At 40.6% G+C, this 117018-nt stretch overlaps 6 protein-coding genes across 7 annotated transcripts; 4 read left to right on the plus strand and 2 right to left on the minus strand.

Moving 5' to 3' along the window:
* Window positions 1-17441: 17441 nt before the first annotated feature.
* agtr1b (angiotensin II receptor, type 1b) lies at window positions 17442-22815 on the plus strand. The gene is made up of 2 exons (XM_085362311.1): window positions 17442-17588; window positions 21633-22815. The coding sequence occupies exon 2, from the start codon at window positions 21724-21726 to the stop codon at window positions 22813-22815; it is 1092 nt and encodes a 363-aa protein (XP_085218437.1). The 5' UTR covers window positions 17442-17588; window positions 21633-21723.
* A 1189-nt stretch (window positions 22816-24004) lies between these two features.
* On the plus strand, window positions 24005-31326 carry cpb1 (carboxypeptidase B1 (tissue)). The gene is made up of 11 exons (XM_085362312.1): window positions 24005-24106; window positions 24352-24427; window positions 24506-24630; window positions 24743-24842; window positions 24938-25039; window positions 28651-28755; window positions 28846-28956; window positions 29073-29163; window positions 29530-29732; window positions 30572-30656; window positions 30962-31326. The coding sequence occupies exons 1-11, from the start codon at window positions 24042-24044 to the stop codon at window positions 31147-31149; spliced, it is 1251 nt and encodes a 416-aa protein (XP_085218438.1). The 5' UTR covers window positions 24005-24041; the 3' UTR covers window positions 31150-31326.
* A 1882-nt stretch (window positions 31327-33208) lies between these two features.
* On the plus strand, window positions 33209-46449 carry LOC146625591 (glycogenin-1-like). Its single transcript, XM_085362899.1, has 8 exons — window positions 33209-33268; window positions 35382-35517; window positions 35637-35811; window positions 35908-36070; window positions 43103-43229; window positions 44314-44530; window positions 45177-45215; window positions 45476-46449. Exons 1-8 carry the CDS (start codon window positions 33262-33264, stop codon window positions 45632-45634), a joined length of 1023 nt encoding a protein of 340 aa, XP_085219025.1. The 5' UTR covers window positions 33209-33261; the 3' UTR covers window positions 45635-46449.
* Window positions 46450-47743: 1294 nt separating this feature from the next.
* bdh1 (3-hydroxybutyrate dehydrogenase, type 1) lies at window positions 47744-51637 on the plus strand. The gene is made up of 5 exons (XM_085362313.1): window positions 47744-47967; window positions 48281-48391; window positions 49391-49532; window positions 49621-49773; window positions 50395-51637. Exons 1-5 carry the CDS (start codon window positions 47755-47757, stop codon window positions 50859-50861), a joined length of 1086 nt encoding a protein of 361 aa, XP_085218439.1. The 5' UTR covers window positions 47744-47754; the 3' UTR covers window positions 50862-51637.
* Window positions 51638-55203: 3566 nt separating this feature from the next.
* Window positions 55204-77869, minus strand: LOC146625593 (SH2/SH3 adapter protein NCK1-like). Of its 2 annotated transcripts, XM_085362314.1 has the most exons (5): window positions 77662-77869; window positions 66604-66654; window positions 66038-66278; window positions 56118-56869; window positions 55204-56025 (listed from the first exon to the last, which is right to left on the minus strand). In XM_085362314.1, the coding sequence occupies exons 3-5, from the start codon at window positions 66261-66263 to the stop codon at window positions 55825-55827; spliced, it is 1179 nt and encodes a 392-aa protein (XP_085218440.1). In that variant the 5' UTR covers window positions 66264-66278; window positions 66604-66654; window positions 77662-77869; the 3' UTR covers window positions 55204-55824. The 2 variants fall into 2 exon arrangements, with proteins under 2 accessions (XP_085218440.1, XP_085218441.1); XM_085362315.1 differs by lacking the exons at window positions 66038-66278; window positions 66604-66654; window positions 77662-77869 and adding an exon at window positions 63680-63760.
* Window positions 77870-80258: 2389 nt separating this feature from the next.
* slc35g2b (solute carrier family 35 member G2b) lies at window positions 80259-81509 on the minus strand. The gene has a single exon (XM_085362316.1). It carries the CDS (start codon window positions 81507-81509, stop codon window positions 80259-80261), a length of 1251 nt encoding a protein of 416 aa, XP_085218442.1.
* Window positions 81510-117018: the final 35509 nt, after the last annotated feature.

Below are 117018 nucleotides of genomic sequence, written 5' to 3' on the forward strand. Positions count from 1 at the left end.
TTGTGATAGCTTGGATAGGTTCCAGTAGCCCCGTAATCATGATAAGGGTAAGCGGAAGATGATAGATGGATGGATAAAAAAATACACCATAAAAATGTCTACAAAGTGTGAAATAGCAGGAAGGGTTATCTGATGATCTAATGGTGCACATCGGTTTGCGTGGAGTCAACAATACTGCTATGTAGCATGGACAAAGACCTCTAACTGATCAGTAAAATATGTAAATGCAGTAAAAATTATACGATATTTCTATTAAAACCAGTACGATGCTAAACTGCAGCTTCTGAACTAGCCAGAGGTGAGAACGTGACCTAAAGTTAAAATAGTAAATCCTAGAGAAAGTGAGCGTGTGACTGACTTTTTGCAGGTCAGAGTTTAAGAGCTCTGGTTGAATTCTGGACATTTCCTTTGTTTGAGCTGTATTGCACAATCACCATGAGAAACAAGCCTGGGAAACTTCTTCCAACTAAGCCAACTTTACCATGGGGGAAACGGTTCCTCCTGAATGGATAACATATGTTCTTTACTTAATGCAGACATCATTACAAGAAAATGTATATGATGGTTGTTAGCGGGAATATGTGAAGATGTCCCTCAAAAGTCACTTGAAGTGAGCGTTTCCTTAAAGTAAATTGCCCTAGGGAGCGTAGCTGGTGCTATATGCAACATGAAACAGACACACACTAAAGGAAATGACAAATTAGAAGAAGAATAACACGTTATTTTAAGTGTCTACATCTGGAGATTGTTTTTCCTGCTCTGGAATAAGTGAATATGGTCATAAGGGCCGATACAATCCTGTTTGCAAATCCTTTTCACCCAAATTGACTTGACGACCCATGTTTCAATCCAACAGATATCCTCACAGCAAAAACAGGTCATGAATAAAAACTTGGCATTAGACGGGTGTGACACGTAAAAATAACAGAGGGATGAATCATTTCAACAAAACTCGACTCCTTGTGTGAACATGTTGCTCTAAATCCATCCCTCTGAGAAATTAAAAACTAAGAAATCACAATGCATGTCAAACAAAAAAGAAAATGGCTTTCTACCTTAAGGAAACCACCTGCATGAGTGAATCATCTCATAGTTCATTTAAATTCTGTTCCAGGCTTGTCACACACGTACAATAAGTAGAATCAGTCAGTGGTTAATTCACATACCTAATTCGGTCACACTCCAGACAGAAAACAATGCCAGAAAAAAAAATCATTTACAGAGTAATCACCAGCCTTACTTTCCATGTTCTGCCTTGTTATGGCTTTAAACGGGTCTGAGTCATTGCAAGCAATCATGGTTTGCGCTGTTGTCCTTTTTCTAATGTAATTAAACGGGCGATAAGACAAAAGGCTAATGAGCAGCGGCTGTTGTGAGGGAGGTCAGCTGCAAATTAAACCCTGATATTTGGAAAAAGTTCTTTTTTTTAAAGTATGCATGTCTGAAAGAGAGATGTCGGGTAGAGGTGTGTGCATGATCTGAGCAGCAGGGCAGACACACTTAGGATTGATGTACCAGGGTGTCTCATGTTCATGTCTATATGGCCCTTTTAATCTAATGAAAAATGAGAAGTGTGCTGTAACTTTGTTAAGAAGTGGGTAACACAGCCAGGGGAAATGGAAATAGGGCCAGGTTTGCAGGCCTCCTGCACATTCAGTGTAAGAGCTAACCTGATTTTCAGTGCCGTCGCTCAGAGACCAATATCTGCCTGTATCAACCAAAGCCCATCAGGAGGGATTGAATAAACATGATGGACAGTTTTCTGAGGACCTATTAACTGTCCTGTCTGTTTAACAATAGGATGCACGTCCATCCTATTGACTTTTCCATCAAATTGAGGGATTCAGTCTCCAAAGGTGTGACCCTCACTCACTCCTTTCCACTTACCCTTACGATATGAAATAGATGCTGTTCAATTTATTACAGAAAATATTAGGAAGATGGGAAGTTTGAAAATGAGATGAATGTTTTCCTCCACGTGTGACAAAGATCCACATGATATCCATCTGCGGTTGGGCCCAAACCAAGTAAAAGGCAAGAGGCTCGTGTGGAAACTCAACTTTAATCAATCAGTATTACTGCCATTGGTAAGTAATGCTTTTCAAATAACCAGCACGACTGAAGGAGTTTAGCCTCTGGAATAAAGACAGATTCAACTGTTTTCTCAGCATGAGTGGTACATTTCACCTGTCAGTGAAGGATTAGATGTGCGAGGGTGTATATTTATTTGCTGTGCAGAAGATGAGTCCAAGTATATATCCTGAGCAAACTCAGCACATCATTTCAAAAAATGAATGCAATAATTAATCTTTTTTTTGCAGAAAAAAAATGAATTGAAGTATTGCATTTCACTTCCAATACTTCAGTCCTGCCATATCCCCTTATTAATCTTTATTAAAGAAAACAGACTCTCTTAGAACACAGAGTACAGTTTCCTGTGTGTGATGCAGTGATGCAGTTAAATGCTAAATGACTGAGAAAGGAAATGTTTACATTAAACATTATTATGCATACAATTAAATCATCTGATTGCATGTGAAACAAATCAGGTTTACCGTAAGCCTTCATACACCATGAAAGAAGCTCATATATATGGTAATAATTCCACTTAAGGATCAGGACTGCAGAAGTCTGGTAGCAGATATTGACATTCCAGGTATTAAATTCATTAACTAAACTGAAAACAATTGAACCATCTATTTTAATATATCAAAATCCACTTATGCAACTAAGATAGCTGATATATATGTGTGGGCATCTGTGTTAATATTAACAGTTTCTAAGTTGACTTTCCCAGACATTTATAGACATTTAACACGTGTTGCTGAGATCATAAAGTTTAGTATCTCAAAAACCAACAGGGTCTATCCTCATCCCAAGTAATACACAGGTGTAAAAGGAGTACATTTAAGATCAAGCGATATTGTCTTTATGTGTTTGCAATAAATCCTCTGAAAATATCATATATAAACTGATCCACACATTATGTTCAGTTTTTTCCTGATGCTCTGAAAAAACATTGAGTTACAACTGAAAAATATTTTCTCTAATCCAGTAATTTACCAGCTATTGATTAATAATCATCAACAACTGCATGAAATTATGGGAAAGGGATGTTGAAGCTAGGTTCAACAAAAGAGTTGATGATCAGTGAGTAGCGGGGTGACTTCTTGTCGAGAAAGAGCACTGATGTTTACTTTGAGAGTATAGAGAAGGTCAGAAGGAATATTGCACTGTGGCTTTCTCAAGGTAGAGAAAGCATGTGATAGGGTGCCAAGAGAGAAACTGGAGTACAGAATGGAAAAATCAAGAGTGGCAGAGAAGTATGTGAGGTTGGTGCAGGGCATGAATGAGGACAGCGAAACAGTGGTGAGGTGTGCGGTACGAATACTTCTTGTTTGCAATTCCAACTGACAGGCAGCAGTCTCCGTGGACTGTTTCGAAGGCAAAGTTAGAGGGTGAAATGGTTGGAAAAAGGAAAACCACAGGGAAAATTCATGAGTCTAGTGAAGGAAGACGTGCAGAGGGTTGGTGTGACCAAAGAGGCTAAGACAGGGTGAGATGGAGGAAGATGGTCCATTGTTGACTCATAAAAAAAACCTAATCGAGGATTTAAATACTCACTTGTCTCACCAAAAGATCAAAACGCTGCAATTTACTACGAGCTGATACAGAGAAAATGTTAAATCTTTGCGTCTAAGTATCTTAACTAATTTCATATGAGTCTATTTTCACTTGCCTGTGCACATTCACTCACATGTGTATCTGAGGAGAGGACAGGATAGGCTGCATACATGGTGTTGATGTGGACAGCTTCCAACAACAGCCGTGTGTCCACTTATCCAATTCCTCCCATCCACTCCTCAGTGATTAATTAGGAAAGTGAGGGGAATTAGTCTATCAGCAGGCTGAGGGAGAGGATGAAAATATTTACAGAGCTCCCAGGAAGGGGATTTCATTAGGACGTGCCTCGTGGTGAGTCGCCTCCTCTCTGTTCATGCCGACACAGAGAGGGAGTACATTGAAACTTGACCCTGTGTGTCCAAGTGCTCGGTAACTGTGTTAAATGCCACAATGACAAATACAATTACTCAGTTACTTACAAGTTTATGTCGACAGACATAACAATATCAAACAGAGTGCACACAGTAAAAATGCTAACTGAACTCCTTCAGAACATAAATGACTAAACCACTCTACAAAAAGCTTAAAATATTAAAAACACTAAAGCATGAAACCACTGAGACAGAACGACTAAAGCTTCAGGAGGCACATTAACCAGTCCCTCCTCTCAAGGGAAAAAAAAACCCATCCACCCACACAGTCTGGGGAAATTGGTAAGCCTCATCCATTTGGCTGATGTTTCTTACTTTACTGTATGTTGATTGGAGTCAGATATCCCACTGATGTCTTATTTCCTCAAGCTCTTCTGCTTATATCCACTCCACTGACCTCAGAAACACACAGCACAATCACCACTGTGGCAGCTAAATGCCTCCGATTATCATGGAGGAGGAAAACGTGCATTTAGAAGTCTTAGACTTTGGTCCAAGAAAACAATGGCCTAAAATACTACTGCAAACATATTTTTTAAAATGCTTTAGCATCTATGGTTATTAGTTACCCTTGGTTTAAAATATTTATTTAGATAACATTCTAGTTTGATTGTCTGGTATTCAATAAAGCCAGTCAGTGAGGCATTGGGGCTTAATGAGATATTCAATGTGAAACACTAAAACTGCAGGAAAGTTACAATTTATCTATTAAACACTTGCACTGTACCGTAAAATAAAAAGTTATTACAACAGTTGTCTTCATTTTCCTGCATTTATATTCGTTTGGTAAAGTCGGTTGCCTTGAATTACTTCTTATTTTAGGTGGGGTGCTTTTTGCCTATTATTAAAAAATAATAATAATAAAATAAAATAAATAAAATACTGGATCATTTTTGGCTCCAGTTGGGGGATTCCCTGGCTTACCCTTTAAGGCCTACCATAGAACCAATCCTGCCAGAGCTTATGTTATATTTTTACATGCTGTGGAGCCATTTTTGGGAGCATTTCAAGTTGATATACATCAATACAACCATTATAGCCCAAACTTTAATAATATGTCTGCATTAAGTGCATAGTAATTACATAAATTGCAAAAAAGTGCAATAAACTACAAAAAAATTGAAAATAGTTTTTGTTTTTTTAACATATATTTCTAGTTAGAGAAATTTAAGAGGCTTATCCCTCAAAACTGTAAATACAAAAAAGTTGCACAAACTAGTTTCCCACCACAGGAAATTTATTTTAAGTGTCTTCATAGTTTTATTTTTGAAATACACCAATTTCTATATACTGCAGGAAAAACGAAAATAAATATTGTAATGCAAATTTGCAAAAACAAATCAGCATATGCATCAAAATAAACTATTTCCAGCAGTGCAATCTTAGTTCTAAGCATCCCAGAAACGACACAGAAAGTCATAAAGTCAAACATAATTTTTAAAAACACCAGTATAGGCTCATAAGGCCCTGATGGTAAAAAACTGCATTTCTGCAAAATGACGTCACTTCCGGTTTCGGGCAGGTCATGGCGGACATGTGATGGCTCACGCTGACGTCTATTCCAACGTAGGAAGTGTTACAAACAGCTGATCGGCTCGGCAAAGCGTGTTTCTGGAATATTATGTTTTTGTTGCTGCAAGCGCTTTTTATGCAGTTTTTGCAAAGCTATATGTGGAAGGAAACTGTGACCTAGGACAAGCTGATGGCATAAGATGTAAGTAAAACTCCTCCGGTTTCATATGCAAAAAAAATTATTGCGCTAGCTTACGTGGTTGCAGTGCTACCAGGATTTAAAAATAGTTACGCAAAACGGAGCGTGCCCGCGCCCACCGGCTTTAAAGGGTTAAATCCCAAAATTCTGAGCTAGTTATTCACAGAGGGAAGGTAATTTACTCTGTTATGCTCAGCAGTATGTTCTTTAAACTTAAACAACAGATGATTTCACACATGCACTGCAGCCCTGAATCTTTGGAGACTTTACTCCAGCTCCCCCAGGGCTCATGCATGAATTGTGCAGGTAAGTCACAAGCAAGTGAATGGGCATGGCGTAGTCTGCCTCAGTATGCTCCACAAAGGGAGCGACTCCCACGACTAAACCAAACAGAATAATTCCAGTGCGACATGTGAGAAAAATGCAAATTCACAAAACATCCTTGTCTCACTAGTAAGTAATCTGGAACAGTGTTTGGGGGTGAGACATATAAAAACACAGCAAGATTGTTATCTGGCATGCCACTAGATTAATTATTCAATAGCAATTAGAAAATGCCTCTTTTTTTCATGAAGATATTTCATTAAACACTAAAGTTTATGCAGTTAAGTGCTTCTAATCAATGTATATCTTGTGGATTGCAGTAGCAATTTGGTTTGTTAGTCATGCATCATAGTAGAGTTTTTGTTGGCCAAAAAGTAGAGCTGTCAACAGAAATGCCAAAAATATGATGGAGGTCACTTAGAAACAGAGTCTCCAGGGAATAGTGCATGCACACAAAGAGAGCAAGCACTCACAAGTTTATGTCGGGCACAAATGTTGATCACATTTAATTAACCAAATGTTAGTATTGCTCTTTAGAAAATAGCTGTGCACCATCATCAGCTTTATAAAGCATTAGCAACACTGGCCTTTAAAAACTTGTGTCCTCTGTGTCCAACTTCTGGTAAACTCAACATAATTCTCCAGGACATTATACTCACATTCCACGTTCTTCTATACTAGGAAATGAGTCACAATATGGCAGCTAACAATGTTCCCATTTCCAGATATTTATGTCTCTACATCCGGACGCCATAGAACCAACAGGAAAGAAGACTAAATTAAAAAACCTGTATGAGCTCCTCCTTTCCTTGGACTATGTGTTGATTGCAAGACCTCGGTGCCATCCGATGACTGGCACTCCTTTACAACACAACTCCCTAAGTGATTCCACCTCAGCAGAAAAAAGCAGCCAGACAAGCCGTTTAAAACTTGCAAAACAAAAAGGTCAGCAGACACACCAGGGACTAGCTAGACTTTAGACATTTTCTCACAAAATATATACATATGATATTTTCTAGTGTGCCTGTTATCTGCGCACTGGAGGGATGGAGAGATGAATGGAACAAAATTCTTGACCTGTTGTTTACTTTAGGTCAAATGAACCCAGCGTCCCAGAGTGCGCAGCAGACTTGCAGGAATAGGATGACGAACAGAGATGACGAAAAATGCGAGTGAAGGCTATTTAGAGTCGGGTTTTCAGATTTTAAGCTGTTGTCGGTATAAAGTGTTACTGGTACAGCTGAGCTAAGAGCAATATTACAGCTAAACAGTATGTTCTCATAAAAGGTTATTGCTTCCATTAACTGAGTCATGGCTCTTATGGCGCACGAGGGATAACGATGTGAAGAGAAAATATACCAGTAACAATTGTATAGAGTTTGTCAAAGTACGAAAAGCAAAGAATAAAGTGGGCTCGTAATGTCATGTTATTGCTTTCTGGATGTATGTTTGTGATTTTTTAATACTTCCCATCACCTCTCTTCCCACCTTCTAGCTACTGATTTTCCAGTTTTCAACTGTCCAACTCTGATTGGCCTGTGCACCCTCAGGTTCTGGTTCTTGGCTGACCTCGAGAGGAATACAGTCAATTTAATTAAATCAACATTTAGACCTTATCTCATAGCAATATGTTTGTTTGTTTTTTTAAGCAGCTGAGGTCTGTGCAATCTCCTTAGTAATCTTATCATCTTATAGTCCTGCAGTGGCATCAACAATAATAGATATCAGCACTGCTGGGTTGACGAGTGGCGTTAACATCTACTCCTTAAAATAGTGATTTTCGCCCTTTGTAATGCATACTGTGTTGCTCAAACACACAAAGAAAAAAAGCAATAAATATATATTATATATGTAAAGATTATGTGATGACTCTGTATTTCATGTTTGTAAATCCAGCTATCACAACCACCTAAATGATTTCAGACTGGTTGCCTGTGTTGAAACTGCTTGAAAACTGGTGAAGTCAGAAATGTTGAGAAAAACCAAGCATGGTTTCGACCTCCTGCAGTTTACTAACAGGCCACATAGGAGCAGAAAATGCCAAAGAAACCTTGTTTAACCTAATTGTTAAACAGTTGGAAGGAAACGGTTCTTATGCTTGATTCCTGTATTCCATCACTTACACAATGCTGGAATTCAACACAAGTCAGCCTTGTATTTTTGTCAGCAGACGTTTAGAACAATTGGACCTGAATACAAATCTTGTGCCCTGGATTGTTAATTGTAAGAGGACTCAAAGAGTCGAGATAAACTGAGTTCTGTCGGCTCAAGTCGCTTCTCAACTGGCTCCCCCACAAGGATGTATGCTCTCGCCCTTGTTATTTATCCTGTACACCAATACATGTCAGAGCAGGTATGAAAACAGAGCCATTTTAAAGTAAGCAGATGACTCTATTATTGTTAGGTGGCTTCAGGACAATGAGACCATCCTCGCACTGTGAAGCTGTGTGGCATTAAAGGGCACCAGCATCATTCATGCTAGAGGCAACCTTCTGAGTTCATTGATTTTTTTTATTTTAATCACACTTTAATGAAGTCCCTTTTTTCACTGTTTTCACTTTCGTTTATGTCATTACTTGGTTATGGTTTGGTCACAAACTCACATCTACCTGCAGGTGCACATAAAGCAACCTGAACCTGAACCACAGTGAGTTACCGCTTATGGTCACTCACTCACTAAAAATACTGGTTTCTTGCTGTGCGATGATGGAACGAACATACACACGAACACACACACCTGTGGCACAAATGTCAGTTATATGCAGAAATAATGAGATTAAACGGTCCTAAGTGTCACATTTGCACTGTCCTACTGATGGGGCTTTTTTATATCATGTGGTAAGCATTGTGAAAGCGTAAATGTTTTACCCAAACCATTTCATTTTCATAAATATGTCCAAGTAGTTTTAATGCACAACTCTGACAGTGAGTGAAAATGAAACTGAAGTTTACAAAATAAAATATAAAACAATCTAAAATATGGTTCCACGTAGAAATCAAACATCACGTCTCACGTTTGGGTGCATTTCTGTTTGTTTGTTTTTCCTTTTTTTGTTGTTGTTGTTAGTGGTCACTTGACATTTCAAAGCAGTAGCGTCTCGAACGTATTTAATAAATTACCAATGGGGGAGAAAAAAAGCAGCTCTCAGCAGCGGGATACTCTTTAGCCTCGCAACTGAGGACTCTTGCAAGTGTGACACGGTGATTGCAACACAAAATACTTTGTTTGAAATATAACCGTTTGGAAGGAGAATATTCAAATGTCATTATATAATCGAATACTTTAGAAAATTGGATGTTTGATTATGGAAAAACAGAATCAGCACTATCAGCGGTTGCTTGTCTCCCATGTGGTTGGGAATGGAAAGCTGAGCTCCACCAGAACAGTTGTTTGACAGCACTGCTGGGGAGATATAAGAGTATCCACCTAAAATCCCACACTGTGTGCTGAAAACTAAGAACAGCTGTTTGGCGTAGCGCTCTGTTGCAGTTTGAACTCCTTCATATTTCAGATACACTTTACAGAATCTGCTTTATGTACACGTGTAGTTTGTTCCCTTGCCATGTGATGTTTGGGTCGACTCATCCACAAAAATCCAAAATTCACAGTTCTTTGCTTTTAAATACCTTAAACACTGCTCAAAATGTCTGCTCACATATTTATTCGACACAGTCGTTGAAGCCTGAGCTCTTTCGTCAAAACATCACATACGAGTCTGTTTGTTACTACAGCGATGAGGACTTGACAAAAACATTACAAGCATGGTTTGAGTCACCCTCTTCCTGGAGGACGGGGGTGTTTATACGGTCGGAAGAGCCCCAAGGCTGTTGACTCAGTTGAGCCCAAAACTCCCAACAGCTACAGAGAGTACAGTATGGCCCAGCGGGTGGGGGGGTCAGGGGAAAAGTGGACACAAGATAAGATACTTCACCTTCCTATTCACACACGATAGGCTCTTACAAAAGCTGGATGACTAATATATATTTTTTAATTATCATATTTTTATACATTTTATACATATTCTGTTTTTATATTATTATATTGTTTTGCGTGTAATTTGGATTTTACTCTCTTTTGGTTAATGACTCTTTTACAAGAATGAGAAAGACAATTCAAAGCTGTTAACATGCTGTTTACATAAGGAAAGCCTGCTAGGGATAAGAACAGGTTCCAGACCCCTAGTGCGCCAATGCGCTTGTGAAACTTCTCTGACCCGTGCACACACAATCACATGCATAAACACAAAAGACGCACAGAAACCCTGTGTTTTCAACACACACACACACGCTCAATGAACTTAACACGAGCAGCCTAAAAGTAAGCAACATAGCCTCAGAGGGACACACGCCGCAGAACTTTATTCAGTTTAGATTTAGGTGACATAAGAATACCCAAAGTGAGTTTATGCACAGACACACTGACAGCACACGCAGCCAAGTAAAAAGCATAAAGGAACATGGAGACAAATGTATATGTTTACGCTCTTACAATTTGTGTCTGAGATGCCTAAATGGAATAAAAAATCACTTTAATAAACACAAACAAACCTTTAGAGTAAGATACTCACTTCCTCGCTCGAAGGCAACGGTGCATTATCCTCGATTGAGCTATAAAGCTCCTTTGGCTGAACAGATACTACTTTAAGAAAGTAGAACATGTCTGCATTACAGCTCACTGTTTTATTGAATTCAAATGTCATCCAACTGATAAATCTCAACAGACCAGAGGGAAGTATTAATGCATTTTTAACCTCCATAGATCTAATAAAGAGCCCAAAATATTCATGGGAGAGGTTACACTCAAGGAGTACCAGCAAGCCTCCCTCGGTGCGCACCCCTTCAGTATTTTCCCATCCATCCCTGCATAGATGCAAAACGGCAACCTTGGGGAGACCCGACCTAAACAATGTGACTCTCAGAGGCCTTTTTAAAAGCCTTCCCACCACTTTCCCTCCAATCTCTCAGATGCTTCCTGTTTGTGTAAAAGATTTGTTGCTTTTTACATATCTGTTCTTTTGCTCCAATTTAGAGGAGTGTGCGGGCCATACAATTTTACAGATCCAAGGTCAACCACTGAGTCACTGATTTCCATGATGTTTTAAAGGAATTAAAACTTAGGGTTAGTGGTAAAACCGTGGCAGATACAGGTTGTATATGTATTCCTGACTCTTCATACCACCTTAAAAGTATATTGTAATGTGACAAAACACACTTTGTGCACTGTTACTCGTAATCCCTGTACACGCCCCTCCCTTCATCCTCCTACACAGCTTCTAAGTCAGACTCATGCGGGCAACAGCACTAACAAGGCAGGTCCATCGAGTGTGAGAGATGCAGTAAATATTTTCTGAGCCTTGACTGCCCCAGAGGGATGGTGCTGGCGCTGTCCTTGACACTTACGCAGCACACTGACAAAATAAAAAGCTTGTTAAAGTCACACTGGACAGGCCCCTCTTGGCCCATCAGGGGTGATGTATGTAGTGCTGGATGTTTAGGACTGTCAGGAGCTCAGACGTTAGTTATGAACAGATGGATGTTTCTTATATCTATACAAAGCATAAGAGTGCCAAGCCTCCATTAGATAAAATATATGCCATGCATGTGTTTTGATGGAGTCCACCACCATTCCTGTGATATCGTACTAAGTTAAGCTCACTAAGCTCCCACTCATGAACATTATTCTTTTTAATACTATAACCAAGGCAATATTCTAAATGTAACCACCTACATTAACTAGATGCGTAATTAAACTGCCCTCTATATCTTCTTTAATAAATACCACCAAAAGTTAAATGGAAAGGTACTCCAAAAAAATATTGCTGTCCAAGAATGTATCCACTCAGAGAGATAAATATCCCAACGATTACATAATGTTCTGCATACCACAGTTTGGGGACATTAAGATGGTACAAGTGGGAGGGTTCTGTAGCCAACTGATACAAAAGAGATTTATGATGTGAATTCAGAGTTCATATTTGGCATCTAAGCTCTGACCTCGGCTCTGCCAGCATCCACCAAGTTCAGCAAAACATGGATCGGAAAGAACAAAAAATAAACTTTCTTCACCTCTGAAGGGAAAATTGGTCTGCATGTTAATGAGAGTGTGGGGAGTGAGTTGGAGGGCGGCGCGGGGTGGGCTGCTTTTAACCATGTAAAGCACTTTGTGCTACATTTCTGTATGAAAAGTGCTTTATAAATAAAGATTGATTGAGTGATTGATGTCGAACAGTAAAAGCAGTTTAAAAGTAGATTTTGCAAAGTAAAAGCAGATACAACTATCAGAGCAGACAGTACATAGATACAAGATGAAGTCAGCGGCTGAATAATAAAACCAGAAATTAATGCAGACATCCTGACCGAAGTGTAGCTGAAATGTGTGTAACTGGTGGGCTTGTTTTGTGGCCAATTCATCCAACCAAACATTAGACTTTTAACTGTTCAGTGCACACTTACTTAGGCTTACAGAGAAGCATGCACTGCAGCATGAAATCATCCAGGAATAACATCAAAAAAAGGAAAATATGGTGCAATACCACTTCAGCCGCACTCACATTCCAATATAAGCATCCACAATGCAACATGTATCCTCATGCCAAACAATAATAACCAGGCAAAAAAGAAGAATTGAAGCCAAGGACACTCGATATATAGTGAATGAAAGACAGCAGTAACAAAAGCCAAGATATAAGCCACAAGCATACCTGTCAAAGACCAACTCAACACCAAGCAGATATCAAGCAGCAAGCTCTTACTTTGACAGAGGAAGCAGTGATCTTAGCAGGCTTTTTGAAGAGTCACAGCAGCTTCCACGCCAAGATTTGAAGATCATGTGGAATATGGCTTAGCTTAGAAATGCCTTAATAGCTAAAAAGAAAAGTAGCAGCATGCATTTTGGTGGATTTGGGGGCAGAATGAGCATCACTGCTTGACACTATTGGTGGTTGAAATGGTCTTATTATTTGAAGACAATGCTTTCAATGTAAGTCATAGAAGTGGTTTTTAGTGCAGCGGTTCTCTACATTATTTTGTAGCCTGATATCAACTTATAATTATTGCCCAGCTAGAATTTGTTGCTGTTTTACATGTCTTTACATTTGAGTCAGAGAACAGCTGTTTTTCTATTACATGATAATAATAATTCCCAGTGGATAAACCAAAGTTGCCTTAAAAAGTAAAGTACAACTTCTCACGTGTCAGAGGGGTGTCTAACATTATTTGCTGTTTAGCATTGAAGCGTTTGCTGGGGGAGGGGGGAAAGCTGCCATTAGTGATATTAGTTCCACCTGTGATTCTCATACTGTGAGGGGTCTAAATGTCCAGAGAAACGCTGAGAAACATGTCTCTGGGCATTTTTTGATTACGAGTCTTAAGGGAATGGTGGGGAAGTGAGTTTCACAACAATATCTAAAGCAATGGTACAGTATGGAACTGTTTAAAACAAAGGGGAAAAATGTGGTTGGACAACATGTCCATCAAATCCCAAACATAAAGAGAACTGCTTCACTCTGCACATATTGTTTTAATAGAGAATATTTTTTTTGTGTTATTTAAAAAAAGATATTTTGGGGTAAAGTTTGGATACAAACTTATGAGGAACATGTGTGAAAAGAAACATGTAGTTCTTGTTCTGCATATATTTCTTTTGATCACATTAACCTGGCTCCGTGTCGGCAGAGAGTCTGCAGATGGAAACTAGCCCAAGGCTATAATCTGGCATATTTACATTTGTTAAAATGTTCATTAATATGTATTGCCCCTCTTTCTAAAAATAAATAAATAAATAAATAAATAAGTTAAACATGCAATAGGTTCTCTCAGAGATTGGCTTTGATAGAAACACGCAGCACGAACCTGTCAAAAGCTGATACTTTGTTTTGGAAATTTTAGATATTTATACACATCTAGAAGCTACAAATAGGCAAATTAAAAGGAAATCTTGAACTCTTGAGTCAGGTTATAGCGGTGGCGGTTTAGTTCCATTAGTGAGGGACCAGTGCAAATTAATCCAAACTTAAGATGCTTCCTGGACTTCCATAATGGCAACCCATCTACACTACAAGCCTTTGGAATTGACCACATTCATATTTTAACACAAACAGGTGACAGAGGAACCTTTTACAAAGGAAAGTTTTCTGGATAATCTACAGGCCACTAAATACTCTGTTCTAACTGGCAACTTTTCTTTTTTATAGACCTTCATGTTGTCTGTAATTGATGCTGCTGTGTGTGTCTTGCCTGATTTGGACTAAATTTGGTGAATCCTTTTGGGCTTGGTGTTTATATCCTTTTTTTTTAGGTTTTATTGGTGGAATATTCGAACCCTCACCCTTGTGGGAAGCTTTCTATTGGTGAAACACAGCAAGAACAGATCTGGTTTGCTCATGGCACCTCAAGTAGAAGTGATTTTGAATCCAGGAACTGCTGCAACTCAGCAGTTGAAGTCAATAAAAACTTTGTTCTGAGTAATAATTTTTATCCTGTGCTCACACATTTTCTATCCTTGTGGGAGAAGCCTTTTCCAGGTTCCCCAGAGTAACTTGGAATTACTGAATGGTTTAATAATCATGTGGCTTTCAGGTTTTCAGCCCATGTTAACACTTACTTGGCCCAATGTGTTGGACGTGGATCTCCATTAACATCTTTAAAACACCAAATGAGGGAACAGATTTTAAAATAATGTTTTTCCATCCCTCCAGTACATTTCCAGAGAACATTTAGAATCAATCCCAAGATGCATTTAAGCTGTTCTGCCGGTATGTGGTGGTTCATTTTCTTGCTAAGACACTTTATGCTGTTAATTTTTTTTCTCTCCAGTTTGTCACCCGTGTTCATTTTACAGCTCGAGCTCAACTTCAGAACTCACACAGTATTGTCTTTCTTCAGCAGGTGGCTGTGTGCTGGTTTGGCATTTTACCGCCTGTGTTGCTGTGGTGTAAAAAGTCTATTTCCCCGCAGTGGTCTGCTACCAGTAATTACCTCAGACATCAATTTATTCTACTACAGCTTAAGTGCTAACACGGCTAATCTTGTTAGAGTGATGTGATTAGCAGGAACATCGCCCAAGATCACACCTCCAGGGTATGAGCAGTTGAGATGAAGCCTTGGCCTCTTTCTGGCCTCATCCAGCCACAACTGATGAATTATTCTGTAAAAAAAAAAAAGAAAAAATGGATTTACTTGGATTTTATGATAGTTGCATGGGTTCATAAAAGTTGCACAACTATAACTTGGATTAAACATTGATGCATTTATTGAGTGCATTAAAGAGGACACTGTCAGAATATGTAATTTTACCTTTTTAATGCACCAACTTCAATTAAATAAACTCTATTCTTTCTATAAAAAGAAAACAAAAAAAGCTTTAGGAACATTAACTATGTCATTTCCCTTCTAATCTTTTGCATATCTCTGTTTTAAGATCACCAACATCTGGTTCTGCTTGTACCCAAGGAGTGTAAATCATTGTTGTAGTATGGGGTGTTGCAACAACATCCTGTCCCCACTGAGAATTATTTGCTTTGTGGAAAATACATGTAGTGATTCTGCACTCTCTGCTCACTTCCTGAGAGGGCTCAAGGGTCAGATATAGACAAGATAATTCTTGTGGCAGCGAGGACCGTAAGGACGAAGGGATACCATACAGATGCTCAGTGCTGTGACAGGATACGTAATAAGATAACATTCGCCTAATGGATGGTTCTTATCATTTGCAGTAATTGAAGACATAATGGAGCTTGATCATAATCCCCTGGAGGTGTAAATGGCTCTGTTGCTGAGCAAAGTGAGTTACTCTCCTCCACAACCTGCCCTTCCTGAAAAATGACAGGTATAAAAAGCGAAGAGCTATTTGCTGCACGTCACGTATTTTCAAAACGTTTTCCAGACCTTTGTACCTGCTGCCTTTTGACCCCCGGTGACCTTTGAAGAACCGCCTGCCATAAAAACCTCAGCAAATGTGATCATTCTCAAATGACCAGGTCACACCTGAGTGAGCAAAAGTCACCAAACAGGACTTCCACTTAGCCCAAAGTGTTTGCTTTTCCTTTCTTTCCTTGTTTGTCTTTAGCCCAGGCGACGGCTTTCTTCAACAGCCGCCACTGAAACTGAGGGGATTTGCAGGATGGCTGCCACGCCACCTCATCTATGACTTATCCATGTCAGCGACATTTGCAATAGGTTGCAGCAGAGAGGCGAGGATGTGACCTGCTTCTCAACACCTGTCAGACCTTGAGAAAGAATAGGGGGAGACGAATAACAACCAAGCTGTGTCTGACGGTTCTGTGCAATCAATAAAAATAGAAATTCCTTCTTAATGCAGCTGGATTACACAAGCGCGCAGACGAGTTCTTTCCTTTTCGTGCCTGAGTTGGGTTTTTCCTTCTTTTCTTTTTGATCACACATGAACTGTTTTAGTGGTTTAATAAGTCACTTTCATCAAACTTACAGCTTCAATAGAGACAGTTTGGCCAAGGGGGAGTTGTAAGCTCTGAGGTATGCATGCACATAGATTTACACAATGCCGAGAAAAGGTCCATATGTTTTAAAAAAAAGCGTGGCAAATGAGTGACAGATGAATCGCATACTGAAATGCAGGAAACGCTTTGAGGAACCCTAGCAAGAAGTGGGGAAAAAATAACAGTGTCCCAACTCTCAGGCTCCACCCAACTGATCTCCCCCGACATACACACACTTTTTTGAGCCCGTGTTGCATAGTGATTCAAGGGGATTCTTGTGGCAGCTATTAATAAAGTGTGTTGACAGGCTCAGTCATAATCAGACCCTGGCCGTTCCTTTCATGCTGCAGAGGACGAGGGACGGTGGGACTGTCATTGGATGAGAGCTGACATAAGTGGAAGGAGAGAGGTGGCCAAAATATTGAAGTAAGACTTAAACAAAGTGCTGTCTGTGATTATGAGCATGATTTTGCATAGTCAATTAAAATGCAGAGCCAAATTGAACACCCTTAAAGGATTATGCAACAGGGCTAGATTTGGAATGTTAATCATCTCAAGCTGTCAGAAGTAGTCAATTTCATAAGACAGAAAAAAGTTGATGATTAAAAGCAGACGTTAAGGGAGAGGAGGGGAGATAGTGCTTGAGGTGCAAGGGGGAAAGTAGAGAGGAGGAGGAGAGAGAGGAGGAGAGGAGAGGTGCTATTGTGTAAGAGCTCATGTGTGGTTGTTTGTGTATCTGCAGAGTCTGTTGGCCAGAGTGAAAGATGGGTCAAGACAATATGTAGCTGACTGGCTCCAGTGTAACTCATTCATCACTGTAGAGTGTGTGTTTGTGTGTTTGTGTGTGTGTGTGTCAGAGAGAGAGAGAGAGAGAGAGTAGTGGTGGGGTGAGGAGGGGGTTGTGTGTCAGACGGTGTTCCTCCTCGTCCTGCTCCAGCGGTTAAGTTAAATCAGAAGCAGTCAGTGACACGCTGCGGTGGTCTCTCTATCTCTCAGCCCGTCCTGCTCTGAAAGCATCAACAGCCTCCTGGTTCAGCACTGCAGGTAAGCACTGACACTGCCTCGCTTTCAGGAAGGATTCTCACCAACTTTCATCTTTGCTTTCATTGATGAACGTTAGCATTTTAGGGATAAGTTAGAGAAACTGTTTTCTGCTGATTCTTGGTGCAGTTTGAAAAACTTTTTTTCATTTACTAAAATGACTAATATTACTTTCAGAACCTGCAAATGAAAATAAAACAACACAACAACATACTGGCTTTATTCACGAAGTAAATCAGCGCAGTTTTATTCCTTCTGTTTGTTTACTCTGTCTATGAAATTCTTCTGTGTTTAAAACCCTTAAACCAACTACAGTAAATCTGCGGTAGGAATGAGAAGAATTCAGAACCTAGTCATGCCATCTATACAAACCCAGGTCTTATATCTCCATAGAAAATTGGATCCACTTCCTGATAAACAGTATCTCCGTGCTCTTTGAAAATCCTCGCTTATGAAGAATTTAATCACAAAAAAAACACGTGAAAAGGTGAAGGAAAAGCAAACCAGGGGTAAAAAGAACTGATGGAATTTAATTTATAGTTGTGTGAGTGAAGGCGACAAAATTCATACTATTGAAGTAATAATGAGGAAAGAAGAAGTTAAGGGACAAAATAAAGTGCTGCAGACTTCTCAGAGTAAAAGTTGCTGTCAAAGTTTTTAGGAGTTTCATTCCCCCCTCTCGTGTTTCCATATTCAAGAGACTTGTTCTCAGGTTATACGAGGTTTTCTTTTTTTTAACAGAATTACCAAAACAATTGGAAAAAAATAAAAGATAGCAGGATTTACAGTCTCCTAGGTTATTGTCGTAGTACAAGAAATGATTGGAAGCCTCTCAGGCACAGGTTTGTGTTGTTTGATTGTGTACGTCACATGAAAGCGCAGTTCTATAAACAGAAAGATGCAGACATAACTTCTGGAGCCAATATTTCCATTAGCTGCCCAGCTGCAAGCCATAAGTCAAGTCTTTGATTAGTTCATGGACACTGTCACAATGTCATACACACATGTATTATTAATTTAAACCCTTTGATGTTTTTCTATTTCTGGATTCATGTTAAAATGAGAGCTTTACTGTATCACTTTTTTAATGCAGTGGCAGATTCTTCAGCAGTTTAGGGAGGTTGCCTCACTTCAAGAAGCTCATGATTTAAAGCAACACCATGCAAGCTGAGACGGAGGAGGAAGTGAGTTGTAGGAGGCTACGGCTGAGATGCACTATGCAATTAGACACCATTGTTGTTCACCTTCAGGGAAAGGAGGAAATTTAAGGTTCAGGTCTTGTTGTTGGTTAATTAACTCATGCTGAATTTGTATTTCTTTAACACCTTTAGAGATGCAGGATGCACAAAAGTCAGAGGCACCCATTGTTGCAGAGCATCCTGTTGACCAAACAGGGCTGAAACAGGAAGGTGGGGTGAAGTGGCCTGTTTCCAGTAAGATGAACCTCACTTTGTAATAGGCTGATATAAATCATTAACTCGATCAGCCACTGATTTTAGTGGTTTTCTCTTTGAACAGCCAGATGGTGGTGCTCATGTCCGAGCAGCTGGGTTCTCAAGCTAAGGGTAGCCTCAGATAGCTCAGTTGATGGGAACTTTCTCGCTGTCCCAACTTAGACAATCCTATTATTCTAAACTAAAAGTGATTTAATTTGTCCTTGTTTTAGTTTTTGTAAATAAATCCCATGTTCCCAGAACGATTCCACTTTTAAATGCCCCAAAATAGGACTCAAATGTTGCTACTATAATGTCACTCAGGATTCAGCCACAGAGATCTGGAGGGCAGAAATGTCCCCAAACTTCCTCCTAACCCTGATTTTATCATTCAGTGTAAGCAGCTTTGTTTGCAAACAACTCTGGGCCTTTGCAGCCTTTTTGTCTTGTCTCAGAGGATGCAGCTTGCGCACGGACTTTGTGAAGGTGCTGTTTGCCTTCCTGTCTGTGGTCACCCAGGGTTTATAGCTGCCATTCAGTAATGTGCCATCTCACTCAAGCTATAGCTCACTGGACAAAGCCACCCTAAATAGCCTTCTTCTAAGTCACCTTCTTTCTGTGCCACCTTATCTTTATTATAGATATTCAGCACATGGAGCCTTGTTTGTATTAACTCAACACACGTTCCCTTACTATCTTCATCTCCCTCATGGAAAAACACTGGCGTTGCACTGCACTAATAATAGTAAAAGAGTGTCCATTTTCTCTCCTATTTCCATTTCTGGCAATCAAAAATCTTCTGAGCATCAAGAGATTTCCTTTAATCGTTTAAAAATCCCCAAACTGTGAAACCGATATTCATTTTAATGCTCTTGTTTGCATGGTTTGATATTACAGTCACCCACCGTTATAAACATTAAGAAGCAAAACACCCGCACTTTGAATCCGAGCTTCGACATCTGTGTCGGTGCTTTATCCTACCTGTTACACTGGGGCCTGTGCAGGAAACTCGCAGAGATATTCCATTATTCTGCTGCCCTTGGCATCCACACATCTTCCACACTCGATAAATCCCACATCTGCAGCAGATAGGGTCGTTGCTTTAGTGCACGCAGGGTTTTTTTTTCTTATTTCGTTTTTTTCAAAGAATTCACCTACTGAAATCTGCTGAAAAATTAGGATCTTTTTATTATTCTCAGATAAAACAGTTGTGCTGCTGGAGCTCAGACTCTGAGCTCAGTAGATGTGAAGGTAAAGTGTCTGCAATAGGTTGATTCGAGTAGCTTAAACTCCAATGAGATTGTGACAGGAGCACATGGCTACTTTTAAAAAAAAAAAAATCTAAATGTATAGAAACACCCTGGCTGAAATATCAGTAGTGTTTCTGTCAAAATGCGCTGTGTCCCTGCTGAGTCAGCAGTGAGACGTAAAGAGTAAAATCCTAATGCTAGCATGCCATCTTGTGGCAAAATCCTGCTCCGTTTACTCAGACTGGTAATCCAGGGAATTCCATTTCTGTCGTGACAGCTGTATAATAATAAAAGGTTAACTTCTCATTCCCAAAAGAAATCATAAATCAGTTAAACAGTTGTTCATTATCTTCAAATTGTATTTGCCTACTTATGATCTCTAAAGACAGAGTTATGTTTTCTTTGGCATCAGATTGGATTTACTGTAACCACAAATATTTCTTGTTTTTTGTGCAAGTTTGGGTAATCTCTTCAGCTATATTGTCATATAAATGAGGCTTATGCTAATATTATTACATCAGCTCCACTAATGACACCCACAAAGCTATTCTATTAAACATAAAGATGCTCAGCAAAGGAGAGAATTTGTTTTTTATATTCCCATTTCACTCTAAGCTTGTGCAAATCAAGCATGAAAAAAAAGAGAAAAAGAAAAAAGAAAAAAATAGCCCCGAGGCCAATTTTCCGCAGCACGCAGGTTTGATTTTCTCACAGAGCAAAGTTTCCACAGAGCTGAATCCCTGCTGTCCTGTTTGTTTAGGTGTGTGCTGATTAGAAGTTCTCATGCTGTGTACAATGTATCTCGGCGCGCCGAGGGTTTAAAACGTGACATGTCTTTTACGGTGACTGGAGCCTCGAACCTCTCCTCTCCTCCCCTGCTCCCTCAGCGCTTTAGTGTTTAATGGCGTTGTTATCCAAGCTCGCGCTTTGCCATGCGGCCTTCATTAACTCAGGTCATAACACGAGGCATAAATGTTCTCCTTCCGGGTGCTGACAGTCCAACCCAGATGGACCGAGCATTTGATAAACACTGTACAGTTTTACTGTTGCCCTTCATTAGCCGAGGGACGATTATAAGGCGAAGGCAGAATGCAGGCTGTCTGAATAATGACGTTTTTAAAGGGCATTTTTGGAATATTGAATAACATGCAACATCTGTTTTTCATGGCTTCTTACTTTACAGAAATAACATAAAGCGTCAGGATGGCTTTAATGTGCAGGTCTTTAATGAGCTGGTGTAGAGTGAGCATTTTCATGGGTGCTCGTGTGGATTAGCGTTTATGGGCCGTGCCAGCAGTAATGATGGCTCCTCTCCTGGGCTGCCTGTGACATTTTCTTTTTTTGTGTGTGTGTTTCTTTTATAGGACTCGCTGAGGCCCTCTCCCAAGGCCTGTATCAGTCACCACAGACCAACCCTGCCTACAGGGACCCTCCATTTGGGATTTGGTGCTCAAAATGCAAAATCTAACGACAGAAACAACAGACGGTTTAGAACTGGCATGTGGTATGTCTGGACACCATGAAATAATTTTCACCCTGGTACCCATCGTCTATGGCTGTATTTTTGTCATCGGCATTGTCGGAAACAGCATGGTGGTGGCTGTCATCTACTGCTATATGAAGCTTAAGACGGTGGCTAACATTTTCGTCCTGAATCTTGCCGTGTCTGACCTCACGTTTCTCATCACTCTACCAATGTGGGCCACCTACACCGCCACAGGCTATAGTTGGCCCTTTGGAGGATTCCTGTGCAAGGCCAGTGCAGGGCTGGTGATTTTTAACATCTACACCAGCATCTTCTTCCTCACAGCGCTCAGCCTAGACCGTTACCTGGCTATTGTGCATCCAATGCGATCGAGGCGCTTCCGCACCGTGGTGTATGCGCGTCTCACCTGTGTGGTGATCTGGCTTTTTGCCTTCGTGCTCAGTGTGCCCACAGCGGTGATCAGGGATCTCCACGACATCTCACACTCTAACACTACAGTGTGCGGCATTCTGCACCCGACTGAAGAAAATGAAATGTGGTTGAAAGAGCTCCGCCTCGCCATCAGCCTCATGAAGATCCTGCTGGGCTTCCTGGTGCCCTTTGTCATCATCCTCACTTGTTATTGCCTTATTGGGCAGGCGCTGCTGGGGGCCACGCACATACAGAAGAGCTCTCGTTCGCGGGACGACGAGGTACTGCGCATGCTCGCAGCAGCTGTCTTGGCCTTTTTCTTGTGCTGGGCGCCACACCAGGTATTCCACTTCATGGAGGTGCTCACCCAACTGAAACTTGTGAACAACTGCTCCATCGTGGAACTCATTGACACCGCCATACCCTTCACCATATGCATTGCCTACTTCAATAGCTGCGTGAACCCTATCGTGTACAGCTTCGTGGGGCACAACTTTCGCAAAAACTTACTCCATCTGCTGCGTTGCTCCCGAGGTGCAGTTCCCGGGCCTCACCCGAGCATTAGCTCCAAGATGAGTGCACTCTCTTTTCGCGCCACAGAGGCACTGAGCTTTGCAGTCAAAAGTAATGCCTCCTCTGACGTGAAGTAAAGGGGGGGGGAAAGGGGGGGGGGGGGGAGAGAGAAACAGGGTACAGTTGACCTCTCCTCACTCTTTCAGTTTGAGGTCAAAGACCTGGGGATGGAGACATTCCATTCTTTTTTTTTCTCCATGCCCAACTGTATTACCCAGCACTGAAACATCCACAATGATTGTAATGTTGTGCACATGTTCCTCTGTAGTTGCAGAATATTTATTCATATACCATTCCATGTCACGTAGCATGCTGGCAAATTTTCCCATCTAACCCTGTGAAATGAATGAGAGTGTCACAAAAAAGCCATATTAATATAGTATGGCTCTGCAAGAAAATATTATACAGAATTACTGAACACTTATCCCATTATTTATAAAAAGATATGCATGTTCTGCAAAATTATGTCAGCATTGTGCCTCGATGATACAGTGCAGTACTATAGTGTCTAGTGAAAACTATCCTTTGCTCTCAGCAGGTCGTTCACTAGTTGGAACAATGCTAAAAAAAAGTGCTAAGCCACTCATGAATGCTCTGCCAGTGGCAACATACATGAAATAATTGGAAATGTATTGCAAAATGTCATGTAAATGTATATTTGCAGCATATCTAACAAGGTAACTATTTTCTGTATGTTATATAGTATAGTCAGACTATGTCCTCTTTGTGAAAATGTATATTTGTTTGCATATCAACACTGAAATGCTACCAAGTCTGGGAGTGACATGCTATCAAAAATGGAGTGCCATGTAAATAATCCAGGCTGGGAGATCATTGTCAGTGTCTTTGGTGGTTGTCTTTGTGGTATTTAAACTTGACAGGTGTGTTTTTTTTATACCGTGTAGGTGTACATTTTGTGAATACGAAAATATAATTAAAAAGAAATAAAATACAGTCCAAGGTGGATCTTATTTTTTAATAGCTGAGTGTAAAAAGAGACAAATCATCCTGATTAGTCGTGAAAGCAAGTCACACATTACAAAAAACACTTCTGATAACTGTGACCTACCAGCCATGTAACAAATGACCTTGGTTTAAAAATGCCTCAAACACGTCTTGAATCTATTAATCATTGACAGTACATCATGTAGGCTCTCGTTTTTCCACGTAACACCTAAAAAAAACCAGCAACACAGCAAAGGACGTATGACACATCTTTGCGTAAAAGACTCAGATTGGTGGATGTACGGCAAGCTGCGAGGTATAAGTGTCGTACACAAGGAAAGCCAGCTTCATTGCCAACATGAAGGTCCTCCTGTTTTTTGGATTGGTGGCTTTTGCCCTCGCTGACGTCACTCGCTTTGAGGGGTAAATTTACACTTTTGTTTTAAAAAAAGGACTGCATTCCTGTAAACTACAGCATGTGATGACACTAAAAATATAATGACGCAGTTCTAATAATAGAAGTACTATATAAGCCTGCGTTCCCTAAGTTTGTGGCTTATGCAAAGGGTATTACTGTGTTCCAAAGAAACTGCTGAGGAGTGAAGGCAAAGTGTTTGTGGATGCTATTTTATAATGTTGATTTCTCTCACCCCCCCTTTTTTAAACAGTGATAAAGTTCTGCGTCTGAAGCCTGTCCTTAATGAACATGTGAAAGTCATTAGGGAACTGGCTAACAGTGTTCAGGTACCCATCTGCTTTCACACATACAGGCACACACATATGTTTCATTGCTCAAGTGTTTGACTTTGCTGCCATCTGCAGCTCGACTTTTGGACCCCAGAAAATGCTGAGCAGGTGACTGTGGGCATGAGCGTGGACATCCGTGTGCCTGCCCAGTACCTGGACATGGTGTTCACCGTCCTGCAGCAGAGCGGCATGCAGCTAGAGTAGGTCGCTAGACAAACAATTAAACTAAAGGATATTTATCTGGATATTTTGTGCCCCAGATTTACATTCTTCACGCAATGCTGTGACACTTTTTAATTAAATCCTATTCAGGGTCTTTATTGATGATGTTCAGGAGGCTGTTGATCGCCAGATTGAAAACAAGGGTTCTCCCAGAGCCCACAGCTACACCAAGTACAACACCTGGAGCGATGTAAGAGTCGAAACCCTTAAGAGCGCCGATCTCAATTCTGATTTTCTTTTCTGGTTTTCATTAATTTCTTACCATATTTGTCCTGTTTATTTTAGATTGAGTCATGGATGAACTCAATGGCTACTGCCAATTCTGATATGATCAGCAAGGAGGTGATTGGAAACACCTATGAGGGACGTCCCATGGTAGTTCTCAAGGTAGGCTTACCCAAATAAATATTAAAGAATTTAGTCAAAGGAGCTTGCAAAGAAAAGCATCTGGACTTCTTTAAGTTGCTTGAAGACGTTTCACCTCTCATCCGAGAAGCTTCTTCAGTTCTAAGGTCAAATGGTGGAGAGTCCCAGATTTAAACCTAGTGGGAGTATCCCCCCAAAGAGGGACAAAAGGACCCCCTGATGATCCTCTACCTAATCGCATGAGCCAAGGTGTGAAAACAGGTGTGGGTCACAATCAGCCAGGGTTTCGGGTGAGCTCATTGTGAAACCTGGACCCATCCTATCATGTGATTTCCTGAGGTCAGATGGCCCAGGATGTGAGTGGGCGTTAAGGCGTCTGGGAAGGGATCTTAAAACTGGATTAGAAATGGCAGACAGTTGGCGTCGTAAACCACCGCCTCTTTTCAAAGATGGTCGCTCACAGTGGACGTAAATGGCTTCTTTCACTTCTCTTTCAAACCATCTGTCCTCACCAGTGTTGGGACTAACGCGTTATTAAGTAACGCGTTACAGTAACTACGTTATTATTGTGGTAACGAGCACGGTAACTAGTTATTATGCCAAAATCAGGAACGCGTTAGTCGTTACTGGGATTTAGATAGGGTCGTTACTCGTTACTTCGTGTGGTGGCTATCGCGGAGCTTCCACAGATTCAGTAACATTAGCAAGTGGTGGAGGCAGCAGGTGGATGAAGGAAAAGGGACGCAGAAGGAAAAGAGACCCGAGGCGGCCGCCGGTCCAAGTGTGAACTGAACTTCAGGTAAGAAGTTATGACCTGCAGTCTCTCTGGGTCAGATATGAACCAAGTTTAGGTGGAGTTTATTTTCGTTATTCTGACTTTTTCCGTACTGCGTGCTAGCTAGCATGACAGAGTTTCTATACAGCTGGGTGGGTGCTATGAAGTTAATGATGTTGAACTTTATTTTGTTCATAAGTTATTAGAGTTGCCAACCGTCCCGCCTGGTATTCAGAGAAAATATTACGCGTTTCTTATTGAGGTGAAAAGGAACAGTTTGTCCCGTAATTCAGCTACAATGAAAAAGACACAAAGCTGGAGTTATTCTGTGTCTTTACTGCACAGCTGCCTCTTCTTCTCTCATCCTCTCCCCCCTCCCTCTCCCGTTTCTGCTTCAATCATGAAAACTGATCAATGATCAGCTGATCGGCTCTCTTGTTTGTTTGAACAGGTGATGGAGAAACAGGTTTACCTTTTAGGTGACATGAATGAGTTGAAGGGAAGTTATGAACTGTTTCTGGGAGACAAATAACCCCAGGATCCTTTTTTAGGTAGCTGACAGCTGGTAACTGTGCAGGGGCGGATCTAGCAAAGTGTTGCCAGGGGGGCATGTAGGGCATTAACGGGGAATTGGGGGGCACAAAGAAATACTTTTCTTTCTTATTCTCATTTAAAATGTCTAGCTTTTAAAAAAATAATTATCTGAATCTTACAACAAACTAGAGCTGGGCGATAGAACGATAACGATATGTATCGCGATATAACTTTTACTCGATAGAGAAATTAAGCTATCGCGATAGACCTCGCCGCTCTTGTCCTCTTAAAAAAAAAAAAAAAAAAAAGGTCAGCCAATCCAAATTAAGTAGCGCAGAGCCGAACCAATCACAGCCGCAGCGTCACGTCGCGTGACTTGTTACGTACCGCACAAGTGCCAAGCCGCACGTGTGTTTGTTTGGGAAGCAGCCAGCGCGTAATGGAGGAAATGAGTGCGCCGACTAGAAAAATCAACCGAGCGTGACCGAAGAGAAAACAGATGATGGTTCCAATGCCGGAGAGATTGTCGAACGGAAGAGCCATAGAAGTTCCGTAGTGTGAAGGTATTTCGGCTATTTCAAGTCTGACAAAAAACAGAGTAGCGTGCACTGTAAATTGTGCCGAAAGCAAGTCTGGAAATACAATAAACTGGTGCATGCGTCACACTGTGCGCCACGTTATTGTTTCGGTGAAATGAATTTCTACAATACTGTTACTGTTAATTCTACTCTCTGCAGTGTTTAAATGCTTACATATACACACAGTTACTGTCCCTCCACACATGCGACTCGGTTCTGCTTCTATGCCCCAGCTTTGTTTACTTTTTCCCACCGAGGCTTCTAGACTTCTGATTGGCCAACATTTCTGCACGGTTAGGAATCTAGCGCCACCTGCTGCTTTGGCATGTTCATAGCAGCGTTTTCCTTCATTTCTGCCTTTATGTGTGGACGGGATTATTTTTTAAAACGAAAACGGAAAATCTCAGTTTTCAAAAATACCCGTGTACGTGTGGACGTAGCCTCAGTCTCTGACTGGAAGCGCTAATTCGTCATTCGGCTTTTGTCAGACTAAAGTAACTGTTAAAACTGTTTGAAAAGCTCAGCTATACAACAAGGAGAGATTGAGAATTTCCTTTTAGTTCTCAGTTTATTTGATATTGACAAAAGTTAGTCAGTTTTGTCTGTTCTTCTGTAAAACAAACTAAGATTTATTTTTAGAATTAATATTTTGTTTCTAAGTGGAATTGACAATTTAGTCTGTTTCATTTGTTCTATTTTGAAACTTAAACGCTTTAGCGGCTGCCTTTTGTGTAGTTTGCAATATTTGCCTTTATTTATCTGAAAAAGTCTCATGTTCCTTAAGTACATCTACCCTGTTGAACTTATTATGGGAAATAAATATTTAAATAAAAACAAGCTGCTGATTATTTCACATTTTACTTGTGAGCAACGGCACATTTAAATCTTACAAATATAGTTATTTGGCTTATATCGTGATAGATATCGTTATCGCCTGAAATGAAAAAAACATATCGTGATATGAAAAAATCTCATATCGCCCAGCTCTACAACAAACGATTGATAGATTGATGCATATATACCATCAAAACAGTGTACATCACTGTCACAACAGTGTTTATTTTCATTCAAAGGCTTTATGATTTTTCCTAGTCAAAATGCCCGGGCCAATTTTCTGTCCCAGTCCAGCCCTGTATGTAGCTCATCTGCAGTCTGGTGTTACCTACATCTTCCTATTCAGAAGGCAGAATTTCCGAGTTCTGAGTACAATCAAAGCACCACGACTGCAGTTTTTGTGTTGGATGTAAAAGGCGCACATGACGCTGTGACGTAGGCTAGAATCATGGCAGCAGTCAATGACGGTCCAGGCGTGGGATTTCTCTCGTGGAAATATGCACTTTATCTTTTCCTTTCTATTGGTAGGTGGCACAGTGCACTTGTGGCAAGTAAGCAAGCTAGAAGACTGGCAAAGTTATGGAAGAAACACATTAACAAGAGAATTCTGAGTAAAACCAGAGTTACTTTCCCTAGTAACTAGTTACTTTGAAAGTAACGAGTAACTTGAAGTAACTGAGTTACTTTTGAGAGAAGTAACTAGTAATGTAACTAAGTTACTATTTTAAAGTAACTTACCCAACACTGGTCCTCACTGCCAAAATGTGAACACTGGCATCCTCTTTCCAAGCTCCTTAGACTATGATGACCTGGATGACTGAGAACCTTCACAGACATTAAAGAATTTATTTTTTAATTTATATTATAACTACATGCAACAATTGTTTTGTGATTACATTTAACAACCACAGATTGGTAAGAAGTCTGGTTCCACCAAGCCTGCCATCTTCATGGACTGTGGATTCCACGCCAGAGAGTGGATCTCTCATGCTTTCTGTCAGTGGTTTGTCAATGAGGTAAGGAAGATGCCAGGATGACCGAGGCAAGCACCTACAAATAAGGAATATAACTGATTACAGCACAAATTTTTTTGCAATCTTCCTCAGGCTGTGACCGCCTATGGTAGTGATTCTCAGATGACTAGCCTGCTCGACCAGATGGATGTCTTTGTTCTGCCCGTCTTCAACGTCGATGGTTACGTGTTCACCCACACAAACGTACGTTACAATCCATTTAAACTTAAGTTGTTTGCCTTAGTTAAAAGAAGACATCCTTGTGCTATATCTCGAAGAATGCATTTAATGCACATCTGTATGCATTTTGGGAACTTTAGAACAGGATGTGGAGAAAAACTCGCTCCAGGAACGCTGGATCCAGCTGCCTTGGGACTGATCCAAACAGAAACTTCAATGCTGGCTGGTGCAGTAAGTATGACATATGAACAGTTAAATCTTAGACTGATAAAAGAAAAATTGGGGTAATTTGCAATTGCATTGGTTATTTTTAAATGTCAGTTAATAGGCATTCCATAAAAAGCTAAATTTATTTTTAAAAAAAATACAAAAAACTTCAGCAAAAATATCAGGTTTAAGGACAGGACATAGAACTGTACCGGTATTTTTTTTTTATATAGATTTTCCATGTATTTTAATCTGGCAAGTCAATAATATGTTTAGTTACAGTTTGGCTGCTTGGTAACATTTTTAGTTTGTAATTTATTATGTCATTTTATTTAACAATTTTAAAAAGAAAAAGAAAACTTTTATACATGGTTTTCTATGTGATTGCAGCCACTGGAGCTTCCACCAACCCCTGCAGCGAAACTTACTGTGGCACCGCTCCTGAATCTGAAATTGAATCCAAGAATCTTGCTGACTTCATCCGCAAAAATAAATCCATCATCAAGGCCTACATCACTATCCACTCCTATTCTCAGATGCTGCTCTTCCCCTACTCCTACACCTATGAGTTAGCTGCAGACCATGACGAGCTGGTAAGTCACTGTTATCTGCCTTAGCATTGCAGTGAGTGTACAAAACCTACCTCTGAGTCAGGCTATGTATAATTATGAATTCGGTTCATTCAAATAATGATCTGTATGTGTGATATACATGAATACGAGCAAATAAAAAGTTTTACAATAGATCATATAATATAAACATATATAACTCTACCCACCCCATTACCGTGTTACTCTTATCTAAGGGCCACACTTAGCTGCAGCAAATCATTTACTCCCTGCTTACATGGCTCATTCTCATGGCTCTTTTACCTCTCACTGGGGTGTCCGTGGTGCTGCACAGTTAACACTCACACCCCTGCTCCAGCTCTCACACTAACTGAGGCAGATCACACGTCTCTGCCTCTCTATTACTCACTTGTAATTTAGACTGTCTTCTGACACTTTACAGAACAAAAGAACTCCAGGGATCTGTCATAACTCATCAGTCTGGCCAGAAATATCATTTCCTGCTTGTGCGTTTCTCTGGGGGTTTCATTTCCTCTTGCAACTCGCTGATGCTTTTACTGCTTTCTATAATATCACTAAAAATGTTACTGGAAACCCGCAGGGTGAAAAGCATGTATTTATAACGTGTAACAGCTGTATTTTAAAGGTGGTGTCATTTGTGTGCGTGCTTTGTTTGGTTTAAAGTGACAAATTTTACATTAAAAAGTCCTCCAAATTCAAGCATTTCCAGGCAATGACACACCTTTGCTCAGTCTGATATACTCAGATACTGTGTTGATATATATATATATGTATATAGTTTAAACCTTATAATTAATTCACTCTATAACACATTTGACTTTTGTTTGTATTTTGTATTGTAGATGGCAGTTGCTAAGGGAGCTTCTTCTGCTCTGCGTAGCCTGTATGGCACAGTCTACACCAGCGGCCCCGGTGCTCCAACTATCTGTAAGTACAGCAAATAGTCACACTTTATTGTGGGAAGATTGCATATTCAGTGATAGCTTGATAACCTATTTCCACCTCTGTCATTATGCATTATGGTGTGTTCTCAGCGCACCCATCTCCATTGAGAAATGTGGCCTCTTGAAACCACAAAAGGCAATCATGAGCCACAGCTATTTCAAGCAAGGGATTCTTTTTTTTGCCCCCCCTCAAGTAAAATGTGTATGAAAACACATGTAGACTGTCCCAGGTTGTCAGAATGTCACCATCTCAGTGATTTCCCTCACTCTCTCCTCATCTGCCCTTAGACCCCGCTGCTGGAGGCTCTGATGACTGGGCCTACGACCTGGGAGTGAAATATTCCTACACCTTCGAGTTGCGTGACGAGGGTCAATATGGCTTCCTGCTGCCCGAGTCTCAGATCAAGCCCACATGCGAGGAGACCATGCTGGCCGTCAAGTACATTGCGGCCCACGTGCAGAAGAACCTCTATTAAAATGCGGAACTGCCAGGACCCCTGCCAACTCGGCTCCTCTGTACCAGCCCCCAGCCCCTCCAACCTCTCAGCCATCTCCTGCCCGTATCCATGGATACAGGGCACCACCCGCCATGTTTCCTCACTGTGCTTGACAGAATGTCAAGATGAGTGCAAACAATAAAATCAATGATCCATCCCCACACGCTGAATCAATTTTTTTATGTGTATACGATAATATTGTGTCTGGTACACAGAGGCTTTACTGCGTACGAACAACAGCAATAATAACACTTTCACTTTAGGGCTCATCATCTGCTGCAATGAATGCAAATTAAGAGGGAAACATTTTAGAAACATATACCACAACCTTTAAGAAAAAATATTGTGTAATGTAACCATAATGAAACCATAATGTAACTGTGCCAAACACCAAATGTTCTTATAGTTTCTATAAAGTGTCTATAAAGGAGACATTTAAGAAAACAAAAGAAAGAGCCACAAATTTATTGCACCCCTTTGGATCACAGTGATCCCTCTTGTTCAGATGGCACTGCTCCAGTAGCAGCGCTTAGGTGGGCGTGGGTATCTGTTGTTAGGGATTTTCTAAACAAGGGCACAGTATGTGACAAGCAAAGAGCACTTCTTGGCAGCATCTCCATTCTGCCAAGCATCTGCCTCGGTGGAGAAAATAAGGGAGCCAAAGACCAGCAGGAAATTTTACTTCACATTCACATTTCTGGGGTAAAATTGGAAAAGTAAATTTCACTGACTGGTTTTCACGCATCACAATGCAGGGGAAAAAATATGACTAGTTTTATATTCAAATAAAAGCAGTGTATTGACCCTCATCCCACTGATATATATAATAAGTGGGATGTACTATATTTTTTTTCATTGTTCCAATTTTTTATGACTTTGTCAGTCAGCTTGTTCGTAATATTGTCATTTCAGTGATTTCTATTTCTCCTTTGATTAGTGCTTTTTAAAAATGCAAATGTCCATGCAGTTTGGTATGGGCCTAAATTAAAAAGGCACTCTTTCAGTGATTTAAAAGAAGAAATTTCAACATCGTATGAAGGCTCAAGGCCAGACCAAGGACACACTGGGGAGATTATGCCTCTGTGCTGGATAGTTACACGTTTATTTCAATGATAACACAAATGATTTTTACTTTAAATTACTGAAAATTAACAGACAAAAGATGATAAACAGGCTTTTACATAATAATGTTTAGATTTCTGTTTTACAAATATGCAAATTAACTGTAACATTTTCAAAAATAATAATAGTCATCTTTTTTCTTTAGATTAATTAATAAAATAACACTTTAAGAAGATTATATTTGCTTTTTGCACTAAATTATTCTTGAGCTACTTAGGCAACAGTCCATTGCATGCATGTTAAACAGGTTGGTAAGATTGTGGTCAATATTGCCATTTGTATGCTTTTAATTCTGCCACTTGATGTTATTATTTTGATTTAAATGTAAGACAGTAAAATGACATATCATCCTCTTGCTTAATTATGACACTCCTCTTAAAGTACACTACTTGAGCTAAAAATAATTCACTGTTGTGTAATACAATAAGAGCACTGAATGACCTCCTAAACTACGGTTTGATAAATGCCTTGCTATACGCTCTTCAATCCACAAGGTGGCGACAAAGTGCCAAATGTTTACTACAGGACATCTTGTTCCTGGACGCATTACATCTTCGCCGTCTTTCATTTGTCACTGGCAGCTGTTTGAAAGGTCAGAGCTGTAGAATTATGTCCTGAGAGTGCAACGTTATCTCTGACTCAAAGAATTTTTCCCCCTTTACTTTTTCAGAGTTGTGAAATTTCCGTAACGTTAGGAGGAGGAAGCAATGCACAATATTTTCAATAATTGCAATTTTTCTTCATCTGTAGGCTGTAAACCTGTTCAAAGCGGTGTTGCTTGAGGTGCTGCTGTGTAGCGGTGGAGCATGTCAACAGCAGGTGGGTGTGTTGGGGGCTGTCACGTGACGCCGGTCTGGCTGCTGTCATCTTGGTATTTAAACCACCTCTGTATATTTAGTCGGTCCTTTTCGCCACGCAAGGCTTCTGCAAAGTCCAGGCTACAGAGTAGCTGCGACTTATTCGTCAGTCATGGCTGGTAGGTAACATTTTAACACTCTCAGCGTCGATAGTAAAAAATTCTTGTTAATTTTTTGTTTTTTTTTCTCTAAAGTTTTAAAAGTAGCAAATGGCGCGAACTTTGGTGACATTAAATGACATTATGTAGCTAATATAGTCTTTTGTCACTGTTCTCTTTGTTTTTGGGTAGTTGTGTTCCCTTGTTGAATAAGAAGTTTAGTATTCTTAAAGTGGTTACAGTCTTACTTTACATAATTAACTTGTATTTGTCGCAGTGACCAGCTACCGGTGTGACATAATTACAGTGTTACTACTTTTTATAACTGTGTTCCATTTTGTCATGTATATATTAGGAAACTGCCAAAAGTAGGTGCAGTGGACACAGTGCGATAAAATCATTTCACAGGGTACCTTTTTAGACTACTTTACTATCATTGGACCTTAGTTTGAGACCTACTACACTACTCTGTGTCCTAAGTCGCCATAATTAATTTTTAATTTGTGGTATAAGCTTACTGGGAACCGTCCCCCTGACTCAAAATGAAATGACCCTGCTGCCTGGACGGTGACTTCACTGTACCTTGGGTTGTTGCAGAGCTAATTCTCATCTTTTATGTGTTTTTTAGTGTTACATTCATATTGCAGAAGGGTTTTTACCAATTGAAAAGGGGGCGTAAGAGAAAGGAGGTGTGGCACTGTGAAAAGGCAGTGAGACAGAACAAATTTTCCTGGCAAGCTGTGGTATTTGGAACCATTGTTCTCCAACTGGCCCAAACTTATAGAAACTCTGGGCTGCTAGCATGTCAGACATACTCTATCTATTGTGATCTCCTTGCCCATTATTGGTATCTTACTGCCAGAGGGTTAGCGCATAGGCCAAATGGGATTGGTGTTGGCCTAACTGCTAGTCACAGAACTATCCCAGCTGCCATGCTGATTTCGTCATCTCAGTTTATATGTCCTCTCACAGGCAAGCCGTTGTTCTCAAGACTTGACTTGGCAGATTTTCCTCCCAGGAGCCTGAGGTGGTGGTACAGAGTAGATGCCACACTGCAAATAAAAATCACCTTAATGAGACATTTAAACCTTTATGGGGTACTTTGTGAGAAAACTTTTAGTGAGGTTAGATTGTGTTGCTCATTCAAAAACACTTGAAATAATCAACATATGAATTATTTGGATCATTCATGCTTTAGAGAATCCACACAGAAACGCATCACCTAAAAGGCAAGAGGCTACAACTGCAGTGTAATGTTGTTGGTGTGTGTTTCATATTCCTGCAGTAAACTTTAAAAATACATGCAATGCAGTTACACTGGAGGAAAATATCTACCTATCCATCTTTCCACTTCTTCAATTCATAGTCACAGGAAGCTGGAGCCCATCCCACCTGTCTTAGGTGGCGAGGTCACCAATCTGTCGAAGGGCTTGGGGGGAAAATAGACTAGCATCTTTCCATCATTTGGTCATTCACAGAAGAGTTATGGAAATTTTTTAAATGGGATGAATTCATTGACTAACACATCCATCCATCAATTTTCTTCCCTTATCTATGGAAGATGTCCAAGCAGAGAAGCCCAGACCTCCCTCTACCTATCGAAGGGAACACCACGGTGTTCCCATGACACACCCCAATCTCTTGGGCGTGCCATGGGTCTACCTCCTAGTAGGACATTCCTGGAACACCTTACCCAGGAGGCATCCTTGTCAAATGTGCGAATTACCTCAGCTGGCACCTTTGGATGTGCAGGAGTAGTGGCTCTACTCTGAGCCGCTCACAAATGAGTGCACTCTTCAGCGTGTGGACTGTGTGGGGCAGCCCCACACTGCGAAAACGGAGGCTTTCGAAAAATATGACACATTTAAGTCATATGATGCAGTTATGTGACCAATTCAACTAAGACAACTAACCAATTCAACCACTTCATAACATTTAGAACAGAATCTGACTAACACACGAGTTTGAGAGCATTCTTAAATTGTATGTACTATATTAAGAAGCAACTTTAAGTTAAGCAACTCAGGGTGCGCCCAATCTCTTCTCATATTGGAAGCGAAGCAGGGTTGGGCGTGGTTAGTACTTGGGTGGGAGCAACCTTTAACCAATTTAATTCAGTTTTCTTTCTTTACAGATCAGGCATTTGTGACATTGGCTACCAATGACAACTATGCTCGGGGAGCAATGGTTTTGGGCAAATCCCTCCGTAAGCACAATACAACCAAGAAGCTGGTGGCACTCATTGGTCCACAAGTATCAGAGCCTAGCCAGTAAGAAACTTTACCTACATTCACTTTTTCTCACTCATACACATTACTGTTCCTGTGAACTCTTGTTTTCCACATGGGTGGTTGACAGTGATTCATTTCATAGTATTGTAAATCATTAGGTCTGTGCTGAAGAGGATCTACGATGAGGTGAGGGTGGTGGATGTGCTAGACAGTGGCGACACTGCACACCTGGCCATGATGAAGAGACCCGAACTGGGCGTCACCTTCACCAAACTCCACTGTTGGACCCTCACACATTACTCCAAATGTGTTTTCATGGATGCAGACACTATGGTGAGGCTAACAGGCCATTTTGCTTCAGCACAAAGAAAATGAAGATGCTGCACATCACTGGTGTGTATAAACATGTGCTTTGTTTGTGCATCTCAGGTTCTTTCAAATATAGATGAGTTGTTTGATAGAGAGGAACTGTCAGCTGCTCCTGACCCTGGCTGGCCCGATTGCTTCAACTCTGGCGTTTTTGTTTTTCGTCCTTCTGTGGAGACTCATGGCAAACTGCTTCAGTATTGTACAGAACATGGCAGCTTTGACGGTAAGCTGCTGTAAAATGCCGGGATGCATTTTATAAAATGTCTATTAAAGGGCTATTATAGCATTTTCAGGAATGCACTTGGTTCTATGCAATGACTAATGACATGTAACATGTTTATTATTGAGATTCAGGGTTGCAATGAGTGAAAATTTATGTTTTACTCTACTTTTCATGTTATTGGCAATGATATAGCAAGGGAGGAACTTCTGCCCTTTTAAATTCCTTTTTTTTTTTGAGTCAAACATGGTTTTGGAAACGCTCTTGGTAACATGATGTTTAACTGGACTTGTTTATCTTTTGCTCTAAGTAAGGTCTTTATCAAGCTCGGTGCCTGGAAACAAGGCTCGCCTGTAAGAGACTTTCGAGCTCTGCTGAGTTATTCTCAGGGGCTCACCGGGGTGGGGTGAAGGTTAAATTTGAGAGGCCCTGTTTTGCACAGAGCACCAGTTGACATTAAGCAACACTTTTCCATGGAGCGTACTGTTGCTGAATTGTAGTCAAAGCTATGCCGGCCATATCAGGTTCAGTGAAGGGCTAGAATCATCATCGATCCGTAGTTTCATGGTGCTCCTCAAGAATTTTTTTTTAATATTACATAATCTAAATGGGAAAAAATGAACACTTGCATTTTAGAAAGTAGCTGAGTAACTGAGTCTGACATATTGTAGCTATCCAAAGAGAGTCTGGTGGACATCAGACCAAGTTGCCTATTTGCTTTTGAATTTATTTTTAATTAAATTTGTGCCATGTAACTTAAAAATAATTTCAAGTTGTTGTCCACTTATTAGATTTTCTTCCAGAAGACCACGTGATAGTCTAAAGTGGCAAAAAGAGTTTCTCAGTTCATCTAAGACCATGCAGCTAAGGCGACAGCTACGTCACATGACCAAAATAATGTCATGTGCATGCTGGAAACCCATCGTATATTTCTGATTGCCAAGTCTTTGTTTTGGGGAGACTAGTGTAGCTCATAGAAATCTAGGCCAAGACTTTCTTATCTGTGGCGTTTACATTGTTCAAAAATAACGATGGATTTTTAAAAGCAAATAAATAACTCAATCATTGTCAGATGACGGGAGATACTTTTGAGTTGTACAGGAAATTTAATCCTTCATTTCCTCTTCACTGGGGCTGTTTACCTAAATGTAGCCAAAGCCTGCCAACTGGGCAGTACTGGTTAGACCAGGGGTGTCAAACATACGACTGGGCAAAGACTCCAATCCGGCCCACTGCATGTCTTTGGAAAATGTGAAAGTGGGCATAAACTTCAGATGTTAACTATATTGTCTCAAGTTTTATAGCTTTTCTTATCTTCACACTATATTATAAAAAAATGAAATTGCAAAAATGTTTCTATTTTTTTCACGATCTACCTTATTATCTGTTTTATTTAAGTAAGAATGAGTTAACAAAAACCTTTTTGTTTAATAATTACAACAGAGTCCAGGCAATGATCTACCAGAACTTGTATTTATTTCTCATAATTTAAACCCAAAGTGTTGTGCTGAGAAATTTCTTTAATGTCTTTATTATATAGAAAAACTGACATGTATCGTTAAAACTGCACTTCTTATGTTAAGATATTTCAGGGATTAAATATGAAGTTACACTTCTTTACACTGACAGAGAGAGACGCTTCACTGGTCATGCATTGAGGTGACAGTTGTTGTGATTTGGCACTTTATAGATAAAATTGAATGTAACTGAATTGGTTTGGCCAATTAAAATGGGTCACAATTTAAAAGGAGTTTGAACTCCCTGGTTTGGACTATAAATATCTTCTGACACCAAAAAATCGAATGTATTGTGATGAAATCTCAATTAAGTGCTTAAGTGAAGAACAGTATTTATTATGTATCTGATATGCCGAGAAAAAGCTTTTGATTTCATTCAGCTGTCAGTCCTGCTGATAGAAGGGCCGGACTCTAGACAAAATCATTGTTTACTCGGGCTGCTCTGACCTCAAAAATTCCAACAAAGAAAACAGTTGTGGAGTAAACAAAAGACAAAAGGGGTTTATAGTTAGGCTCAGAAGTGCCAAACTATGTACTTGTTAGTGTCACTGAATCTGTTTCCCTTGTGATGCTGTGAGACAGATTCCATCAGGGATGGGGGGTGCCACTGGAAAAACCAATTAGTTTGCTTAATATGGGCCACTGCTTTCAAGTGCCGACTCATTCTGTCACAACAATCTTTCACATCATGATTTCAACCACAAACAAAAGACATTTTCTTATTTCTTTATGAGAAAGAGTCCCTTTGGAAGCTGAAACTCATTTATCCCTTAGTGTCTTTTTGTGGATAATTTTAGAGTCCCTGTTTCAGTGTGATGCCACTATCTAAATGCTTGATGGCATGCTAATAAGTAAAGCTGTCTTATTTATAGACATGGATGGTCTTTTCATGTGCACTGGGGCATGAGGTGAAGCCGCTTTGACCTTCAGCATTTCAGTTCTGCTGTCCTGCAAGGAATGCATGATATACACGTGTACGCCTCTCTACCCCGCAGAACATGAAAGATGTATTGGAAAAGAAAAATTGCAGAGGAGGAAAGAAAGTAAGTGACTGAACCCAGAGGCTCTATCTCTGCATCTGTGGCTCCAGTGTTATCTGCTGCCAAAACAAACTGGCACCGGTTAGATGCACATTCTTCCTGTGTTCTGCTCATCCCCTCAAAATGAAGATACTCAGCTCCATATTAAGTTTTGAACTCTCCAGTGGAGGCTGTGGGTTCAGACAAACGCCAGCTATGTGTGTTATTTTAAACCGAAGCCACAGACTTTACAGTCCTATGCTTTTTTAGGAGAGACATGTGAAAGTTTTGTTAACAGCCAACATCTCGTCCTGTGTCAGTGTCATTTCAGTGACTCATTCACAGATTCACTGAACTTTTATCACATTTTGGGGGGGCTGTCATTTATTTAAGGCTCGGGTCTGGTCTAGTTGTCTACCTGTCACCCACATAACATCAAATAGATCCCTGCCTCCCAAACTTTTATAAGTTGTGTATTTATGTAAGTTGCTGCTGTGAGAAGGGGCTGCCCCAGTTCTAAAGCAGCCAAACTTGAGGGAGGGCAAATGGCTGTAACAGCCCTCCAATTGAACTCCAGGACCTGAGGCAACTCAGACGCAAACTTGCAGTCCATTTACTTAAAACCCAGAGGCCAGTGTTAATTCACGTACCAGCACAGTGAGAGACAAAAGTCTTTAAACCTCTTTGTCTGTTTGTATTATTTAAAGTTGGCTGGTCATGAATGGAGTAGGGTAAAGTTTGGAAATATTCAATGTAATTGCAGAGGCAGCACCTCAATTTTTTCTACTGACACCAACATTATCCTTTGATTAGGATTTTTTTGTTTTGCCTTTTAATCTGAAAAAAATAAAAAGGATTATTTACAAATAAAATGTTTTATGCAATAAAAATAAACGTAATGACAATAATATCCCTCCCCCTCATGCCACAAAAAAAGAAAAGAAAAAACAGCTTTGACCCGTCTGGGAATGAACATGAGAGTTCAGGGGGGTGTCCTGTGGTATCTGGCACCAGACTTTGGCAGCAGATCCTTTGGGTCCTGTGGATTTCAGGGTGTAGCCTCCTTTGAATGGGCTTGTTCAGGCGCATCCCATAGATGGTGATTGGATTGGGATCTGCAAAGTTTGGAGGCCTGGTTAATGCTGTGGGCTCTTTGTTTTTTGAACTGTTTCCCGAAGCATTTTTGCAATGTCGTGCCTCTAATGAGACAATCAACACTGTTCACATTAACTTTGGTGGGTTTAATGTTGTGGCTGCTAAACACATGCCCCAACCTGTGTGCACCCACTGAGGTAAAGCACTACCTGCAGTTTCTAGAAAATCAGATCTACTTTTTTCAGGTAGCAGTGGGAACATGAGATCCAGTTGTGTGTCCTAAACATGTGAGAACATTTCTTTAAATGCTTGTCTGGGCTTATATCTCAGCAGATGAGCTGAGGTGAAAACTAATGTGGTTTGTCACAGGTGTGCCTTTCATTCGTCTCACTCTTTCAGTGAAGACATTCAGCCAACAAACAAAACCTGACCAGAAACATTTTTAAAGCCAAGTTTGCTGTTATGTGACCATATCAGAGATTTTCACAGCATGCAAATGCCACCAAGGCAAATTACTTCAAGACAAACATTTTTACAAGAAATTACAAAACTGTTAATAAATTTTAAAACCTGAGGCTTGTTTTGTTTTCATGACTGATGTTATTAAAAAGTCAGCGCTGGAATAGACACTGTACACTATTTGCAAATCCACTTGTCTTGAAAAGATGTTACAATGTTTGAACTACACAGCAGCTGGTCCTCAGAGCCTAATTAAATCAGATTCAGTTATTTCATTATTGTAATTTTGTTATTCTAGCAAATTGTTAATCACTGAAAAATATGCTTAAACTATAGTTTATTTAGGTTTTTTATTTATGTGACTATTAGTTTTATCTATACAAGACACATCTCCTGGATGCACTGGTACTCATCTTCAGTGATGTATCCTGGGGTCATCAGGTGTTTCTGGTCTCACAACATCATACACCCTCGCCCAGGCGACCCAGCCGGGGGTGATCAGGCCCCGACTTGCGTACCAGTAGCTACCCACGGATCAGCACTCTTAATCCACAGCCACCTTGTGGCTTTCTTTGCCGCTTTGCTCACAGCCTGGGTGGCCGTCTTCTTGGCTGTCCCAGCCACACCCAGCTGGCCTAGGACTTCGCAGAGTGATCGTCCTCCAAAGCCTCTAGAACCCACTTCTATGGGCTCATAGAAAGTCTTCTAGCCCCTTCCCCTGCACTCCTGCACTAGTTCCTGGTACTTTGCACGTTTCCTTTCATTGGCCTCCTCGATCCGCTCTTCCCAGGGCACTGTGAGTTCCGGCATGATCAGCTGTTTTGAGACCTCAGAAATAATGATCATGTCTGGCCGGAGGGATGTTTTTGCAATGTGCTGTGGGAACCTTAGCTGTTTACCCAGGTCCCAGCTCCTCATTTGCCTTCTGAATGGCAGCAGAGTATTTCAGGCTGGAGTCAAAGAGTTTCCCCAAGCTATTAACTGGTTGTTCCGTTAATGGTCCCTGAGATTGAGAACCGGAAACTTGTCCATCACCTTCCCCTTCTTCAGTACCATAGATCTTGACTTGGAAGGTTTAAAACTCATCCTTGCCCATGAGATGAGTATCTCAAGTCCTTGCAAGATCCACCTGGAACTGATGATGTTGTGATGGTGAGGTCATCCATATAGGCTCTAATAGGGGGCTGACGGACACCTGACCTTGTTAGCGGCCCTCTGCACTCCACCTCAGCAGCCTTTACCACCATGTTCATTGGAAGGGCAAAGAGCGTAACTGAGATGGTATAGCCTGTTATTATACCTTTCCTGAAGCAGTGCCAGCCTGAAGTAACTGACCCAGAAGTGACCCTAAGCCTGAAGTTGGCGTATAGTCCAGGATCAGGTCCTTAATCTTGCTGGGGACATGGTAGAGGTGTAAAGCATGCTCAACCATTTTGTGTGGGATAGACCCATAGGCATTAGTCAGGTCCAGCCACAATACGGCTAGGTCACCTCTGTTCTCGTGGGCTTCTCTTATAAGGTGCGTAACTACGCCAGTGTGCTCTAGGCAACCAGGAACTCCTGGGATCCCCCCCTTCTGAACTGATGGATCAATATAATTGTTTCTAAGGAGAAACTCGGTCAATCTCCGGGAGACAATGCTAAAAAACACCTTCCCCTCCACGCTCAATAGTGAGATGCTCCGAAACTGGTTTATGTTTTTAGAGTCCTCCTCTTTGGGAACCCAGACTCCCTCTGCGCACCTCCATTGATCAGCAACTCTCCCTTTCCGCCATATCACCTTTAAGATCTTCCACAGGTGACGAAGCAGCTCTGGGCAGCGCTTATAGACAAGGTAGGGTACGCCACTGGGACCTGGAGAAGATGCTGAGTGGGCTGCTTTGATGACCTCACACACCTCCTTCAAACTTGGCTCCGTCAACTTAAACTCTACTGATGGTGGGGCAAGGTTGATGAGAGCTTCGTTGGGTCCCAAGTCTTGTTCCCTCAGTGGGTCACTCATGGTCTCATGAAGGAAGTTATTCACCTCCTCTGCTGAGCACTCCAACCGCCCGCTTCGCTTAACCCCAAGCAATTGTTTTGAAAAGCGAAAGGGATCAGCAATAAAAGCTGCATGTTTCCTGGCTCTCGCTCTTCCCCGCCTCCTGTGCCATTCTGCTCTACGGAGGGTAATCAGCTTCTTCCGCAAGATGTTTTGCAGTTCCTCTAAAGCTTGCTTATTCTCCGCATTGGTGTTCTTGAACTGCTTCTTAAGGCTCCTAAGCTCCTGGCGCAGTCAATGAATCTTCATGGCCCTGCGGTTCATGGTATAAGGGGTCTTGTTACACTTCTCGGTCAGGGCGAACCTTTCTGAGGCATAGCTGACTATGATGGTGGTCATTGTTTTAAGCCTGCTGTCAGCATCTCTTTTGGCTACAGCTTGTATGATGTTGGAGAGATCCTCATCAAACTTCTGCCACTTGCTCCAACTGCTGGCTTAATCCGCTGTTGTGGAACTACACTGCTTGGATTGGAAGACTCTGGTGTGTGGAGGGACTGGGCTCTGTGAGGTGCCTCCTGGCCAGACTCCTCCTGCATCTCACCAGGTTCAGGACCTGTGCGTTGCACCTCACTTTCCCACTCCAAACATTACATTCTGGCTTGATGGACCTTTAGGCCACGCTGGTTCTTACACGCCTTGCCGCAGATGCATGTCTTACTCATAGTCCTTTCCGTTGCGTTGGTCATTAACCTTGAGTTCGTCCAATTGGAGATCTCATTCTCCCCCCCTGTCGGGATCTCCCGGGGGTATCTCTCTTTAGGGCTTTATATGTATGTTTCTAGAGATTTGCCTTGTTATTCTACCTCATTTGGAAAGCATCAACTGCTGTTGTTTTTAAATGTGCCATATAAAGCGACTCGACTTATCATACTGTCACACTTACCTTCGTATTTCTCTGTTGCAGGAGGAGACCAAGGGATTTTGAATGGCTTCTTTAGCAACTGGGCAACAGCTGACATATCAAAACATCTCCCTTTCATTTACAATCTCAGCAGCATAGCCATCTACACTTACCTCCCAGCATTTAAACAGTAAGTGTCTGCTAAGCACACTTAAACTCATGGAGTAATTATGAAATGCTTAAAGTCACAGGTGCGGTTTAAAAAAATTATGTGACCAAACTCTATAAGATACTATATTTACCTGCTACCCTGGGAAATTCATATTACGCAACAGCAGTCTGTCCATGTGACTAAAATCTTGTGTCTTGGATACAAAGCCAAGATGTAAGTAGATACCTGGTCACATGAATGCGTATTCACATCGTGACATGACATCAGGTTACGGGTGAGATGAGCAGCGAGATTCCAGCAGCACAGTTAGAGTGTCGCCCCAGCAGGCCCTCAGCTCTGGGTTGGATGCCCACTCTGAGCTCAGAGCAGCTGATACCCACTCCTGAAATAGAGCACTTTATTTAAAGACCTTTTAATGTTTGCCTCCAGGACTGGTCATTGTGTGCTGTGTCTAAAGCTACCCTCTCATCCTCATTGCATCTCTGTGTCTTCACCTCTGGTCTCATCAGCAGGCTTTTTTTGGTTTGGCATTTCCTGGCATCCATCAGGAGGACAGGGAAGATAAACATGTCTTTAGTTGTTTGTAGTTGTCAGCAATAACGCTTAGAGGTCTGACAAACACAGCAAAACATACCCGACAGTGTCGGGTTCAGGTTTATTTGTGTACTTGAGCAGATTGCCAGTGCTACAAAGACATCTAAGCTTGTCAGAACTGGGGTGGATCAATATATTTCTCATTCTTATTTCTCCAAAAGGATTTTGTTTCATTCATGCTAACCCAGCTTTTAAACACAGACACCCAAAAATGTTTCCTGGAGCATTAAAATTTATATTAGTGTCCAGTTCATTATTATGACCAATTAAAAACACAACAATTTAATAATATGTTTTTTGACACTAACATACAGGGTTTCTCCTAAAACATTTCTAAAACTTTTTTTATTTAAGCATATTCTATACTATTTATGTCTATGAATACAAATGTCTTTATTGCTACAATTTGATATTAAAAACTATTCAGAAAAGCTTCATTTAGTAAATCGAACCATAACCACACTACATCTACAGTACATCCTCTCATTTACTGTAATACTGGTTTCAGATATGGTGGAAATGCCAAGGTGGTCCATTTCCTGGGGAAGACCAAACCATGGGATTACACATTTGATCCCAAAACCAAACAGATTTCAGGGAGTGAGCAGGATGCTGCCACACACCCTACTTTCCTTCTCAACTGGTGGACCCTATACTCGGGTGATGTGGTCCCCATGCTGCATGAGGAGTATGGAGAACAGCCCTTCCACTCAGGATGTGTGGAGGTAAGTCGACATTTTAATTGAACCTGCACTATTTGCGACTTCTCATCAGGTATTATCTTTAAAACAGAGCTGTTTCCTTATTTTCTGTATAGTTACAAAGGCGGATAGTTCATAAGAAAAAGACATACTTTTGTTGCTATATATTTCTAAAAGGGGTCACCATAGATTTTACACCACATAGTCTGACAACCATTTGATGAACCCCTGAGGCTGGGTGTGTATGTCCTCCCTGTCTTGAACCTAAGATCGTTTGCAACGAATGCACAAAACTACAACCATGGAGTCACTGGATAATTCATAACAAATGGCTAAAATAGCAAGGTCAGCATATGTGTAAGTAATCCCTGAGAGCCAAAAGTTGAGGCTTCAGACTGCTCGAAATGCTCTCAGATGTGAGCAAGAGGATCTATCCCTAATATAGTCATCTCAGACATACAGTCCCTCCCACCTGCTGATCTTTTTCAGATCCTTTGCCTGCATGGGGAAGCCAATCTCAACAGATTTAACTTAAGGGAGCTAAAAGATCCTCTTTCAGACAGTTTATGAGCTGAAACGCTCCAGTATAAATTTATAGCCATTATTTTGAACTTTGAATGATGCAAAGCTATTTAAACCTCTTTTCTGTCTTCTTATTCATCTCACAAAGTTCCAGCACAGTGAAACTGTCACTTTTGAGAGTGAACAGGTATGGAGACAAAGATTTGTTTTGTTTTTTATAGCTCAGCAGTGATTAAGCATCCGTTGGCGCCTGGTTTATTGCTGTTGCTGCCCTTCCTCTAAAATCAGAGCTTTCGCGTGTTTGCCTGCTGCCATTAATTTGGAAAGGCTAAGTGTGGCAGTTTGCCGCTTCCAAAAAGCAAAAAAAGGAAAAACAGCATGTTGTGTGCAGTCTGCGTGTCTTGTCATTTATTCATTTCCCTGCTGTTATGTTCCATATTCCTTCAGGGCGAGAGCAGGTCTTCGCACGCGCACGCACAGGCATCCCAATCCCAGCAGATGTCCTCAGAAGAACGGAAGCAGAAATGGGAGCAAGGTCAGGCAGACTACTTGGGAATGGACTCATTTGACAATATCCAGAGAAAGCTTGATACTTTTCTCAAATAAAGAAGGATTGGCACGGGATATTTTTAAAAGAGCACTTGCGTTCTACTTGTTGCCAAGAAAATACTGCCGAAAAAATCAGATTGCAGTTTTTCTTCCTACCTTTATTTCAACTATAAATGAGCCAAGTCCCTCTTTCCACCAGCACTACCAACTCCATACTCCAAAGACAGCCCAATTTAAGTGGGGGGAAGTAATGTGAAATTTTATGAGCGGTTTTAATTCTCTCTGCAAGATTATTATCATTCAGTTTACCCTGACACTCATATATGTTCTTCTACAGTGTGAAAAAAGGTTTATAACCGAAGTGTGCTTGTTTAAAGGTGAATATTAAAATCTTTTTTTTTCTCATGTTTATGCTTCTTTTGTAAAAAAAAAACAAACAAAAAAAAGGAGATGGCAACAAGAGATCAACTGGGCCATTTGTATCGGTGTGGTTAAGATGTGTAGTCACTGACATTGTCATTTTTCAGTTTATTCTTTCCTTTTTTACTCTGCAGTAACCTGACAGTCTTCTTAATATTTTCTTTTCTCAAAAGAATTAATTCTATTGTTTTTGAATTAGAAGTCTCTGTTTTACACGGATATGAAGATATGTTTACAGCACTTCTCAAGGCCGTAGTATGGTCAGTGAGCCATGCACACTAGATCTTTAGTGCCTTAATGCCTTGCTCTCTCTACTGCTGTCATCCTATGTTATCTCACTCTTGACCAGCAGCTTTTTTAGTAGATGAAACAGGTTTGTAATTTTACCACATTATACTTGACCTGGATGTTGGCTGAAAATCTTTTATCTGGAAACAATAAAACATCCTTACAAGCTGTGGAGTTGCTCAGGTGCTTTTTTTTCTTGTTGGAATTTATATTATCTTTATATTATCCTAGGAAATGGGAGCTATTTATTAAAATGTGCAAACGTAAATGCAGATACAGTAAATTTTTTCTTCTTCTGTTATCCTCCACCAGTTTCCTCAGATTTTTTTAAGGACACACTGCACAGCATGCTCAGATTTGCCTTTTTTGCCAAAGGCTACTTGGGAATGATCTTGTTTATGCAAAAATGCTATTTCATATCTGTTAAACTCTTATCTTTGACATTCTTCATAGATCCAACTACAGAAATGTGAATAAAGGATTTGTTTTTATGGGGTGGCTGTAGCGCAGGTCACCTACTAATCTGAAGGTTGGTGGTTTAATCTCCGTCTGCTCCAGGCTGCATGCTAAATATCCTTGGGCAACATACTAACCCCAAGTTGCTGAAAGTGTGTGGATGAGAGATAAAAAGCACTTAAACCGAAACTTAGAAAAGAGTGCTTGTGCAAGTGGGTGAATGGGGCAAGTTGTGTAAAGTGCTTTGAGTACTTATACATGCATACTTCTATGATAAGTTGTCTCTTAGTTGTAGAGACATCACTGCCTCATCCTTTGAGTTAGGTGCCGTTTCCATTCTTGAATGAAAAAAATTCCCCCGAAAATAGTCCAGTGCAAGGCTGCCCCCCCTTTTTGTGCATATTGTGCCATGCTAAATGAGAATATACCTAGGCTTCAAAGTGTGCTTGCTCATTAATGTGTAATGATAAACGAGTCTTTTTATATACCTTTTATATAAGCGAGGGAGAAATCTCTTCAAAGCAAATATGCTTTATGTCAAGAAACTTCCCTCCGTGTTACTTCCGGTTCCGTCTCAATCCCGATGATAGCCAGTGTCCTGTTTTTAGAAACGGAACATTGACATGTAAAATATTAACGTAAAGCATAAAAAAACACACCTCATGGTGACTTTGCAGTGAGAGCTTACTCCTGATACATAATGGCTGGACAGTGCTTAAGTCGGGGGCTTGTTCGTGGATCTCGGCCCGAAGTTGGTTCGAGCGACACTTAACAGCTTGCCACACGACACCACACGGTATAATGGTTACTTAGCGACGTCGGTTAGCCGAAAACACGATTTTAACCTGCAACCGGATGCTTTGCGGCTACTTTTGCGGTTACACATTACAATAGGGGACTTCCCTATCCCGTGGCTTGTCGCTGCAGTGATACAGGGGGCGTGCCGCCCGCCCGTGGTGACGGCTGTAAAGCGGACCGCTACGCCAGGAAAGCAAACACACCATTCCGACAAGATGGCCTCGCTGCCCGCGCTCCGAGCGGTACTCCTGGTGGCTCTTTCGGTTTTCCTCACGGTGGTGCTGGGTTTTGGACTCCCTGCTCTGCTGAACGCGTTCATGAGGATGCTGGGGTTGCCAGAGACGAGCGTCACCGAGTGCATAGTTGCATTGTACGCAGTTTTTGTGCTGTACGTGGCGACGCCTCGAATTCCAAGAGGACTGGTGGAGGTAATGTCACAACAAACACGGGGATTAATCGCTGGTTTGCATTTTATCAGGCAAAACATTGAAATGGAACACAGATGTCAGTGAAACGTTGTAAAATGCAAAATTAAGGCTTGTAACTCGCAGAAAATCCTTTACAAGATACGCTACAGTAATGTGGGGTGGGCAATATAAGTTTGTTTATACTGTAACAAACTGTACAGAGAGTTTGCGTTCACTTGGAAATATGCGTGTTTTTGTAAGCATTTTTTCTCTAATTTGCATATAATGTTAATTGTGTGTTTTGGGGGAAACTGTACTGTACCCATCTCTGTAGGTGAAAGGGAAAGCCGTGCTTATTACAGGCTGTGACACTGGATTTGGTTACGCTCTCGCCAAACATCTGCACAAACTTGGCTTTACAGTCTTTGCCGGATGTCTTCTCAAGGTAAGGATGTTGCTCATCGAGTCTGCATTTTTCCCTGATTTGCAAACAGGAAGTGAGCAAAACGTTTTCCAAAAAATCTCCCATTCCAAGGAAGATGTGCTATCGATTGCACAGCTTAGCTGGAAATCAAGAACAACATGGCCACAAATCCCACCCACATGAAAATCAGAATGATCATTCCCTACCTATGTCCTTCGGGAGACCTGTTTTCACACTGTAAATACACCTTGAAACATGTGCTTTTAAGATAAGATATCCTAAGCTTATCTCAAAAGCTGTAAAAGCGGCTGTTTCACAGCAACAGATGTCGGCAAATTCAGCCTTTGAAAAAAATGGGCGCTTCTTTAGTTGTGACCTCTGAACTTTTGTGGGAGGAGTAAAATAATAATAATAATAATAAACCATCCACAGAGCATTGTTTTACATGTGTGGCACAAAGTGATTTACTTAAGGAACAAACGAGCAGATGATAACATCAAGCACAAGAATGATAAGCATAACAGTACAGTGTAAAATGTCAGCAACAGCATGTTAGCGTTCTAGTAGAAAATTAAAAACAGATCAGTAATGGGCTCTTCAATAAATGTCTGAACAGGGGATTTAAGACTCTGCTGACCTTTATTTTTGCTTAAGGATCTCATTTCATACCTTCAGGGCTCTTTGCCACGTTTAGTTTTCACTTGTGCCTAACAAACAGATAATAATTCTTTGAGCTGGCAGTAACCCAGGCAACAGTAACCCAGATATTCACTTGTCACAACCAAGGTATGCAGAAGAGCATCTCTGCTTGTATAGTTTGTCATACCTTGAAACAGATGGGCTGCAGCAGCAGAAAGCCAAACCAGGTACCACTCCTGCCCGCCAAGAACTGGAAAAAACATTTATACTGAAGGCACAAAAAGGTTTTGATGCTCTTGCTCTTGTTAAAAGCACTGAAGCTGATTGAACTGAGACCTCTTATGCCGAGGCCGTGAGTTTAACTAATGTCCCCGCTTACAGGATAAAGGTGGAGACGGTGCAAAGGAGCTTGAGGAACTTCATTCAGATCGAATGAAGGTCGTGCAGCTGGACGTGTGCAATGAAGAGCAGGTCAACAAGGCAGTGGACCACTTCAGGGAGATCCTGGGTGAATCTGAAGCGGGTAGGTCGCTCGGTAATCAAATAGATCCCACATAAAAGAAGTCGACTTTACTCATACATTTCATTCTCTCTGACTTTCTCCTGCCCAGTTCTCTGGGCTGTAGTGAATAATGCTGGTGTGTCAACGTTTGGAGAGGTCGAATTTACCTCCATGGACACCTACAAGCACGTGTCAGAGGTCAACTTGTGGGGCACCATCAGGGTTACTAAAGCCGTTTTGCCGTTAATCCGCAGGGCGAAGGGTAAGCTGCATTTTGTTCCCTCCACTCTGTGACATATAAACAGGAATCAGTTACACAGTGTCCAAAATAACGGCGCCGAAGTGCAAAAATTTGAAAGATACATCCGCCTTTGAGTGAGCTGTGAAGAGTTATAACAATTCAAACAAGGCTGGAAGTGAAAGAACATATTAACACATTATATAACCTTTGTTATATAAACCCTTCAATGCTGATAAGCATATTTGCACTGAACATTCCTGAAAGTGGTTTCAAGTATTAAGATCCACAATTATAAATGAATATATAAAAACATTACTATAAAATAGGAATAAATTATGTTTTGAAGTAAAGCAAAAAAACAGTGTTATCAAAGTTGTGCTGAAGAAAAAAAGAAAAGTTTGCAGACGCTAACAGAACAGCAGCTCTGTTAACAAGTGTGTTATGAGTGACTGTTCAACAGTGAGAGGCCGTTATTTGCTGAGCTAAGCAAATAGCCAAGAAATGTTCCTAAAGACATCTGAACTCTGGACCTGCAAGCCTAGCAGCTTTAAAAGTGCACTAAAGGCTCTTAATTCACTTTTGAATTATGATGCATTTATTTGGAGAATCTAAAATCTGTCCCCTTGTATCTCTTGACCACAGGCCGTGTCGTGAACGTGGCCAGCATGTATGGAAGGATGGGCAACATCATGAGGTCACCGTACTGCATTTCCAAATACGCCGTGGAAGCCTTTTCTGACTGCCTCCGCTACGAGATGAAAGCGTGGGGCGTAAAAGTGTCCGTAATCGAACCGGGTAACTTTATTGTGGCCACTGGCATCTTGACCCGCGACATCGTGGCTACCACGGCCAATAAGCTGTGGAGCGAGGCGCCCTCGGAGGTGAAGGAGGATTATGGGAAGACCCACTTCGAGCAGAACATGGCTCTGATGCGCTCTTACTGCAGCAGCGGGCAGAAGGATACGGTCTCCGTGCTGGATGACATTACCGATGCCATCATGTCCAAGCGTCCTCACACGCGCTACAGCCCCATGGAGCCGCACTGGTGGATCAGAATGCAGGTGATGACCCACCTGCCGGGTGCCATATCTGACCTCCTTTACTTCTAGAAGAGAAGCTGTTCCTGTGTTTAGCTCACCCTGAGAATCAGATAGCTGAAGAATATCACACTAAGTAGCAGTTACACAGATCTACAGACTAAGTGGGGTTCCTGCCATTTGGCCCTCAGCACTTGAAATCATCTAATGATCAATCAAGCCTTAACAATATATATATATAAAAAAGGTTTTGTAAATTGTAAGTAAATTATTGCACTTTGCTTTTCATGTGTCTGGCAAGAAGCATAACTTTATCTATACAGATATTCTCTGTTGAGTAGTAACTACTTTGTGTTTGGTATCAGCAGAGCCAAAATCTACTCATAGCTATAAGCGCTGCATCCTTATCCCGTGCTGTGGTAAAAATCTTTTTAAAAAAAATAGTTTCTCCTTCTAGCTCTAAATATTTTTTCCCAAAGCCTTGTAACGTTTTTCCTTATGGGAATCTTGTGGGGCCACCCCATTGGCACGAGGACCAACGCTGGCTCAGGAGAAAGCTCCTGCTGCTCTTCTATAGCAGACAGTGGAAAAAACCAGGGTCAGCTACTGTAGGACCATGGTGAGATTTTGGCCCGGCTTGGTCCGACGTTGCGTAACAACAGCACAATCACACTTTGTCTCTCGTGCTCCAAACCATCCTGCGTGAAGGGGTTTTGGAGCACGTCAGCACCGAGGTCTTTTGATGTGATAAATGGGTACGCTGGACTGAAAAAGCCCCCCCCCCCCCCTGTAACCTCCCCTCCCTTCTCTGATGACAAAGTATTTTGTATATGGAATGATCCAAATAAAAAGAGTATTATATTTTAAAATATTACAAGCATGGTGTCCTTTTATTCCCACCCAAATAAGTACGAAAGACTTTCTTTTAATATTGGTTTGGGTTGTTAGGACTAGTAAATGTAATATTACTAAAGGCCACCAGATGGCAGGAATGAATCATTTAAAAATCCCACAGCTTTCCTCATGCAATAGTGTACTGCCGTTTAAGCTGTAACCACACTGCGCTGGGTTAGGGTCATACAGTTTGTGGCTTCATACATCACCTGTTTTGTCCCAGACTGAGCAAACGACAAGATTAAAAACAGACGGGACCATTTTTATGCTGTTTATTACGTCTTTTGAACACTCTAATAGACTCTTCTAAATTATTACACCTGAAGACAATCTCCCCTCCATAAAAACAGTATTAAGAGCATGACATTAAATTTTCACAGCACTGCCTTTATCATCCGTTTTCTTCACTCTCGTACAGGGAGGGGGAGGGAAAGAAAAAGAGGGGAGAAAAAAAAAAAAAGCATTGTGAGTTAAAGACCACCATAGAAATGTAAGCAGCACAAAGCACCAAAGATTTAATACCAGAGCCACTTGTTCTGAATATTATCAAGAAATCCATGAAAATAATAATAATTTAAAAAAAAAAAAAAAAGATCTCAGGCTAGTTGAGCAGTCAGGAAGAAGCTTCTGCTGCGCTGTAGTTTTCCATCTTTAATAGTTTGATAGACAATCTCTTGATAATATCAGTCACAACTGACTTCAGCGGGGGGTTTTTTTTTCCTGCAGATTTCAAACCATTTTCTGTACAGCTACGAGGCTCTGCTCATGCGGCCTCCATTCTTGTAAAGTGAGAAAGATCCCATTAACGATATCTAAGCATGGAGATACTGTAGTTCTGCGTTGGAATATCAAGTAAAACGTTTAGGTACTCGGGATTTTTTTTGCTTTTTTTCCCATATTTAAGTGGCTAAACTGGAAAAGTGGATGTCTTAACACTAGTTTTACATACAGACATTAAAAAAAACAAACTATATCCTTAGAAACCGTGACAGTTTCTCACAACCAACAATAATGTGATACCGTTACTTGAGGTGCTTCATACATGGAGATTCAGGTCATGATTACATCACACCTGGTGTTACGTTTCTGAATGAACATCAGCACATAGTTTCATACTGTACAATGTAGGCATTCACTTATGTTATACTTGATTAAAATCAGCTACAGTAAGGTCACTTGAAACTACACACAATATCAACTAATGGGCATTTTATGCAGGAGATTTATAAAGAAAAAAAAAAAAAAAAAAAAAAAGTCAGACAATGACATTTTCAGCCTGCATCACCAGGAAATGCTATTCCCTATAAGGAAGGACATCCCAAAACATCGCTCACTAATCACTTAACTGACGCGCATGCAAAGCTTTAACCAAATACGTCGCAGCGGAGAAGTGGGAAGCACAGGATAAAGACATAAGAATAAAAGACGGTTTGGGGGGAGCGGTTACTAAACCTTTGGTAGACAAAAAAAAAAAAAAGCCAAAAAAAAAAAAATTGTGAAGGCACATTTTTAAATCCCATCCTCAATTCTTCAAACTGGGGCACGTTGCGTTGGCATTGCGTAATATTGCAGGATGCTTACAGAACTGAAAGTTAGGGAGGGCATTTTTGCCAAGAGTGATTCAAAGTGTAGGGAAATGCTGTTTCACGTAGAGCAAAACGGCAGCTGTACGACAAACAGCCACTGATCTGGGTATAATAAAGGAAATGTGACAGAATCCATATGACCCACATACTGATCTAGTGACTGAAAATGAAGCACAAACAGGCACTAATTGTCCCTTTAACATCGTGACATAAAAATAGTTTGGGACCCAAAAAAACAAAATCACTCAAGCCATGCTGACACTTTAAACCACACATTCAGAGATCCCTCCAGAAGCCGTGCACTCCTGGAATGTTTTCCTTTCCTGCCTTAAACGTTTAAATAAGACATAATCCGACTTCAATTCAGATTTCAAGTGGTGCAGTGCAGGTTTAAAATTGGCGCTTGCACTTTTCACCCATCATAAACCGAACTGAAAGCCGATTGTTTCACTGTTTAGAATTCATCTTATACAAGTCCAGGACAGAGGAAAGTCTGCTCACAGCTCTCTGTATGAATAGCTCAGTCAATCACCTGGGGAATGGAGGGAGGGGAAAAAAGGTTCACACCCATGTTTTGTGTTCTTTGTCGCATGACTGAATTTTTTTTTTCATGCTTGGATTAACTAGACCTCCAGAACCCTCCCATCTCAACTCCTTTAGTCTCTGCTATGATATAGCAACAATTTCCCTGCCTGGGTATGCGATTCCAGATACTCTTATCCAATGGAAAAAAAGTCAGTCTCCTCCTTTGCTCCTGATTCACCTCTTTTTTTCTTTTAAATGTCCGTTTTCTCCCTTTCCTCCTCCTTCCTCTCTCTCCCTGTACTCGGGTCCAACTGGCCACAGCTGGAGAACTCATCATCGCAGGCATCGTGATCATCATCATCGTGATCGGCGTCTCCCGGAGCACACTGCTGAAGCGGCCCCCCGCCAACACTGCTGCAGCTTTGATTGCAGGCAGCACGCAGCGGCACTAGCTGCCGCACAACATTCAACAACTACTTGGTCCACTTTCACTCAAAAACAGCCATTCACTAGAAGTCCTTCACTGTAAATATAAACCATGTGTGCTGCTGAAAGCATTCAGACATACGGACATTGAACATACATTTGGTAAAACCAGCTTAATGTCCCAAAGTTTGACTGCACGTACATTTAAAGCAGCTCTTAGGATACATTAATCAAAAGAAAACAAGCACTTTCTTTATCATTTCTTCAGCATAAGGAATTGTTCTCCGACAACCCCAGTGCTGGCTTAAGCTCGACGTGTACGCTTTGCAACCACACAAACGCGACCCCTGGGTAACCCTCAACTCCTCCATTCCCTCCAGTGATCACCAATTCAGGGAGCAGTGACATCATCCCTCCCAGCCCTCCATTTTTCCTCAGAGCTCCGGCAAACCAGCACTGTATATATTTTTGGAAGCCGCGCAGTTCACCCTGGCTCACCTCACTGCCGTCCATCTCCATCCCCTTTGGCAACACTGAAGACACATCTGCTGTCACCCACACACTGGGCTGGGGGTGGAGGAGAGACCCAGGAGGGAAAAATACTTTGAGTCTTCACATGACCTTTATATGCAAAGATAAACTCCCCGTCACCCCTGTGGACTGTCTCTCCCTCTCCTGTCGGAGCTAGGCGGAAGGTGTTAGGACACTATTCGGTTTGTGTGCGTCCATGCAAAGTTAGAGGATTTAAAACCCCTATCTACGCTGCCTCGGTTTTGTAACATTCACGTGATACAGATACAGCAATATGTGAGACAAGCAATACTGTTGTACAAAGGAAGACCACTATATAGAGAGTTTGACCTTTTACAATAAGAGGAAACCTTGAAATCCTTAAAAAAAAAAAAGAAAATGCACAGTGTGATATTCCAATCTCTACAACATTGATCATTACAGAATTGTATCAATAAATATATTTTGGTCACTTCATTTTTATTCGGGATTAGCAGAAGTTGTGTATTAGTTTGTCCACAGCCACAAACAGCGCCTTAAGACAGACAAAAAGAAATAAGCTATAGGCTCGGCTCTCGAGTTTGCTAACATCTGAAAGAAAATGCCTCAGTTGTATAATGTGTAAAGTTAAAAAAAAAAAAATCACATTTTTAAAAGAAACCGTTAAAAAGATTATATATTATCAACAACATCAACAACAACAAAAAAGGAAAAGAAAACTAAATGCAATAGATATCAAGGTGGAAATAACCATGGCATTGCCTATGACCTAGCACATCTGGATAATTTAAAATAGGCAACCAAGAGGTCTGTAGTTACTCTCAGGAGTCCACCTTCTTGCCGTCTCCCTCCTCAATGTCTCTCCCATGCTTTTTTACCCCACACCTCCTCTTGGAATGCTCACAAATCTGTGACAAATCACATATCATTTAAGTCCTGATGATGTGTTAAGTCTTCAGGCTTGGAGCTGAAATGTTAGTGTGTGTTCTCGTGTAAGTATCTGTATTATATGTTGATGAAAATAATGTGTAGAGGTGTGTGTGTGTGTGTGTGTGTGTGTGTGTGTGCGTGCATCACTGTGTGAGACAGATGGATCAGGAAGCAGCCAGGGCTTTAATCAGGTACAGTTTGTCTCCCTGCTCACTGGTGAAGATGGGAGCCTTTTTGTAGTGTTCAACAAGCTCTTCCATAGAGTTGAACTTGCGCTGTCCGATGCAGTAAAGGTTGTCCTTCAGCTGCACTTTGAAATGCTTGTTCTTGCTCTGCGCCTTCAGGGAGATGGAAAAGTCGTTTGGCTAAAAATGAAAAGAGAACCGGGGTTACTAACAGTGTTTCAAAGCACCGACACATAACAAGATAAACCAAGGAGAAGGTGGAGGCTACTGACCGATGACTCGCTGTCTCGGATGAGGAAGTCTCCCTCTGTGCCTCTTTGATTGAGCGCCACCTCTGCCTGATGGCGCGTCACCTTTCCGTAGTACCACTCCTTCCCCGCAAAGCGCCCGCTGCCTGATGGCAAGATGTAGTCGCACTCGGGTGTGGGCGGCCCAGCGAGCCCCGCTTGCGGTTTATGGGAGGTGGAGTCCAGCACAGTGACGTAGTTCTTGGGCACCAAGCCCAGCTGTCCATCCGCTTTGCGGCACTTCCACCACTCCGGGTCATTCTCGGGCTTCTCCACCACCTCCATTACCTCGCCCTTCTCAAAGTTCAGTTCCTCGTCGTTGCCTGAGCTGAACGGGTAGAGCGCCTGAACTGTGTGCAGCACTCTGTTTCCGTTCGCTGTGATGTTCACCACCGCAGCCAGTTTCTCTGTCAGCGATCCGGCAGGGTCGAGTCCGCCCATACCCCCTCCCCCCGCCGTCCCATCCACGTCCTCCGTCACATAGTTGGACGGAAACCAACCTGACCGTCCGCTGTAGCTACCGCGCCACCAGCCGTCGCTGCACTTCTCCATCACCACCACACGTGTTCCCTTCACCAGAGACAGCTCATCCTCACGCTCTGCTGTGTAGCTGAACTTGACCAGGGCGGGAAGGTTGAGGTCATACAGCCTCTCTCCGTTATCTGCATTCATATCTGGGTCAGCATTAGGGGCTGGATCTCTCATACCCCCCTTTCTGCTCTTCACTTTCCCAATTCCTAAAAAAAAAAAAAAATATGACGAATATAGTAAAGATGTTGGCGTTTGCAGGGGAATCATTATCATCATTCATATTAAAATTGAACCCAGTGAATTCGATCAGAATCTGAAAAGCAGCCGAGACATGCTTATTTGTCTACATTCAAATTTAAAAGTCATCATTTCAATTAAAACAAAAAAAGGCCAGTTCTTTGGAATTTTATTTTCCCCATAATGGTGAGGAACAAGTCTGGAATTTAAAAAAAACAAACACAAAAAACCAAAACTGCACACACTTCCCATTATAAACATGAAAATTTAAGGCAGGAAGAAAAAATCCCAGACAAATACCAGGGAGCAATAATAAGCATTATGGGCTGGGTGGGTGAGTGGGTGGGTAAGCAGGGCTAAACATCATTCCTTTTCAACATTACATTCCCCTAACCCCCCGCTCCACAGTCCAAATCCAAATACATTCTTGGGGATTAGGCCTAGGTGCTGAGGAAACAAGGGAAAAAAATGCAATGCTGGTGTGCTGGGGGGAAGAAAGTGAGTGGGATGGAAACTTGTTTTGGCATGGACCTATAATCTGTGGAAACTAGAAAGAAAGTAAACTGCTGCTACCCAACAGTGGTTAAAAAACAAAACAACAACTAATACCATTTCATTGCTGCTAATCACATTGAACTAATCACCTGCAGCTTACAAAAAAAAAACAAAAAACTCAGCAGGAGCATCAGAAATATGACGCACAGGGCAGGTAACAATTCTGCAAACTGTGAGCACTGCAAAGAATTCATGAGGAAGGTAAAAATAAAAAAAAATTGAATGCAATGCTGTATGTCATGTGAGGACAGATAAACAATAGAACAGAAAGTTAAAGATCTTTCTACACTGCAACTGCACTGGATCCACTTTGAATACATTTGCACTAAAAACATGTTAGAAATTGTACTTATTTTTCCAAAGTAATCTCTGTAGGCCACTTGTGATCTTGTGTAACTGAAAGTCACCGTCTTCAGAATGTACTGGTACTTGTTTACATGTATATAAAAGCAACCTGTCATATATATTTTAATGGGTCATTTTGCAATGTATATTACTAGTCTGCCCAGCTGAGATTAAACTGGGCTGTATTTCACCTATACAATCAGAGGCTTTTGACTTCCTTGTTCTAGAGTGCTCTTCCCAGTCTCTACCCAGCACCATCACTCTCCAAACACCCCCTCAACCTGACCGGTGTGCGATGATAAGGAGCACATTCATCAACGTGTTATCAACTGTGGGCTATCAGCAAACTAGCTATTCCTTTCTGTATTTGATGCCAACCTAGCCCACACACATTTCCATAGTTGACCACTGGCAAAAGGGCAACAAACGGAGGCTAACGGTAGAACAGTCACCATGCCCGTGAACCTTTTTCCCAGCAATTGTTTCAATCAGCAAGAATTTCCACCTGACAGCCATTTTGCTACTTAAACAAAGCCCACGTGACGTTACTGTAATCATGACACATCTATGCTCTTACCGATGATGTGACAGTAAACCAGACTGAAGCTAAAACTAACCAGACACTGATATCAGATAGAGCAAGCAGACGAGAGACCCTATTCCTGATTACGTCTGCAAAGCTATTGCTTGCACAATCAAAAGACAGCTGGGTGAAATTATATACTAAGGCAGGGTGTAGTCTCCAGGACGGAGTGGGGAACGTGACTAATGTGTCACAACGCCATACTGAATATCCTTTACCACACATAAATTGCTACTGAAAGGTGTCTCTGACTCAAGGAGAGCAGACAAATTTCACGGTAGTGCTCAGAGTCCAACGTCAAATTGCTTCCAGGTAGACCCTGTTATTAGTCACACCACTGTACATAACTACAGACTCCAGACAGGGTGTTAAGAGCTGATGTCTGTAGGTGGAGGTTAAGTGCTGCGCAGATGCTAGTTATGCATCTGTGCAGTCTTTAGGACTTGAAGGCAAAATGTCAAACAACAACAAAAAAATTGTTTTTTCTTACAAAAAACAAATGTTTCCACAGCATAAATCCACTAGTCTAAGTTTTTAAATATGCATAAACATCACAGACCAAAATCTAGATTTCCAACAGCCAAAGCATCTGCAATTCTTGGAAACAAACAAACAAACAAAGAGTGATTATGCAGGTGCAGGCTCCGGGGTGTGCCTTTGCACAGTTGGAAATGGCCTAGTTAGCTCCATACAAAGGTTAAAGGTGAACTCTGTATAAATAATGCGTCTTTTACCTCCGACTGACACCGGAGACAACTTATTTTTGAGTTTTTATCTCTTTGGCCAGCCAACAGTCCTTATCAGTGTCCCTGTCACAGTTTTTATTTGGCACTTCCTGCTCCGCTCACATGAACACTTTGCATAAAAAAAAAACAAAAAAAAAAAAAACGGAGCCACTAAATTTGACTAGATGCTCAATCTGTAGTAGTAGGATGTTCAGATTTGCCTGTATGGCTACAGGTAGACAATACCAGAAGACAAAAGAAAAGAAAATTGAAGGCACCTGCTTCTCTAAGGGCCCATCTGTAATGCTGCTGTAGGTCGATTACAAAAATGTACGTGGCTGTGCAGAATAGGGCTCTGAGCACAATCTCTGGACCTTTTATTATGTCGAACTCAACAAGGTATGTGCAGAGTAGTAAAGGCACAGTAACAAGCACGTACAGGTGGTAACAGCAAACAAACAAACAAAGTGTGTAGAGGCATTTTGAAACCTGCAGAAATTCCAGATTATCATGGCACAGATAAGAGGTAGCTGGGCTTAGTGTCTTTTTTATGAAGTAATGGTAACACATTACATAAGTGACGTACGTTAGGGCAGTAACAGGACAGTCTGAGGTTAAGCACTGCTGGATTATATGAGGGCTGAAGCTGGAAATCTTTCATCTGACCAACAGCCCACTGCAACAACTAGTAATGAAACCTTTGCCACAAAATGCCCCACACGACGAGAAGCAGAATCCTTCAACTGCAGACATGAGACAGAGTAAAGCAGCGATGAATCTTAAAACCCCAAAACAAGTCAGTGCTTTCACCTCTGGTTCCCTGTGAAAAATCAATGACTGCTGAAATACGGCTTGTGTTTACCGCAAGCTTCAGACAAACGTTTTACTATAGGAAATATTTTAGAACTCACGAGTCGCTAATTGAGGTTACAGAAAGTCTCAAAGCCATTTAACACAATCACAATCGAACACAAGACCTCACCGATTGTGCCGTCATTCAGCTGCAGTGGAGTTTATGACCTCAAATTTGGATTTTCTTTCTAGTGACAGCATTTACACAAATGTCATTTTGCCAAAGAAAACAAACTAATTCTCCATATTTTATGCAATAATCCAACAAACCTATTGAAACACCTACTGGTTTTATTTCTCGTGGGACAACGTCCAAGCTGGCCTACAAAAAGAAAACGGTGTTTTTGGCTACAGATACATGTACTCTGAAAAAAGCAGATTTAAATGTAGAAAGCTAAAAATAAACACCATCTCACCACCTACAGAGTAGTTTCCGCTCATTGCTGACACCTGAACTTAACCTAAAATTCTGCCCTCACGGTGCATGTGTACATGCAGTGTGGGATTTTCAGCTTCCCCAAAAACCCACAAACCCCCCCGTTACTCTATTGCTACCAGAAAAAGGATAACAAGAGAAATGAAAAAGAACTTTGCTTTGGAAATTTTTCTCTCATTTGACGTCACATGCTTTTTCCTGTGTATTTCCTTAGAGGAGGACACAGAGGAAGGAACTCATATTGCAACAGATGGCAGTAAATAACAATGATTAAGACCATGACTTAGTTGGTAACCACCTCTGAAACAGTTGCTTTTTTGGGGGTTTATAGATGAGGTACACTCAGCAGGAGGAGAAGAAAGTGCTGGGGAGTTTGCTCAGCTACCAGTGGTAGACAGGAACTAGTTTTGTTTTTCAACTGTGGCCTCCCTACACTGGCTGGCTGTCCCATTGTCTGCTAGGACCCTTTCGACCTCCTGGCTTCCCTCCATTTCACGACTCTTCCTCTGCGGACGACAACACCCCGCGTCAGGCTGTCTGACAGTGCCTGAACACACTCCTGCTTTGGCATTTTGAGTCCTCCTGCTCTAATCACAGTCATATTCTCAACTGCACTTCTTCTCATGTTCCCTAAATTATCACGCAAACTACACTTATGTCATGTGGTGACAACACAGAGCCTCAGAAAGTGCTCTATAGATTCACAGCAATGCAAACTCAGACAATATATGTACCGCAAAAAAGCCACACTCAGTCGTATGGTTTATGTGCCAAATATAATGACAGCCATGTGTAGTTCAAAAATCAAACAAGCTAAAGGAAAGACACACAAGAGTGAGTTGGCTGTTCTTCAATGGAGACGACCGGGGCTACCTTTTAAGACTACAGCTTCAATAAAGCTGCCAACGCGGTTGAAACGCAGGAAACGTGCAAACTTCTTTCAACTTCAGCTGTTCGAGACATCAAAAGCAAGCAGGCAGCCATCGATCTCTGTGACGGAGCAGCGCTCGGAGAGAAATACTCCTCTGTTCTTTACGCATCTGGACAGCACACCGCTACAGTCAGGCGCTACAGGAAAATTATTTGGTTAACATATGTAATCACAAAAAACCCCAAAACAAAACAGAAAACTGCACAGTAACTTTAAAACTCGTTTTCACCTTTACTCAGGTGACCTAAATTTAAATTGCATTTTGCTGATGCTGTAAATCATGTGTGCTCCCCCCAAAATACAAACACGTCAGTTCAATTAAAAAGAAAAAAGAAAAAGATTTCCATAACCACTGTCTTTTACATGATTGCTATTTGGACACGCCAATAAAGCAACGAGTGTCATGATACTGGCATGCTGCACAAACAAACAATAGATATTCAATTGTGGGCAGCAAGCAGGGGGGCAAAGAGACGCTCTACTGAGAGCTAATATTTATATTCCTTCAGCCACCAGTTTGTCAAAATGATGCTGAATAACAACAAAGTCTAAAACAAAACTTTTTCTATGTGCCAGCCCCCCCCCCTCCCCCTTGCATTTTAACTAAACCAAATAAGTAACTCACAATAGATATACAGTCTGGTTTACTTGTTCCTTTTGGATTTCTGAGTTTTGGATTATCATAAACAAACACTTTAAGTGATCTTTTGACTGTACTCTACAGACCAAATTGTGGTTATTCACTGGGAAAATAATCGGTATATTATTCTATAATAAAAGCAATCATCTATAGTAGACAATATAATTCAATTGACAAGGCGGGGGAGGGCGTTGTTAATGTCGGCAATGGTTCAACAGGTCCAGACCCTTGCTCACTTCCTCTTAAGCAATTCTTAATGGAAGAATATACAGGAAAACAAAGACGAGTAAATGTCTTTTCACAGGAGAACAACATCTGAAGGCCTGAGTAAACTTGACAACTCCCCTGCCAAACTTCTAATTATGATTACGTCTTTTGCCTTTTTGGTCAGGGAAGAGCGATCAGTGGTTTTGGAGAAAAGCCGGACTTTGAAATGAGGGAGCGTGCGACAGATAGATCCCCCCCCCCCCATATGATTCAACTTCCTTCTAACTTCTTGCTTCCTCTCTGGCTTCACTTCTCCAAATGCTCAGAGAGAAATGTGCCTCAAATTAGAGTTTCCGCTCGCTGGGGAGGCTGAGAAACAGGAAAACGGAGGGAGGGGAGAGAGACAGAGAGAAAGACTAACAGCTCTCAGTTTACACAAGCAAAACATTTGTTAGCTCATCTCTGTGTTGGTTTCATCACCATACTCTGGATCCTTCAGACAGCAAGCAGACTAGTCAGTGGACACGGACACACACACACACACACAAAGATAGACAGAGACAGGCGATATCACTCAGCAGTTACAAGGTGAGATTACAGCAAGCGTGTGTGCCGAAGCCTTTTGAAAACGAGTGTCAGCGTGGCTGTAAAATATCCTCATCCCACAGAGCTGTCCATGTAGCGACATTCCTCTGATAACCGAGTGAGGTGCGGGAGATGGGAACCCGGGTCCCATCAATCAGCAAAGACCCATTCCTCCTCTTGACTACAATGACTACAGTGTTCTACATAAGCACCCTGCGTCCCTTCAACTGTAGGAGGTGGGGTGGACGGTGGGGGAAGAGACCCTCCTAGAATGAGTGGGGGCACCCTTAGGTTAGCATAAGAGAAAACACACACTGGCTATATATTAAGATATTCCTAAACAGGGTAGGGGTCTTCAAGCATGATAAAGTAATACACCTAGCTCACTGGGACTAATAGTAGAAAGAACTGGAGTGGGATTACTGTGTGTATGCATGTGTGTTCAACAGAAAGAGGCAGAGAACGATTGCTGAGGCAATTACAGGCTTCGGCTCAGCAGAAGGCTTTTCAAAAGCATATCCACCCAGTCTTTGCAGCTGCTCACACTCACACTCACACACACACACACACACACACACACACAAAAGCTGTTAAGACACCCTTTCACCCTCTCTTTACCAGCACAACATGTTAGCACAGAAATCAGTTTCCGCCAGCTCCAATTATGACACATTTACTTGGTTAACTAAGATAAAACTAACCAGTGTGAGAAATCACGAAGGGAAGATGAAAAAGAAAGAAGATTTGACAATTGCCGCTGCACAGCTAGAGAGAGAAAGAGAGCGCGAGAGTGAGAGGAGGAAAAAAAAAAAAGCCACTCAAACTTCAGACAAAACATTTCCGGACAACTTGTAAAACAACAAATGAGTCATACTTGCTTTAAAAGCAGCTTAAGAAGACTAGAAATGTAGAAAACTCACGAAAGAAATGTTTGAATAGGTTAGCCATGTCCATTTTGGGCTTGCCGTCTCTCCCTCTCTCTGTCTCCTTCCCGGCCCCCGCTCTCTTCCCACTGCAGCTGTAGAGTTATTCCATGTGAACACCCAGAGAGCTGGGAGGATTTCAGAGCAGGGCAGCCTACTTGTGACCATGTGGTCAGGCTTAGCCAATGAGAGTGTGGGATATAGAGGCCTTCAGTCCAGCTATGGAAGGCAGAGCACAGAGGCCTCATGGAGAGGAGAAGAAGAAGGGGGGGGGGGGTTGACACTTATACGCGCAGAGAAAGAAAAGGGAAAGACAAGGTATAAAGAAAGTGAAGGAGTAATTTCCTCAACATATAGAAGCAGGAGGGTAGTGTCCTTAAAAAAAAATTATATAAGGATCTGTGAGGACATGGCAGCAGCTGAGTGAGTCAGTGAACACTCAGTGTCACATGACTGCAGTTGTAGGGAGAAACACTCATAACTTTACAACAAACACAGGAAACATGAGTACTAAAACACACACACACACACGGATCATACCATCACACATTCTTTCGAACGATGACACTGCTCCACACCCAGCAACGGACCTGGCTAAGAAAAGAAGAAGGGAAAAGGAAAAAAAACCCAAGGTTTTCCCTCCCACATATTATTGAAGAGTCAGCCCTAAAGTTCACAGCTAAAATGCTTTAAATCTACTTAATAAATAATTAAAAACAAGAAAAAGTGAAAGTTATACATTTACAACCTTTCTATTGCTATATTTGTGTTTCATAAAGTTTGGTTTATGGTTAGACCACATTTGCTCATGTTTTACTGAGTTGTATGTGTAAGTGAGAAATAGCTGGAGTTGCCATTGCTGCAGCTGTTCATGTGAACCATTTGATCAACGGATGCACCGACAGGTGGGATGTTACGGGGAAGCTCGTCGCTGTGGTGCACGACAACCAAACACATACACACACACTACAGACAACAGAGAACAGACAGGCAAATAAACCTATAAAAGCCTAGGACATGAAGACTGAGGAGACCTAAACTGCAGCAGTAAAAATAAATAAATAAATAAAAATTTACATGCCATAAACAGAAAAACAACAAGAGAAAAAAGGGAAATCCCTGCTTATTTAAGTGAGCAAAAACAGAAAAGAAATGAGCCGCACATTAAAAACTAGAGAGGCTGCTTCCTGCCCTTACATGATTTTTCATTACGAGAGCATTTGAGCTGACAGGCTCATCTAACCACAGCACTCACGCACACACTAACAGGAAGACACATTTCACGTGTCCAACAGATAAGGGTTTTGCAAACATTTGTAATGTATACACTTATGACACACTTCTGGTTAGAAGGACGGAGAATAGCCCCATTTTTTTCTAAACTTTCGGGAGGAAAAACACCTTTCGGACAAAGGGTTTCCTCGCAGAGATCCTCCTACTCAACAGCACGCAGACACTGCCACATCACCAATAAACAAAACTGCTTAAAAAGTACCCTTTTTCCCCCTGCAATTTGATGTTATGCAGATAAATAGCAGACGATGACTAGTGTACACCTAATGGATTAGCGTAAACTGACAACAGCTATGCCATTATGCTTTAATTAGGATAATGATGGCATGTGGTTCAAACAGTTTGGAGTTCAATGTTTAAAAAAAAGCTTCTGACACTAAAGACAAGGCATAACAAACTAGGTAATTTATGAAAAGAGAAATCACAAACAAACTGTGTTACTATGGTGCAGATAGAGGAGAAAACACCTGTGCTGTATCAATTCAAGACAAGATAAAAGAATTAGGTGCTGCTCATACAGAAACAGAAACTAGAAATTGTCCAATTTACCTCCACCTAACACACATCAACAGGAGAAAACATCAATTGTATTGGCATTTAAAAATAGAGATCACCGCCTTACCAGAATAAATGCTTCAAAATACACAATCGTGCATCAGACAACGCTCCAAGAAACTAACGTTTCAAACTAAAGTGCACAGTGAGATGAAAATCGCTCTCTGCATTTCAACCAATCACATATCAGCCTGCGACCATTCTCCTGTGGTGACTTTCACAAGATTCATCACACGCCACAACAATGTATTGTAGCTGGCCTAGATAAACGTGCTCTGTAATGCCACTCTTCTTTTTCTTTTTTAAAGCATGCAAAACACAAAGCACATCAACCAACAGTCAAAGATGCTGCAAGGCATCAAACATGCGCAAATATTTCATAAAACATCCTCAAAGCTTTACCGGGAAATGGTGAGATCCTCCATAACACTAAACAAATTTGTGGAGAAGAGTGTTAACTTTGATAAAGCTTCAAGTCAAAGTCAGGAAATCATAACTACTTTTTACCTAGTGTGTCTTTGAGATTCTTGACTATAGATGCTTTCCTGGCACTGTTTTTCCTTTCCACATAGTTGGACGGCACAAAGCCTGTTTTGTTGGTGGCATTTCGAACCCTCCACCAGGACTTTGAGTCATCGAGAAGCCAGAGACGCTCGTTTTTCTTGATGTCCAGCTCCTGGTCCTGCTGGGCCATGTAGTCAAATTTGGCGATGACAATCACCTCTTCCGTCATCTTGCACTAGGAACACTGAGAGAGAGCAAGGAGAGACATGAGAGTGACCAAAGGGTATATTCTACCTCACAAACTCTTTGAATCCTTTTAAACATTAAAACATTTTCAAAATAGTGTCATCGAGAATAGTGTTATCTCATGAGCAGCAGTAGCAGTTACTTATTTACACTTATACCGAGCCTTCATATCTTTCCCAAGTATGGATTATGAGCATCTGTTTCCTGTGTCTGCTAACACTTGAGACGCATGTCCAGACTGTGGTGTTTGCTCATGTAGAATGATTATTTAGAAGACACAGCAGACGTAAATTTAGAAGCCGTTTAGAAACAGGCAGCCGTACCTGTACTGCATCAAAGCTGAGAACTTCAAGGGCTCTGACAATTCTGCTGACCTAGAAAAAGAACAAGAACGATGCGAGATAATTACTACTTGCTTCTTCTTAAAACTCTTCTCTGCAGATTTGTCGATATTACCAGGAAACTTCCTCTTTTATACAGTGTTGGCTCTTGATTTTTAAATAAAACGAACCCAGTGTGTTTACAACATTGTCTTTGTAGTGCACCAATGCCAAGATACAGATGATGTCATTAAACTATATTAGCAGAAGGCCAGCCAACATTTCCACAGTTTAGTCTCTTCAGATATAATTTCCTTCCACTAATTGTATTCTTTTAATAACAGTCATAACTGACTATCCACAATGACAGTGTACAAACGAAGCCTTCATACATTTACACAGGTGGTTAGGAGCAATGCTAAACTACCAAACTCTCTTTTCTTTTAGGCATCAAATGTGAAGCGAGAAATCAGAACGATGGTAAAGATTACTGCAACGGGGAAGCAAAAAAAGAGAGAGGCACTGTGCGTCAGAAATGTGGGTACGTCAGTGAGCGAGGCTCTCAGCGACCAGTGATGAAGGATATTATTTTAAATTTAGCACTGGCCTATAAATATTCAAAACTGTGCGCAGCGCCAATGCAAATGTTCAGCTTATATGAACAGCGATGTTTGCGATCATTCATAGGTTCCCTGAGCTATCTAAAATTATGATTTTGGAAGACTGTGATCCACTGTGAAGACTTCATGTTCAACAATGAGCACATTCACAACAGCTGGTCTCATGACCCCTGCAGCCATCAGCACAATCAGAATATGCTAGATTAATACAGCAGATACTTGGGTCAACAGTGAGGGAGTGGGGCACCACTGAAGCATCTGCTTAGCTGCTCTGATGTCACGAGAGTGGATGGAGTTTCACCTTCACCCCCCCCGCCCCAAAAACTCCCGACTGACTCCAGGGACCAGACACTGACCTCGTTGATAGAGAGCTCTTGGTTTTTATTTGAAGCAGCAGCAGTGTCTAAGTTTCCTTCTATAGCTGGCCTTGAGATACGCCTAAACCTGATCTTAGGCAAACACAAGCAGAAGCTGCAGAGCTAAGTTTCAGCATGGTTAAGCAAGAGGAGGCGGGGGAAAAAAACGAAACAAAACACAAAAAGAACAAATTTATAAAAAAATTAATTAATTAATAAAAAAAAAAAAAGGAGGTCTGGGGAGATCTTAGCGGACTAAAAAAAAAGAAAGAACAGAAGACAGTTAAAGCAACATGAGATGATGCTGCCACATTAAGACTACAACAAGTTTAGAGTCAGAAACTAAGAGGTGTGATTAAAAAAAAAATTATTTGTGTAACATAGCTTCCATAAAATGCTGGGTGGGTGGGGGGCACCTGTGGTTTAAGCTTTCCACATATGGGGTGTTGTCTTAATTTGCAAAAAAACTAATAAATAAATGAAAAAAATCATTTGGGTGTATAATGTGGTTTTATCTCATGGCTTGTTATTGCATGCTCCTTTTCCATCCTTAATTAAATTAATGAACACTGCGAGACATGTTAGGGAGTGGCACAAAAAAAACAAAGAGCTGATTTACTCTTCTCGAGAGCCTCCTTCACCCAAGACAAAAGCAACAATCTCTCCACTCCCTGGGCTGGGCTGGATAACTGTCTGCCAAAACAGGAATACAAGTGTGTATATGCGCTCCTCCTGCATTTACAACATCCCACCCTTACTATAGTTTTTCCATTTTACACTCTCCCTAGTATTTCATGACCAAATCGCAAGTGCACAGCTATTCCTCCCATTTTCAGAAAACACGCTGCAACCCATCACCCCCCACATCTAAGATGGCTAAGCACTAAGTGCACATTAACACCACAGTGACTTGCGATGCGAATGTGAGGGAGGATCAAAAAGTTAAGCGACAGATGCCCTGAGCTAATCATGCAGCTGCATACTGAGCCGAGACCAGTCGCCTTGCCCCAAAGCGCTACGCGAGAGGTCAGACGGGTCAAACTGCTCAAACGGTCTCGCATTAACATCAACTGTGGATCTCCACTTACCCTGCTGCCAGGCAGAATTAACAGGTAAGCCCAATCCGCCAGCAGCACATAGCACGCATCGATCTTATTGACTTTGTGACTAAATGTTTTCACATTTATCTTTCTAACTCACAGCTTTAAAAACAAAACAACAAAAAAGGACTCCTCTTAAATTATAAAATACAGTAGAATAGCCCTTTATTGTCATCATACATGTACAACAAAATTGTAGTTCGGGAGCACTGTGCTGCTGTATACGTTCATATTTGCCGCCATCTTGCATTTGTGAGACAAAAATTAGGTTAACTAACCAAAAACGTGAAAAAAAAAACTGTCTTTCCATTTAGAGTTGAGATGAATTAACATATGCAGAATCACCTGTAGTTGGAGGATTTTGCAAGACAAGTAAAAATAAAAAACAAAACAAAAAAACATATTCACTGATGATTCGCAGTGATGTGGAGAAGAAAAGAGGCCAACCAATAACAACAGCAACAACAAAAACCACTACGAGGGCAAGGGCTGCTGATGTGGAAATGTTCAGTGGACAAGATTATCAAATGCGATGATGTCATGACTCAATGCTCCCAGACAAATAGCCTGTGACCTTTATAATGAGTAAGTAGTAGAAGTATAGATGTTTTGAAGAAACCAAGCACTGGGAAAAATAACGTGGGTGCCAAACATAAAGCAAAAACACGATCTTTACAGACAAGCTTTGTGGTCATCAATGAGGGCACCGAGACTGCATGAAATGGTTGGAGAAGTAGCCAGATCTGGTGGTCTGTGGTAAGTGCAGGGTTTTCCCTGCTCGTGGCAGCTCTACTATTCCTCCCTCGTAACATTCAAAACCAGTCTGCTGTCAATAAAGCAAAAAAACAACAACAAAAAAAACAAAAAAACAAAACATCTCTAATATTCTGCCTTGAAACAGAATAAAAACCTGTGTTCTAGTAGCTTCTTTACTGAGAGCTTTTCCAACACGTTATTATCAGTATCATCTGCTTTAAAGGCTGAATTATAATTTAGATTAATCAAGTAATATCTGACAAAGTATCGGAAAATATTAGAAACATACCGGGGCAGTTTTTACACAAAACAGCCAGCTGAGTGTACGCTGAAACGCTGTCACTTCACAGCTAACAGCTCAAGATTGAACTCGGTGTGGGGGTATTACCACAAGTGGAATGTGTGTTTATAAAAAAAGTGGGCCTATTTGTGTCATGCTAATGTGCAGAATTATAAACCAAGCGGTTAGTCTGGCTCAACGTTATCTAATGTCACGCCAGGCTAGTAGTCAAGCAGTGTTAATACAAGTCAACCACTCATGTTCTCAAGAGTACCAACTCTAGTCACAACTGTTTCCCATCAGCAATGTAAAACTAACCCAAATGGCATCACTGGGGTATTGAACACAGGTCAGCGATCCTTTATTTAGAGTCATCAGAAAATACCTTTCTGTTACACAAAATTTGACGAGGCTCAAGTGACGGCGTAAACCACAAACCGCAATAACTGCAAATTAGCAGTGTAATGAAGATGCACAGTGCAACTTTGTCAGTTCTTGTATTACAATAAAACAACACTGACATGAATTCACCACATCCTGCAATCTACAGCTACTGCCATAACCTCTCGAGTCTATGCATGAGAAAAAGGGGGAGAAAAAAAGCACACAAGTGAAGAGCCAGTCAAAGAGCACTCCTAGTGGACTCTTAGTGGAATGCATTTTATAGAGATGCTGTCCTGGAGACAAGCATGAGTATAAAATAGCCAGAGCTGCACTGACGTCAATTTTTGTCCTTTTACAAGTCATATGAGAAGTTATTTGTTAAACAAAATGAACAAACAAACAAGAAAACCTCACAACAGTTGGATATTGTATCAGCTAAACAAACCAAAAAGAACAACTATGGATCCTTGTCTATCTTCACTGTGTGGGCATACAGTGTATCACTGCTCGGCAAGACTGCTGAGGCACTGAGACAGCAGCAGCATGAGCTCACAGAGGCAGACAGAGTAACCTAATCCCTGTGACAGCCTGCTAAAATCACAGGGCTCTGCTGCCTTCTGGAATGTGCTCTTTCTGCTCGCTGCTCACTCAGCCCCTCTGGCACTGCTACACTTCCTCCTTCCACCAAAATGTGCATTTTAGATACAGGGAAGGTCTGATTCACAAACTGACAGCACAGGATGGCGATGGGCCGATTAAGACATGTTTGCGCTTCTCTTCACACTGAACCACAGCAGTTGAAATCCCATGAGACTGCAGCTCATCCCAGATGTCCCAGTTTCTCTCTAAACAAAACAGAAGCACAGCAGCAAAGGGTCATGGGAGACTTGGCAGGCCAGCTGTGAGACAGGAAGTGTGGACACAAGGGTGACCGGATGATGGGAAAGTGATGCAAGCTGACAGAGAGCAGGCTTGACCCTCTTCGAGTTTAGATGAGTTCAGATAACTTATCTTTGCACTGATGCTTGTAATGTACCTTGTTAAAGAGATCAAAGATGAACTGCTGGACTACTTTAAACTTTAGCACCAAGACAGATCACATGATTTCCCACTTTAGAAAACTGTATTGTTCCAGCATCACATTAAAATTGAATTAGTGGGCCTCTAGTGTTTTGGGTTAAGCATATAGGCTAAGCTACATTCATGACTGTGTGAAAGCAGTTGGTTATCCACCCCTCGGGATCACCCTCAGCAGTTGGGAATGGCCTAAAATAGACCGTGGCTCATGTCCTTTGAGAACTGTCAGAGATTTACTCTCATAGCAACGACCAACAGCAAAAGTTTCAAGCTTTCTTTTAGACTAACTTCACATCAAAAGCCCCACTCTACACTCTAAACAAATATGTGAAAGGCCCACATAAACGCCACTGTTTGAAATATGTTGCTTAGCAATTTAGCCTGAAAATCCCATGCAAAAAAAAAAAAAAAGGAGTAGTGCCATTTTCATAAAAGGCAGTATTTATGTAATTTTGGCAAACTTAATGTCTCAAACACCACAATAAAGAAATTAAATCATAGCCCATGACCTTTTCAAATCTATAGCAGACAAACAAACAAACATATTCTCATATAGGCATCCATCCATATTAGAGGATATCCATTGTTGTGTCTGAGTATCTGTTCATAAAATTCAAATTAACAAACATTACGCTAAAAATGTTTTCACTTCCTTATTTCACTTCACAGTTTATTATTACAACTGCATATTCACCCTCAGTCTGGTTGTGAACTGTCTAGCCCACAGAAAGACGGTACTGGTGAAGTGACTCCTTTTCTGTGGCTGGAAGAGGGGGACGAGATGTTAAACAGAATGCCAATGTCTGTGTCTAAGCTGCACAGAGATTCACCTGTAATAAAGTCAGTTTTGATTGCTGAATTTTGATTTTTCACAAAGTCTAAATCACTGCCCCAGAAGAGAGCAATCTACCAAGCATTGCTTCAGAGGCTCACACTAACGTTGCTCAAATGAAAAGAGAAGACAAGAAATGTGAAACCAAGACGGTTTTCATGGGTCCTTACAAGTAGGCGTTTGCTAATAAAACTTAAGAAAAAAAATGCTGAAACCGAGATTGTCAAAATGAAATAAGTTGATCTGTATCAGCCCTGAAAACCTGATCAAAGCTTCCTTATCAGAAATCACAGCAAGTTACATAACCAAAGAGTTTGTAGAAAGCCTATGATGTTGCAAAAAAGGCAAAACATAGAAAAAAATGTTACTGTAAAGCCACTTGCAAGACTGCACACAAGTCATGCTTTATCTAATTATAATTAATTATTTATAGTGAATGCACACTCTGCAGCTGGCAGCACGAGGTGATTCACCAGAAGCATGCTTTTATTCCATCCGTAAGCAGATATCTGTCAGAGCTTAATACCTCTGTGGAAGAAAGGATCCATTTCCTTAGACTCAACCTAATTTAGCAGCCTACACCTCTTCATGTACACCCTGAAATTGGCAGCTCTTGTTCTAGCTGGCCTACCCACCAGGTAAAATGATGGCCACATCCAAGAAATCTTGGGTTTAAAGCAACAGTGCATCTGTGATTCTGGAGCTCCAGGGGATTTCCCAATGACTAATCTAAGTTTACAAAGCAGAAGGAACTCCAACACACAGCAGTGCAGTTTAATAAAGCTGCTCTTGGTTTGGTTTTGTGTACTGTCATGGTTCCTAAACCTGCTAGGAGTCAGTATGAACAAAATCTAAATATGGGGAAGTACTGCCATGAAGCAGAAGACCTTGTTATTGTTTCAGTAAAAACCACAGATTATTTGTAAACTGGACAGTAGTAGATATAAAATAGATAAAGGCTTCATTTGAACTCTTCCTACATCCTCAAAAATGCCATCACAATAGAACTAAACAAGCTACTTGTGGCAGACATTTGAGAAGGACACAAGTTGGAAAAATCAAAAATCTAGGATCTGCAAAAATTCCCATCCTTACATTCTCTGATAGGAGAGAGGGGGGGAAAGAACATTTTCCACAGAAACGCTCATCTCTGTACTCCCCAAATCAGTCAGCCTACACACATTTCAGTTCATTTTATTTCTTTAGGGTATTATCTGAGAGTAAAATCAATGTTCTCATGCATTTTTAATGAAAGCTGGAGATTGTTTGGCAACTTTTCCATACCCAGGGAAATGGTGTGAAACAGCACTTGTTATACATGTTGCTAACTAGGGCTGCCACGAACGATTATTTTGACAGTCGACTAGTCACCGATTATTTCTGCGATTAGTCAACTAATCAGATCATGCATCCACTGGACGTAAAACATACAGCTTATTGCACCAGCATGCATCTGCTCTTATATAACTATCATTAGCTTACAGCTTGAAGTGTTTAAGGTATGTGCTAACTAAAAAAAAAAGACAAGATGATAGTTTATTAAATTTGAATGACATCTGCAGATTGTTTCGGTGGAGTTTAATAAACTCAGCCGTCTGCTCCTTGCTATCTAAAATATAACAGGACACCGGAGTATATTCTCGAGCATCTCACACTTCTGATAATCAGTCGTCTGCTTGACATTTATTCAGCTGTGTAAAAACTATAACTTTAATCTCAGCCAAACAGATTTACTCAGGAACAAATAAAATACTAAAAAAATTTTTTTTTTTTAAAAAGCCAAACAATAACATTTTTAAGTTATCTAAGTGACTTATATTAAATGTTTAACCTGAGTAGCGAAAGACGGCGGTGGGTTTGAAAACGATTTGCTGGGAGTCCGGTGTTCTCACAGGCTCGAGTGAGCCTTGAACCCGGCTAGCTATCGAGCTAGTGGGTAACAGACGTCTCAGAAAACGTCGGAGCGCTTTTGAAAATATGCGGTGTCTTGATAAACTGAGCAGATATTTGAGGTTTACACAGCTACATTCTCGCCTGAAAATATGTTAAACTTTATTTTGTGACCCAAAAAGAATAATAAGAGTAATATTAAAACTAACTAGCTGCCGCCATTGTTGACAAATGCGCTGGGCCGCGCTATGAATTCTGGGACACAGCTTCTTCTTCTTCTTCGGGGTTTAACGGCAGCTGGCATCCTTGTACATGCAGTGCTGCCATCTTCTGTTTCAGTCCGTTATTACACTCTTAAATACTACTACCGGTACTTATTCCTGCGTCTTTTGCGATCTTACAAAGCTTCAAACGACGCGTCGACTATTAAATTAGTCGTTGACGATTTTAATAGTCAACGTAATCGTGACTAGTCGACTAATCGTGGCAGCCCTATTGCTAACCCCTTAAAAAGATCCAGCACATTCATTTCAGAGGCAACAACAGATTTTTATAGGGATGGTCAGCTTTTTTTCTACACACAAAAACTAAAGAAATCAAAATAATCTGATTAAGATGCTTAAGTCTGCAACAAAGCCAATATCTCAGCAGTTGCTTGAAGGTCAGTTTCAAGGCGATCAGAAATGCGATAAGAAAAACAAACTGATTCTCAAATGACTGATGAGATTCCTAGGTTGCCGGACTGTTTAATTATTTCATTCTTGCTGTTTGATTTCCCGTGTGATTGCATTCAAGATCTAGCTTGCTTTAATTCAAATATTTTCCATGTTGTCGTTACAGCCAAGAGCGTTATGCCATAAAATTGAACTTTGCTCCTAGGTTTGGGTGTTATAAAATAGTCACAGGAAAATTTCCATCTAGTCACTGATCTCTATTTGCTACCAGTGGACCACAGACAACACTGAGAGGTGAGATTATAGATCCAAAAATCTGGTACACAAGAGGTTTTAATTAGAACAGTCTCATATACTGGAGCTATATGAAGGTCTAACTGTTTTTTTGGGTTTTTTTTTTGCATAACATGTTCATAAAGAACATGACAAGAAAAACGGGTGGTGTGGAAGCCACCCATGAACCATCATTTTCTTGCTCCTACTGAAAGTACTGTAGCAGACTGAGGAAGGTTTGTGGACAGGACTTACTATTGGTTTAACAAATTCACAGAAATGACCTAAGCTTGTGCCTAAAAAGCCTGCTTTCATCATTAAAGACACGCACAGTTCTTTCATTATGACAGTATTGCTTTTTTTGTAATTCAGTGCTACACAACTGCTGTCACAACAATGACAGTCGTAGTTGCACGAGTACGCACATCCTCATTATCACTTTGCCAAACCCACTGAAAGAAAACCCCGAACCATAATGGACTAAGAGAAGAAACACTGAAACTGCACACTTCTCCTACTCGACACGAGGAAGTCAAATCACTTCAAAAGAAAACAAAAAGATGGCAAATACAGCCGGGACAGTACACTTTTACAAAAGTTGGAAAACTTAGTCCAAACAAGAAACAATAACTGTGCACTTCCTTACAACTTTGCTTTAGTAGTTAAGCTGAAACTTATCTTTTTCTCCCCTTTTTTTGGTTTCAGTGTTTTGCTCATTAGTCGCCTTTTTGCCCTTTGCCAGGGCACAGAAAGCAGGAGCTGTTGCTCCGTCATATTCTGTCACAGTTAATGTATACAGAGAACGTCTGTTATTTACTCTTCAAACATCTACATGCATGAGCAGTCGGGCACAAAAAAAGAAAAAAAATGAAAGAGGAAATGGAAGAGAATGTATGCAATAACAGAGATTAAGGCGATAACATGCAAAGAGACAATTGCGGAAAAAAGAAAAAAAAAATCCCCATTTCTCAACTTCATAAAAAGTCCAAAAAAAAAAAAAAAAGAAAGAAAGGTGACTTTATGAACTAGCTTCTGAGCCCTGACGAGGGAAATTTTAGCCATCGTTTTGACTATCGAGAAAAGCAAAGTTGGTATTTTACCCTGGGCTGCGAGGACAGATTTGGCTGCTGGAAGCCACTGGTAGCCAGACACTCGGAAAAGAGGAAAGGGCACAGCCAAACAAAAAAAGGATAACGCCTTCATACGCATACGATTATTCTGTCATAAAATCCAAACAAGAGCACCATTATAGTGTGGGATGTATGACTATTACAGGAGTACACAAGGAGTATATCAGAGTGAAGGAACAGTCCTCACTTCTGCACAGAAGCTCATGACATGGCAGCTGACAGGTGCAATTTTTTTTTTAAAATAGGTTGCCTAATTGCAGTTTCCATGCATACATTTGATTTTCAAATGTAAGCCTTCGAGTACGAAATGCTGATAAGAATGGCATCACCATTTCCTCCTGCAAGCTGTGGATACCCTCTCTGTGACTCCAACTGAGAAGAGAGCAACAGCAGAGCAAATGCCTCTCTCTTCCTCCTCCTCCTCCTCCTCTCACCTCCTTGAAAACTAACTTGTGACAATAATTACAGAGTAATTCTTAACCAGTCGCTAGTATTTGGTTGCAGAGATGTGCAGGCTACTCGCATAAATCGCTCTGATATAATTAACCACAAATCATCAAATAAATACCTGCAATACAAAAACCTCAAGCTGGAATAATCTGTTGAGTGTTGCACCAAATTTTGTAGAAGGCCACACAAACAAAAGCCGCAAGGGCTCGCCAGGAGTTATACAGACGAACTGCCCCATTGTGCTTCTAAGAATGACATTTAGTCTGGCTTGGGTTGTGTAAGGTAGAAACAATGTTACGGGATAAACTAAGTGTGCAATTACCCAAAATCTTGCCCAAAACAAGATCTAAGCGATCCAACTAGGAATATGTAGGCTCAAATGCATTTTGCACGTAGTATACAGGTAGGTATTTATCCACAAATTGAGTTTAGATAAATAAAAAAAAAACTATTTAACAAACAAAAAAAACAATTCATTGTTGTATGTTCTCTAAGGTGAAGATTTTTCCTGCATTTGAAATCTCTGGGACAGAATGTCTTTAGGTTGAGCACTACTGATCCAAATAAACAGATACCAAGCCAACTGGGTATCACTGGGTGAAGATAGAGGTGATGGACCAGCTATGACTAATTATGGCTACTTGAAGCAAACCCCAATACCAGTGATGCACATCGAGACCACGACCAAGCGAGTTCAACTCAGTACGCAATTAAAAAACGTAATCCTGAGATATAATAAGAAAAAAATAAAGCTGCATTTAAGTATAAACTGTAAATTGGATCAAACGGTTTAACATCACTGTGGCTTCATTTAAATTGTCAGTCTTACAAATAGAAGTGTTTACGTGGTGCCCGCTTGAACGAAAAGAAGAATAAAGATGATAAAGCTGTGTAGCAGTTTTGGTGGAGTTTTTACCTTATAACCTGAGCTTGACAGCGTGTCACGCTAAAACGGCTAACATTAACCTGGCTAAGAAAATTTCCCCCATCTGCTTTTAGTGGTTACAGCCAGACTAACCGTCTGCCAGCTGGATAACAGTGTGCTGGCCATGCTGGCATGGACACTAGGTGTTTTTCTCTCTCTCTCTCCTTTTCTTTTTCAGTCTAGGTTAACGTTTAGCTGTTAGCTTGCGTGAGCTTTAACGCTGGAGAACCGTTAGTGCTGCAGTCTGTATCACAGAGCTTCACCATCAGCGGCAGCTCAGATTCATACCTTGCTCTAGTCATACCAGGTCTTACCTGATTCCTGACGGCCACCTCTTCTTATGTCCTTTTGGAAATATGTTAAAGGGTTACACACAGCAGCCAAAGATGCACAGAAGCGGCATCCAGAATCCTAGCTAAGCAGCCAGGTTTTTTTTTTCTTTTTTCCCCACTCCAAGACGCTAGCCTAGCTGACGAGACGCCGTGCCCCGTTGGAATAGCATTTCTGCATCAATGCATGTCATCGCTCAGCAGCATGGCTAAGCTAACTAGCAGCTACACAAGCAGTTCAGACGCTCTCTGGGTCCCGCCTGCTGCCACACGATTGGCTGAGAGAGAATCAGGAGTTTGTGATTGGACAAAGACACTGTCCGTTAATCTCACTGCAGCTGCTGGTGCTTTGCTTTCCCCTAAGCATTCGTCATGTTTTCGTCTCTGTGAGGGTAAAGAATCGATCGAATCTCTACCATTGATAGACGTGTGTATGAAAAGAGAGATGAAAGTGAGTCTGGTTATCGCATCACGTACTGTTTAATGTTTTGGTTTCTAAAAGAAAGATACGTAGGGAGAGGGACTTTAGCACAAGACCCAAACTATAATTTAGGCTAGTAAGAAATTGATGTTCTGTACTATACTTGCTAAAATAAAATACATAAAAAGTGCAAGCTTGCCCTTCAGCAAGCATCGCGTTAAATGCTGCCTACGTGTTTTTAGTATATGACAACTGTAGTTTTCTCAGCATTAATAAGCATTTCAAAGAAATGCCCAGTCATCACCAACCGTGCGATACACAAAACGAATCTACATAAAATAACTCGTCGTCCAATCCCATTCGGGCTCCACATGTGAAATGATGATACATCTATTAAACGTCTCTGTGGTGAAGATACTTGCAGAGTAATTTGGAAGGCTGTGCAACTCGCTGCAGGATGCAATCTGTTTCCTGCTCAAACAGATGGGCCTGCCCTACATGTATTCTGTGATCTGCACCCAAAACTAGACTATAATACTGCATGTATAGTGGATTATAAACTCCATCTAATACTTCTATTCACTTTTTAATATAAATTGGACTGTTTAAAATAAAATATGGCATGGTGGAATGTGTTTTGAGTCACTTTCTTATTAGCTTGAGAAAGATTTTGTCCACATTTTCTCTGCAAATGGATCTAGCTTGTTGTTTTAGTCATTTTGTATTATTCAATAGTAGTAGACTGTCATTACACAGGCGGATTTGATTTACTGCTTATATTGTTGCTGTAATAAGGGTATATTACTGGTCCCATGACATTTATTACCTATTTGTGTGCAAATAAGGTTATTATTCAATAGATTGTCATCAGCTGTGCACAGTCTCAGATCAATTTGCTCCATCAATATGCTTCCATTTCTACTGCATACACAAAACATTCGCTTCCTGGCTTTCTGAAGTAAAATAATTTCCTAGCTCTAGCAGTCTAAATGAAGTGGATCCTGAATGCCACCTGCTGGGCTATCAGTGAATCATGCGTTTGTGTCAGCTGTGAGCAAGCATCATCCCCTCTTTTCATCCACTCTGCATCCTCATTTTGTTCTTATTTCATTCCATTGCTTTTGCTTTGCCTTGGGGAAACGTAGAGCTCAAGTGGTCTTGGTTTTTCCCAACAGAGAAAAGGAGACGTCACTGGTGAGACACTGAATCACCCACTACAGAAAAAGCAAATGGTCTCACGCTGTCAAAAGGCAACTCTAATTCAATACAGTGCACCTGCCTCTGGGCATTAGTTTGATATGCATCTGACAGTAAACAGAAGCAGAATCCAGGGTTATAATCGCCAGTGTTAAGTATCAACTAGGCGACGGGGCCAGAGCATACGTGATAGGGAGCAGCAACAACAAAACAACAGTTTGTGCACAAAATATAAGGAATTATAGACAAGACCTTTTATTTTTCAAAGTCACATTTGGCCTCCAGTAAATTTGGAGTCTGTTTGTGGTGTTCAATTTAGATTTAATAAGAACAATATCACATAATGCCACAGCCTGCAGCCTATCACATAAAGGACATTATATTCTACTTTGTAGCTTCGCTGGCTCATCTGTAATTGTTTCTTTGAAGAAATTATACTGTCTTGGAAAGCAACAGCTTAGGAGCCACACAAATAAATACCAGTTGTTTTTTTGTTTTTGTTTTGTTTTTTATAAAAGGTTGGGCTGTTTCTAAAGTTCTTATTTTATTCCTTTTATGTAGCGTGACCCATCTCTGGGCTGACATTTACAGAGATACATCTTTGCTGATTTTACATTGACATTCACAAGACCAGATCCCACGGGGTCAATTTGATTTCAAATCTTGGAGCGTGGTAAAGCACACAAACTAAACAGATCATTTTCATGCCCAACATTTTGGCCAGTCACACAACTGATTAGACATTAAAGCAATACTACTGGGGGCAAAGTCGTCACCATGTTATATCTGCCTTTTTTTTTATTATTATTTCCCACACAAATATTAAGACACCATTTTTTTTATTAGTTACACAACTGGCACTCATTTGACAACACAACAATACAAAATCATCAGATGACGACCCAGACATTCTTTGAATTGTACAACCAAGCAACATTGTAAACAATTAGACTGACATCTAAATTCATTTGATGGGTGAGTCCAGGATCTCTTGGTAATCCTGCCGAATGGCTCTGCTCACCCTGTACAGCTTGACTCCAGTCAGAGTAAACACACTAATCATGATGACTAGGCCCCCGATGACGTCATAGACAGAGGGGATCATCCTCAGAACGATGAGCTGGAGAAACATGGCAACCACAATCTCCAGGTGCTGCACGGTGCTCACTAAGGCTGGATGAAACTTATTTAGAGCATAGTAGACTCCGAGAAATGCCACAGTGGAGCAGATACAAATCCCAATTAAATAGCCCCAGGTCTCTGCATCCAGAGGAATGATGGGCTCCTGCATGATAAACATGGTGGAGGCGCCCCAAACTGTGCCCGTCCAGCCGAAGGTAAAGAGTGCGGTCCACATGCTGACCCGCTCCTTAATGGCCCTGTAGACGATCATGGAGAGGGCAGCAGTCATGCCGGCCATCACTGTCATTGTGTAGCCAAAGGCCTCCTTCCAAAACCCCAGCCTGGACTTCTCCTCATCTGCTACATTTGGCACCATAACCAGGCACAAGCCAAACACGCTTCCTACCACTGTGACTACATCAGTATAGCCCAGCCTCTCATCCAGCAGCAGGAAGGCTAGAACTGCACTGAAGACTGTGGTGGAGGCACGCCACATGATAGTGCCATTGCTAGGTGGTACTATGGCAAAGGATGTGTAAGCGCAGGTGATTGAGATTACGTTGCAGACACCGTAAAAGAAGAGACGCAGTCGATAGCCCTTGGGGCCAAAGGGGGCTTCGTGGTAGTAGAAGACCACCAGGATGGACAGCACTTGGATCACCGAGCGGATGAATAGTAGCTCAAGAGAAGGAACTTTAGAACGGTCAGCTGCTAAACGAGTAATCAATGCCACACAGCCATGAGCTACTGCTGCCCCAAACAAGGCCATCCAGGTCACCCTGGAGGCCAACACATTCGCCTCGCCAAAGCTGGCCAGCTGCCCCTCAACGCCCTTGTCTCTTTGCACACTTGGCTGCTTAGGTTGGGTTTCCATGGTTCCAAAGAAAGTCCTGCCACCTTTGCTATCTGACACCAGTCTCTTCCCCACATTGGCTTCAGCAAAGGCGCCAAAGTCCTCAAAAGAGGGTGCATCGTCATAGCCCTCATCTCCAGGCTGAGGGAAGTGAGTGGCATATTTCACCGTCACTGTGTTGGGGTGAATCTTGACCCGCTTTTTTGATCCGTACTGAAGCGAAGATGAAGATATATCCATGTTGTATGGGCGTCAAATGGGGCAATCTGAAAAATGAAGTGAAATCCATTACAGTGTAACAGCAACCAAAGTGCTGTCAAATATTTGGACTTAGTTTAGAGGTTTGCATAATTTATCTCTCAGTATCCAAACCGCCACACTCACATGTATCCAAAATACACATGTGCTGACACACAACAAAAATCTCTCACGTTACCTCGTCGCTGTTACCTTTTACCCTTCCTAGATTTACACTTGTGTTACATTGCCTCTGTGTATATAGGCTGTGTATATCCCGTGTGAGCTCATAAAAGCCAAGCAGCAAACATTGTGAGGCTGATGCAGTCTGATGGGGATGAAATTACATAACAGGGATCCACCAGGGGATGATATATGAATGTGGGCCACTTATGAGCTGAATGGAACTGCACACCATAAATAAGCAAATCCTGTAGCTATGTCGGTGTGTGTGAAAGGGTTAAATGGAGGGGAAGAGTTTGAACCTTTTCTACTTTGTTTTATACAGCGCAAGGATTTAGCTTCAGTAGCCTTACTGATTATTAATATTCATTATAAAATATAATTTTCAAAGTGTAAAGCCTAAATATATTTATATATACTGTGAGTATGAAGTAGTGCCTCTGATGTTTGTTTGTTTTTTCTTAACTCTAAAATTTATGGCTACTGCAGCATTCATTTGGGCAATACACAGCACATCAAAACCACAAGGGGGCAGATAGGTACTCTTGTTTGTCGTCTCTCTTCCTCTTGCTCCTCCTTTTTGAAATATAGATGAATATAACTTCATTACTGATAATTAACACAAGTCACACGTATATAAGGTATTAAAAAGCCTAAAGCCTAAAACAATGCTTTCTAACACCTACAGGACATTCATTACTTAACATCGTATTTTTAGCTGGCCAAACCAATTAAAGCGATTTATTTTCCACCGATGTACGAAAAAATTTAATAAGAACGTGTTTTCAAACCGATAATTATTTAAGATAGTAGACTATCTTAAATGCCACATTTTTTTCATGTCATTCAATCTCGTTGAAATCTGGTTAAATGTATATTTAGATACCTGTATTTTGACAAGCTCCTATGTGAGCCATTATAGCGCCAACTTAGCGTAGAGAGAGGAAAACATGTTATCGGTGAACGTCTTACCTTTTTGTTCCTTAAATAGTTCCTACTGTTGCACGGATCCGGGTTTTTGTCATAAAAGAAGATTTTGTCGAATTTCTTGGTCCTTACATTCGCTCATCTGCAACTGCCATTTCTCCATCTTCCGTCTCAAGTGGAGCACCTTTTCTTTTTTCTTTTTTTTTCTTTTTAAAAAAAGATGCGTGCTGCTTAGGTTTTTCGTTCTCCACTCTCTCGACGGACACTCCTTCTGCCTCTGATGAAGCTGAAGCTGCTGTTGCCGAGGCGGGTGATGATGATGCTGGTGCTGATGATGAAGTTGAAGGAGGGGATGGAGGAGAGGAGCAACTGTCACTGTCACAGCCAGCGGTTACTCTTCCTCATTCTCCTCCTCGAGAGTCCTTCCCACCTAGGCTCGCTCATAGTCATCATCCCTCAGGGAAAAGAGAAGCGCGTCTGTCATTCATCATCATCATTTTCATTAGATTAAAACCCCCATCCACTTTAAGAGCAGCATTTGAATTTCCTATGCGACTTAGTTATGGAGAGATGCAAGAAATATTAAAGTGCAACCAGGTTATTCTTATTCTCTTCTTTACAGACATTTTGAACATGTATCACTTTTACTGCACAATATATAAAGCAATTTATGTAATTACAGTATATTTCACACACTGTGCTTTATCTCTTTATCTCTTTTCAGCTCCTGGTATATTCTAAATTGCCCACAGGTGTGAATGTGAGTGCAAATGGTTGTCTGTCTCTCTGTGTTAGCACTGCCACAGAATGACAACCTGTCCGGGGTGTACCCCACCTCTCGCCCTATGGTAGGTGAGATAGGCCCAGCCCCCTAGCAGCCCTGACAACGGATAAGGAGAAGAGGATGGATGGATGGATATTTTGCTAGACTAACCCCCTAACCCTAACCCTCTGATGTTGTGCCAGGAATCTGCTGGAACCACTCAATTCTTATTGGAGTCCTATTGGACTTCACATCTCTCAGCTCCTGGTACTTGCCTCTTTTCTCATGCTGTTTTTTCCTGATGTTGCTGTCCTCTGTGATTGCCACCTCTATCAAAACGTTGGTCTTCTACTCTTCATCAACCATCAGTATGTGTCCCTGTCCAGCAGGTGGTTGCCTGTCTTGAAGAAGACCCTAGCCCTATTGTTCTCACCCACCTTTGGTGGTGTCTCCAATCAGGACTTGGCAACCTCTAGTCCATGCATCACAGATATTTCTAAACATGGGACTATGTTTAGAAATATCTGTGATGCATGGACTAGAGGTTGCCACTTGGTTGTACCTCTCAATGTACATGCTCCTCTTACAAACTGCTACTATGCAGCATATACATTATAAGCGGACTTGAGATTCCCTATAATCCCATATCCACGGGATACCATAATAAGATTTGATAATCCTATGTGGGAATAAAGACCAAAGCCCCCAAAAACATGCCATATAAAAAGGTAAAACATCCTGAAAGGACAATTAAGGCGTGACATATGGTGGCTGGAACTTGATGAAAAGTAAGAGTAAATTTGTAGTTTATAGTCACCTCAAGATGAAGGAAGTTGAAAGCTGTTAAATTAGACTGTCGACTTTACTCCCACAGGCAATGCTACAGGAGCCTCAGCTGGTAATATAGATCATAATGCCATTAGCTGCCACTGCCTGTGTAACATGTCGGATTTTAATTGGTACCGTGCACAGAGGAAGGTGATTTGTGAAGCTGTGGCAATTAACTTTGTGTCAACATTTACATTAAGCTATTTACAGTCACCGTAAATCAGACAGCAGGGAACTGTCATTTTAGGGGTTATAACTAACCTATTAAGGGAGCCAATAAAGGTCGCTGTATAGAAGCAGCAATTATTATGAATGAACAGGTCACCTAATAGTGCTCATATGTTTGTCCATCATATGAATAAAAGGTCAAATTGCTGCATACATAAACACTACATAAACACTAATGTCACAAAGTTTGTTTCTTGATGAGGTAGAACTAGTCCAAATTTGTTGCACTGATAAATAATTTAATATATAAAGAGTACACATTATAGCCTACCTACCACCTCATATGGTTAAACATTCATCTTCAGGAAGGGCTGCAACTGCAAACTCATTATCTCACAAAGGCAACTTATTTTCTCCCAGATTACGTGTCATGTGGTGTATCAAAAATTCTTTGCTAATCAACATATCTTTTCTTTGCTTTTCCATTATTGCTCCTTATTAGGCAACCAGTCCTGTATTAAATAGGGTTGGATTCCTCACCGTGGTAACCCAGAAAATGGAAGAGAAGCTTCTAATGTGGCAGCTGCTGTAAAGGGTCCCAAATCGTTATCTTTTTCTAAGCTTAAATAAGATGCTTGTCTGCCTAAAGCTAAACCAAATCTTAAACAGTCACGAAAATAGTAACAAACTAAGTAAAATCACGCAGTGCCACTCAGGAGATTATTCATTACTGCATAATGTTTACTGGAAGCAAAATATGTTTACTTTAAAATCTTTTTTAAGGCAATTTTTAGGCATGAAACAAGGCTACCCCTTTAAAAAGGCTAATTATGTGTTTGCACCCAGCTAATTTTGCCACGTCCTCTCATTTTATTATTAGCGATGCATTATTTTATAACAAAAACATTGATGAGATGGAACATTTGGACTACTGGGAGGCGTTGAAAGAAGTGAAATCCTGGAGGATTTTTTATTGTCTCATTTAACCGGGGAATGGCTTTGTTCTATCAAATATCTCCAGGGAGATAGCAACATGTTAAGCTCCACTAATCCTGACTGCACCAATTTTATGTCTGGCATTTTGAAGAGGCAGCTCACAAGCAGAGGTATCTTTAAAATAAAAGCCTATTGATTGCATTATACCACCTACAGAAAGCACCGGCCCTCTGTAAGGTCTTTTCATGTAATTCCTATTCCTCTGATGCCCTGAGCGGAGAACATTCTGTAAATGAATCAGACTCTTAGGCAACAATGGGCACGTAATGACAAGACCTCGGTGGCGATAGCAAATCATGTTTGTTATTATTTGCTGTGAAGCAGCAGTTTTCAGTCCAATGTCTTTGCATGCACACAAACATTTCAAGACAACATAAAAAATGATATATTCGGCCGGCACCACATGCAGTTAATCAATGCAAAAATCTCAAGAGATACACATAAGAAGTTGTTTACATTTTTTTAAAGTTAATTTTAAGCAGTTGTTTAACTAGATTTGCCTTGTGCTTGCGTTGGTCCATAGAAACCCAGCCAGGTACGAGATATGCAAATGAACAGTGACTGGAAGTCTTACAGACATTGCAAAAATTGTGTTTTACTGAAATGTGGCAAGATTTGCTAAAAAAATATCAAAAATGATTTCACATATAGTATTTCAGTGCTGGCAACAGTTGCACAAGCTGTTATATGTTACCTGACTCCACAGCTGTCACCTCATATCCATCTTTCTTTTATTTCCTTCAGAGAAGTGTTCTCTACTGAAACTGGAGCCTTGTATTACCCCTGCTTGCTTGTTGTTGAACATAGTGGAGAAAAAATGAGAGCCTCGAGGTGTTTTTGTGTTGATCACCAACTGGACCCCCCTCCCTCCACCTTCCTCGTTTGGTATTTCACAAAAAATCAACAAAGGACGTGTTTCTCATTCATCTTCTATTTTGGGCTTTAGCAATTTCTTATTGATTAAGCAATTATATCTCTGTTTCCCGAGACCAGGAGAAGATGGTGACAAGCAATCCCTTTAGTTGTTATGGGGAATGTAACAGCTGGCCTGTCACTGACATCCAATGAAATGAGCTGAAGTTGGTGTATGTGTAGTCCTTTTAGGATCTTTTAGGATTGTGCAAACCAAGCAGTAAAGACTATATGCTCGGCCCAAACGTTTTGCATTAACTGGCCAGACTAATGCTAATTATCTACATGCATAATGATGCACTAATTTATGAACACATTAACAGCAATTTTAGTTCATCCATTTGTTGCTAGAAACACATTTTGAATGTTGCAAATTGTGGTTCGGTGTTGTTTGCTCCTAATTCACTTTGACTGTGAGAACGCACTGGTAATGTGTAGCCAGCTGTCAAGGACCAAGCCAAACTGTTACCAGCATAATGATACCTGCACACATTGCTCTGAGAATAGCTCAGCGAGATTCCTGCAGGTTTTGTTTTCTGTCTATGTACTGAACCCAAAATCAAATAGTGCCCCATACTTTCATGAATCACAAATAGGGCAACTCAGCAGCTTGTTCTAAATCAAGCCTTTTAAATTATGCATGAGCAGGAGAGGTTTCCCTTCGTGAAACGAAAGAAAACAAGAGAGAAATTATGATTTTTTTCTGAGTCAAATGATGTAATAATTATCTAATCACACACCTCAACTTGAGTTATCCCTGATCTGATATGTATTAAAATAATATCTTTATTCATAAACATTCATATATGCTTTTAGAAGAAAAGATTGCCATACGCTCATCCAAAGGCCATCAGCTCTTGTAACAAAATGGGATGGAAAGCTTATTCATCTCAGAAAGGTATAATTTCACCTGGAAGCCAAACATACACCGGGGGAAGACGGCGCATGGAGGAGTTAACTTCATTCATTTGAATCTGTCACCACAATGAGCTTATACTGTACCTTTGAAGATTATTCTTTTCATATCTGCCAGAGATCAGATACAATGATGCACTACTTAATCAGCTGCACTCATCACTGCAGATATTCCAGCAATTATTCATGTGATAATAGCCTGCAATATTATTCAAACCATCAGCTTGATAATGAACCTTTTTGGACTTTTTCCACATGTCTTCTACACTTCTTGTATGTACTGTAGCAGATGATGAGACTTAACACATTTAATTTATTTATTTTTGGATGCTCTGTTATTATTAGATCCTCAGAGCAGTTGAGGCTGAGAATAATTGGGTCCTTAAGCTCCAGCAGCCGTTTTTTTTTTTTAAGAGTTCATCCCTCAGTGCGAGTACCTACTAAGTAAATAGCCAGTAAAGAAAGCTGTGATGACTTTCTTATGGGAATTTTTAATCTCTGCATAATTTGGGTGGAGGATGCTGTGGCCTGTCGTTACTTTCAGATGTTTTGCAGCCAGCTTACGTCATAGCTAGTACACTGTGTGGCTGTAGGTTGAGACTTTGATTAGAGTTGATGTGTGTGAGACGCAGATGGGTAAGTTTAAAGTTCACAAGTTTATTTTCTGTGAGTATTTGTCATGTGGAAAGCTGCGTCAAACACATTTATCAGGTACACCTGTTCATCTGCATGTAAACCAAATTATCTAATTAGACAGTCGCATGAGAGCAACTCAGTGTATTTAGGCATGTAGAAATAGTAAAGACAAATTGAGTATTAGAAAGGGGAATAACGTTGATTTAAGTAACTTTGAACGTGGCACAGTTGCTGGTGTCAGGCTGAGAGAAAGTATGTGAGAAACTACTTTTCTACTGGCATCAGCAGTTTCTGAAATACTTTTGCTTTTTTGAACCATTCTCTGTAAAACATCCAGTGAGCATCAGGGTGAAAATAAAGGAGAATGGGCAGACTGTTTCTAGCTGATAAGAAGGCAACAGTAACTCACATAACCACTTTTAAGATGAGTTAGAGCAGCAGGAAACTAAACTATGACAGCATGGCTCCATCTTGTATCACCAGTTCAGGTTGCCAGTGGTGGTGTAATGATGTGGGGCAGATTTTCTTGGCACACTTTGGGCCTCTTATTACCAACTGAGCATCGTTTAAACACCACAGCCTAAAACTAGCTTTTAGACAATGGTAATTCATTGTACTCAAATGGCCTCCACAGTCACTAGAGCTCAATCCAACAGAGGACTTCGTAATCAGGTGGAACTCATGGATATCCAACAAATCTGCAGCAAATGTGTGATTCTATCGTGTCAGTTTGGACCAAGATCTCTAAGGAATGTTTGCAGCAACTTGTTGAATCGATGTCATGAAAAATGAAAGGAGCTCAGAAGGCAAAACAGGATCCAAACCTAGAACTAGCAACATGTACCTAATAAATTGGCAGGCGAACATCTTCACATTTTTAATTCTCAGAGTAGAACTCCTCATGCAAACAATGACGGATCAGAATCTTCAAGTTCATGTACACTTTATGTTTATTATTATTTTTATTATTATTATCATTTGTTTGCATGCTTTTCTCTGCTGAGTGCATAATATAAGTGCCTCATGTATTCTTGTGTGTGTTTCATGTACTCCTGATATGCCCCGACATCCAGCACTCACAACTTACCACCCTTGTGGTAAGTGGTTAAGCTGACCATGTTTTTCTGACTAAAATGTGGTGCTAATACAGGCTGTGCCAAGAATATCACATGATATTACCTCTACCCAAACCCAAGTGAACTTGAGCTTTAACAAATTGTTCTTTTATACATTTAATAAACAGTATTTTCTATGCAGGCAGTCTAATCCAAACAAGTCAAGGATTATTTAGCTTCTATTAATCTTTTGTCCAACAGTGGCTGTTGTGAAATTAATTTACAACTGGTATAAATAAAAAATAGCCATTTCAAAACTTTGAGACCATAAACTCTGGATGCAACCAAATGGTGTTGGGACATTGTTTCCATCAAAGTTAGACTACTATACAAACCTTTTGGGAGACATTTTGCTGTTTTTCCCCCATTACTCTTGTTCAAAGGAATTTGCTTTCCAGTTCCCAACACACGCATTACATATTTGAATGGTTCCCTGCTATGCATGTCTGCTATAATAATAAATTCATAAGTCAACAAGTTTTTTTTTATTCCCATAGTACACGAGACAAAAAAAATGAACACATCTTTCAATTTTACTACACAGTTTTCATTTTTTGAAATCAGAAATCAGAAATCAGAATGGGTTTATTGCCAGATGTTGAGGTTTACAACATTAGGAATTTGCTGCGGTGCTTCAGTGCAAACAATAAGAATAAGAATTAAAGTGCTATGTAGAAAGAAAGATATGTGCATGAGATATACATGAGATATATACATGAGAATAAGAATTAAGAGTGCTACGTAGAAGGATATATACATGAGTGCAGGTGGTGATCAGTGCCAGACATGAAATGATGCAGTGACACAGCGTAGGGTCATGTGTGAGTGGCGGGGACAGTCATGTGGTTATTGTTCATGTGTCCAACAGCAGAGGGGAAGAAACTGTTCTTGTGGCGAGAGGTTCTGGTGCGAATGGACCGGAGCCTCCTGCCTGAGGGGAGCAGGTCAAACAGACTGTGTCCAGGGTGAGAAGGGTCAGCTGAGATCCGGGCTGCACGCCGCAGTGTCCTGCAGGTGTACAGGTCCTGCAGAGATGGGAGTCTGCAGCCAATCACCTTCTCAGCAGAGCGCACAACACGCTGCAGTCTCTGTTTGTCCCTGATAGTGGCTCCAGCGTACCACACGGTGATGGAGGAGGTGAGGATGGAAGTTGATCACCTTCATTTGCAGGCATGAGAGGAAATTGGTTTCCAAGCTGTAAATGGCTTCAAGTTATACAGTTTCTAAGTTGGAATTTATGAGATAATGTTTCTGCAAGGGAAACATAAAAGTTTAAAGGCAATACAGAAAACTTTCTCATTCAGAAACCAAATATGCAACACACTGATCAACTAGCTAAAATGACGCAATCTCTCGAGCACCTGTCATCTTGGATTCAAGCTGAAAGGAATCTTATGAGAGGTGCTTAGAGAGATTTTTAAGGTGAGACAGAGTGTCCAGCTGTGAGAGGATTTTTATGAAATCAAGTATAATCAAGTGTGCCTTATAATCGAGTGTTCATATATTTTCACATAACCAAGCTTAATGTTAAAGAGAACATAATGCATTCCTTACTTCAGTGTCTGAGATGTTTGACAAGTCATGATATAAGATGTATTCTTTAACCCAGTGTGTGTGATGTCAGATAAGTGTGATATACTTCTGTATTTTTATTTTTAGTTTGTGTGCAGAGGTTAGATAAGCTGAGATAATGCCTGACCTCTCCCCTTTCTGTTAAAAGAGGAAGTACTATGTAACCCATTTTGCCTTATAAATAAAGCAACCAGCCTGCGTTTGAGTGTGTGTGATTTTGCTGAGAGGCACACACCCATGCGCATGTCTTAAAACTCTCTGAGTCGGTCTGCAGTGTCTTATTTCTCTTACTTGTGAACAAATGTCTTAACCCCTGACATTTAATTGGTCCTCCGAGCCGGAGAACTGACTGTTATTTTTAACGTCTAGTTGTCCACAGACGGTTTTCATCGGATCCTGACGTCGTGTTGCCTGCGCTGGAAAAAACCTGTGCACAGTAAAGGAGAAAAACCGGGACCATTCGATCTCCGGTCAGCGTCTTATACAGGCCCCACGGCGCCAGGACCAGATGAACCGAATCCAAAACGCAGCGCCACAGTAAGGTGAATATGAAACACTGCATTCCATCAAGCGCTAAAATACGTTGATATTGAGATTTTCCTTTAAAATAGTGTGTAAACCTGGTTAGCGCCGACAGATCTCAGTCCAAGAGGGACTTAGAGACGACAGGCAAGAGCGAGATTCTAGAAATCGCTATTAAAAGTTCCGGTTGCTCTGGGTAGCAGCTGAACGGAACGAGTTCCGGTTGCTCTGGGAGTGGCTGCAACGGAACAGGTAGAAGGTTGCACAACGAAAATACGGAAAATCTCAATAAAAATTATAAAAGCGCGCTCTAATTGTGTTAACTAAGAGGAGTGAGTTGTCATTTACGACCCAATACGCGGTCGAACCGCTTCTCAAACTGTTTTCCTGTGTACACTCACGAACTGGTTGGAGTGGAGATAAGGTTGTGCGTCATCACGTAAAATCAATAACCGCTCTCTCAAATAGTGGGAGAGTAGAAGCCTGTTATTGATAACCTGCCCGCTTCGTCATACCAGAGACAGTGTCACAGTTCTGACGTAATTAGTTCAAAATGGGTAATTCTAAAGCTAAAGTAAAATTAACAGCAGATGAAGAGTGGTTAGAAAAAAAAAACTGTTCAAATGCAGGAGTAATCAGTGCAAAAAGGTGGAGAAATCCACATAAAATATATTGTCCAGCTTGGCAAGGCAAATGCAACCCTGATTCAATAAATGCTTTAAAAACCGCTTTGCAAAAAGAGAGATGCATAAGGTAGATTAAGGCTGTGTCATTGTACAGCCAAGGAAAATGTGTGAAAAGATAAATGTTTCCATCCTGGAAGTGGGTGAGACTGCAGCTCACTCACAGTCCTTGATGGATACAAAATAAAATATAATAATAAACTACTTGGTTCGACATGCAACAGAGAGAATGAATGTGACTGAAGGTTGGATCTGAGATGAGGCAAACAGAAGACCAGTCTAAAAGTAGGCACAAACCTGTTCAGAGAAAAAGCTAATTTGTACAGATTGGATGAACTATAAATTATCTGTTTGCTGAGTAAGATGATCCTAACTATTAAGTTGGCTCAGTAGTAGTATAGTGATATACACTAATAAAATATTGTAATATACTATTGTTATTATATAGAGAGAAAAAGATGATAATAATTAATAAAAATATAATATTAATATTGACAAGAAGTATCTTAGCCAGTATGATGTGAGATGGACAATTGTTATGAAGTAGTCTGCATCAAGCTTAAGGTTTGCTCAAACTCAGTATAATGACATATGAGATGAAGAAAATAAAGGCAATATCTAAACCAATTAGGTGCATAGAGGCACTTAACCTGCTTGAAAACCTGTCATTTATCCTAGATAAATATTACTGAGATGTGGAGCACATCTATAATAACAACTAATAAAGCCACGTGTAATACACCAATTTTTCCAGTAAAAAAGGCCAATACTGGAAAATATCGCCTAGTTCATGATCTAAGAGCAATAAATAAGGTAACAGAGCAAATACCTCCAGTGGTTGCAAATCCACATATCATTTTAAATCAAGTAACACCAAAAGAACAATGGTTCTCGGTGATTGACCTCTCAAATGCATTTTTCTCTGTTCCCTTACATAAAGATTCACAGAATCTATTTGGATTTACTTTTGATAATGAAAAATACACATACACGAGGCTACCACAAGGATTTCAAAATAGCCCAACACTGTATGCAGAAGCTCTAAAGAAATCAATGTCACTTTGCTCTCTCTCTGCTCCAGGAAAATTTCTGCTGTATGTAGATGACATATTGATTACAGGCCATACACAAGATGATTGTAAAGAAAACACAATGACGGTTCTGCAACATCTGGCAGAACAAGGCCACAAAGTATCACAACACAAGTTACAACTGTGGAGTGATAAAGTCATCTATTTAGGACATCAGCTAACAGGCCAAGGCCGCACCCTACTAGAGAGCAGAAAGACAGCAGTCCAAAATGCAGCAAAACCAAATAACTAAGCAACAAATGATGAGTTATTTAGGTCTGTGCAATTTCTGTGGGTGCTGGATCCCAGAGTATGCACTGCTGGCCCAGCCACTACAGAACCTAATTTATGGAAAAGACCTAGCATTAAAAGACAAAATACAGTGGACCCTAGAAGCAGAAAAAGCCTTCACTGATTTAAAAATAGCATTGCAAACATGTACCGTCTTAGAATTACCAGACTATGAAAAACCTTTTATTCTCCATGTCGATGGAGTAGCAGGGTACATGAAGGCAGTTTTGACTCAAGCTTTCGGAGACAACTCTCTTATGTAGGTATTCTGCTCTCACACTCACACATTACTATAGAGAAGTGTAATCAGCTAAACCCCAGCACCCTGCTTCCTGCAGAAACAACGATGGCAGAATGGATGACAAAACAGTTTGAGAATAAAGAAGTGATACTAAGCAATCAACTGCCGAGTGATCTATCTCCAGTCTCTTGCAGGTTGAACCCCGGTGATTGGATTCTGATTAAAGTCCTCCAGCGGAAAAACTGGAGTGCTCCACGGTGGGAGGGTCCTTTCCAGGTGTTGCTTACTACACCGACAGCTTGTAAGATAGCCGAACGACCTTCGTGGATCCATCAAAGCCACGTGAAGAAAGTGTTTGCACCACAATAAGACGCCGGTTCCCCTAGCTTCCAGGTGATCTGCCAGTGGAGGAAGGGCTGATTGGGTATATCCCGCCACTCCACTTCGCTGGCAGTCTACTCACCAGAAGTTTAGGTGTACCAGGTCATCCTGAAGAACAGACACATAGTAAAAGAGTGACCTATCCCACCAAGGAGAAGAACCAATAACGACACCAGGGACGCCTGAAGACCAACAAGATGACTGAGGAAACCAGCCCGATGAATCCAGAAGAAGCACCAGCCCCAGCACCAGCACCAGCCCCAGCCCCAAAGCTGTTGTGCTTAGGTGCTTGTAAGTTACAACTCTGGACCAACGGCCAGAAGGTAATGCACGCTTTGTTTCCCTGGATCGGAGTAGGAAAGCACGCACTACAAATAGAGACTTTAGACTATCGTTTTGGACTGTTTTTGAATGCTTCCACCCGCATTGACAAAGCACAGAATGAAGAAATTGATGCAATCCGCATCACTGTCATGCAACATCGAGTAGCTTTGGACATTATTCTTGCAGAGAAAGGAGGTCTCTGCGTGTTGTTCAACATCACCTGTTGCACCTACATACCTGACAACATACACTCATTAAACATGACAAATGCTTTGAATGTTCTGAAACAATTGAGAGACGCTCAGCAGCAGGACTACGTAGCCGTTAAGCAAGGCTGGTGGGACTGGTTGCTGAGTGGCTCCTGGAAATCCTTACTGATTAAAGGCCTGTTGGCCCTTTTCAATGAGATGTTACTATTTTGCCTTTTCACTGCTTGTATTATCCCATGTCTGAGAAGCATAATGTCAAACATGTTCAAGCGTATGTTAGGAAACTATGTTTTGGTTCAGAGGAATATGGAGGATCCCTATCGCCAATATGATATGCTGAATATGGAGGAAAGAGTGGAAAATCCCTATTCTAGTCTTTACAGAACTGTTGTTTAAATACTTCACTGAATGACATGCAAGTTGAAAATGTGACTAACAAGTGACTATGCATTGATTAAAACCTGTGAAATATATTAACAACAGGAGGGAAATGTGAGAGGATTTTTATGAAATCAAGTATAATCAAGTGTGCCTTATAATCGAGTGTTCATATATTTTCACATAACCAAGCTTAATGTTAAAGAGAACATAATGCATTCCTTACTTCAGTGTCTGAGATGTTTGACAAGTCATGATATAAGATGTATTCTTTAACCCAGTGTGTGTGATGTCAGATAAGTGTGATATACTTCTGTATTTTTATTTTTAGTTTGTGTGCAGAGGTTAGATAAGCTGAGATAATGCCTGACCTCTCCCCTTTCTGTTAAAAGAGGAAGTACTATGTAACCCATTTTGCCTTATAAATAAAGCAACCAGCCTGCGTTTGAGTGTGTGTGATTTTGCTGAGAGGCACACACCCATGCGCATGTCTTAAAACTCTCTGAGTCGGTCTGCAGTGTCTTATTTCTCTTACTTGTGAACAAATGTCTTAACCCCTGACACCAGCGGTGGCGGACCTGACTACACACGAAGAAGCATCATTTTGCACTATCTTGGTGCATGAGACATCTTCAGTTTTCATCACGGACAGAAATAGTTAAGTCAAGTCAAGCATATGAATGACTAAGCGTGTGGCCTCTGTGCTCGTGCAGCGCAGTGAATATTTATGTCTGGCTGCACAGAGGACCCTTATTTACGATCAACAGAATCAAATCAGTTTAATCATAGAATAAAATAAAGCATCACAGAAGAACAACCGCATCCGAAAGGAAAAGTTCATTGAAAAAAATATAATTGGAAAGCCTGACTAGAACAGAAACATTATTTTATTTTATTTTTTAACCCCAGATGGCTCGACCTTACGTCAGAGTCTGTGATTAAGACATGGTCATTTCTGGTTTTGATTAGCCTGTGCCTCAAACCCCCTGGATTGCTGCCACACACTGTCCCACAAGGCCTGATGCAGCAGCCTTTGTGTGTACCAGTGTGTGTGTGCACTGATCCATAATGCATGCGGTGATTTTTGCTAGACATCCCCCTCCCTGGAGAAAGCCCTTTTCTTTGCATCTGTCTACCCAATAGAAAGCTACATCTCCTCTGATCCCATATCAAAAGCGAATGCTCAACTGAATTTATTAGATTAACAATTATGAAAATGTGTAAATGGATTGCACTGCCAGAGATGCTGTTTTATTTAAAACTCTGTCTGTTTCCCAGCGTATTTCAAAGCAAACAAGAGAGAGAGAGTAACACAATAGATGATTACAGGATGCTGTTTTGTGTTTATTTTCATCGTCGTGCAGGAACTACAGCAACTTTTAGAGTGCATCCACTGAGTTATGGTGAACACGCTTCAGTCAAATTATGAAGTGCAAAATGAAGCAAACTGTGACAGCACAAATCACACATGCTGTGTGAGAGAGCACTACAGGCGGTAGAACAATAACACCACTGATTAACGTGTTTTGCAACAGTGGTGCTGCTCTAGTGTGATGCTGTAAATTAGCAAGTTGCACCTTAAGTTCAAACTAGATTAAACTAAATCAACAGTGGTATTGATTACGAGCCTAAAAAACAGTATTTATATCCAAAATATAAATCTGATGCCAGAAGGAACTCGTGAAGCTCCGTAGATCAAGTACCACTTAGAGAGCTTAATATCTTTGGATCTGGGGCTCATTTCCAGACACAAAAACAAACCATGTCTAGGGGCATTTTCATTGCTCTAAGATATCTTTATATCTTAAGTCATTTTCACGCATGAACTCCACGCAGTGCTGGGATTCTCAGGTTGGGACACTGTCCATTTCACTCATACAGCACACAGCAGGAGATATTCTGTGTCAGACACATTGTCACTGCTGGAAATACTCTGTTCGGTTTAGATGAGTGAGCTTTCTGCGTAGAGCGTGCAGGAGGCAGGACACATAGTGGGACTTGGTCATTGTGAATTTCTAGATAATTACCCTCAGTATTCTCACAGGGAGAACAATGAGCATCAGATGGACTTTGTACTAAGGAGCTGCCAGGATAAAGACCATTTAGTGTCTAATCCAGCTTCATCTCTCATGAGTTAGTGCATGTGTGGCAATAGCTGTAGACTGTATGTAAAGGATGGACACTCCTTTGGGTTGGAAAGGTAATGCCAATGCAGACGCACTATAAACTAGCATCCATTTTCATTTCCACTAAGGGATGCCTCCTCCGCTTGCAAAAAAAGATGACAAACTGTATAGACATCTGTGAGAAAACAATCTTGCTCACGTGATATGTGACCTTGGGAAACACTTTCCTATTAATTATATTTTCTTAATTACTACAAGCAAGTCCTATTTAAGTCTCTATACCCCAACGGAATTCTACGAAGTCTTCTAGAAAAAAATGGGAAATCTGATGAACTCGCTAAAAACCTAAATTTAGTTTAACCCTTTAGAGCCGATCGGAGCGGGCACGCTCCGTTTTGCATAACTATTTTTAAATCCCTGTAGAACTGCAACCACGTAAACTAGCACGATAGTTTTTTTGTATATGAAACTGGAGGAGTTGTACTTACATCTTATGCCATCAGCTTGTCCTAGGTCACGGTTTCCTTCCACATATAGCTTTGCAAAAATTGCATATAAAGCACTTGCAGCAACAAAAACACAATATTCCAGAAACAAGCTTTGCCGATCCGATCAGCTGTTGGTAACACTTCCTAGTGGGAATAGACATCAGCGCGAACTATCGCATGCCCGCCATTACCTGCCCAAAACCGGAAGTGACATCATTTTCGCGGAAATGTAGTTTTGTTTTGTTTTTTACCATCAGGGCCTTATAAGCCTATACTGGTGTTTTTAAAAGTTATGTTTGACTTTATGACTTTCTGTGTTGTTTCTGGGATGCTGAGGACTCATATTGCACTGCTGGAAATAGTTTATTTTGATGCATATGCTGCTTTTTTTTGCAGATTTGCATTATAATATTTATTTTCGTTTCTCCTGCAGTATATAAAAATTGGTGTATTTCAAAAACAAAACTATGAAGACACTCAAAATAAATTTCCTGTGGTGCAACTTTTTTGTATTTACAGTTTTGAGGGATAAGCCTCTTAAATTTCTCTAACTAGAATTATATGTTAAAAAAAACAAAAACGATTTTCAAGTTTTTTGTTGTTTATTGCATATTTTTGCAATTTATGTAATTACTATGCACTTAATGCATACATATTATTAAAATCTGGGCTACAATGGTTGTATTGATAGCAACTTGAAATGCTCCCAAAAATGGCTCCACAGCATGTAAAAATATAATATAAGCTCTGGCGGACTTGGTTCTATGGTAGGTCTTAAAGGGTTAAAAAACTGTTGAAAGGTGTCAATTATAAGTTAATTGAAAGATCACAAATGGCCATAACATATAATTAATATTTGTACATTATATTTTCATCATTGCTTTCTCCTGCTTATCTTTATCTTCATCTTCCAGCACTTCCCTTTCCACCCTTGTCTCCACCTCATCATCTTCCTCCTCACCAGACAGGAGATGAGGTGGCTGCATAAACATGTATAAACATGTATAAACATGCTTATGTGTTCCTGAGATTGTTGCAGCGGTCAGCCGATTATACACCCAGACAAAGGGAAAGCTACGACATCACAAGCTAGTTATAACCAAAGTTAGGCTCAACCCCCCACCACCCAGAACCCCCACCCACCCACTGATAAGCAGGCTGATAGGATTCTCACATTAGTAAAAATGTAATTAATCCATAACATTAATATTTTACCCTTACGACATTTGAATTCAAAACATTCCTCTGTTAGAAAGCTTCACTCACTTTCATTTTGGGTTTTTTGACTTGGAAAGAAACTGTGAAATTGACGTGAGTGGTATGCAAATGCCTTTGGCAAGAACACTTCACACACCAGACAGCATCCAGTTCCTTAGTCAGAGACATCAAGATCTCTGGTTTTATCTGAAACACTTCTGCCTTACTGCTTTATGTAAAGGTGAGAACACCAAAGACTGTTAACATTTTCCTTTTGAATCTCGTTAACAGGTCCAACAGTTTTCACCTGAGCCTGACATCAAAGGCAGCAGTGGAAAATATACCTATTATAAAACATTTAGTTTCAATGGTATGGGCAAAAGCCTGAGAGATTTCTACTGTTGTTACAATTCCCTACAACGAGGGATAAAATTCAGCACATTAATGGCTGCAGACTGACACTGGATGAATCTTTTTGGGTTGAAGAGGTGGATTTAAAAAGTGAAAAGGCTGCCACTTGGGAGACCAGCAGTCAGAGTCAGATTCGCAGAAATTGCTTATAATCTACTGGTGCTATGTGGTATCAAGCAGTATCACTATTCTAAAAAGGAACTCAATCAATAGGATATTTTGTTTTACACCTCAGTGGTTTCACAGAAAAGTCCACTGAGGCGTACAACACCACTGCCGAGGGCCTGCGTAAAATCGATGTCAAACAACAGCAAATGGAAATTAGATTGACTGCAGCACCTGAGAACAAATGTTTCCCTCAAAGTCCTTTGTGAAGCCAGAAGTCTGCTAGGAAAAACAACAGTTTTACATCACAGATTACATTTAACAAGTTCAATATCTGCTGTGCTCACTTTTTCGGCAGACAGAACAGCAATGAAAGAAAGATGATTTACATGATAGCTCCCTTCATATAACTGCTGTGACAGTACCGAGAGACACAATAGCAATTATGGCTTAATCTGGAGGCAAATATCACAGAACCACACTCCGTTATTTGATAGGGAATTAATCGTCTTCTGCATCACAGCAGTGTTGTTTAGAAAACAAGGTGGCTGGTAAGGAGAAGTGTGATACCCAAGGCCAGAGCCAAACAGTGGAACAGACACAAAAATCCTTCCATTCGTCAGTGCATGCTCGCTCACTGATATTGCCACTCTATAAATAGAGAATATACAATATGTTCACAATAGCTCAAAATGGGAAAGCCAAACTTGGATTGGCAGTGAAGCTTGCTTTCAGAAAGTGGTTTAGATTCCTGGTAACCAGTTTATTTTAAGATCAGCTCTTCTGCTATGTATCTTAATGAAATGGCCAAAATAAAACAATAATTAGTCCTTTTAAAAAGCACTGCCTGAATAGCCAGGGGCTCTGAAAGAGTAATATAGATTTTTCATTCAAATGCTGATATCAATATGTTACCAACCCTCACAGGAAGTAGACCAAAAGATTGTTGATCATCTTAATTTAGGAGGTTACTATGCAAATAGTTGACATGTAAAACTGTAAGAATATATATGTATGTATAGCCAGTCGTACTGATGCAGTGCCTGCTGTGATGTTGATGAAGAGATTGCTGTCTATCTGTGGTCCCACTCTCATCTATGGCCTCGAGTTATGAGCAGTGACTGAAAGAATTGGGATACAAGTGGAAGAACTTCTTCTAAAGTGCGTACTTGGAGATAAAGTGAAGAGCTTGGATAAATCCAGAGGGGTTCAGAGTAAAGCTGCCGCTGCTCATTGAAAGGAACCTCCTGGGCACCTCCTAGGTGAGGTGTTCTGGGCATGTTCTTGGAGGAGGCCCTAGGATAGACCCCCCCCCCAAAAATGGTGAGCTCTTGGATGGCTTGGGAATGCAGAGCACCCTTGGATAGCTCTCCACTGATAGAGCTGAAGGAGGTAGCTGTGAAGAAGGTTGGATGGATGGATGATGACATGAAATAAATGATAAACCACTTTTGTAGAAACTGGTTTTGACCCGATGATGACACTACATGCCACCTCAATTATTGCTATTTAATCTAAAAGGGACTGACATCACTCAAAACTACAAATGCGAATCTCACGAGGAGATTAAAAATGTCACTTAGCATCTTTTTCCGAGGAACATAAATGTCACGAAGATCAATTTTCAGTCTGAAAACTGCACTGTGTTGCCATCCACAGAGCAATACCACCTCACAGTAATACACAAATGAGCCACAGGCTTGAAAGGAGTAACACTTTTCTTTATTACTATGGATACTGGCATGGATGCTGCAGTTTATATTCTGCCTTACGGTTTAGTTTAAAACAAAGATTGTCCTCTGGCGCTGACCTTTAAAAAAATAACTATTTGTATTGTTTGTCTTTTGTGGCTGGTTTTGAAGCAGTGAATGAGGATTTGGGCTGAGATGGTCAGAGATGAGTTCGGGAGTCACAAAATACAGAGAAACAGACAAAAAGAGTGCAGCTTTTTTTGTTTTTTCACGAGATTTAAAGACAGCACAAAATAACTCAACACTTAGTAATTAAATGTGTAACAGAAGAACCCAATTATCTGCCATTTCACAGGCTATTTGGTTTTCAAGAAAAATAAAGATAAAGTTGTAATATGGGCTTTTTGTCATTACCCCTGACTACACTCATTTTCAATCAAGCTCTTAAATTGAGCAAAACTTCTTGTCCTTGGACCGCCTGCTTGAAACACCCATGAAGATGTTCTCTCCGTGTATTAGACCTTGGCCAGGGACACTCTATTTTGATTTTGGTGAATATTGATCTAAGCAGCTCAACCCATTACATTTATCTCTGCAAACACAGTTGCCATGGCGTAAAAGCCACTGCAGAGCTAATTTTTGTATCTGCGCTACAAGGGTTGACAAGAATCAGATAACGATGTGAAATAACCCAACCAGCATAAAACTTCGATATTTTAGTCAGGCGTGGCAAGAATATGTAGCATCTGTTGTTTTCAGGGATGCTTCTGGCATAATATATGGGAATAAAATACTGCCAAAATATGCTATGAGTATGTCAAACTGAAACGGATCACAATAGCTTTGTGCACCGATGCATTTTAATCAGTGAATAATGGCATGGGGCAAGGATATAAATCATACTGAGTAAATGTTAGTGCTTTATAATAGCAGGGTTTCCATGCATACGCCACAAGATAATGGACTGGAAAAAATGTGAAAAACGCTCTGAGGTAGTCCGCCAGCATGAGACTGTTTCTATGTTTTAATGAGACTAAAAATAGGTGTTATTAAAGAGTCTCAGCAGCACTTTTCACATGCCTAATTGATTCCTTCTTAGCTTTGTTGGGAATTTGTCAAGTCAATTCGACACCGAAATAAAGATATCACCCAAGATTTGTTTCAATAGTATCTGTACATTATGTGAGTCTGAATAAACTGCCACTTATGCCCTCCAGCAATTCATTTTTCTGCAGTTTTGCCATCAATCACTTGAGAGCCACCCCACTAACTAAATATGTGTCACTGCTCATGCGCCATCTTCCCAAGCGAGAGAAAGAAAGAGCCAAAAACCTTCATCGACCCATAGAACGAGCTACAAGCCCTATTGACTGGCTACCTTTCTTGCTGGCCAATAGCTTCACTGCATGGTTACCAGATGGAGCCGGTGTTCACAAAAAAAAAGAAAGAAAAACATAGACTGCCTTGGTGTGAACAGATGGGTGGCATCACATGCTGCAAGGATGCACAAATTACAGAGGAAGGCTTGTTGGCTGTAACTAGGCAGCACAATGAGAAAAGGAGAGAATAGATGTGCTGCAATCACCTGTTCAAATGAGGACTGATAGGATAAGGCTACATGCTGGGAAGGTGGAATTTGGTGCAGTCATTTGTATTCTCCAGGAGGACCTGAACTGGCCGACCTTTCACCACAGTTTATATATTTCCAATACAATTTTCCAATATATCCAAATTGATACTGACACTCCTATCAGTTTCCGCTCAGTGTTGAGCATTAATTACATAAACTTTATATAAAAGATGTGCAAAGCCTACCAGTCTTAAAGTAACATTCACATGGATGGCCGGACCATCATGGCCAGATGCATTCCTGGTGCCAGATGTTCCCCATGTAAACACGCCCGGCCATCCACGTGAGTTAAAAGATTGCATAGCTATTTAGACCACCTTCTTACAATGCTCTGTGATCCAGTTCTGATGCTCATGTCCATTCTTGGCACTTTCGGCAGTGGACAGGGGTCAGCATGCACACCCTGATTGGTCCTGCAGCCATCCAGCCCCACATGCAACAAACTGCAATGCACTTTGCATTGCACCAGCAGGAACTCCTGAAATTTTAACTACAGTAGTGCATCTATTGGATTGGATCACACAGGCCAGCCTTCATTCCACATGAGTATCAGTGAGGTTTAGACACCTATGACCCTGGAACTGGTTCACCACAGTTCTTTCCTTGGACCACTTTTGATAGATACTGACCACTGCACCTCACAAGATCTGCAGTTTTGGAGATGCTCTGACTCTTGTTCTGTCTAACCCGGTCAGATCCTTATCCCTGACCATTTTTCCTGCTTCTAAAATCAACTTTGAGTACAAAATGTTCACTTGCTCGCCAGTATAGTCCACCTACTGATATGTGCCATGATGAAGAGATAATCAGTATTATTCACTTCAGTGAATAATTAATGGTCATCTGTTATACCTGATCAGTATATATATATATGCCCGTGAAATAACCATACTTATCACCTGATTTAGGACCTTTGTGAAATCCTCCTCTAATGTGTTTAGATTTAATGCAGTATAATGTGATGAGCTGATGCTAGCTCACAGTGTAACTGTGCCTATAATTGCCATTACCAGGATGCTGTAGATTTTGGCTTTTAAAAAAAGAAAAAGAAAAGTCAGTAACTACTGCCAGGAGCTTTAGGTTTCCACTTATGCTGTAACAAAACATACTTACGGAATAAATATCTATTTGCTTCTATTCCTATTAGTATCTTTCTGCTGCTTTTTTCATCTTCTGGTTTTTAAGAAGTCTTGTTCACAGGCTTGAGTCTACTCACCAAAGGACAGTCTGTAGGTCTCAGTGTCTGTGTAATGGATTAGCTCCTTCCCACTCACTCACATAAAACCTGTCACTAATTGAAAATGTTAGTCACAGAAAACCATGTCTGGACTCCTGCCTGGTGCTGTTATCGCTGGAAAAAATACTTTAGAATATGCTCGAAAAAGAAGAAATTTAGGGTATTTCACAATGACACATGGAATATTACAAAAGACACACTGTTGCTGAAGTTCCTGTTGGATCCAACATAACAGTATTTGCTGGTTGTGAAGGGATTTTGATTCATCTGTTACTTTATCCCAAGATAGCTTCATTAGAGAGGATAGATCTTTGGCAGAGACATTTCTCCTGATGCAGACTCAAACACAGAGAGGTGTTGTGCTCTATTAAAAAATGTTTTTGAAGTACTGCCTGCTGTCATTTCCAGCCCGTGTCCTCTTTGCATCATGAAGTGACCCGAGTGCATGTGAAAATAAGACAGATGTATACCCAACCAAAAGTTACCATCCTCTTTCTCTGTCTGTTATTCGCTTGCTCTTGTGTGGGTCTGGCTTGAATGATCCTATTTATGCGACCAGGCAGCTGTCAACAGGACAGCCTGGCAGACTGCAAAGCACCCTGAAATGTAAAAAAGCTATTTCTAGGACTCTACAGAATAAAAAATTGAAGCTCAGGAGGGAGTAAATCATGCCACTGTACTGAACAGCATATGCTCAGTGGATGTGTAATCAGGTCATGCTGCTTTATTGTGTTTTCACTAATAAGGCAACAACCCACCCTCTAAAAATGTCATCAAATATTATTATAGTCTCATTTCAGTGCATCTATTTTTCCTCAAATTCACAGTTGTGTCTTCATCTTTCCTTATTAGACCTTATCAAAGACATACAATGAAAAACAAAGGTCGTGTCAACACGTGCAGCATTGTGCCTGCAAATAATGTGTTTGTGAGGCATGGGGACTGAGTGAGGAGAGAAGGGGAGGGAGAGAGCAATGAAGAGGAGGGGGTTGAAGGAGGCAGAATAGTCACACAAAATGAGACATGAGTCATGGTGACGGTGACGCAGATGGACGGGTCAGGTAAGCAGCACCCATGCCATGTAAACAAGAAGCCACAGGCAGCAGGCAGAAAGGAGATAAGGTGAAGCAAGACTCTCCAATCAGTGAGTGCTGTAACTCTCCTCCTTTTGTTGCATTATGGTATATTTGCTGCTGCTTGATGTGGCATTATCCCCAATCAGAAATTATTTGAAGCCTAAAAATTCATGTTAGACCTACTTGGAGTGTAGTATAGTATTAAGATAGAAACACACTGTAACTTGAAAATGTTTCGTGTGTTTAAAACAGCTTCAATTAGTAGCAACAGTGAATCAAATGACTGATGTACTGTGAAAAAGCAGCTTACGTTGATCCATAGAGAATTATCTCTAACACTGCAGCTGCCTTCAGTTTTATGGAGTGTTTTGCATCTTTTATGTTACTGTTTTATTGTCTCAAAGCTCTTGTCAGCCATCTCAGCTGTGATTTATAACAAAAATAAAATAAAGTAAAAATCCTTCCTGAATCCATTGTGGGCTACTTGCTTAGCACCAAAAGATAGAGCAATGGAATTAATGACTACTTAATAATTGTAGCTTTTAGTGCCTCCAAAGACATTTAAGTGATTAATGTCAGGAGCAAAAATTGAGCTAAAAAAATAAAGCGTAAACAGCCATTTGTCCAAAAATGTTTACCAGATCGACTTTATAAGGTGACAGTGTACACTGTCTGGACACTTCATTAGGTACACCTTGTTAGTGCTGGGTTGGATCCGGCCTTGATTCTTTATGACCCATATTCAGGGAGGTGCTGGAAACATTGCTCAGAAGATTCAGTTGATACTGACATGATTGCGTTGCACAGGTACTGCACATCCATGATGAGAATCTCCTGCACCGCCACATCGAAAAGGGACTGTACTGGATTGAGATCTGCGGACTGTGGAGGTCATTTGAGTACAACGAACTCATTGTCTCTTTCTGACACGGTGTGTTATCCTGCTCGAAGCAGCCTTCAGAAGATGGGTACAGTGTAGTCATAATGACTCAAGAACAACACACAGGTAGAGTTTGGTGCTTAGTATTAATAGGCCCAAAGTGTGCCAAGAAACTAGACCCTACACCATTACACAACTATGTTTCCACCTTGCTGTAACTCAAACTAGAAGAACACCTGTGAGGACCCCTGTTTAATTAAAACAAAAGTAAAGGCAAAGAAGCCTAGAACATTATTAAAATTGTTTTTTTTTGTTTGTTTGTTTGTTTGTCTTTTTTTAGTAAAAGAAATGCTTACAACAGAGTATAGCCTCCACTCACTTTCAATTATCCTTGCCTGATCTTCAGGGATGAAGGAAACAAAAAGTGAATGTGTGAAAATGGGAAAAGAATTTAGGTTTTTAATGGAGCTGACAAACGCACTGAATCTAATGTACCGAATCAGAGGAAAAGAAGAGCTTAATTATATGTTCTTCTGCAGCGGTGTTATGATAGCTTTTTAATTCTTGGCACAGGACTTGTCACGCAGAGCAAAGCATCATGGCAGATGGAGTCTATAAATTCATGTATACTTCCTCTGTTATTTCTATTTGTTTGGGTGTTTCTGTCTTGACTGTGAGTCAGATATTAATATCTGAATTGGAAGAGGCATTATTGTACAGTGTTACCCATAATGCTACACTGCTACATGCTCATTTAAAAAATAATATCGATTTTAAATAAATTCTGCATTTGACAAAGACATAAAACTGACAATGAGGACTGGAAAAAATGGGAAAACGTGGCTTGAGGGATATCATTGGACACTAGATATACATCTGCTGAGACATTGCTTAAAACATGAGTTAAAATGCCAAGCTCTGCAGAAACATATTCAGCTATCCCAGCATTTTTAAAGGAAGAGTGTATTCAGATTGTTTGTCTTTTGCTGCTTCATAGTAAGACCATATCTTTGGCTTCTTGTCCCAAACAATACTTACAATATAATACACTACACACGTTTGAGCCAAAGATATGGATTAACTTTTCCATGTCAGTGTTCTCATGTGTGTGGTGATGAGTAGACATTACAGTCATGTTATTATTAAATCAGCAGGGAAGATAAAAGGATCCTTTAGTCCACACTGAATAGCAGATAGATAAAAGCTCCTGGCAGCAGTCTGAAAGCAACATTATCAAAGAAGACAAATCCAATCATAGGGGCAAATAAGCAGGGGGTAAATAACCCAGATGTTTTCATAGAGCATAACTTCCATATATGAATTTAATTAGTTTCGTTTTTTTAGTTTAATTAGTTTGGTTGCTATGAGTATAAAGATGAAATGTCAAAAAGATCTTACATGTTTTAGACACATTACAAACAAATTCCCAAGGTAAATAAACAACATCATAATTTGCATAATTAACTACATGAAAGCCAGCTGAGGTCTTTTTGCATCATAAAAGGAAACTGACTCTTTGCTTTTTTTGTTTTGTTTTTTTACTGGAATACAACTTTGAAAGCATCTGTTTTGAACCTTTTTCTACACCTGGATCTATTTCTGCCTGAGTTTGCAAACCTCTTATTAATGCTTATTTACTTCTCATATACCTACACATGACAGAACTGAAGTTAATGGCTTGTCATTTAATGTATGAGCACAAGTGACTTGATCTATTTATCTGCATGAAGAAACAGTTTATCGAATTGTATGATGGAGGTGAAAAAACAGAGTTTGTAATGCCTTTAATTGTGTTTTCCTGCTGTGCAGGTGGCATTCTTTTAGGGCAAGCAAGGCAGGCAGTGCTTGCCCAGTGAAATATAAAAATAAACATCAGTACAAAACTAATAAAGTGAACACAATCTCTCTCCACACATGCCAGAAAAAGCTCTGTTATGAAATGTATTGCCTGTTTGTATCCATCCATTAAATAACTGCCATCTCATGGCTGCAGTTGGCTATCGTCTCTGGGCTTTCTCTGTTTTTGTCTGTTTGACAAACCACTGAAGATGTATAGCGTTTGCTGTTTTCATGGGTGTGCCCATGCTTCTGTAAAAAAAGGCTGTAGCTGTGCAAGCAGACAGGTGCCTTACTTTTCTGTAAAAGTCACCCAGAGCAAGCCAAGCTGGTCAACTGCTAGCTATATATAAGACACTGCTAGCTGTGTATGAGAGTTGTTTTTATCTTATGGTCTAACACACAGGTGTCGAGGGCTGGTGTCCTGCAGGTTTTAGATGTGTCCTTGATCCATCACAGCTGATTTAAATGGCTAAATGACCTCCTCAACATGTTTTGAAGTTCTCCAGAGGCCTATTAATGAACGAATCATTTGATTCAGGTGTGTTGACTCAGGGTGTTATCTAAAACCTACAGGACACCGGCCCTCAAGGTCTGAAGTTCGACACCCCTGGTCTAACACTATGATTCATATTAAAAATCTTCCCAAAATGTTGATTAATTTCTTTTAAAGCACATGAATTACATAAGACACTTTGATACCAGGAACTATTTTTGATGCATGTGCTAAATTAAACTAACTAGCTGGTCTTTAGTCTATATGTTGGATTTTAGTGTATTGATAGTAATATTTTCATTCATCTGATTCTTGTAAAGGAAACCAAATGTGAAATGTGTGGCAGATATATGGCATTTACATTTGTATTATAAAATATAGAGAATCTTTAGCACCTCATTTATTAAGAAGCTTCGAACCCTCTGATTTCTCATCCAGCTCATTATGCTCCATTTTTAGCCACATGATTGTTCACTTGTCTTGTCCAAAAGCCTCTCACCACTGTAGAGCATGCAGTAAGTAAGACCACTTTAATCTGCCAAAGGCCATTACTTGAACGTAAATGGATCCTACTTATCCTTTTCGATCAGTTGATTGTTTCAGACAAGAACAGCCTTCAGAGGTTACCAGTGGGTCAGGAGAGGAAGGGAGTTGGATGCAACCAGAGTGCAATGGGAAATGTGGTCAAGGATGGAATTAGAAATGTAATGCTGAATATAATTAATTTTTAATAAAGTAGCAGTTTATGTTGTGTATATTAAATACTTTTCTACTGTTTCAGATTTTCAAAGCTTAAGTCTGGAAAAATGCGGCATTTTGGAGCTGTTAATGCCTTAACATCAATTTATGACACACAAGACAAAAAGCAAAATAGTTAATTTTTCAGATATTGGGAAGACAAGGTCTTCAATTATTCTGTCAGCTTTTGTGGACAGAAGAATGCTACTTTGTGAGGCTTTCTTTTGTGTAAGTGCTCTACCCTCACTTTATGAATTTAAATGTATCATCAGACATCATTACACTGTAAGTGCTGGTAAAGACTGCATACATGAGTATGGGTTTGGTTTCACATATCAAACTGGAATTCTATGCTGCTTGAAATGTCAGGGTGGGAATCTAGGGCAGCAATTTAGCAGTAGAAAGGAAGAGAAAAATCAGCAGCTGCCAGCTGGCTAACTTCAGGGGAAAGTGCTGAAGTCACGCCTACCAAATGAGCTACATTATGGTTGGAAAGAAAAAAACTTGCGACACCCCATCAACACCTATATCTCCATCTTTTTCTTCTGCTTTCAGGAGGTTGTGTACTTTGCTGATATAGCGCAGTACAGGTCAAACCTTAAAAACAAAGCAACTGCTCAACCAGTGTAACTGGATATAACAAGGGAAGGTTAAAAAAAGTAGCAGTTCCATAGATTTCAAGATATCTTGCAGAAGCCTATGATTATGTCCTTCTGGTAATTTCTAGTTGCCATGGGGACAGGGACAAGGTAATCAATTAAAGCACGCATTTTGGTCTGCTGGAAGCAGTAATGTTTAAGTAATTATTCAAAAGAATAAAGACAGAACACAGTATTGCTATGCTATAGAGAGGGCTTGTTACAGTGTTTTTGCACTGGGAAGCTCCACTTAATTCAAAATATTGAACTTATGCATGAACCATGCATTCTTTCTTTTATAAATTTTGAATAATTAAATCAGCTTGTCTGAGTTTCCTGGCTTTTAAAGACAGAAAGACTAATTAAGATGACAAAGAGTGATTAAGGTAATGCTAAGGTATTAATTAACCTTTTCACTATATATGATGGAGTCCTGTCTACTAAAGTGCACGCAGAGAACACAATGTACTAAGTAGATATTCACCTCTAAATCAATGTAACACTCCTGCCAGAGCTTTGTGTCTTCATCTTCATTTTTGTGAGACACATGCATCTCCAGGCAGGGCGAAAACACTAAAAAGACCACAGTCACATTGTCAAAGGACACTAGATAACCATTGTGCTAACTTGCCATCAGCACTTTCGAAACATCCCACCCACACATATGTGCACACAAGCAAACACAGATTCATGCGCATCCAGAAGCCACAAACATAAACGCAATGTTCCTTCCAGCTGATGGACTGGTGTTGACAGCCTGGGCTCCTGATGACTCACAACCAGATAAGTGATTGTCCAGCTGTTTTTGAGTCACCTGAGTGCACTGATCTCTATCTTCCACAGTAATTGCAGTCACAGGTGGAGGCAGCAACCTGAACCCACTGCCATTTCTGTTTGCATTTCACTGGGTAAATATAGCCTTTGGTGTATATGGGCCTCTTCCTGTCCCCCATGGACTCTGGAAAGCTGAATAATGCTATCTGCCAATGCAAAACCTACCCATTCATAGAGACTATTATTATGACAGATGGTTAATGTCATCAACTGATAGCTCTTCTAACAGCAGCTTAATGAGATGCATAACAAATGAAATTCATGGTTACATTAGTAACCCGAACAAACGTTTAATGGAAAAGCTCTTGAGAGAAGTCGGACCATTTAAACGCAGGAGGAAGATGGACGTAAAGCTTTCAGAGAGCGGGAGAAAAGCACATGCAGCATCGCCCTGCTCTGCAAAGTGATTACAAAAAAGGGAATCTCAAGGGGGTGCCGAGTGTTTGTGCAGCTCAGCTGCTATTGGGGAATGTGGCTCTGGCCTAACCTGATAACAGCACATTTTCACTTTAGTACACAGACACACACACACACTCCCTCAAACGATTTTCCACTTTTTGCCATTGTTTTCAAATGCTCCTCTGCACGTCCCCTGTCAATTCTCACCCCCTCCCCGCTCTGTATGAATGTTATTACACCCTCTGTATCTGTGGGCTCAGGTTTTGTGAAAATAATGTGGCACACAGAACCACAGCAAGCAAAACCCAGCATTACTGAACAACAGTTACTCCAAAAATAATCATAAAGCTTTGAAGGGATTTCTCAGATATTCTGCTGTTTGATCCTGTGCTACTGAACGAGCCAAGAGATCAGAGAACTCAAGACAGGTTATTTTTTTTGGTTTTTTTATGTGTATTTATGACACATTCAACATAATGTATGTCTACCAGATTCCGAGCAATGTTCTTTTTTAACAGAATAAATGTGCTGAATGTTTCATATTTTATGTGCAAAGTGAATTATTTAAATTGGTTTATTTTCCAACATGAAAGATTTAGAATTGAAGAGGCAGATAGGCAGTTCTTCGCTTGCCCTCACTCAGCGTCACACCTCTGACAGAGCTACAGAATCATTTTTCCACATTTTTTAATCTGTATGCGTCACCATTCCCTCTAATCCCCCCACTCCCTGGCGTAGTAAGATGGTGCTTCTATTTTGCGACGAAAAGCTGACACACTTCATTCCTCTCTATCATACTGCCAGCTCTTCCCTGCAGGAACATACTTATTTTTCCCATACCCCATTTTATCAGGTAGATTGATGATTTTATGTTTTTCACAAATGCTGCTGCTGTCATACTCAGGCTGTGGTGTTTTTACATGTGTGAACACACACATACATGCTGAGCAGGGCCAAAACGGATGTTTGCGTTAGAGGGTGATAAATCATGCTATTGAAGGTGTTATGTTTTACATAAATAGGAGATTTTAATATGTCTGTAGCTCTGCAGGCCACTTAGATAAAGGCTGTGTTGTGCCGTTGTGTCACACCCTTACCTAACAATACTATGATGATATATTATATTTTCTGAATGATAAAAACATTGTCCTATGTTTCTGACATTCCGGTTAATTCTCGGAAAATAGCTTTTCAGGCTATGCATGCATTTGTAAATGGTATGTTATACTGTGTGCATGTCCACGTTTATATACTGTGACTGAGGAGGCCAAAACTCTGCGTGCATTACCATGTGGGGTCATAGTTAACTAGTAAATGAGCGTAACACTAAGACACATCTCCCCATCGGGTCAAAACTAAGCCTGGGTGGTGGTGGGGATGTCACAGCAAATATGTCACAGGCACAGGAAAGCAGCAGGGAACGCGCTAAGGCGTGTTTCTTCATCTGATCATATTCAGAGTGAGAGGCTGAGCTAAACCTTTATCCCTCTGCCTCATCTGCTGCTCACCAGAACAAATGGGCTTCCTGATCAGTCAGACAAGAAAGGGAGAAAACCGGGAGCAAGAAAAGCTGCAGACTCTGAAATCTCTATTTTTATAAATATAAATGTTCTGGCATGATGAAAACAGATGCAGTAATTTTGAAGATGTGCCCCCAGAACGTTACATCATTACAACGTAATGAAAAATCTAAATTTGCATTTAAAAAAAGAAATGGAATGAGCATCCGCTAGAGAACGACTTATGGCTTAACATCAAATTAGCTGGACTTTCAGTACGTTGAAAAACTAATTAATGCACCTGAGGGAGACATTTGGTAGTGATTTAAAAAGTCAAGCACTGAAAAATTGTTTTGTCTTTGATATTTACGCAGGACTAACAAAAACGGTGGCATCTCCTCTCCAGGTTCAGAGACGGGCACACTAGCAGATGGGTCTAGGCCTGGTATCAGCGGGGTCATCCTGGCGGAAGAACAACATGTGCTGTCTTGTGTGGCCAGCTCCTCACCCCTGCTGAGTGGCAATTAGAATGGAAATAAAGCAGGGCATCCTCACTTATCTTCCTAATGGCTGTGGCATCCTTTTTGCCTTATCTCTAGTTCTGCTGTCATCAGGAAACCATTGGAAATTGTACAAGATTAAATATCTGTTTACTCCCAAAAGGACTGCTGCAGAATTTTATGGTGTCCAGAAGGTTTTTGATAAACACTCAGAAGGCCCCCAACTTTTCACTGGGCATCACTATGGAGTGGTATGATTGCATGTCATTTTATCATTCCCTCTCTAACCGAGAAGGGTTTTTTTTAGTAGTGTTTTGTTTGTTAAAAAAGTTTTTTAAAAGAGGAGGTATAGCTGGTCATTTACAAATCGGAGAAGATCGGTTCGATCCCTGGCTGCTCCCAGCTCCATGCCAGTATTTTGCCCAAATATCCTTGGACCTAAGGATATTTCGGCAAGATCCTGAACACCAAGTTGCATTCATCATCATCACTGTGCATATTAGATGATTAAAAAAAAATGAAAGCAGTGCTTCAAGTGGAAAAGTCCTACATAGAAATAATCCATATAAGGCATGTAGGGAATGATATATGGAGAGGTTAAGTATCCTGTTACTTTAGACTTTGATAAAAAAAAAAATTCATCTTTAAAATTATGCTTAAAAATTTACAATAGGAAATAAGAATGTTTCCTATACAGAACTTTAGACATATCTGCACATCATTAACAGACACAGCAGCGATTACTGGCTCATATTGAATATTGTATTACAAGTTGGTCCTATAAGAGCTTTGCTGCTATTGAGCCAATCGAGGTATGCTACAAAAGAGCATTGAAAATATTAGATAAGAAACCTTTTTCATATCACCATTGTCATATTTTCGATAAATACAAGTTTCTAAATTTTACTAATTTCAAATTATTTAAATCTGCCTGTCTAATATACAAAGTTATACATGGTCTGGCGCCTCCACCAATGAGTGATTTTGTTAAACAAAAGTCTAGCAGTGTTGCCGGGCCACTGTTAGAGGTGATTGTGAATTGGCATTTAGACAGACCACCTTTTCACAGAATGCTCTGTCATATCAGGGAGTGAGCTTCTGGAATAGTCTTCTACTGTCAATGAGGGAAAGTACAAGTCTCCCCATCTTTAAGAGTCACTTAAAAGGGTGGCTGAGGGGCACACAAACATGTGATCATATTTAATAATCATGCTTTATATTGAAGGTGAAAAAGAGTTAGTGTATTAAAAAAAGGGAAACAACTATTAGTATAATGGGTCAGTGCAATTTCAGGACAGTCAGGGCATGTGCAATACTAGGGTTTGTGCAATATAATTGATGTGTTTCTGTTATTGTCATCTATATTGTCTTGTGTGTCCACTCTTCTTGTCATTGTTTGCCTAGTTACTTAAAAATATACTGTGGTATAAAATTATTATGTAAAAAGCTTATTGTTATTCACAAATACATGCCTATTATCCATTTTGTGGTGTGAATTACAGTAACAGGTTATAACATGTATGTTTCTGAATAAGCTTTTTTTTGGGAAAACAAAACAAACTTTTTCAAAAAGTTTTTTTTTTTAATTAAGCATTTAAATGAACTGTACTAAACAATGAAAGGAATGCTACACACGTAGCATATCCATGTGTATAAATAATAATAATTATGTCGAGCATGTTAAAAACTGGTTTCAACAGGGAAAATTACACAAACCTGCATTTTTGCTTGTTTTTACTGCACTATCACCACCTCGAACTTCTAAAAACTACGTGTTACAATAACAAAGAAGAAAATGAATGAAAAATTAACATATACAGAGTTTTACAGTGAACTGTCTTGGAGGAGGTTTGTGCTCTCGTAGTGCTTCTTGGCTATAATATTATAATCATTTCTAAGCTCATTTTTTAAATTTGCTTTCATTTTGCAGGAATGGTTAGCACTCTAATGCACTGAATGAAGATGGCGACCGTACTATTACACCTGCACTTTTGATTTGAGCTTCGTGCAGCCACACAGAGCTGTGAGCATGTCTGTGGAATTCAGCAGAAAAACAGTGAAACTGACAATTCTTTAAACAGCTATTTTATTTTTTTCTGACTAACAACTTCCTGTGTTCATGTGACCAATAACTGTCATTTCTCAGAAACAAGGTAGAAGTACGGGGCTGGTGGTAAAATTCCACAAAAGTTCTTAAAACCAAAAACATAGGGGATGTTATGAGTCATACATAAGGGATGTTAGGGTTTCTTATTGCTGACATGATTTTTCTCTCTAACACTCACTGCTTTCATTTTCACTAGCATTATATGCTGTAATATGCAACAATAAGTCAGTTGCTTTTGTCCTACTTTCCTTTGCTTGTGTTTCAGAGCAGCAAAGACTCATGTTGAGCTAAATCTAGTGCACATAAACTGGGAAAATATCACAAGTGAAATATTTTGACTTTTGGTGCAATATGGCAGCTTTTTTTAAATTTGCACACACATCTCTTTGTAATCACCCTGGTCTCATTCAAAAGGTGTGAAATGCTGCCGATTGTCAAAACCACCAGTGTCTCAAAATTATTCCACACGTGGTTTCCTGTGGCAATGGTGTTAGGACGAATTCTCACAGGTTTCTCACTCCCAGCTAAACCCCCCTCACATTTAAACCCCCTGGGTTAAAAAAAAACAAAAATAATCATCATCATTAAAAATAAATAAATCAATAAAATAAATAATAAAAATAAAACTGTAAAAAGTATTTAAAAATAATATACAAAAATATAATATATAATAAAAAAATACATTTTAAAAAGTATTTACAAAAATTGATATAAATAATTTTTAAAACTGGGTAAATGTTATTTTTCTATAGGCCAGATAATATTGTGTTCCTAAACCAATCTTGTAGTTTTCAGTGCCCAGGCTTATCTAAATAGTGCCTACATCTAATTAGCGAGTGAAAGTGGAATACAAGTGAAAACAAACAGGGCACATATCACTGGTACCTGACCGAAAAACCTGTGACTTTCTCCAACAACCACCAACAAACAGTCTTTCTCCCTTTCCAATAAGAACGAGGGCTCCTCTACATCGCCTCATGTGCATCTCTGAGATACCAGTGGCAGCAGATAATGCCTTAGGATTCAGTTAAGTCCAATTCCCTTTTGTTTATACAGAGCCAAATCATAGCAACAGTCACCTGAAGTCACCCTACAATAACAGAGAGAAAAGGGATGGGAACATATCGTGGGACGATCAGCAGTTTTAAAGGGAAGAATTCAAGCTCACGTGCAGTTTAGCGTATATGGATGTCTTGTTTCCTTGAAGGAAAGAGCCACTGTGAATCAGTTTGAAGTTGTTATAATTGATCATGTTTACCCAGTGATGAAGCATTTCTGCCCTGAGGGGAGTGGTCTCTTCAATGGGTTGACTGAATGGTTCGATCAGAATGCAAATGGTGCGGCTAATATGGTACGGCTTTTGTAGCCCCGCAATTAAACACCTTTAAGAGAGTTTGGACCAATGTGATAGATGGCATTTTCCATCACCAGCATATAATGAGGGGATTGTGTAGAAGAAAGGTGTTTAACCCTTCTAGTAAAATTTCAGGGATTTGAAAAATCAATTCCAAAGTGCATTAAAGGAGATTTGGTGTGACATGACACCTAACTGGGGCAGTATACTGGATTTTCTTCTGCATGTAGTTATTGTACCTTGATTTAACCAAACTACTTTCCACTTCTCCCCAAAAAGTATTGCCTCTTAGTCAGTTTTCTACAGTACACATCAAAGACTGGTATATACACAGTGCAGACTAAAGAAATATAACCCACTTGTTTATAGAAGATTGCTTTCAGTCCAAAGGGCTAAAGTATGTGTGGAACAACAATTTACAAGCAAATCTACGGTAATGTTTACTGGAAGCAATTCTAATCTCCTGCTCAATTAGAAGCATAAAGCCAGTTGATAATGACGGCAAGAGGTGGAAACAACTTCCTAATGAATTCAAACCCCTCAGAGTGACAGTCCCCTTGCATGAATGAATGTAATTACAGCCTGTACATTGGTGGTCTGACACACAGGCACTTTCCAGGATTATTCCCAGGCTCTGAGAGAACACACTGTGAAGAACACCGCATGATGCATGTATGCAAATACACCTCGCAGCACTTCCAAATATAGTCTCCATCCCGACAAAATATTTGTGATTAGGGTGGGAAGGTGCTGAAAGCAGAAAATAGAAGTTGACGAGCGTGTTCGTGGTGTGGATTTGTGACCACACGTGAACAGAAAAGCAGCAGTTTTTAGTATTTAATCTTTATTTTTTACATTAAGAAGTCACTATAACACTTTATTTTATATCCCTTGAACATCCACACATCCAAATCTGACCTACTTCATGTGACAGCGCCGCACATTAACCGAGCCACAGGAACAGCATTATGTGGAGACGTGTGACTAACGTGCATGCACCAATTGTATGTTCACTCTCTTCCCCCTTGTATTTATACCTTTTTCATCCTTTCCTTCCATCCATCCTTCCCTGTAGTTATTCTGTTTCACAATTTGTCATGCTGCAACGATAGGCTGAGGCAACGGGCACTATGCTGGTGCCTGTGAGCCGAGCCTC

Source organism: Diplotaxodon limnothrissa, linkage group LG9, assembly GCF_057381915.1.
Source record: "Diplotaxodon limnothrissa isolate DT_005_m linkage group LG9, D_limnothrissa_male_GT1.1, whole genome shotgun sequence".
Classification (NCBI taxonomy): domain Eukaryota; kingdom Metazoa; phylum Chordata; class Actinopteri; order Cichliformes; family Cichlidae; genus Diplotaxodon; species Diplotaxodon limnothrissa.

What these genes read in the sequence shown, in the direction of transcription:
- agtr1b (XM_085362311.1), top strand. Translation starts at nt 21,724, where the DNA reads ATGCAAAATCTAACGACAGAAACAACAGACGGTTTAGAACTGGCATGT.
- cpb1 (XM_085362312.1), top strand. Translation starts at nt 24,042, where the DNA reads ATGAAGGTCCTCCTGTTTTTTGGATTGGTGGCTTTTGCCCTCGCTGAC. An exon ending in AGTACAACACCTGGAGCGAT is followed by an intron (nt 24,843 to 24,937) that starts GTAAGAGTCGAA and finishes TGTTTATTTTAG; the next exon opens with ATTGAGTCATGGATGAACTC. An exon ending in CTTCAATGCTGGCTGGTGCA is followed by an intron (nt 29,164 to 29,529) that starts GTAAGTATGACA and finishes ATGTGATTGCAG; the next exon opens with CCACTGGAGCTTCCACCAAC.
- LOC146625591 (XM_085362899.1), top strand. An exon ending in TCATGGATGCAGACACTATG is followed by an intron (nt 35,812 to 35,907) that starts GTGAGGCTAACA and finishes TGTGCATCTCAG; the next exon opens with GTTCTTTCAAATATAGATGA. An exon ending in TCACTTTTGAGAGTGAACAG is followed by an intron (nt 45,216 to 45,475) that starts GTATGGAGACAA and finishes ATATTCCTTCAG; the next exon opens with GGCGAGAGCAGGTCTTCGCA.
- bdh1 (XM_085362313.1), top strand. Translation starts at nt 47,755, where the DNA reads ATGGCCTCGCTGCCCGCGCTCCGAGCGGTACTCCTGGTGGCTCTTTCG. An exon ending in TTGCCGGATGTCTTCTCAAG is followed by an intron (nt 48,392 to 49,390) that starts GTAAGGATGTTG and finishes CCCCGCTTACAG; the next exon opens with GATAAAGGTGGAGACGGTGC. An exon ending in GTTAATCCGCAGGGCGAAGG is followed by an intron (nt 49,774 to 50,394) that starts GTAAGCTGCATT and finishes TCTTGACCACAG; the next exon opens with GCCGTGTCGTGAACGTGGCC.
- LOC146625593 (XM_085362314.1), bottom strand. Translation starts at nt 66,263, where the DNA reads ATGACGGAAGAGGTGATTGTCATCGCCAAATTTGACTACATGGCCCAG. An exon ending in GAATCTCAAAGACACACTAG is followed by an intron (nt 56,870 to 66,037) that starts GTAAAAAGTAGT and finishes TTTTTTTTTTAG; the next exon opens with GAATTGGGAAAGTGAAGAGC. An exon ending in TCCGAGACAGCGAGTCATCG is followed by an intron (nt 56,026 to 56,117) that starts GTCAGTAGCCTC and finishes TTTCATTTTTAG; the next exon opens with CCAAACGACTTTTCCATCTC.
- slc35g2b (XM_085362316.1), bottom strand. Translation starts at nt 81,509, where the DNA reads ATGGATATATCTTCATCTTCGCTTCAGTACGGATCAAAAAAGCGGGTC.